The sequence below is a fragment of the Lagenorhynchus albirostris genome, chromosome 15, assembly GCF_949774975.1.
Source record: "Lagenorhynchus albirostris chromosome 15, mLagAlb1.1, whole genome shotgun sequence".
In the NCBI taxonomy this organism is placed as follows: domain Eukaryota; kingdom Metazoa; phylum Chordata; class Mammalia; order Artiodactyla; family Delphinidae; genus Lagenorhynchus; species Lagenorhynchus albirostris.
The window spans coordinates 71452202-71587122 of record NC_083109.1 but is presented as its reverse complement, the minus strand read 5'-3'; the positions used below and the strand labels follow the sequence as shown (position 1 = coordinate 71587122).

Sequence of the window (134921 nt, the reverse complement as noted above, 5' to 3'; positions counted from 1 at the left end):
TGGGTTTCCTTATCTGTGAATGCGGATGACATTAGTACCCATTTCAAGGTACTGCTATAAGGACTAAGTGAGTTAATCCATGCAAATCTCTTACAACAATGCTCGGGAGGTGTTTGCTCTCATTATCAGGACTGTGTCCAGGAAACTGAGCTGCAGCAAGGTGAGGTGTCTTGCACAATATCACACAGCCCTTATGGAGTATCAGAGGCGGGCTTTGAACCCAGGTGTGTCTGCCTTGCTGCTGTCAGGCCACAGCTGGCCAGAGACAGAGAGGAAACTAGAGGAGGAACAGAGAGCAGTGCGGGTGGCGGTAGCCCCAGCCGGGTCCCCCAAAGGTATGGGAACTGCTGACCTGGACACCAGGTGTGAAAAAGCCTGGCATGTGGGTCAGGCCGGATGCTGCCGGCTCCTCCCAAAGCAAATACTGCCCCACCTGCCTCTCTGCCCATCCTGGGGGAGCCAAAGCCTGGCTCCGTTCCTCAGATGGGTGAGAGGGGGCCCTCAGTGGCCTGGGGCTGGAGTGTGCAGGGTGTTGACAGGTGGGGGACATGTGGGGCTGGGTGGCCACGGGTCTGTGGCTGAGGCAGGCTCTGGCCCTTCTGTTGCCACCGTACACGTGGCTCATGGACGTGAGCAAGCTTGTGACTGCGTGGAGGCATGCTGGGCACCCTGGTCTCAGGGGGAATCTGTGCGTGGGTGGTGGGGAGCACTCACCAGGCCCCAGGGAGCAGAGGCATCTGTCCAGGTTAGGGGGCCTCCAGCACCCCAGGCTGGAAACGGGCTGTCTCCTGGAAGATGAGCTCCTTCAGCCGCTCCTTGGGTAGATCATCCAGCTCCATGTCGAAGGTGAAAGGTTCCTCGGCCACTGGCTGGGTGGCAAAGAAGTGGGGAGGCTCAGGACAGGGACTGAGGGATGCCCACCCATCCACCTACCTGCCAGCCCTGCTGCTGGTGGCTGGCCCACCTCATCTGTTGGGTCGTAGTACTGCTCCAGGTAGGGGTGAGCCAGTGCTTCTTCCACTGTGATCCGTTTGTTGGGGTTAAAGGTCAACATCCGGTCCAGCAGGTCAAGAGCTAGGGAAGCGCAGGTGTCAGGGGTCAAAGGGAAGGTCAGAGGAGCTCCCAGAAGCATTGCTTTTCTTCTCTGTGTCCAGAGGCCCAGGTAGCTACTGGGCCCATGTACCTTCTTCTACACCCAGTTTTTTGTGTTTTTTTTTTTTGCGGTATGCGGGCCTCTCACTGCGTGGCCTCTCCCGTTGCGGAGCACAGGCTCCGGACGTGCAGGCTCAGCGGCCATGGCTCACAGGCCCAGCCGCTCCGCGGCATGTGGGATCTTCCCGGACCAGGGCACGAACCCATGTCCCCTGCATCGGCAGGCGGACTCTCAGCCACTGCACCACCACGGAAGCCCTACACCCAGTTTTTATCACACACCAGCCCCCAAGTCTCTCTCACCTTTGGGGTCCGACTTGGGAAAAAGCTTGGCCCAGGCCACCTTGGTCTTGGAGGGTAGAGACTGTAGGTAGTTTCGGGCCTTCATGTTGATGATACAATTCAGGTCCTCCTGGGAGGGGGAGCCCAGGATACCTGTAGGTAAAGCAGGTGACTTGGTGAGCAATCTCTCCCTTCTGGGAACAGAAGGCGCCAGGAACAAGAGCCTCCACCAACCTGCTCCAGGCCACCAGTCAGTACTATGGTGGTGAAGAGCAAGGGGTCTGGATTCGGGCAGCCCTAGGTTCAAATCCAGGCCCTAGCACTTCCTAAGCATGGGGTGTATGTAGCCTTACTGTTCCCATCTATCAAATGGGGACGGTATCTATACCTCAGTGAACTACTGTGAAATGTTGTAGGGGCCCCACACATGGTCGTGCCCGTGACCTGACTCCCACAGACTCACTGACCCTGACCCTAAAGAAATCTCACCTCCAATAAGTGAAATCTCCCTCCCACTCAGCTGGCCAGTCCCCCCTCACCCAGAATGTGGTTGAGCTGGTCCAGGTAGTGCTTGCCCGGGAAGATGGGCCGGTTGGAGAGCATCTCAGCCAGAATGCAGCCCACAGACCAGATGTCGATGGACTTGGTGTAGCCCTGGGGAGGAGGAGAAAGTGGTGGGCTCCTGGGCCAGCCTCAACCTGTTGTTGAGCCAACCCTGATGTTTGCGCCTGCCCACAACCCCCGACCTAGGTTCAACACCAGCCAGGGAGGCAGAGGGCAGAGGCCCAGAGGAGCTAATCCACAGTTTCTTTCCGGAGCCCAAGGACCAGCATAATGTGACAAGGCCTGGGGGTAGACTTCCTGCATCACGGGGGTCACTGCCTGGCTTAGAGGAGGCTCCAGGGCTCTGTGGGACACAGCCCCTTCCCTTCAGGGGTGGGTGGCCCCCCTACCTTGGAGTTAAGCATGATCTCTGGGGCCCGGTACCAGCGTGTAGCCACGTATTCCGTCAGAAAGCCAGTGTGGTCGTGCTCAGGATCGGCAATCCGGGCAAGACCAAAATCACAGATCTAGAAGGCAAGCCAGGCTACTGAGCTCGGTGCTCAAGGCCTCCTGGGCCCAAGTAATCATATCACCGCGTCTCTGCCCATGCTGTTCCCTTTGCTTGCGATACTCTCCCACCTATGGGGTGGGGGGGTGGGTACTGGGCACCTGCAAGCCTGAGACCCCAGGGGTAGGAGGAGACCGGCCCTCAACTCTCTGACCTTAAGGTCGCAGGTGGTGTTGATGAGCAGGTTGGAGGGCTTTAAATCCCGGTGGAGCACGTTGGCGGAATGGATATACTTGAGGCCCCGCAGGATTTGGTAGAGGAAGTAGCAGATGTGGTCGTTGCTCAGCTGCTGGCTTTTAAGCAACTTGTACAGGTCTGTCTCCATCAGGTCTTGCACAATGTAGCTGAGGTTGGTGCCAGAGACCCCCCAGATGGGGGCAGCGAGAGGCACTTGGTTAAGAAGAAGAGCCTTTGGTCAACAGGCTTCATATCCCTCCAGCTGATGCCCCTGGGACTCAACAGATCTGCCGACTCATATCATGAGCTGGGCAACGCCCATACTTAGCAGTTGGGCTCAAGGCCTCTGCCGGATCTCAGCCAGGGACCCTGACCAAAGCACTTCAGTTCTGTGGCCTCAGTTTCCCTACTGGGAGAATAGGGCTACTCAACTGTGGGAAGCAGGAGAATGTCCCATTTAAGAGCAGTAACTCTGGAGTTCACCTGCCAGTGTCTGAATCCCCACTGCCCTGCTCATTGGCTTTGTGGCCTCAACCTGTCTGTACCTCTTCTTCCTCATCTGTAAAGTAAGGGGAAAAAATTGTTCTTTAGAAAGTGGTTGTGAAGATTAGCAGAGAGATGACCCATGCAGAGCAGCCAGCCCAGTGCCTGGCATGTCGTAAGTGCTCGGCAAACATGAACTAGTACTGCTGTTATAAAAGCCTTAGCCACATGGCTCGAGGTTAAATGAGATAATGTATGAACACCATCTGGCATGCAATAAATGTTTGCTTAAAAATAAATGCCTGCGTTATGGGAATGGTTTGTGCAAGACGATGAGGAGAAACTCCCCATTGCACACTCCCACTCAGGGTGCTTGGCCATACATCCAAAGACAGAGGAGTAAATGTCCTTTTATATTCTAAGAGAAAAAGACTACACATAAATAAACAAATAAATGTCATGTGGTTTGCTTCTGGAAGACTAAATTAGGGCTGTCTTTCAGAATCAGCCTCCAAAGGGCCTTCTGAGAACACCTGGACCAACCCTGCTGTTTTAAAGATGAGGAGGCCCGACACGATGCAGTGACCTGGTTAAGGTCACACGGCAAGCTGGGGGTGAGTGTGGAGATTTCCTGCCCTCGGTTTGTGGTGGAAGCTGCAAACGGTGCGATACTAATCCTCACTCTTGGGTGGAGGACTGGAACTGGCTGGGGTGGGTGGGGCAGGGGAGAGGTGATGGGCGTTATAAGCTGCTCACTGAGCCAGGCAGGAAGTGGACAACAAACTAGGAAAGCAATATGGGGGGAGGGCAGCAAAGGCAAGGCTGTCCCTCCCGGGGCAAGGTGCAAGTCCACAGGGGATTGGGGTGGGGCTCTGAGTGGGAAGTCCCAGAGAGAGGACAGGTTCTCATCTGGGGGAGAGGAGGAGGTAGCAACAGAAGCACTTGATTTTATTGAGGCTTTCTGAGTCTCAGTTGCTTCATCTTTGAAATGGAGCTGATGAGACCCATCTTATAGGGCAGCTGGGAGTTAGAATAAGAAATGTCAAAGCACTCGGCTTGCACTGCACCAGACTCATAGTAGCCCCTCCAAAAAGGGCAGTTTTCTTCCTTCCTGCCTTCCTTCCAGTCTGAGGACCCAGAGGAGAAAGAATCACCGTCTGTTAAACAAAAAAACTGACTGTGGGCAGAGGCTGGATCTCATCAGAGAACTGCAGATGTCAGAAGACAAAGCTCCCATAGAGACCATCTTGCCCAGCCCCCTACTGAGACAGAACTCAGAGAACAGACTTGCCCAGGGCCATACTGCCTGGTTGCAGCAGGCCAGGACTCATCTGAGGCCTCCCCGTCGTCCTCTTACACTCTGTGGCCTCTTTACTGCTGGAAAGTTTCTTTTACTGGGTTTGTTTTGGAGGGTGGTAGGGAAGAAGGAAACAGAAAACAAGCCAACAGTCACCCAGCCCAGCTCTGAGGCTGTGCCTGGCCAGCCATCTGGCCAAGGTGAAGGATACACATCCCTCATGGCATCCAGGGTGGGTGCCCGCAGAATGTCTCGGATGCCGATGACGTTCTCGTGGCGGAAGCGCAGCAAGATCTGGATCTCTCGCAACGTACGCTGGCAGTAGGTCTGATGCTCAAAGGGGCTGATTTTCTTGATGGCCACTCGAGTCTTGCGCACGTGGTCGTAAGCTGAGCTGAGAGGGCCAGAGATGTTGTTGGCATGGCTTTACGAAAGGGGGAGTCCAGGCCCGGTGGCCCCACCCAGGTCTTGGCAGGGAGGGGAGGGAGCAGGAGAGGCTCTGGCCAGTCATAAACAATGCTGGTTCCTTCCTGCTGTGAAGGCCTGGGATCTCCAGGGAGAAAGCTGGGGACCAGCCAGGCAGCCCTTCAGTGACTTCACAAACAGAGGAAGAGACTGACCGATCACTGACTTCCCCTCTCCTCAACCCTTTCCATTCTAGTTGCCCTGACCCCTCATCCTCCCCTTCCCAGGATGGGCTCCCTCAACCCAAGGCAGGTCCAGGGGTTGGGAGGTGTGGAGGACGTACAGTGAGGTAAATACAGTGAAAAGGAGGGAATCATAGGAGGGACTGGAGAGAAGGGGTAGGCAGGGCAGGGGTGGGTGTCAGGGGGAGGTTCCTGGGCAGCAGAGTTATTCCCAGATGACAAAGGCCCAGAGCACCCAGTGGGGCTGGGAGAACTCACAGACCCCTCCTAAAAGTTGCAGGAAGGCATTCCTGGACCCCTCATTGCTCACTGGGTCCCTGGCCCCAGGCCCAAAGCCCCACCCCACCCTGCCTAGCCCTGAGCTCTGCTCTTTTCTCCCAAACTCCTTGACCAGCCTCACTGAGGGGGGGTTCCAAGGCATCCTCTCCCCAGTGAAGGGTCCTTCACTCCTTCTTCACTAAGGATATTACCTCCCCAAGAAGACTTATTCTCTTCTCCTCACCCCGTGAGGTCCCCAAGGCCCCCACAGCTCCCCCACATATACTCAGATGCCCCTCCCTTTATTACAGAATGGTGGGTTCAAAGCTCCCAAGCCCCCTCTCCTTAGATTTTACGCAGCGCCCCCTCCCCCAGAAAGCACTCAAAGGCCCTCTCCCTGGGACGCTCCCCAGCCTCCTGAAGCCTCAGCTTCTTCAGGATGCTAAGAGTCCCCAAGGCCCAGAGAGCTCTCAGCAACCCTCCCTGCCCGCTCCCTCGGAGCCCCCTCCCCAAAGACGCCCCCGCCCCCAGAACGCCCCTCACCTGACCATGCCATACGCGCCCTCGCCGATGTACTGCAGCTGCGTGTAGCGCGGGCCCACGTCGAACGGCTGCCCCTTTACTATCTCTGCTTCCCCCGGGACCCCCGGGCCGACCCCGTCAGTTCCCCGGGGCTCCCCGCCCCCGCCCCCCTGAGCCGCCGCCGCCGCCGCCGCCGCCGCCGCCGCCATCTCCACTCCTCCCCTCCCGCCCGCCCGCCTGCCTCCCCCCGGCGGCCCCGCCCGAGGCCCCGCCCCTTCCCGCCCGCCCTGTCACCCGCGGAGCCTGGCGCTCCAGGCCCCGCCCCTGCCCGTCCCCGTCACGTGACCCACCACCCCGCGCCCAGCTTAAGGAACCTGGTCCTTGGCACCTGTCGGCTCCATCTACTCCAGTCAACCTTAGAAGCTCCCCAGGACCATCTTGAGACTGTCCAGACCCTCCCCCCGAATGCAGACCAGTAGGGCCGCCCGATGACCTCACCCAGAGCCACCCAGCAAATGAGTGCTGGACCGGGGACCAAGACCGGGCCACGTGGCCCCGCTGCCCCCGCCAGCCCCACTCAGCCGGAGGAGTGGCCCGGGCCTCGAGATGGAACCTTAAGGGAACCCTCACCAGCCCTCTGGAGTTTGGCCTCCCGGAGCCAGGCCCGATGCTAAGTGATCCAATGCGTATTTCACAGTGGCGGTGGGAGATGGATGCCTCACAGATGTGGCGTGCTTTTCACAGATGAGGAAACTGAAACCTGAGCTGGACAAGGTGACTTGAGAGCTGGAAAACCCAGGCTTCCAGACTCCCAGCGTAATGGCTTTCAGAAGGAGGCCTATCTGAGTGGGCTAGGGACCTGGCCTCAGCAACCAGGCTGTGCCTGTATCCTGAGGACAGATACTCCCAGCCTATCCTTACATGGAGAGCAGGGGAGAGGTGAGAGAGCTGCGTTGACTGGGTTTGGTGAAAATATACTATTAGGTTTTTCTGAAAAACAGCAAGATAGCTAACGTTTTTGTTGTAGTTGGGTTTGGCAATCCTGTCAAGATCGTCATCTTTTGATTCTGTACTAGACTTTACACAGTACTTGGTCCACTTCAGTTTCTTCATTAGGACAACCCCACAGTGCAGATGTCATCTGCTTTTCTGAGCTGGATGAGCAGGAGCCATGTCTGTCTTGTTCATCGCTGTATCCCCCACCCCTACACTCAAACTCAGACCCTCAGAAATTTTTTTTTTTTTTTTTTTGCAATATGCGGGCCTCTCACTGTTGTGGCCTCTTCCGTTGCAGAGTACAGGCTCCGGACGCGCAGGCTCAGCGGCCATGGCTCACGGGCCCAGCCACTCCGCGGCATGTGGGATCTTCCCGGACCGGGGCACGAACCACTGCGCCACCGGGGAAGCCCCTCCTCAGAAATTTTTGAATGGATGAATCGACTCTTACAGAATGGGAAACCTGAGAGTTGGGGAGCTGAGACTCAACATGGTATCTTCTGACACATAAGTAGATGCTCTTTTTCATTTCATTCTGTCTCCTGGAATCAAAGTCTGTTAAAACTGAAGAGAGGGCCCTCAGAGACCATCCAGTCCATCTCCCTCACTTCACAGTGAAAATGTGAGCTGGGACCTTCACAGAAACACACCTCCTAGGCTTAAGTAATGTTGTTTTTGTCTTCCTTAGAAGCTGGGAGTAGGTCCTTGTATACATTAAAGATCAAGAGACAAAATGGAACTGTAATTATGATTCTGAAATTACTCATAATTAGATCTATGGTGAGGCTCTAATTCAGATTGAGACCAAGTTGCTGGTTCCCAATAACCCACAAGTCAGTGAAGGTTCAAGAGGTGCTAATTAGGACTTTCCTGGTGGCGCAGTGGTTAAGAATCTGCGTGCCAGTGCAGGGGACACTGTTTGAGCCCTGATCTGGGAAGATCCCACATGCCGCGGAGCAACTAAGTCCATGTACCACAGCTACTGAAGTCCGTGCGCCACAGCTACTGAAGCCTGCACGCCTAGAGCACATGATCCGCAACAGGAGAACCACCGCAATGAGATGCCCGCGCACCGCAACGAAGAATAGCCCCCGCTCGCCGCACGGAGAGAAAGCCTGCGCGCAGCAACGAAGACCCAACAAGCCAAAAATAAATAAATAATTAATTTTAAAAACAAGAGGTGCTAATTAGATCCTTTTTTTTTTTTTTAGTTATTCATTTGATAAGCTATTGAATGGTACTGTGTGCAAAGCTCTGAGCTAGGCACTAGGGCTGATAAAAGATTACTGTATAGTGTGAATTAGTGGTGAAGAGCAAGAGCTCTCTGGTGTCAGATTGCCTGGATTAGAATCCCATTTTTGCCACTTGCTATGTTATCCTGGACAGATTACACACTGGCCTCTCTACTCATCGAATTTCTAATCTTAAAAAGAAATGATAGGACTTCCCTAGTGGCACAGTGGTTAAGAATCCTCCTGCCAAAAGCAATTATATTCCAATAAAGATGTTAAGAAAAAAAGAAAAGAATCCGCCTGCCAATGCAGGGGACATGGGTTCGAGCCCTGGTCCTCCAGGAAGATCCCACATGCCATGGAGCAACTAAGCCCATGCGCCAAAACTACTAAGCCTGCGCTCTAGGGCCCTCGAGCTGCAACTACTGAGCCTGTGTGCCACAACTACTGAAGCCAGGACGCCTAGAGCCCGTGCTCCACAACAAGAGAAGCCACTGCAATGAGAAACCCGCGCACTGCAACGAAGAGGAGCCCCGTGGCAACTAGAGAAAACCCATGCGCAGCAACAAAGACACAACGCAGCCAAAAAATAAATAAATAAATAAAATTAATTAATTAATTAAAAAAGATGCACATACAGAAATCAATTTAATACAGGATAGATGGATGTAATATATGTGATATATAGATGTAAGATCACTCTAGAGAAGTGAGGAGGGAATAATGGAGGAGGTAGCATCTGCCTCTCTGAAAAAGAAGTAGGGTTTCAGAAGGACAGTATAGAGGAAAGGCATCAAGAAGAAGGAGCAGCATGAACCACCCATAGAGGCAGGAGCATGATTTGTCCCGTGTGGCTGCAGTTAAGGGGAGTTTAGGCTGGAGAGGTAGGTTGGGGCCAGGTTGAGGAAGGCCTCCGATTCCGGCAAGGAGTTTGGATATTACTCAGTAAGCAGTAAAAGCCTTTCAGGGACTTTTGCCAGATCATTTTGCAACTATGGGAGAATATAGTGACTCAGGGAAAACACCATGGAGTTGAGCGTGGAGCCAGGTTTCCTGAGTAGGAGTGAGTTTCCCGGCATGGGAAAGGCTGGTGTATCCGGAGGGGTGCCTGCCACCTCAGCTGTATCTGAGCCTCATTTGAAGGCGTGTGACTGAGAGCCCCCTCTAGTGGCTGGGGTTGGTACTTCCTTCCTTCTAGATTGGATTGGGATTTCTTAGTCTATTTCATAAATTCATATTCAACTAAGAGAGACTGAACATCTATTCTGTGCCAGACACTTAGTTTTTAATAGTTGGAGACTTCAATACTCCACTTTTTTTTTCTTTTTGTTTTTATTTTTTGGCTTGCTGCACAGCTTGCAGGATCTTAGTTCCCCGACCATGGATCCAACCCGGGTTCCTGGCAGTGAGATCACCAAGTCCTACCCGCTGAACGGCCAGGGAATTCCCTGTGCCAGGCACTTTTATGCACTTTATCTCCTGTCATCCTCATAGCAGCCATGTGAAGTAGATACTATAAACATTTAACAGAAAAAAAATAAGCAGCAGCTCACTGAACTACGGAGTTGGAAGGAACTTTAGAACCATTTCCTCTGTCAGGTAGTGCAGTACCTCCACAGCCTCTGCATCTACCCAGACTAAGTCTTTTTAAGTCCTTTTTTTTTTCTTTTTGACCACACCACACAGCATGCAGAATCTTAGTTTCCCGACCAGGGATCGAACCCTCACCCCCTGCAGTAGAAGCATGGAGCCTTAACCACTGGACCACCAGGGAAGTCCCAACCCAGACTAAGTCTTAAACCAGCTCTTATCTCTTTGTGATGTCAAGGTCACAAGAGAGGCCAGTTGGTGATTTGCTCAGGGTAATACAAACGAGTAACATTGGAAGAACACAAATGAACAATCCCCTTTCAGCTAACTCAGCTCGCCAGCACAAACCGAGAAAGGAGCAAATGTACAGGAATAGGGGTCAGAACACAATGAATAATTTATGAAGATTTAAATACTGATCTCTTTTTTAAATCCAAAAAAAACCTCATTATAATTTTCTTGTGACACTCCTTCATATATGAGAGATTAGCTGGGTCTAAACATCTCTCCCCTGGTATAAGCATTCTTCAGCTGATCCCTTCTCTGAAATCTTGGTGGTCAGCTCTGCCTGCCCCCACTGGGCTCCTTGCCTGGGCTGTCCTCACCGGCCTTCTTTCTTGGTGTCTCTCTCTTAGTCATATCATACTCCTGTGATGTCAAGTTTTTCCTTTATGTTAAATCTCTCCTTAGCCATTGCCTTTCATCCAAGTTCCAGTTCCAAAATTTCAGTGTTTGATAGACATATTCACCTGGAGACAAGCTGATATAGAAAATTTAGGATGCCCAATGAAAGTCATCCGTTTTACTCCCAAACCTGCTTCTCTTACAGACTCTGTTTCAGGACACTCACCATTCTCTCAGAGTTGAACCCTGTTATTTTCTCATTTTCCATTTCTCTCCACGTCTAGCCAACTCCTTGTCATTTTATTATCACAATATTTCCCAAAGCCATCTCTTCCACCATCGATCAAACCCTAATTTCAGGGACTTCCCTGGTGGTCCAGTGGCTAAGACTCCACGCTCCCAATACAGTGCGCCAAGTTTCCATTCCTGGTCAGGGAACCAGATCCCACATGCCACAGCTAAGATCCGGCGCAGCCAAATAAATAAATAAATATTTTTAAAAACCCTCATTTCATGTTTTTATTCTTTTACTTTCTAACTCTTTAACTAACTTCAGCACTTAGCAAAAAGTTGCAGAAATAGTTCAAAAAATTTCTGTATACCCTTCATCAACACTCCCTAAATGTTAACATTTTAAATAAACACAGTACAATAATTCAAATCAAGACATTAACATGAACAGAGTTAATCTACAGGTCTTGTTCAGCCACCTGTCCCCATAATGTCCATTTTCTAGTTCAGGATCACAGGTTGCATTTAGTTGTTATCACTCAATTTCCTTTAATCTGGAATAGTTCCTTAGTCTTTTTTTTTTTTTTTGTCCTTCTTGACCTTGACACTTTGGGAGAGTGTGTCTGATGTGTCCTTGTGGTTCCTCCTTTCACTTTGCCTCTACTATTGTGTGATGCTACTACTATTGTACTAACTAGCCTCCTTTTCTTCAGTCTTCTTCCTCCTCAGATATGCCTAAAACACAAGCGCTTATAAGGTGGGTATGAAGCAGGAATCTTTCAGTAACAAGTGGCTAAAGATCAGCTCAAACCCACTTAAACAAGAAAGGAAATTTATGGGTTTACTTACTGAAAAATTTAGAGGTAGATGTTAAGGCACCGTTGGCTCCAGGGACTTAAACAACGTCATCAGTACTTTGGTCCCACCTCTGACCTCTGCTTTCTTCTGAATTGTTTCCATTCTCTGGTGATTCCTTTCATGGTGGCAAGATGGCTGCCAGCAGGTCCAGATTCATATCTGATGTTTTTTCCAGTAACTCCAGCAAGGGAGAGGCTCATCTCTGTCTTTCTGTCTCCTTGTAACAAAAATGCCAGATTTGACTCCCATTGGTTATTGGCTCTGTTTGGAGCCTGTGCAAATCCCTGAACCAATCAATGTAGAACTGGGGATTTAGTTATCTCTACTTGCATGACATGAACTGGTCTGGGGGAGGGATGGTTTTCCCAATGAAAATTGGTGTGCTATCCTCAGAAAGTGCTGGACAGGCAAAATAACAGTGTCATTACAATGTTTCTCTTTAGAGATTCTTCATTCCTCCCTTAACTACCAAATTAAGTCCAAATTCCTTACCAACATCCAAGGCCCTACTTCCTTTGATCCAAATCTTATCTTTCTCAGGCTCATTTCCTAGATGAACATTTCTCTCTAGGAAAACTGAATTTCTCAATGGCTTGCATGCCATACACATGCCTGCTTCTGTACCTTTGCTCATGCAATCTCTGTTATTTGGGTTGCCCGTTATGCAGGTTTTTCAATAAAAGGAATCCTTTCCATTTCCAGGATGAAGTGTTTCCTGGTATCCTCCGGCTACGTGTGCCACATCTGCAGCTCTTATGTCTTAGAGCAAATGTCAAATGTGTATTATATTTATTTATGTGCTCATCTTGCCCTTCCTCCTAGATGGTAGAATTTCTTGAAGGCTGTAATGATGGTGTCTTTACTTTGCAACCCTCTTCAGTACCAAGATGTGTTTTGCACTCAATAAATATTTGTTGAAAGAGAGAATTGAGTATTTATGGAATGGTCTCCACACCCTTTGTCAGCTGGGATGATGCACTTTTCTGTATGAGCTCAGGGTTGACTGTGTTCCTGTTAAAAATGCAAAACCCAAAATAGAATACCATTTTCTATATGTAGTCTGACCAGTGGGAGTATAGTAGGAGTATTGCTTCCCTTGTATTGGTCCAATATTTTATTCTCTTCCACACAGAGACTTTCCCTGAACCTCATATGCCTCCTCACAGTGTTCTTTTCTTTAATGGGACTTAGCACAGTTTGTCAGAGATTCACTTGTGAAGTGGTAGAACACAGTAATTAGAAGTGTGGGGACTGCAAGTTCCCTTCTCTTTCTGCCTCCGTGAATTCACTTTCCAGAACTGCAGAGAGATGAGCTATAATCCTATTAACTGCAGAGGCTTGGGTTATTTTATTTCAACACACAATGAAATTGAGTACCTTAGGGCCAGGTAGGCAATGGCTACACTGAAGGGGAAAACTGAGTGCCTCCCAAGTGCTAGATTTTTGAGGGCACATGATCTTATTTGATATTCACACAAGCCTTGTGAAACAGATGTCATCTTTTTTTCACACATGGGAAAGCTGGGGCGGAAAGCTTGGGTGACTCGCTGGAGACCATACCTGTGATAAGTGTCAGGCCTGGGACTCAAACACCTGTCTATCTGATTCTTCACTGGAGGCTGTAAACAGGTAACTCAAGGCCATATTCAGCCTGCAGATGTATATTACTGGACTCATGTCATTTTGCTTTCCTTTAATTTAAAAAAAATCAAAAAACAATGCAAAACAAAAATTCAGGTCCTGGAATCAAACTGCTGGAGTTTGAATCCTGTCACCGCTAATCAGTTGTTTAACTTCTTCCTCAGTTTTCTCATCTGAAAAAGAGGATATAGTACTTACTTCATAGGGAAGCTGAGATTTAAATGCTTTTAATATGTGAACCTGGGTGGGTGGCATAACTTTTCTAAACTTTAGTTTTATCAAATCCAAATATGGGATCATAAATTGATTCTGTCTACTTCACAAAGTTAGGTACAGTAAAGTTTTAGAGATTTTTTTTAAAAATAAATTTTATTTATTTATTTTTGTCTGTGTTGGGTCTTCGTTGCTGCATGCGGGCCTTCTCTAGTTGTGGTGAGCAGGGGCTACTCTTTGTTGCAGCGTGCGGGCTTCTCATTGTGGTGGCTTCTCTTGTTGCAGAGCACGGGCTCTAGGTGTGCAGGCTTCAGTAGTTGCGGCATGTGGGCTCAGTAGTTGTGGCACAGGGGCTTAGCTGTTCCATGGCATGTGGGATCTTCCCGGACCAGGGATCGAACCCAGGTCCCCAGCACTGGCAGGCAGATTCTCAACCACTGCGCCACCAGGGAAGCCCCTAGAGATTTTTAAATATGGAGGCCTTAAAAACTGCAAAAGATATATAGACGTTATATGTCTCTTATCATAAGAGGTAACTCCCTAAGCTGACGTCGAATTTTTGTTGTTTTCAAAATTAAGATATTAATTACAATCAATAAAATCCACCCATTTTACATATACAGCCTTGATGAATTTTGGTCATTCAGTACAATTATGTAACAGTCACCTCAATCAGGATATAGAACAATTTCTTCAAACTAAAAAGCTCCTCTCTAGGGACTTCCTGGAGGTCTAGCAGTTAAGACTCCGCGCTTCCAATGCAGGGGGCATGGGTTCGATCCCTGGTGAGGTAATAAGATCCCATATGCCCTTGGTGCAGCCAAAAGACTTAAAAAAAAAAAAAAGCCCCCTTCCAGTGATTCTCTCTTCCAGGCAATGATTGATCTACTTTCTGTTACTTTAGTTTTGCCTTTTCTAGGATTTCATATAAATGAAATCACAAAGTAGTGTTTATGTTTGACTTCTCATGCTTAGTATATTTTTAGATTAAATTATGTTGTGCATACTAATATTCAACTTTTGAACTGAGATATAATTCATATACCATAAAATTCACCCTTTTTTTTTTTTTTAAATTTTGGCCACGGCTTGCAGGATCTCAGTTCCCCAACCAGGAACTGAACCCCAGACCACGGCAGTGAAAGTGCTGAATCCTAACCACTAAGCCTCCAGGGAACTCACAAAACTCACTATTTTAAAGTGTACAATTCAGTGGTTTTCAGTATATTTACAAGGTTGTGCCACCATCACCACTATCTAATTCCAGAACATTTTAATTACCCCCCAAAGAAAGCCCATACCCATTAGTAGTTACTGCCCATTCCCCCAACCCTGCAGCCTGGCAACAATTAATCCCTTCTGTCTCTATGGATTTGCTTATTCTGAACATTTCATATACATAGAACCATAGAATATGTGGCCTTTTTGCATCTGGCTTCTTTTCCTTAGCATGTTTTCAAGATTCACCCAGGGTTTGGCATATGTCAGTACTTCATTCTCATTTTATGCCTTAATAACATTTCATTGTATGCAGATACCACGTTTATATATCTATTCATCAGTTGGTGGACGTTTGGATTGTTTCCACTTTCGACTATTATGCATAATGCTGCTGTGATGTGTACAAGTTTTTGTGTGAACATATGTCTTCTGTTCTCTTGGGTATATATCTAGGTGTAGAGTTGCTGCATCATACGGTAACTCTGTTTAAACTTTTGAGGAACTGCCAAACTCTTTTCCATGGTGGCTGCACCGTTTAACATTACCACCAGCAGTGCATGAGGGTTTCAATTTCTTTACATCCTTGCCAACACTGTTATTATCTGTCTTTTTTTATAATACCCATCCTAGCAAGTGTGAAACGGTATCTCGTAGTTTTTATTTGCATTTTTCTGAAGGCTTTGTGCTTACTGGCCATTTGTATATCTTCTCTGGAGAAATGTCTATTCAAGTCCTTTGTCCATTTTAAAATTGGGATGTTAGTCTTTCTGTTGTTGACTTGTAAAAGTTCTTTATGTATTCTGGAATATTAGACCCTTATCAGATAAATGATTCACAAATATTTTCTCCCATTCAATGGATTCTTTTCATTTTCTTTAAGCACAAAATGTTTTACTTTTGATGAATTCCAATTTATCTAGTTTTTCTCTTGTTGCTTGTACATAGGTTTCTTAGATAAGAAACTGTTGTATATTCCAAGGTCATGAAGATTTATGCCTATGTTTTCCTCTAAGAGTTTTATAGTTTCAGTTCTTACATTTAGGTCCAGCTGTTTATCTTATTGTAACCCCCTTGCATGTGATAAATCTTATTTTTCTCTTGCTGTTTCCAAGATTTTCTCTTTATCTTTCAGTACTTTTACTATGATATGTCTGGATGTGGATCTCTTTGCATTTATCCTACTTGGGATTCGTTGAGCTTCTTGGAGGTATAGATTAACACTTCCCAGCAAATTGGGGAAGTCTTTAGCCAAGTTTTCTTCAAATGTTTTTCCTTTCTCCTTTCTCTTTCTCCTCTCCTCTGGTACTCTTATTCACATATGTTGGTGTGTTTAAAGGCATCCCACATTTCTCTGAGGCTCTGTTCCCTTTTCTTCATTCCATTTTCTCTCTGTTCTTTGGATTCCATAAGCTCTATCCATTTATCTTCAAGTTTGTTGATTCTTTCTTTTGCCAGTTCAAATCAACTGTTGAGCTCTTATAATGAATTTTTCCTTTTGGTTAACATACATTTCAACTCCAGAATTTCTTTTTGGTTATTTAAGAAAATAATTTCCACCCCTTTATCTCTATTTGATAGTCTCTGGTCTCTATTTGATGAGACATCATCATCATACCTTCCTTTATTTCTTGAAGCATGGTTTCCTTTCATTCTTTGAACGTGTTTGTAATAGCTACATTGAAGCCTGTTAAGTTGCACATTTAGTCCCTCTTGCAGACAGCTTCTGTTGCCTGCTTTTTTGTCTGTGTATAGGTTACACTTTTTCTTTACGTGTCTCATAATTTTTGTTGAAAACTGGACATCTTAGGTACTATAGCAACTCTGGTTAGTGATTCCCCTTCTCCCTCCCTAGGGGTTGTTTTCGCTGTTGTTGGCTTGTTTGTTTTGTGACTTGACTAGGCTATTTTAGTTAGTTTTCCCTCACCTTGAAAGCTCTGGTCTTGCTCCTTGAAGGGCATAGCCTTGGACTCTGCCTTCCTGTTTCAGCTCTTGTCACCTTGGGATGACAGGGGTGATAGCAGGCTCTCTGTGTCTCTTTCCCGATTTCTCTGGTAAGTTGTCTGCTTCATTTGATATTACACACTGCCTATTAGGCTCCACTGATTACTGGCTGATTGCTCTATTGTTTTTGACAATGCCCTGGGGCATATATTGCTCAGCAGTCTGATTCAATTAAATTTGGGCAGGGGTAGGTGTTAAGGCTGGTCTTTGAGGTTTGTTCTGACCCCAGGAGGGCTCTTTTTAGCTGTCTCTTTCACTGGTTCTCTCTGGTGAATTAAGTGGCTTATGGTTTAGCCTTGTGGTTCTTAATTAAGAAGACCTTTTTTTTTTTTTTTTTTTTGCGAGTGCCCTTAGGCTTGAGCTTACCTATACTAAATTTCAAATAAAGTCAATTCCTTTGGGGAGAGCCTCAGGTCTCTTTTCTATGCACTGTCTCTCCCTGGGCAAAGTCTCTCTACTACTACTCTGGGCACTGGCTAGGGCAGTAGCTTCTGGTCTTCTTGGCTTGCTTCTCCCAGCACTGGATCTCTGCTCTACAAGCAAGCTGGGATGAGGGTGGTTGGGGCCCCAGTGTCCTTGGACCATCACACCAGGGACAGAGCCTCCACCCTATGAGTAGGGGCTGCATGGGGGAAGGGAACCCCTTACTTCTCTGCCACACTCACCAGAAATTTAGCCTCTTCAGCTTGGAGTTGGAGGGGATGAAAAATGCTGGCAGCCTGTCCCTCATGAGATATGGTAAGGCTTGATTGGGAGCTGAGGGGAGAGGGAACCCTGTCTTCTTGGCCACACCTACTTGGGGCAGAGTTTCCTTTAAGATGAGCTGGGGGGAGGGTGGGAGGGAGGGAATTCTTTTGGCTCCAATGCCACGGACTCTTCCTAGTTTTACCAAGTTTTAGTAGATTTTCCTGAGTAAATGTCTCTTCATTGGCTATGTGCCATTAGTACAACTTCCAGAAATTTTAAGTTTTTTTAAAAATAATTTTCATCAATTTTGCTTGTTATTCTGGGGAATGGGAATGCAGAGCTCCTCACACCGTCATCTCAGAGCTTTGATCTCCCCTAGCTTTTCCTCTAAAGCTTTTTGGTTAGTCTATTGTTTGCCCTAACAGCTATCTACTACCTCAGGCAGCTGCAAAGTTAAGACACTTGCCTTTAAATGTTTTTGACAGATGACCCCTGGGAAGACGACTTCTCACACTGGGCAAGCTCCAAGTGAAGTCAAATACAGACAGCCTTGTAAGCTGGGTCTTCCAAGGAACCACAAGACAGTGCCAATAATGACAATTCTTTGGAAATAAGACTTGGAAAGAACTGTGATAAACCATAATGGAAAAGAATATGAAAAAGAATATATATAACTGAGTCACTTTGCTGTACAGCAGTAAGTAACACAACATTGTAATTCAACTACACGTCAATTAAAAAAAAAAAAAGACTTGGAAAGTGCTCCAGCTCCATTCTCTTCCCTCCAGTGTCTTCCAGGTTGTACTGGGAATGGGGGCTATTTTTCAAGGTTTCAACAGAGCTGGAGAGTAGAGGACAGGACTTAAGCAAGTTAAAATGTCACAAAGCTCAGTGTTCTCACCAAGATTCAGCAATTTTTCTTGAATAAGCATTCCTCAAGTTGCTGTTAGCCTTTGGTTAATTTATAGAGTTTTTAAAAAGTTGATTCTGACAATTTTTGCTGGGTTCTTTAATGCTCTTATGTAGGAGTAAATTTTCATAGGTCCTTTCTCTGTCATTTTTCTGCACTTAATAAGCATTTAATTAATATTAACATTCAAACTACTACAGACCCACCAAATTCTTGAACTCATGACCACGTTCCTTTATATGATCTGCAAGGATGTCCTGAAAGACTGTGCTTGCTCCTTGAAATCAAGGTAGAAAGCGAATAAAATCCTAAGGGTTCCCCGTCTCATCGTGGGATAACCCTATCATAACACTATGAAAAAGGGAAATGAGGTTTATTTAACATTAGTTCTCACTGTCCCCACTACTTGGTGCTCACAAATAGTGCTCACAAATTATCTGAAGAATATAGGATCTAGACCCTTGTCAGGGAGACTAATACCAAAGTCATTGGTGAATAGTTTTAAAAATCACTTTTTAAAACTTCTTGAAAGTAAGAATGGTGTTTGCCTATCTCCGGTACTTTTCCTATTTTCTAAAATTTCTCAGAGTTTGTCTACCATGGTTCCCAAACCATATCTCCAGTTCCCTTCAGTATCCTGAGGATGGATTTCATGCAGATCTGGGGTCTTGAACATTTTAATTGAGTTAGTGTTCTCATATCATTATTCTTCAGTTTTGGGGCTTCAATTTCTTCTGAACCACAACCTTAAACCATTTTAAAATCTTGAGCATCATTTTCTTTATAGAAGGCAAACCAAATGACAGTTGAGAGGTTCTGTTTTCTCTTGGTCATCTGTTAATATTACACCATCTACCCTAAGCAATGGGCCCATTTCTTCCTTCTTCTTCTTGCTCCAAATATAGCTTTAAAAGCACTTTTTGTTGTCTATAGCATGTTTCACAGTCTCAGCCATCCTGATAATATTCGTATAGGTTTATACCAGTCTTGTGTGTTTATCCCTGAGTAGGTAGCTCTTCCGTATTCTCTCGTAGAATTTCCTGTGCAGTCAATTTAGTTCCTTTAAATGTTCTCCCATTGCGTCATCATCAGGATCTAAAAGGGATGAAGGAATGACTTTTTTTTCTTTGTTTATTTTTGGTTGGATGTTCTTGAAGTGATAATTAAAATTACACATATTAGTTTAGTATTGGAACATAAAGAGAAAATTATTTAGTACATGCAATGAAATAATTGTTCATTAATTTAGCACCCAAGCACCCAATGATTAATATATGCATCAATTTAGCACCCAATGATTAATTAAGCATTGTAATGGTTGTAGGCATTGTCTTCTTCATGCTGAGTACATTAATACATAATTACTTGCCACTATTGCCCTTAGCCTTTGTTTCATTTATTACTCTGTAACACACCATTCCAATTTTTTTTTTTTCTTTTCTGTATGCGGGCCTCTCACTGTTGTGGCCTCTCCTGTTGCAGAGCACAGGCTCCGGATGCGCAGGCTCAGCGGCCATGGCTCACGGGCCCAGCCGCTCCACGGCATGTGGGATCTTCCCGGACTGGAGCACGAACCCGTGTCTCCTGCATCGGCAGGTGGACTCTCAACCACTGCGCCACCAGGGAAGCCCCATTCCAGTATTTAGTGGTATAAAACATTTTTTAAAAAATGCTCACTGACTCTGTGGGTCAGTAATTTGGAAAAGGCATACACTATACTCAGTTTCATGATGTCTGAGTCTCAGCTTGGATGACCTGAACAGCTGGGAGTGACTCTGCTGGGGTTGGAACAGCTGGGACTGGGGGATCCACTTCCAAGATGGTCTCCTCACTCACATGACTGTAGCCTGGGCTGGGATGGCTGAAGGACAGGCTCAACCATAGTGCCTATGGGTGTCCTTACCAACATGACTGTGGCAGGGTAACTGGACTTCCTGCCTGGGAGTTCCAGACTCCAGGAACAAGTGTTCCAGTGAGCAAGGTGAAAACTGCAAGACCCATCCTTGGAAGTCACCCGGCATCATTTCCACCACCTTTTTATTGAAGCAGTCACAGACAGCCTAAATTAAGGGGAGGGGACATAGATCCCACCTCTTTTTTTTTGGCCGCGCGGCATGACTTGCGGGATCTCAGTTCCCTGACCAGGGATTGAACCCAGGCCACAGCAGTGAAAGCCTGGAATTCTAACCACTAGGCCACCAGAGAACTCCCCCAGACCCCACCTCTTGATGGGAGGAGTGTCAAAGAGTTTATGGCTCAGAAGAACTGTTCAACCAACCCACAGAATTGTAAGCTCAATAAAATGAATATTGCTTTAAGCCATTAAAAAAAAAAGATTTTCTGGCCATATTTTAAAACTGCCTCAGCTTTACAAATAATTATTTACATTTATAAAGGTGAAGTATATGTCCCTGGCTGGAAAGTTGCCAAACCAGTGACCAGAAATACGTTTCAACCAATTTCTTCTTTTGATCCATTAAAACATCTTTTCATAAAAAATAAATATATGCTTCTTATAAAAATACAGACATAGGGGCTTCCCTGGTGGCACAGTGGTTAAGAATCCGCCTGCCAATTCAGAGGACACGGGTTCGATCCCTGGTCCGGGAAGGTCCCTCATGCCGTGGAGCAAGTAAGCCCGTGCACCACAACTACTGAGCCTGCGCTCTAGAACCGGCGAGCCACAACTACTGAGCCCACGTGCCACAACTACTGAAGCCTGTGTGCCTAGAGCCCATGCTCTGCAACAAGAGAAACCACCCAATGAGAAGCCCGCACACCGCAACTGAAGAGTAGCCCCCGCTCACCGCAACTAGAGAAAAGCCCACGTGCAGCAACAAAGACCCAACGCAGCCAAAAATTAAAAAAAAAAAGGATCCTGCATGCCACAACAAAGATCCCATGTGCCACAACTAAGACCTGATGCAGCCAAATAAATAGATAAATAATATTTTTTAAAATCACCTTTAAAAAATATATATGTGTAACTGAATCACTTTGCTGTATACCAGAAACTAACACAACATTGTAAATCAACTATATTTCAAAAAAAAAAAAACAATAAAATTTGTGTTCCTATGGTCTTCTCTCATTCTCATTGTTCTTGTGGTTTTGTGGCATTAGAAAAACCTTCTTACTGTCATTTTGTTATAGTTCTGGCAGGAAGAGGGGTAAATACATGTGTTAATCTACCATCTTTACCCTGAAGTGCTCCTTTTTTTTTGGCTGTGTTGGGTCTTTGTTGCTGCGCGCGGGTTTTCTCTAGTTGTGGCAAGCGGGGGCTACTCTTTGTTGCGGTGTGTGGGCTTCTCATTGCGGAGCACGGGCTTTAGGTGCGCGGGTTTCAGTAGTTGTGGCGTGTGAGCTCAGTAGTTGTGGTGCATGGGCTCAGTAGTTGTGGTGCACGGGCTTGGTTGCTCCACGGCATGTGGGATCTTCCCGGACCGGGGCTCGAACCTGTGTCCCCTGCATTGGCAGATGGATTCTTAACCACTGTGCCACCATCTGCATTGGCAGATGGATTCTTAACCACTGCGCCACCATTGGCAGATGGATTCTTAACCACTGCGCCACCTGAAGTGCTCCAATTTTTAAAAGTAAACCTTTTCAAGGGAAGACTGCCTCCATGTCATGCCTGCTATCTGCCGTACATGGTGGGGTGTCACTCCACCTTGTTTCAGACATGTAAGATTCCCCCATCCATTAAACCATTGATGTCTCTGAAAGAAAAAAAAGGGAATTCCCTGGAGGTCCAGTGGTTAGGACTCCACGCTTTCACTGCTGTGGCCTGGGTTCAATCCCTGGTCAGGGAACTAAGATCCCACAAGCTGTGCAGTGTAGCCAAAAGAAAAGTAAACCTTTTCTTGAAGTATTAGATGCAGACATCCAGTTTGTTTATGACTGAATTGTTTTGATTCCTAATAAATTATTTAGAAATTCAGAAAAAAAAATAACTTCATGGAAAAAAATGGAACTTCAGGGAAATGGGCTGGGTTTGGGTAAGTAAAAGGGAGTGATGATAAATACCAGATGAATTTACCTGAAGTGAAGAGATCAAGAATAAGAGTTGTGTGGAGAGGAATATGAGAGGCAGATTACAAAGAAGCTCTGAGGACTAAAGTCAGAAGGTTGGATTTTCTGCTAGAAGAGAGCGTTTTATCACGTTACTCAGCTTCAGAGGGTTGCCAAAAAAAACATTTACACATCTCAATGTTGATGAAGACATTTACAAATACAGATAAGATGTGATAATTTGTACTGTTTCCCAGGTGGGTGTTAGTGATGTCATTTGATTACACCAGTTGCAGCATGGGTGAAAAAGTAGAGGTTCAGGATGTCAGGATTATACCTGATGTTTGAGCATCCTGAGTGGATTTTAAGGAAAAGGAAGATGTTGTCAAGGGCTCAGCAATGCTGGAGACATGAATATGAAACTCATTTACCAACACAGGCAGCCACTTTTAGGTTACGTGAGAGATTTGAGGCAGAACATATCAGGTACTCATTTGTGAAAGGAGGGAACCAGTGAGAGAAAGTATAGAAAACTAAATACTTGTCAGTTCAGGGGTCACCATTCTCAACAATCTTTGGAAATTAATGGTGAACATTTTGAGCATTTGCCTCTAAATATGTGTGCTATAATATTACAACATAATTTTAATTTCAAGTCCAAAGACACAATTTTCTCTGCTTATTCAACTCATACACCTTTATAGGAAAAGCCAAGCTGTACCCAAGAAAAAGCGTGTACCACCTCTGCTTGAAGCAACAGATGGAATTAATGGTTGTGTGCGATCGTTTTAGCATTATTAAGCATCAGCATTATCCCTTAGTCTTTGGTGTGTTTCTTGGGTTTGTGCTTGGTTTTGAGGTGTTTTACAAACATTGTTAACCCTGCTATGCCTCATCAGTGTTTAATATCCTAGTTAGAGGGCTGCCCTGGTGGCGCAGTGGTTAAGAATCCACCTGCCAATGCAGGGGACAGGGGTTCCAGCCCTGGTCCGGGAAGATCCCACATGCCGCGGAGCAACTAAGCCCATGTGCCTAAATTACTAAGCCTGTGCTCTAGAGCCCGTGAGCCCTAACTACTGAGCCTGTGTGCCACAACTACTGAAGCCCACATGCCTAGAGCCCATGCTCCACAACAAGAGAAGCCACCACAATGAGAAGCCCTCACACAGCAACGAAGAGTAGCCCCCGCTCACCGCAACTAGAGAAAGCCCACGTGCAGCAACAAACACCCAATGCAGCCAAAATAAATAAGTTAATTAATTAAAAAAAGGCAAAAGGCAGTGACATTAAAAAAATATCCTAGTTAGAAAATGTGGTAGTAGCAATAAATAGGTCATAAAAATATGGTAAATGGTCTTGCATACATGGGATGAATTTTTCCCCAAGAGAAATCCATTCTGAAGAACAAAGATCCAAATATGCAAAGTGCAAAAATGTGTCATTGACGTTTATCATCAAGAGAAGAGGAAAAGTGATTGGCAAATGCCTCTAAGACCTATTAGCTTGATATTCACTAGGAAAACAGGCAAAGGTTGGTGAAGGTACTGTTCAGAAACTTTAGTCACCTGGCTCTGGTAGTTTCATACGTCAAGGCCCTTCCGACATAGCCAACATCCAAGTGAGTAACCAGGTGGCAAGTGTGGACATGTGTAGCTGCGAGGATTTCCCACTAACACCGAAATATCAAGGAAGGAGGTTTCCTTCTGCCACGGATGTCAACAATAGTATCTATAAAACATTAGCTGCGAGGAGGATCAAGGAACTTGTTCTAAAGTTTGAGGTCTGATACACAGTCCTGTTTCATGGAAATAAACTAGGGAACACAGCCGAACTCCCACTTACTTCCTTACAAATGAATGGACATGGGAACTGCCCTCATGATCTAACCTCCTTGTAGATTAATGAACTTCTTTATTAGTTACCAAAGTTCTTTCTTCCAAATGGGACATGTAGGGACCTTCCTGGTGGTCCAGTGGTTAAGACTCCGTGCTCCCAAAGCAGGGGGTCCAGGTTCAATCCCTGGTCGGGAAACTAGATCCCGCGTGCTGCAACCGAAGATCCCGCATGGGGCAATGAAGATCCCACGTGCCGCAGGTAAGACCCAGCACAGCCAAATAAATATTGTAAAAAGAATGGGACATGTAAATAATATTTATGGAGCATCCACCGTAGAGGGCACCCGGGAAGCAAAGATGAATAAGATTTGGGGCTTCCCTGGTGGTGCAGTAGTTGAGAGTCCGCCTGCCGATGCAGGGGACACGGGTTCGTGCCCCGGTCCGGGAAGATCCCACATGCCGCAGAGCGGCTGGGCACGTGAGCCATGGCCGCTGAGCCTGCGTGTCCGGAGCCTGTGCTCCGCAACGGGAGAGGCCACGACAGTGAGAGGCCCGTGTACCGCCAAAAAAAAGAAAAAAGAAAAAACAAAAACAAAGATGAATAAGATTTGATCCTGCCCTGGAGGAAGTTACAGCCTAAGCGGGGATCCATGCAGTAAATGGTTCATTGTAATACTTTGTAAGTATGTCATTATTATTATTATTATATTGTATTATAATGAAGGAACCATTCAGCAAGTGCTATGGAACACAGATGGGAGAGTCTTCCTGGAGTAGGTGATGCCTAGGTTTAGTCCAAGAGAATGAGAAGGTCATACTATGGAGAGGAAGGGAGGTGAGAGGTAGCAGGGTGTGTGCAGGTGGGAGAATAGCTTCCAGCTTATGAGTGAGTCAGGGTGGGGTGGGGGTCAGGTCATGGAGGGCCACATGTTCTGCATTAAGGAGTCTAGACTTTATTTGGTTTTAGGCAACAAAAAGTCATTAAAAGGTTTGAAGTGGGGTCTGACATCTGATTTATAATTTCGGTATTGTATTAGTTTTCTGTTGCTACCCTAACAAATGACCGCAAACTTAGAGACTTAAGACAACCCACATCTCCAGCCTCACAGTTCTGTAGTGAAGAAGTCCAGGTCGGCCCAAGTGGTTTCTCTGCTCTGGGATCTATGGGCTGAAGTCAAGGTGCTGGCTGGCTGGATGCCGGCGGGGAGGTGCTGGGAAGAATCCACTTATTCAGGCTGTTGGCAGAATCTAGCTGCTTGTGGTTGTAGGTGGGACTGGGGTCCCCACTTCCTTGCTGCTTCACCTGGGGGCTGCCCTGGCCTCCTGGGGCCTCACTAGTGCGCGTGTGCAGAGCCTGGTCATCCCAGAGCCAGCAGTGGCTGGCGAATCTCCGCCTTCTTCTGCAGCATCTCTATTGCTTCCAGCTGGAGAAAGTTCACCGCTTTTAAGGAATCAGGTATTTGATTGGGTTCACCTGAATAATCCAGGTTACTCTCCCTATTTTAAGGTCTGTAAACTTAATCACACCTGCAAAGTCCTTTTATCTGTGTCAGGGAACATATCACAGGTTCCAGGGATTAGGTGTGGACATCCTTGCAGGGGCGTTATTCTGCCTGCCATGGGTGTCTAGGTAGGTTCTAAAGGGCACAGACCTCTGCTCGCAGAGAAAACCAGACCCTGGTTTTCTTCCTATCTTCCTGGCTATTTAAAAAACAAGACAACAACAAAACGGCAGCCAAAACAGAAAAAACCATCCCAGCTTTATTGAGGTATAATTTACATTCACCCATTTTATGTGCACAATTTAATGACTTTTAGTAAATTTATGGAGTTGTGCAGTTTCATTACCACAAACTGGCATTAGAACGATTTTATCACCCCCAAAAGGTTTCTCAGGCCCGTTTGCAGTCCACTGACTCTTCCTTTTTATTCTCTTTTCTAGGCTCCTTTGCATGCTTATGTCATCCAAGGCTTTCTTTGGCTCTCTGGGAAATAGCCACATTTAGCATGTTCTTTGCCAGGTGTGCAGGAAAACACATCAAATTGTTGACATAGTTTACCTGAGGGCAATGGGAATGGAGGGTTAGTGTTGAAATGACTTTTTCTTTATGTATCTTTTGGGATTTAATATACAATTAGCATGTATTACTACTGAGACTAAAATGCTTAATTATGAAAACATTAAATATGTAATTCTTTACTATTCTGTGGCTGAACATTAAAAGAGGTGCTTCAAATGCCAAGGAGCAAGAGAACCACCTGAATGTCTTGTGATATAGACCCTTCAGACTCAGGTAGATGCCAAGGCCCCACTTCGCATACTCCTTGTCATCGTCTGACCCTGAGGGGGAGGTGAGCTGATGTCAGTCCACATCCAGGTCCTCAGATAGTCGAGGCCAGACTCAGGGAACACACTCTGTTTTCTTAGTTGAGTCTTTGAGATAGAAACTTCAGGAGAAAACCAGTTTTAGGAATGTTGGCAAGGCCAATACAAAATAGTCATGCAGTAGTTGTGAAATATTAACAAAGTTCTAAGATATGTTTAGGTCTAGAAAATGTCATAGGTACTGTTTTTGTTGTTTTAATTAAACTTGTTTTTCTAACTTCTGCAGAAGGAAGATAGAAAATTGTGTTGACTATCTCAAAAACTAAAAGCTGTATCAGCTTTTTACAGTTTGAAGGAACAAAAGAAATTTTGAATGGGAAATCTCACAAATGTCACGGTAAATCAGGATCATCTGAAATGATGAAGGAGTAAAATTAATGAAATATCATTAAATTCCTACACTAACTGTGATTAATAATTTCTCATAATTATTAAAATATATTTCACAATTCTTGTTTAAAAAAAGGTTTATATTTTAGAAGGGCTATAAAATAAGTTATTTTTTTGCCCAGCAAAGAGCCCTTATCTCTTTTCATTGAATGGTAGAAAAATATAGCATTTAATTCCTTAACATTAGGAAAATTAGAGTAAGGCCACATATAATCTATTTTTTAAAAAACAGCATTCTTGAAATATACTATATATTATATAAAGTTTACCTTTTTAAAGTATGCATTTCAGTGGTTTTTGTCCTTAGTATATTCACAAAGTTGTGCATCAATCACCACTAATTCCAGAACATTTTCTTTTTTTTTTTTTTTTTTTTTTTTGCGGTACGCGGGCCTCTCACTGCTGTGGCCTCTCCCGTTGCGGAGCACAGGCTCCGGGCGCGCAGGCTCAGTGGCCATGGCTCATGGGCCCAGACGCTCCGCGGCATGTGGGATCTTCCCGGACCAGGGCACGAACCCATGTCCCCTGCATCGGCAGGCGGACTCTCAACCACTGCGCCACCAGGGAAGCCCCAGAACATTTTCATCTCCAAGAAAAGAAAAATCTATACTCATAAGGAGTTACTCTCCATCCCCTGCCCAGACCCCATGTCCCTGGCAACCATTAATCAAATTTTTGTTCTATAGATTTGCCTTTTCCGGACAGGCCACATGTAAAGTTTTTGCTTAACGCGATTAGTTAATTTCTGGATTCCATTTTTTGCAGGTAGCTTTTCTTGTCAGCAAAATGAAGAGACTTAAAACATAGTATCTGACCCCCCTCAAAAGTTATTTTAGGTTCAAATGATTTATTGCAGCTTCCATTTAATTGAAGCCAATTTCTCATTAGATACCTTGGGGGACATTACTACCAACTACATAAATAAAAAGGATTATAAAGGAATACTATGAACAATTATATGCCAATAAATTAGATAGCTTAGATGGAATGGACAAAGTCCTAGAAAGACGAAAACTACCATCAAGAAAGTGAAAAACAACTCACAGAATAAAATATTTGCAAATTGTACATCTTATATAGGAATTATATCCAAAATATATAAAGAACTATATATATAATACAATTCAGTATTTTTAAAAATTTATTTAATTTATTTATTTTTGGCTGTGTTGGATCTTTTTTATTTTTTTTGCCGTACGCGAGCCTCTCACTGTTGTGGCCTCTCCCGCTGCGGAGCACAGGCTCCGGATGCTCAGGCTCAGTGGCCATGGCTCACGGGCCCAGCCGCTCCGCGGCATGTGGGATCTTCCCAGACTGGGGCACAAACCCGTGTCCCCTGCATCGGCAGGCGGACTCTCAACCACTGCGCCACCAGGGAAGCCCCAGTGTATCTTTTTTTATGAGCAAGGAAATCTTTACATGAAGCACCTGCTAATGACTTCTTTTGGTCTCATTGGCCAGTTTGAGGCAAATGTCCATCTTTGAACCAGTTACTGGCACAGGAATAGGATTTCCCTGATTGAGTTAGACTAGTCATTGGAATGAAATGGAGGTTAGGTAGGCAACGATCATATCATCACAAAGGACTTCCAAAGGAAATTCTAGTTCCTATTATAGAATAGAGAATAGATGACAATCAGGCAAAAACCTCAGATATCTCCTTCGCCATCAGAAACAGCTGCAATGTGGTGAGAAAAACCATTAACTTGGTTACTGGACTCTGCCGCTACATTACTGGGTGCCACATCGTGCCGCTTGTGGTCTTATTTCCCTGACCAGGGATCAAACTGTGCCCCCTGCAGTGGCAGCGCGGAGTCTTAACCACTGGACCTCTAGGGAATTCCAGGCCCTTAGTTTCTTCCAATAAAGTGGTTCCTTCCAGCTTTGAAATACGGCAATTAGCATATATATTGCCTTCTAGCAATGGAAAACAGCTCACATGCTTTTCTGCAACTCAAAGAACATAAAAACAACCTAGGTAACTATCATTCAAAATCTTATTACCCTGATATATATGTACCGTAAGACTCCTATATCATCAGAAACATAGGTGATTGAGTAATAAAAGCTGCCTAAATCACGCAGTTTAGTCTGTATTTTTGCTTGCTAAGTGCTAGTCTTTCTTCTGCCCTGATTTTACTTGGGGAACTGTAGTGGTCATACTTGCCTCCCAACATGCATTCTATTTTAAATGATTGGTCTAAGCCCCTGTTCTCAGTCCCAGTGCTTTGAACATTGTTGACTCCACTGTCCCAACCTGAGAAGTAGGCACTTGACTGAGACTTGGCCACTCAGACTATTCCATCCCTCTGGCCACAGGGGTTGGTTCAAGGATGGGTAAGTGACCCAGGTCGGTCCCATGAGAGTCTGTTCATGACTTTTGCTGGGAAAGAGAATCTCTCTTTCTCCAGGGTTGCCCATCTGTTAAGTTATAAACCTGGAGTCCTGGTGGTCGTCTTTGGTATCAATGGAGAGAACCTGCCCAAGAATTAAACACATAAGAAACAAGAAAGAGAATCCTGATGATCTTGATAGCATCATTTGAGCAACTGGATTCAGTCTCTGGACTTGTCAGTTGTGTGAACCCCTAAATTCCTTTTTTTTTTGGCTTATATTGATTTAAGCTGGGTTTCTGTATCTTGCAACCCAAAGAGACCTGGCTAATAAAGACAAATTCCTTGCTTACAGTTTGAAATAGATGCTCTGATGCTGTATAAATATGAGAGTAAAATCTGGACATAGACAAAAGGAAATGGGTTCAGAAATAGCCGCATATGAAGTGAAAAAAATAGTTCACTCAATAGCTAGTGCACCCCCTTTTCTTTCCCTGTTTGTTTTTATCTACCATAAGCAAGGAAGCAGGACACCTTATGGGTCTTTGAAAAAGCCTGAAGACTGGGTGTCTGTTTTGTGTCTAAGCTGCAGCTGGGTGTGAAAAAGAAACAAAGATCTTGTCTCAAACTTGGTAACGTTGTACTGTGGGAATCCACACCCACAGCTCAGACTCTGTGACTCTGTCTAATTAACTGTGGTCTCTGAGTCTTGGTTTCATTACCCATAAAAAGAGGCAGCTGGACTAAGATCCCTTCTAGTATTAATGTCCCAAGATCCTATTGCAGAGCTCCCAAGGGAGGCTATAGGAGAAATTTGTGTCACGTGGAGAGACCCTACCTAGGGTTGGTGAGGCTTGGTTTGTCAATTCCCAAATGGAAGTGGATCAGTGGTGGGTGTGGTTCTCTGAAAATGCAGCATGGTTGAAATGAATCAATGTGGGCATTCTTTGATGAATGTCCTTGTTTTATCAATTCTGTCAAACCAGGCCCCCAAGTCTAGCCAGCGGGCTGTTGATCTCACCTTGACTCTGAGAACTGGGAAAGCCTGGGATGAACCTGGCATCGTGCGAAACTACATCAAGGGGCTCAACAAGGTCATCAAATCAATCTCTCGGGCTTCCCTGGTGGCGCAGTGGTTGGGAGTCTGCCTGCCGATGCAGGGGACATGGGTTCATGCCCCGGCCCAGGAAGATCCCACATGCTGCGGAGTGGCTGGGCCCGTGAGCCATGGCCGCTGGGCCTGCGCGTCCGGAGCCTGTTGCTCTGCAATGTGAGAGGCCCGCGTTCTGGGGAAAAAAAAAAAAATCAATCTCTCCTCTTCTCTCTCCCCCTCTGTGTCTCTGTCTCTCTCTCCCCAACTCCTCATTCCCACTTGGTTTTTGCCTGTCAGCTTTATTCTCAGGAAGGCTTTCCCCACATGGAGACAGAAATGGCAACCAGCAGTTCCAGAAAAAGACCCAAGGCAGACATTAAATGGCCCTGCTTCTACCCCTGAACCAGCTGGGCTGAAGAGGCACAAAACCTCCATCCACTAACCCTGTCCACAGAGTTTGAATTTTATTCGGAGGAATCTTAAAACATTTGAGTAGGGCGTTGACATGCTCAGATCTGTGCATTAGGGAGGAGTCTGGCTGAGGTGCAGGGATTGGGGCAACAGAGGAGATGGAACTAGAGAGACTTGTTAGAGGCTCTTGGAATCATTCTGGGCAGAAGTGAGCAGGGGTTGAACTAGAGTACAGTAAGTCCCCTATATAGGAACGAGTTCTGTTCTGAGAGCGTTTGTAAGTCCAACAAAGTTAGCCTTAGGTACCCAACTAACACAATCGGCTATATAGTACTGTACTGTAATAGTTTTATAATACTTTTAACACAAACAATACACAAAAAATAAAACATTTTTAATATTACAATACAGTACCTTGAAAAGTACAGTAGTACAGTACAACAGCTGGTATACAGGGGATGGCATCGAGTGAACAGGCAAGAAGAGTTCCTGACTAGAGGAGGGAGAAGAGGGAGGAGATGATAGAGCTGAAGGGTTGTCAGCAATAGGAGACAGGGCAAGCTGCAATTTCACGTGAACTAACTTACGTGATTGGACATGCGAACACATGTTTGAATCTTTGAAAGTTCACAACTTGAAGGTTCATATGTAGGGGACTTACTGTAATGGCAGTTGGGACGGAGGATGTATCAGTCAGGAAAGAAACTGGTGTCAGCAGAGTGGAAAAGAGTTGCTGGTTGAGGGAAGGTGGGAGGGAGACCCAAGAAGGAGGAGATATGGGGATATATGTATATGTATATCTGATTCACTTTGTTGTAAAGCAGAAACTAACACACCATTGTAAAGCAATTATACTCCAAAAAAGACGTTAAAAAAAAAAAAAGAGTTGCTCGTTGATTAGCAGCATTGGGAAAGATAGAAGTGTTGTTTATCGAATGCCAACCACGAGTTGGGCCCCGGGCCTGGCAGTCTGGTGGAAGAGCTGGACCTGTAAACATTTACTATCCAATGTACTAATCACTGTGAGAGAGGGATGCATCGGGAGCCACTAGTACAGGGGAGAAAAGAAAGCATTTGAGGAGTGGCTGTGTGGGGGAGGGAGGTATGAGTCCTTAGCGAGCAAGGACTAAGACATTGCAGGCCTGCGCCAAAGGCAAAGAATAGAGTCCAGAAATATTGTTGGACAGAAAAACCACATCCAAACGAAAGATATTTCTTTTGGCTGCGTTGGGTCTTGGTTGCTGCGCGGGGTCCTCCTCTAGTTGCAGCGAGTGGGGGCCACTCTTCGTTGCAGTGAGCAGGTTTCTCATTGGGTGGCTTCTCTTGTCGCAGAGCACGGGCTCTAGGTGCACAGGCTTCAGCAGTTGTGGCTCATGGGCTTAGTTGCTCTGCAGCATGTGGGATCTTCCCAAACCAGGACTCGAACCCGTGTCCCCTGCATTGGCAGGTGGATTCTTAACCACTGCGCCACCAGGAAAGCCCCAAAGATATATTTAATTTTGCTCATCTAACATTTTTAGAAAGTTTTGAATTGGTTGCCAATGTAAAAAGATCTGGAGCTTTCATTTAAAAATCCATATTTCTAACTTGTCTTGAAAAACCAGAAGCACCAGAAGGTTTAGCTACACAGTGCCCTCATTCTTGCCCAGTGACAAAGGGCTAGAGCAGCTGCCGTCCCTCCAGTCCCTATTAGAACTCACCTGGCCTGCATCAGCAATCCGTGTTACCCATGGTGGCTTAAAGATGGCTGCAAATTCTTTGTAACTCTCTGCATCAAAAGGAGGAGTTAATCTTCCCTCTCCTGGGATCTGGGCTGGTCCTGTAACTGCTTAACTAAAAGAATGTGGTGGAAGGAACCCTATGCAAATCACAGGCCTATCCTCTTGGAGCATTCTCTCAGGACACTCCCTTTCCAAACTCTAAAATAATGAGAGCTAATAAAGCGGTTATCATTTTAAGTCACAAAGTTTTGGAATGGTTTACTCCGTACAGGTAACTGGAACACCCACCTCCACTCCTTCCCTTGTAGACATCCGAGAGCTCAGCCTCTGGACCAGAGGAATGAGGGAGCATGTTGAGCTTGGGTGATGATGAACAGCAAGGCCAGAAGGGTGGATGGGGGAAGATCATGAAGGGCTTTTGATGCCATGCTGAGGGAGTTTCAGTGTTTTCCTAGAAATGTTCAGGAGCTGGTAGTGTTTTGTAAGGTTGGCATAGTATGACTGAGGAGGTGACTCTAGTGATGCTATAGAACAGGGGTCCCCAACCCCTGGACCACGGACTGGTACCGGTCCATGGCCTGTTAGGAACCGGGCTGCACAGCAGGAGTTGAGCGGAGGGCGAGCAAGTGAAGCTTCATCTGTATTTACAGCCGCTCCCCATCGCTCACATTGCCGCCTAAGCTCCGCCTCCTGCCAGCATTATGGTGAGTTGTATAATTATTTTATTATGTATTACAATAATTTAAGTAATAGAAATAAAGTTCACAATAAATGTGATGTGCTTGAATCATCCCAAAACCATCCCCTCCCGCCCTGGTCTGTGGAAAAATTGTCTTCCACGAAACCAGTCCCTGGTAGAAGATGAATCAGAAGAAGGCGATCGGTCAGGGAGCTAGCACCATGGTCCGAGCAGCACAGCTCAGGCGGTGGTGGTCGGCATGGAGAGAAAGGGAGAGATTCAAGGTCAGGACTTTCTCCTCTTGTGAGGCTCTCCCTGAGGTCCTAATGGGACATGCCGGTCGAGCCATGGAGTTGCTAGTCAGAACTAGGGAGCACAGGCAGTAGGACTGAGCCACAGAGACAGACTGGGGACTGTCAGAGTTTGAACTTGTGGATGTGGAAGAGATGGTGTAGGGAGATTGGGTGCACTGGAAGAGGTGGTGTCCTGGGAGCATCCTACAGACAGTTGTGTTAAGCAAAGGGAGAGACACCCTGCAGGGGACTGAGAGAAAACTTCAGAGCAAAGAAGGGAACCAGGAGATGGTGGGGCCCAGACACAAAAGAAAGGAAAGATTCTAGAGGAAGGGAGTGGTAGGTAGCATCAGATGATCACCAGAACGTGCTCATTTGATGTAATGATCAGGAGATCACTGGTGGCTGAGGCAAGGGCACGTCTGTGCGGAAAGGTGGGAACAGAAGCCAGACTCATGAGACTAAGTAGGAAATGAGGAAGTGAAGACAGTAAGTGTAAACAACTCTTTCAAGAAACTTGATTGTGAACGGTAAGACAGAGATAGGGAAGTGGTTTGAGGTTGCCAAGTTGAGAGAGGTTCCCCCAAAGACCCAGGGGAACTCAGCTTGTTTTTAGATACTGAAGAGAGAGGGTCTGTGGAGAGGAGAACTTGGCAGTGCAGGAGAAAGGGGTTAAACGATGGAGTGAGGTCACTGAGGAAGTGGGAAGGAATGTGTCCCAAGAGGGAGGCATCAGCCTTGGGCCCTAGGAGGACACCTCCCCTGTAACGACAGCCTATGGCTGTTTCTAGGAGCTGGAGATGTTGTTGCTGTTGGGAGTAAAGGGGTTGAAAGAATTCTTGCCTCTTTTCTCCATAAAATAGGAGCAGTGATCATCTCATAAAGGTAAGGAAGGCAGCCTGAGGAGGTGGCTGGCGAGAAGTGGCCGGCAAGGTTGGCTCAGACCTGAGCCTGTGGACAAGGCATTTTTACGTGCCTCCTGCTTAAGGCCAGGATGGTTCCTGAATGTGGGTCAGGGCGGAGCCTCAAGGCGGATGGGGGACCACAACTGTGAGAAGGTCTGGGGGCCACAGGGGCAGGGTCCAGGCTGTCAGAGTAACTTCTTGCAAATGAGACCCTGTCACTTCTTTACTTAGAGACTTGCATAGGGAGCAAACTCCTTGAGAAGACACAGCTTGAGGTCCCTCATGAGCTGCCTCCTGGGGATTTTCCCAGCTTCACCACTTTCCCCGTCATCCCAAGCCCCTGAGCTCCAGCCATGGTGAAGAGCTCACCATTCCCTTAAAACGTCATTGTCCCTTCCTTGCTTTTCTTCCTCTCTCTTCTCTGCTTGGCAAACTCTCATTCAAGACCCAGTATAAGTGTAATTTCATTCACCCATTCCACCACCATCTACGGACCATGCTTCAATCCTGGTTCGCCCTCCAGATCCCACTGCTCTTGGCTTTTGTGCCCTCCTCTGCTTCGAGAGGTCGACTGGTGTTGGGGAAATGAATAAAGCAGTCTTGTTCAGGCTTCAGAGGCAGAAGCAGGCCTCTGACCGACCTGTAGCCCTGCCTGGACTGCGGGCTTACCTGCACACGCAACAATTGCTGCTAGCAAGTCAAGCAGCGCTTACTATAAGAAAAGGAGTGGGTCTTGGAATTCCTTGAGCCCTGGGGACCTGGCCAGTCCCCCAGGGTCTGGAAAATCTTGTGACCCACATGGTGAAACCAACAGCATTATTAAAGTAAACTCAGAGCTCCATTTTTGCACGCGAACTGATCATATCAGTTTGCGGCCTGGAATTATAAACGGAAGCCCCCAGAACTCCAATCTGAAGTCTCACCCGTGGGGTGTACGCACCGCCCGGGACCCTTCCCAACTGGGGCTTCAGATCGCTGTCACTTGGGACTTCCCAGCTGTTACTTGGACCTGGAAGTAGGTGTCGGCCCAATTCGGTGATGTAGATACCCTGTTATGTTTCTCTAATATTCTTGTTCCTTTCCTTCTAAAGATTGTATATTAAAATTAAGTTAAATCACCTTTCATTAAAGAATTGATTAAAGCTGTTTATTTGTGTGAAATGAGTGGTTGTTTTGTCAACAAATCCAACGAACCTTAAAACCGAAAGCAGGCTTTCGGCAAAACAACTGGAAACCGTGAATGGACTCATGGGTTTCAAGGGTCACACAGACTTGTATTTGGATCCCAGTTTGTGTGACTGTGGGTAGGTCATTTACTGCCTGTGAGCCTCATTTTGGTCATCTGTAAAAGAGGGACAATAAAACACATCACAGAGCTCTTGAGACTCTTCAGCGATGGAATGTTGGTGCAGCACCAAGGACCCAGTGCTGCTTGGAGCATTCGGGACTCTTGGTTGTAAGTGACGGAATCTAATTTTTAAAAATCTACTTTTAGGGACTTCCCTGGTGGCACAGTGGTTAAGAATCCGCCTGCCAATGCAGGGGACATGGGTTTGAGCCCTGGTCCGGGAAGATCTCACGTGCCACAGAGCAACTAAGCCCACGTGCCACAATTACTGAGCCTGAGCTCTAGAGCTGGCAAGCCACAACTACTGAAGTTTGTGCACCTAGAGCCCGTGCTCTGCAGCAAGAGAAGCCACCACAATGAGAAGCCTGAGCACTGCGACCAAGAGTAGCCCCCGCTCGCTGCAACTAGAGAAAGCCCACGCGCAGCAACGAAGACCCAACGCAGACAAAAATAAATAAATGAATAAACAAACCAGGGTCTCCCTGCTTTAAAACTCATGCTTTAAAAAAAAAAATCTCCTTTTACAGTTGATTTGTTTGAATCAGGATCCAGAGAAAGTTCACATGTTAGTTGATATGTTTCTTAAGGCTCTTTTAATATATTTCCCCTCCTTTGAATGCCATTTATTTGTTGAAGCCAGATCGTTTATCCTATAAAATTTTCTACATTACAGATTTAGGTAATTGCTTCCTCCTGGTATTGTTTAACCTGGTCTTCTATCCTTTTTATTTCCTATAAACTAATAGCAAGATCTAGAGGCTCCATTAGATTCTGGCTGGTGATGATGACGATGATGATGGTGATGATTTTGGCAAGAATACTGCAAAGGTGATGTTACATACTTATTATATCATTTTATGGGAGGCCTGTAATATCTGGGTGTCCTACTTTTGGTGATGTTAAGAGTCATTTCTGGGTTCTTTTTTTCCTTTTCTTTTCTTTTTTTAGGTAATCTTGGAGATTTGAACATAAATTGGGAATTAGATGATGTTAAGAAATTATTGCTAGGGACTTCCCTGGTGGTCCAGTGGTTAAGAATCCACCTTCCAGTGCAGGGGACGCGGGTTCGTTACTGAGTTGGGGAACTAGATCCCACATGCCGCAGGGTAACTAAGCCCACACACCGCAAATACTGAGCATGCACACCACAACTAGAGAGAAGCCTGCACACCGCAATGAAAGATCCCGCATGCCACAAGGAAGATCCCATGTGCCGCCACTAAGACCCGACGCAGCCAAAAATAAATAAATATTTTTTTTAAAAATAAGAGAGCGTCCCTGGTGGCGCAGTGGTTAGGAATCCATCTGCCAATGCAGGGGACACGGGTTTGAGTCCTGGTCGGGGAAGAACCCACATACTGCGGAGCAACTGGGCCCGTGCGCCACAACTACTGAAGCCCCCACGCCTGGAGCCCGTGCTCCACAACAAGAGAAGCCACCGCTGTGAGAAGCCTGCGCACCGCAACAAAGAGTGGCCCCCGCTCGCCACAACCAGAGGAGGCCCACGTGCAGCAACAAAGACACAACGCAGCCAAAAAAAATAAATATTAAAAAATTAAAAAAAAAAGAAATTATTGCTAAACATTTTAGGTATAATTATGTATTACGTAGTGGTATTGTGCTCGGGTAAAATAAAAATCCTTATCTGACATACAATAACATGGATTAATTTCAAAACATTATGCTGAATGGAAAAAGACAGACCCATACTGTATGATTTCATATGTATGGAACATTCTAGAGCAGGCAAAACTAATCTATACTGACAGAAAGCAGGTCAGTGGTTGCCGGGGTCTGAGGGTGGAAACTGATTGTAGAAGGGTGTGAACTTTTAGGAGTGATGGAAATATTTTATATCTTGATTATGGTGGTAATTACTTGGGTATATACATTTGTCCAAACTAATTGGACCATGCACTTAAACTGAGTGTGCTATATTGTATGGGAATAAAGATGTATTTTATTGTATGTAAATAAAGTTGATTTTTGAAAGGAAATAAAATAAGGTTACAACTAGAATGAGAAGAATCCATTCAAAGTAGCCACAAAACTATAATACACCTATTGGGGGGGAGAAATTTAATGATATACTAGACCTTTATAGAGAAAATTATAAAATCATATTAAGGGACATAAAAGAAGACATAAATATATGGAGAAATACACTTATTCATGGATGGAAGTCTTAATATCCTTCTCAAATTAATCTATAAAGTTAATGCAATTTTATTAAAAACTCTAAGAGTTTAAAAGTCTTTATCTGTTGGAAATAAATGCAGAAGTATTTAAGTTGAAATGCTATGATGTCTTGGATTTCTTTTAATACATGCCAAGAAAATAATGTGGAAGAAGGAATGAACGAGTATTGGCCATGTGGTGGTACTTGTTGAAGCTGGGTGATGGGCACACACTCTAGTGTAAGTGAGCAGTGCTGTGCACCTTTACTGGTGAGGAAACATCACTGTGCTGGGGCAGCAGGAGAACCATGAAGGAAAGATTCTCTGGGGCTGACTCCATCATGCTCTACAGACCTTTAGGGCAGGACAGACCAGAGGAGGTCTTGTGGGCCTTGCTAAGGAGTTTGAACTTTATCCCGTGCTCAGCATTTCAGTCCCTCTTTACTCTGTGTATCTGGCACCTTGGAAGGGCCTCCGGTCCTGTCTCCCTCCATGGTGGGTGTACCAGTCAGAACACTTTCAACTGTAAATGCCAGAAACCAACTCAAACGTAGTGACTTATGCGTAAAAAGGAACTTATGAAAGGTTAAGGGACTCAGGCACAGCTTGATCCCGATACTCAAATGATGTCAAGAGTATGGCTGTCTTCATATCCTGTGTCTGCAGTCCTCTGTGTGGGCTCATTCTGGGTGGCTTTTCCTGCATGGTGTCAAGATGGTCACTAGTAGTCCTGGGCTTATAGCCTTTTAGCTTACTAACCTCCAGTGGAAAGAGGGCTCTTTTTCCTAGCAGCTCCAGTGAATCTGCTTCTTCACGCATAGACTTGATTTAAGTGGCCACCCCTGAACCAATCAAAAAAGGTAGCTTTGACTGGGGAAACGTGGACTGTGTGCCTACCCTGGACACTCTCTCAAACCTCAAGGATTGCCAGTGCATAAAGGTTGGTTTCTTCAAGGAAAACCCAGAGGCAGCCTCCAGGAAAGAGGGGATGGTAAGATGCTGGTCCAGTGGCATCTGGCAGGAACACCCTCCCCACACCCCTCGCAGGAAGGATCAGCCTCATCTTAAGCACATGAAGAGCCGCATGGCAGGGCCCTTCCGCACCCACTACTGAGCTAACGCTCACTCTTGTTTTGCTGGGACAGCCGCTGCCTCACAACCTCCACTACCAGCCTCGCGTCTGTGCCCCCCGCCCCACAGCAGACCAGCTGGAATGAGAAAGTAGCCTCTGCGCATCCCCACCTTTCCCTCTCCATGCCTGTCAGGCTCTGCCTCAGGGGGCATGGTTTTCAGGCCCCTCACAACGTGCTTGTCCTCTGCCTGGAAATGAGGTGCCGCAGGACTGAAGGTCATGGGTGCCTCAGTTTCCTCTCTTTACATTAGAGGTGGTACCTGCCCCCTGGGTGTGTTGTGAGGATTAAGCGAGTGCAGCGTATTTATAGTGTTAGAGCAGTGCCCAGCACACAGTAGGTGCTCAGTAAATCCCAGCCGTTATTCTCATCACTTCCGCTAGAGACAAAATCCCTGCCCATCCCCGTCCAGTCCAGTCCAGTAGCAGGCTCTCAGGTGAAATACAACACAGAGCTTCTTACAATTGGATGCTTGAATGGAATAAAAGTGTGTAGGACACTTATATAACCACTCGAGCCTCATAACTGTAAGCTGGACGGGACAGATCATATTTAGCCTCCATTTACAGATGAAGAAACTGAGGTTTAGACCTCTTGCCCAAGATCACGCAAGCCAAGCTGTGGTGGAGGCAGGATTTGAACCAGGGGCTGAAGGATCACATCGTTGGGACTTTGCTCAGGCTGCCCCTCTGCTGACAAGACCTCCTCCGGTCACGCCTGTTGGCCCCTTCTCATCCTTTCAGGTTCAGTCCCAATACTCTAAACAGTAACAGTGGTGAGAGGCAACATTTATTAAGTGCTTGCTACACTTTGGATGAGGTGCAGAAGGCTTTCTTTTCCAATAAAGTCAGGAGGTAGGTATGACGCTGTTACAGAAAGAGAAACTGAGGCTGACAGAGGTTAAGGAACCTGCCCAACGTCACTCAGTAGGTGTGCCGGCCGGCCAGGAGTCAAGCTCGTAAAGCAGTCTGATTCTAGAGCGGGTCTTTCCGCATTGCTACCTCCGAGACTCTGATGCCAAGGATGGGAGCGAACTCCTTCCTCTCAGTCTGAAGTCTGGGCTTCGGCCTCTACTTAGCTCTTGGAGCTGTTATTTGTGCCTCTCCTTTCAGTAGACTGAGAGCTCTTTGGGGCAGGAACTCAACTCTGACTTTTTCACTTCCGTAGCCCCTGCGCAAAGAGGCTCTCCATAACACCAAATTATTTCATTCGCCCCTGTGAGGCAGGCAGAGGTGCTCCTAGGTGAGGACAGACCCAGAGAAGTTAAGTGACTCTCCCAAGGCCACCTGCTTGTAAATGTAGGAGCCCGGAGAGGCCCCAGGCTTCCTGGGTGCAGGTGGGTGCAGGGTTCTCCCTCCTCCTTGTCCCCCCGCCTTCCTGTTCCCTGAGCGTCGTCGGTGGGGGAAGAGATGGCAGCATAGCCTTAGCTGGGGCGGGGGGGGGGGCGGGGGGGCTGTACCAAGGCCGCTGGGAGGACTGATGGGCCCTTTTATGAATGCCAGGCGAAGGATGGCGAGTAGGCTGGGGGTGGGCTGAAGGAGGGAAGAAGGAATGGGTATTTTTTACATTTTGACATTAAAAAGTGCAGATCAGATTGTCAGCGACGGGCCAGCAGCATCTGTTTTGGTTTCGAATTGGCAGCCTAAGGCGCTGAGCTTCTCCGCGGAGGGAGGGGAGGGGAGGGGAGGGGAGGCTGCGGGCTGGTGGGGCGAGGCGGCGCCTCTGCGGAGGGAAGGGCTCTCTCCTTCAAGAGCTCCGCCCAAAGGGGCGCTGCCACCCCTAAGGAGGCGGGCGCCGCTGCTTCTCATTCATTGTCTTGACAAGAGCATCCTCAGCCGGCAGTCGCAGGCTCCTCCAGCTGCTTCCTCCTCCTCCTCTCCCTCCTCCGTCTGGGGGGTCACTCATCTCTCAGCAGCAGGTAAGGCTGGAGCCCGGGGACGGGACTCGGCATCGCTGCCCTGGGCCACCTGTGGGGCAGGCGGGAGCCTGGCAGAAGCCCTCTGCGGGGGCCGACAGACTGTCAGAGCGAGCTGGCTCGGAGGCGGGGACAGAGCCCGTTCACGCCCCGCGTGGCGGGACTCGCCTGGGGTGTGGGTGCGCGGAGGAGGGTCCGTCTGCGTGTCTGAGAGCTCCGGGAGCGGGCGAGGGTGAGGGACCACCGCAGCCAAGATGGAGGTGGGGGAGCCCGGGTGTCAGGACACGCGCCGACCGGACTCTCCCCAGAATGGGAGTCTTTGGGGTGGCAGTCGGGGGCAGGGTGGGGTGAGCCCAGCAGCTGCCCTGAGCTTGGAGACAGGAAGGGGTTGAGAGCAAAACAAGAAAAGACCAAGTTCCCCTTTCCGTGGTTTCCGGGCCTGGTACCTGCGGTGGGGAAGGAGGTGGGGTGGCACGATGGCTTCCTGTCTCCCAACCTCCGATTTGCGGCTCCCTCTCCCCAGACCCAGGCTTCCCATCTGGGATGGATCCCCTGCCCCCAGACTGCTTCTCCTCACGCAAGCTCCTCACCTGCTTTCCGGGCGGGTGGACCCCGGAGCCTCTTGGAGAGTCACGGGATGGGCGAGGCTGGCTGGAGCCCCCAGTGAGAAGGGCTAGGCCTGAAGGGGGGGCAAAAGGGTGAAGCTGGGGCCGTGGAGGAGAGGCCCTGGGGGGGGCCCCCACGGTGAGCTGGAAGGCGATGCTGTTGGGCGCCAGGATGGGGGCCTAGAGCCTGGGGGGCCAGAGGCAGGCCCCTTGGCTTCGCTGTCACCCAGCCCGGGGGGAAAACCATCCTAGCTGGACCTCCGTCTGAGAAGTGGGTGCCGGCCTCTCCCTTCCTGAGGATAGTTCCACTGGGACTGGAGAAGGCACTGAAGGGCACCTGCTTAAGCAGAGGCGAGAAGCAGAGGTGCGTGGAGGAGGTGATGCTGGGACCCGAGCCATCCGCTTGTTTCTGGAGCCCGGAGACCTGCTGGGGAAGCCCTCCTGCCACTGAGGACATGCCTCCCAGGCAAACCTACATGCTGCTTCCCTCAGCATGTCCAACCCTGGGCCTGGAGGCGGGGAGGGCCCCTGCCTTTAGGCAGCTTCTCATGTGGGTGTGAGGGTGTGAGGTCTGGACACGGAGGCTGAGAGAACCCACCCTCCAAGCTGTCGCACTGAGGCCCCGGAGTGTGACCCGTCAGAGAGGAAGGGCTCTGTGTCCGTCAGCCATTCTGTGGTCAAATCGGCACTAGGTGCTACCCCACATCAGGCTCTGCTGGGGAGGCTGAGGGTACAGAAGCCAGGCTTGGGGCGGGTTGAGAAGGTGGGCCTTGCAGGTTAGCCAGGGGTGAGGAGGTGTGGGCAAGGCGAGTGTGAGCGTAGCAGGATGTCAGTTACAGAGGAGAGCGGCAAGGGGCCGGGGAGACATGCTGGGGAAGTTAGCTGAGGCCATGACTGCCAGGCTGAGGAGTGTCCTGGGGGAGATGGGGGCCACTGTAAGGTCAGAGTTGACCTGAAGGGAGAAAAGCCCTCCACCTGTGTGCCTTCCAGGATGAGCCGGCAGGTGGTCCGTTCCAGCAAGTTCCGCCACGTGTTTGGACAGCCGGCCAAGGCTGACCAGTGCTATGAGGACGTGCGCGTCTCACAGAACACCTGGGACAGTGGCTTCTGCTCTGTCAACCCCAAGTTCGTGGCCCTGATCTGTGAGGCCAGTGGGGGAGGGGCCTTCCTGGTGCTGCCCCTGGGCAAGGTGAGCCCCTGGAGCCCTGGTGGGGGGGCTCTGGTCATCTAGTGGCCCCCTGGGGGTCCTGATGAGGTGATTGACTATCCCCAAGCCTTCCCAGGCCACAGTGTTGTCTGTAAAGTTGAGTTGAGCCAGATGAACCTTAGGCTTCCTTCAGCTCCTACATGCAGTGGGCGGATGGAAGCTAAAGCTAGAGGGGAGATGACACGGGAAGGGACGTACAGTGAGTCCTGCAGACCCAGGGCCAGGCCTCCCAGTTCTCAGCCTGGACCTTTCTCCCCTCGGGAGCACGAAGAGGGCTGGGATGGAGTCTGGGCAAGTGCTCTTAGGGTTTGGAGGGACCTTTCGGAGCCCTTGGGAATGCAGCAAGCTCTGGTTCCCAGCTCACAGGCAGGGATGATGTAAGAGACCCTCTCGGCTCCCCCAACCCGGCCTCCGTCAGATCTTGCCTCCCCTGCCCTGTTGTCTGCTGACCCCCACCCCCAGCACACTCCTGTGCTCTTGGGTGGTGAGACAGGAAGGGGAGACAGGCCCTCAGTTGTTACCTTAAAAGGTCCGATGGAAACAAGAGAAGAGGAAGTGGTTGTCGGGGTGAGAGCTGGGCCCGCTCTTCACACAGGAAGCCCTGCTGCAGCAGCTGTCCCCGGAAGAGCCCATTTCCAAACCTCTGCTCCTGCCGGGGGGCCGGTTATGACAGACTTCCCCATCCCTGTCCTTTTGGAAGGACCCATCCCTACAGCCCCATCATTCACACACACTTCCTTGGGGAACTCCAGCCCCAGTATAACTACCCCCCACCAGCCTGTCCCATGCCCAGGGCCCTGGCCTGTCTTCCCATGGGGGCCTCACCTGGGGAAGCTGGGGTGGGAGTACCGGGCCGTGGGGCATGGATGAGAAACTGAGCTAGAGATGGCAGGAACTTGGCAAGGCTCTGACGGCAAGGCAGGACCAGCCCCCTGTGCCCATCCCGCACTACTGAGTTGCCCAGACAACTCTGGGGCAGGGGCAGAGGACCAAACCCTCCCACCCCAGGCCCCGCTCTGCCTCCCAGGGACCTCACAGCTTTTCTCTCCGTGCCTCGTGGAGGGGAGTGGGGAGGTTGGATTGGGTTTGGAGGGCAAAAGCACCTCCCTCAGAGGCCCTGCTGTGTCCTCTAGACTGGACGTGTGGACAAGAACGTGCCCATGGTCTGTGGCCACACGGCCCCAGTGCTGGACATCGCCTGGTGCCCGCACAATGATAATGTCATTGCCAGTGGCTCCGAGGACTGCACAGTCATGGTGAGTGTGGGGACACACGGGCCAGGAGGGGGCTCCAGCACTGGAGCTGACGTTCGGAGCCCCCGAGACTCACTCGCCGCGTCTCTGCAGGTGTGGGAGATCCCTGATGGGGGCCTGGTGCTGCCCCTGCGGGAGCCTGTCGTCACCCTGGAGGGTCACACCAAGCGCGTGGGCATTGTGGCCTGGCACCCCACAGCTCAGAATGTGCTTCTCAGTGCAGGTGCCCGGGGGGAGAAGCAGGGAGGGCTGGTCCCCTGACAGCGAGGGTGGGAGGCTCATGACTTCTGACACTGGGGGCATCGCCCAGGTTGCGACAATGTGATCCTGGTGTGGGACGTGGGCACGGGGGCGGCCGTGCTGACACTGGGCTCGGACGTGCACCCGGACACAATCTACAGCGTGGACTGGAGCCGAGATGGCGCCCTCATCTGTACCTCCTGCCGCGACAAGCGATTCCGCATCATTGAGCCCCGCAAAGGCACCATTGTAGCTGTGAGTTGCCTTGACCCTTGACCCTGAGAGCTTTGCCCCTCCTACCCACCACCAACCAGGCCCCTAGATGCTACCCACTCCCAGCTGGGGCCTGGCCCTTAGGGGGTGCGTGCGGATGCCTGACCGGTCCCCTCCCTTTCCTTCCAGGAGAAGGACCGTCCCCATGAGGGGACCCGGCCTGTGCGTGCCGTGTTTGTGTCAGATGGAAACATCCTGACCACAGGTTTCAGCCGCATGAGTGAGCGGCAGGTGGCGCTGTGGGACACGGTGAGTGCCCGGCGGGGAACAGGCTTAGTCCCAGCCCTGCCAAGTGTCTGGCTGGAAGGCCATGGCCTCAGTTTACCCACCGCGAGATGGGGTTTTCCGCTGGTTGGTCTATAAGCCCCCCACCCCACTCCTCCATCACTGGACCGCACCTGGGCCTGACGTGGTCCAGCTCATTATAAACCCCTGCCCGTCTCTACAGAAGCACCTGGAGGAGCCGCTGTCCCTGCAGGAACTGGACACGAGCAGCGGTGTCCTGCTGCCCTTCTTTGACCCTGACACCAACATTGTCTACCTCTGTGGCAAGGTGGCCCAGTTGGGCAGGGGGTCGGGGGAGCAAGGTGGGCAGGGGGACTGGGAAAGGACCACGGCTGGAGGCATCTGCCCGTGTTGATCCTCCCTTGCATCCACCACCTGCAGGGTGACAGCTCTATCCGGTACTTCGAGATCACTTCCGAGGCCCCATTCCTGCACTATCTCTCCATGTTCAGTTCCAAGGAGTCCCAGCGTGGCATGGGCTACATGCCCAAACGTGGTCTGGAGGTGAACAAGTGTGAGATTGCCAGGTAACTGCCCCTGCCCCTGACCTGAGTATGCTCCTTGGGCAGTGCCGACCGCACGCCGCGCTTCAGTCCCAGCCCAGCCATGCTGTGGGCGCTGATCGCCTTCCTGCTTCCACAGATTCTACAAGCTGCACGAGCGGAGGTGTGAGCCCATCGCCATGACGGTGCCTAGAAAGGTGATGCTCCAGGGTCCCTCCCCGGGCTCTCGGAGTGGCGGGTGGTGGTGTGGCCCACTTTCTTAACCAGCCTTGGCCTTGCCCCACAGTCGGACCTGTTCCAGGAGGACCTGTACCCGCCCACTGCAGGGCCTGACGCTGCCCTCACAGCTGAGGAGTGGCTAGGGGGTCGGGATGCCGGGCCCCTCCTCATTTCCCTCAAGGATGGCTACGTGCCCCCAAAGAGCCGGGAGCTGAGGATCAACCGGGGCCTGGACACTGGGCGCAAGAGGATGGCACCTGAGGCCAGTGGCGTTCCCAGTTCGGTGAGAGGCAGCTGGGAGCCCGGGAATCGGGACAGGAAGATGGGGTAGGGCAGGGGCTGCTACCGATGTGGTCATTGACCCAGTGGAAAGAGGCTGGCATTTGGGGCAGCCCAAACTCACAATGTTGGGGATCCTTTGGGGGCTGGGAGTGGATAATCCTGAGGCCTCAGAAAACAGGTTTCAGGCTTATAGGCCTGCAGCTCTCTGGCTGAGAGACAGAAGGGCCCAAGCCCTGGGGCTCTTGGGAAGAGGCCTAGTGGCCAGGGAGGAGCTGGGCCTGATGCAGCCCTGGATCCCCCAGGATGCCGTATCCCGGTTGGAGGAAGAGATGAGGAAGCTCCAGGCCACGGTACAGGAGCTACAGAAGCGCCTGGATAGGCTGGAGGAGACAGTCCAGGCCAAGTAGAGGACCACCGGCTGAGGCCAACGGCATCGCCTCCCTCCCTTCCACTCCCACTCCTCAGGCCACCATGGCAGATAAGAAAATACTAATAAAATGGCTTTATTTTCTGGTACCTCTCAGACTCCAGTGACTGGTCACCAGATGCTGGGTCTGCTGAACTGACCTGCACTTGAGCTTCCCCCTCCATAGCCTCGATGAGCTTGACCCATGGCAGGGGCGGGCTGGGGAGATGCCTCTGAACGCCCTAGACCACAGACAGGAACAGGCCTTTGCGGGTGGGAGCCATCCTGCGCTGATGTGGGTTGGGAGCCTGCTCTGTTTTCCAGCTGGTAGGTCGAAGCTGCTCAGGGATCTAGCCTGGAGCCTCGGTCATTCTGTTTACCCCAAATCTGCCTTTGCTAGTCAACCGCAACACCAGCTTGCACGCAGCTGTCCTGACACTGCTGCCTGCTTGTGGGGAAGATGAAGCAACCAGCACTTACATGACATCTTCCAAACTGTAAGCCCAAGGGATCAAAATAAGGGGTCCTTTTGTAAGAAGAAAGCTTAGAATCAAAGCAATAGGCCCTGACCCTAGTTTACAAGCAAGGAAACTGAGGCTGAGAGCAGGAGCTGGGCTTGCTGAGGGACAGATCCCGAGTCAAGATGCAAGTCTCCCCTTCTAGTTCAGAGCCTTCCCTGCACCACATGGCTGCCTCTTGAACCCTGTCTGTGGCTTCCACCTGGGTCTGACCTCAATCTGTCAAGCCCTATCAAGGGGGGACTTGGAAATGGGTTTCCGATGGCCAACTTAGCAGGTGATCCCCCCTGAGCTGGGACACAGGACTGTTGGGGATGGGTGTCCTGGCCACAGCAGGGCTTTGTTCATCCACATAGGGACCACAGCAAGGACTAAATGTCCCTTTTGAACCCCCATTCCCCTTTGGCATGCTGTACAAATGTCCCTGTCTGCCCATTTGGGTCTCAATCTCTATGCAAACCATGTGACCCTGGGCAAGTCACTTCTCTCCACGCCTCAGTTGCTCATCTATAGAATGGGGAGGGACTCCACCACAGCTCTGTGAACCCAGGGGGTGGATCCAATCAGGGGTGTGGTACAGAGAGAAGGAGACCATCTGGAGCCTGGGCCTCAGTCTCCCACACAAAGGGATGATGGGCCCTTCTAGTGAAGCAGACTTGTGGGTAGTCACTAGTTCTCCTGGCCCAGGGAAACGGAAAAAAGTTCAGGGAAGGATCCTTGGAACTCAGAAGGGTTAGCCCCTACTCACCATGATTTCCAGCTTCCTCTGAGAGAAACAAGAGAGGGAGATGGGGGTGGGGGTGGTGGTAATTTAGGGGCCAAGAAACCGGCCTTGAAAACAGGAGAACAGGGTGGGTGGGATGGTTGAAATCTGCAATTTCTCACCCCCAAAGAGCTCTGGCCCCAATTAGCACACTTCCTATTCCTCCTGGGTCTCAGGGCCCTCACCTATGCAAGGCCTAATCAACTCTGGCACTTGTGTCGACTCTAGGGCATCACATGCCCCAATTTTGTGGCTCTGGTCGGCCTTACTTTCCTGCTGTAACCCTATGCCCATCCCACCCCTCCATTCCTGAAAAACTTCACCAGCTCTCCAGGGTCAGCTGTGGCCACATCAAGCCCAGGGCCAAAGGGTCACTGGACTTTCTCCAGGGGCCAGAAAACACTGCCATTCCAGGTGTTGGGAAGCCCCTGCTAGGGTACCAGGTCCCTGAGGCGGTGAAGGGCTTGGGGAACCAACAGGGGAAGTGTGGAATCTTCTATAATGCCTCTGACATTGGGATGGTATTAGGGAGAGGGAGAGGTTTGTTAAATTGCCCAAGGCCCTAAAACCGTGAGCACTTCTCATCTATGCATCTTGAAGGAGGACAGAGCAGGAACCCCCAGCAATGGTCAATGAATGGGTGGGTCGGGTGGGTAGTGGCCGTACCCCAAGGGGGTCCACCAAGGATTACAAAGAAGACCTGTGAGGCCCACCCTGGAAGGGACTTTAAGAACTGAACTTTCACTTTATAAGTGGGGACACGAAGGCCTCAGTGTGGAGAGGTACTTGCCCAAAGTAAAACAATGGAGAGTGGAGGGCAGGGAGAAGCCAGGCCCTAGACCCGGCCTCTGCACACCTCCCACCCTCCTACACACAACACACACTGACACAGAAGCTGGGCCTGACTCATAATTTAATAGATGTGCAGGTCCGGGTCCCTTATTTCTGCTGCTCACGGGTCCACTGCTCTGGAGTCAGGGTTTTCTGCTCAAAAGCATGGATGTGCAGGAGCTCTTCTGCTAGGCAAGTGTTCACAAGCCTGAGAGAGAGATGGGGTTAGAAAACGGCAGGCTGGGGCCTGCGTCGCAGACCCCGAATCTAGGGTGAGCCGGGAGACTGGAAGTGTCCCCCAGGTTGTAGTCCCTGAAACCTGGCAACAAGAGAGGTAGAGGGCTGAAGTCTCAATATTTGAAGCAGAGGCCATGAAGGCGGGATCGCTGGGGTCGTGGTCTGCGGTGCTGGGCCGCATTGGTGGGGGTGAGTTAGGTTTCGGGGAGCGGCCGGGGATGTGGTCCTGGAGCTGGGGCCGCGCTGAATGAGGTTTTCCTGGGGTCTCACCGGTGTCTCTGAAGCAGCGGCTTCCCCTCGAACTTGGCCGACACCACGAGGACTCGGAAGCTAGACGCGCAGCGGTTGGGAGTCGTGTCCTCCACTTCCTATGGGGCAGAATGGGGTGGATGGTGCCAAGCCCGCCCCTCAGGAGCCCTGTTCCCCTCGCTGGGCGAGCGTCCACGCCGCTCAACTCACCACGTGTTCCGCCTCCAGGTCCCGCTGCAGCTTCTCCCGGAGGTACTCGGCGCTGAGTTCCATTGTGGCAGCCCAACAGGGTCGACGTCCCAGCGGGTACAGTACCCCTGCTCGCACCCCTGCCACACTGCTTCCGCCCTTACTAGCGCCACTTCCGTTGAGGTCTCTACTTCCGCCCTTACTAAGGCGTCAGTAAACACAGCACTTCCGCCCTCTTGCAAGCCCAGTTTTCCAACAGTCTCCGGTTTCTGCACCTACCATCAGTCAGCCAATCAGAGTCTGCATAAGGCCCCGGCGGACGCTAATTGGTACCCGCCGCCTGCACAGCAGCCGGGGATCTGCGCCCCGGTTTGGACACCCTAGCTCCAGCTAGTAGAGGGTGCACGAGCCTGCATTGCTGTGGCCTCTAGGGTACCTTGGGATTGCCCCCAAGCGCTTTTTCCGAGACAAGCATCTTGCGTCCCTGGCAACCCAGCTCTCCCCGGGGTCACAGGCCAGAGCAATCAACCCCCAAGTTCCGATGGGCCCCACAGCGGGCGCGGCGAGGCCCGGGCGCTTCTTCGGCGTCTACCTGCTCTACTGCCTGAACCCTCGGCACCGGGGCCGCGTCTACGTAGGGTTCACGGTCAACCCTGCTCGTCGGGTGCAGCAGCACAACGGGGGCCGCAGAAAAGGCGGGGCCTGGCGGACCAGTGGACGCGGGCCCTGGTAAGAGGCGGTGGGTCACTGTCAGGAGAAGGGCTTCTAGGAGGAGGCCGGAGCCGGCGGAGGGGAGGCCCGTTGAGAGGGGCGCGGCCGGCGTGGGGGCTGAAAAACGGGCCTGCGGGCGGGGTCCTAGTGACGAGGGGGGACTATCGCGGGGGAGAAGGGGTAGTGGGGAGGCGGAGCCCTGTGAGTCTGGGCTGTGGGTCTCAGAGGAGGGGGTTGGGTGGGAAGGGGATTGATGATCTAGGTTTGGTCCATCGACACGGGGCTTGGTGAACAAGGCTGGGTTGGAATAGAGAAAGCCTGGAAGGGAGAGGAACTGAGGAGGACTGTTAAATACCTGTGACTGGAGGCGGGGCCTGAGGTTAGCAGGTGCGAGGGGACATACCTCCATGAAGGGGGCAGAGCCTCGTGGGCTAGGCTTGAAGCCGGGTGTGACTCCCCTCTCGGGTAGGACCGGAGGCGCACCATGGCGAGGGGATTCGGTTTGACACGGGGAGGGGCGAGGGGCTCACAGGCCGCGCCCCTCATTCTCTTCCCCAGGGAGATGGTGCTCATCGTACACGGCTTCCCCTCCGCAGTGGCCGCCCTTCGGGTAAGAAAAGAGACGGGGGTGCCGGGAGGACGGGGGCTAGGGCTTAGGGCCTTCCTCGGACGGCCCTGAAGCTCAGTACTCCCCGCCTGCAGTTCGAGTGGGCCTGGCAGCATCCGCAGGCCTCGCGCCGCTTGGCGCACGTGGGTCCGCGCCTGCGCAGCGAGGCAACCTTCGCCTTTCACCTGCGCGTGCTGGCGCACATGCTGCGCGCGCCGCCCTGGGCGCGACTCCCACTCACCTTGCGCTGGCTGCGCGCCGACTTCCGCCAGGATCTCTGCCCGCCGCCGCCGCCTCACGTGCCGCTGGCCTTCGGGCCTCCGCCACCCCGGGCTTCAGCCCCGAGGCGCCGCGCGGCTGACACCGAGTCCGAGCTGGAGCATGACGCCGAGACCCGCTGCACCCTGTGCGCGCGTGTGCTCCAGGTAAGACTCTCCACCTGGTCTCCGGGTCAGGGCGGTCTAGGATTCAGAGGACTCAAGATCAAGCTGTTTCTTGAGGGACTGGGCAGCCCACTGACACCCTTTGGCCAGTCTGCCCCCATCTCGAAAACGGGGATCATAGTGCTTGCGGCCATTCCTCGACGCCAGTATTCTCCTTTCAGGGCTTTTGCCCTTTCCCTTTGACTGAAAGGTTCTTCCCTAGACCTTACGTCTTGATAAAATGCCACTTTTCCTCCGTGAGGTTTTCCTTGGTTTTCCATCTGAAATTGCCACTCTTTCTTGTACACTTCCCTGGCTTCTTTTAACACTTATTATTGTCTGACATACTGTGTATTTTATTTACCTTGTTATCAGTTTCTGCCCCCCCCCGCCCATTCTAAACTCTGCTGGGGCATTTAGTTCCTTTTCACTACTGTAGAACAGGGTCTAGTGCAGAGCAGATTGCCAATAAATATTTAATAAATTAATTGAGATGATGAGTCTGGCTTCTACTGAGCCCTCAGTAAATGTAAGTTGAGCTCTTGCCATTCAGAGCTTAAGTGACCTGCCTGAGATTGCTCAGCCTTTAAGGAACTCTAGGTCTGGCTGCCCTGCCGTGGTGTTATGTAATCGCTGCTAACACTCAGAGAAAACTGGCCAGCTTAGTCCCTGTGGGCCAGTATTTTAACGTCTCCGTGCCTCAGTTTCCTCATCTATAAATTACAAATAATAGTATCAAGAGCGCATGTCTCATAAGGTGGTTTTATGTAAAGTCTTGGAACAGTGTCTAGTCCATAGAAATTCTTCACCATTGCTAGCTACATCATTACTCCCCATTTTCTCTCTTACTTGCCTGCCACCTCTGACAGGATGAAGAAGACCCCCTGTGTTGCCCCCACCCTGGCTGCTCCCTGAGGGCCCATGTGATCTGCCTGGCAGAGGAGTTCCTGCAGGAGGAGCCAGGGCAGCTTCTGCCCCTAGAGGGCCAATGCCCTGGGTGAGTCCAGCACCCCTACTCCAGCCTGGTTTAGCTCTGGGAAGACGGTGCCCCGTTGTCCAAGTCCAGGCCTGGGGTAGTCCTCATCTTAGCGCCCAGGTCCTGGCCTGGAGGAGGCTTGGGATCCTGACTCTATCTCCTACCAACCGCACCCCTGGTAGCTGTAAGAACTCACTGCTGTGGGGAGACCTGATCTGGCTGTGCCGGATGGGCACCGAGGAGGAAGAGGAGGACTCGGAATTAGAAGAGGTGAGAGGTGGCTTGGGCCCCAGCCTCACTACCCCACCCCATCTCCTGGGCTGCCTTTCACCAACTCTCTTGTCTCCACAGGAACACTGGACCGACATGCTGGAGATCTGATCCTCAGCGTCCCCAACCTCTGCCCACTCCTTTTCTGTGCCACCCCCTGTGGGTCTGGGCAGTTTTTACTTGAGTACAATAAAAAGTCTGAGTTAAGGTACCTTCTGGTGTTTGCTGGGGGGTGGGAGAGTGGGGTAGGAGGCAGAGGCCCTGCCAGTCCCTGGGGCCTGAGGAGGACAGAGTGGGGAACGTCCACTGGCCCCAGCACGGACCAGCCTCTGAAGTCACATAGTCCTTTGAGGGCTTGGGAGACTCACACCCTGCACACAGAGCCCCCCCACCTCCGGTGCTCAGCTTGACTCCAGACTTTAATCCAAACAGTAAGGACAAAGGCCGAGGAGGAGAGGGGGGATGCTGTTCCCCCACGGGGTCCTGTGGCTCTCTAAGCCCCAACTCCTTCTCATCTCTGTCTGCAGAGCCTTGTTCAAACCCACAGAAAAAAAAGCACCTTCTGGGGGCTGTTGTGTTACCAACCATGAGTGAGGCTCCGTGCTGTCCCACGGGAGCCGCCTTCCCACGGGAGCCATGGAGCTGGGGCTCACTCCCAGGGTTATTCGACTTAAGCATTCTGGCTCTTTCCTATCCTTTGCTGCCTCAAAAAGAGCCTGCCCTGCTCGGCTCTGCCGCAAACCCCAAGACCCGGCCTACGCACATCCCTCTGGACTGGCCTCGTGGTCAGAGCCAGAAGTGTCTGGAACAATGTTTGGGCTGCTGGGGGCCTCTGAGCTGCCTTCCACCTGAACCCTTGGCCTCTTCAAGACTGGCCGGGAACCAGCAGGAGGGTGAGTGTCCCACATTTCCCCTCCACTCCTCTGCCCTTTCTAGACTGGGTCCATTAGGTAAAGCTGTCTTTTGGCCCCCTTTTCAGGGGTGGAGTTCAGAGGGCAGGTCAGGAGCCAGGATAACAGCTCGAAACACCAAAAAACAAAAAAGAAAACTATTGCACCCTTGTGCCTAGTTTCAGTCTTCTGTTTTCTACACACTAAACCCATATCTTAGGTTTTCAGGCCGGTCTAAGCTTGATTCCAGCTGGGCACTGAGCAGAGTAGCACAGAGGGGCCCTCCCACCCCGAACTTCACCTTTTCCTTCCTGGACAACAGCCAAGTCCCAGTGCCAGCTCCATATCCCTCCCACTTTGGACCTACAAGACCTTCAGCTCAGAGAGCAGTTCTGCCCTCACCACAACACCCGTTCTGCGTTCTAAGCCGCAGCACGCAGACGTCAGGAGGCCACGATCCAGAGAAGTCAGGTGAGAGCGAGGTGGTGGGCCGGCTGGGCTGGATCTCCCTCAGCTTGCGCTGCTGGCTCTCATCCTGTCGCTTGAGCTTTCTGGTCCAGCTTCTCACACCCTGCCCTTTCCCCATGGATTGCCCATCTCAATCTACAGCCTGGCCTGAATAATCCCCCTCCTTCTCCTTCCCCTCCCACTTCACTGCTCCCTCCCCTCCCCCTCCTCCAGTGAGTCATGAGTTTTGCCCATTCACATACCAGATTCCGGCTCCCCAAACAGTTGCTCAATTGGCTGTGTTCTTCTCCAAGCTGGGGAGGGTAGCTGGGCAAGCGGGGTCTCAGGCCCAACTGGCCTTTTTGGAGTTTTCCAACATATGTGAGGGGCCAGGAGGGGAGCTGAAGGAGGGGACGTCAGGGAGGAGCCCACCAGGATTAGGCCCGGAGGCAAAGCAGGAAGAGAAAGCAAGCTGGGGGCTGGCAGGAAGTTCAGACAGGCAGGACCTAGAGTGGGTTTTCTCAAGTGCACAATGGAATCCCCTGGAGAGCTTCCAAAAAACTGCTATCTGGGTCCCATCCCCAGAGAGTGTTTTAATTGGTTTGGGATTTTAAAAGCTCTGCAGGCAAATAAAAATGAGCCTGGGTGTGACCCACTGCGTGAGCACTGGATCTGGCTTGGAATCCCAGCCCCACCACTCACTAGCTCTGTGAGCGTGGGCAGGCGGCTCCCTCAGCCTCAGTTTCCTTACCTCAAAGCAAGAATTCAACAGCTGGCCCCGCTGCGATATTGTTAAGGGAAGGAAGCTACACTCTGGACCCTGACGTGGCAGCATGGAGCTGGTCCAGGACACCTCGCGCCCGCCACTGGAGCACATGAAGGGGATCCCTCTCATCAAGTACTTTGCAGAGGGGCTGGGGCCGCTGCAGAGCTTCCAGGCCTGGCCCAGTGACCTGCTCATCAGCACCTACCCCAAATCCGGTAGGTGATGAGGGCACCAATGCCTATCCTGGGCTGCAGTCCCCACCTTGGGCCGGGAGGGGCGTGCTCAGCCCTGCTCATCTCCCATTTCCCTCTCTCTCCAGGCACCACCTGGGTAAGCGAGATCCTGGACCTGATCTACCAAGGTGGCGACCTGGAGAAGTGTCAAAGAGCCCCCATCTTCGTCCGGGTGCCCTTCCTTGAGCTCAGGGTCCCTGGCCTTCCCACAGGTATGTGGCGGGGTGCTGGGAGGTAGGACTCGGGCTCCAGCTCAGCCGGCTTTTCCCTACCTACGGCTTAGGTGCTGAGCTTCTGGAAGATACACCAGCCCCACGGCTGATCAAGACACACTTGCCCCTGGCTCTGCTTCCACCGACGCTGCTGGATCAGAAGGTCAAGGTGAATGGCAGAGGAAGCCAGGGAAGGAGGCTGCTGGGGCCATCCCAGCTTTGGCCCTACCTTTTGGGAAGGTCTCCTCACCTCCTCCAGCCTGGTCTCATCTTAAGGGAGGCGGGGGGCATCTGCCTGATGGCTCTAGTGGGGTCAGATAATCTGGTGAAAAGGAGACTCCTCTGTGCAGAGCCGGGCTCACAGGCCCGTGGAAGAGAGGCTGGTGGGAATCCAGCATGCCTTGTTCCAAATTCAGGCAGAGTGGCATTGAGGAGATTAGATTAGTATAAAATATGGTTTCAGGGAGCAGCCCAGAGTTCGGCATCAGAGCAGGGTTCAAGCCCCAGCTCAGTCTCGCCCACACCATGGGACTGCAAGTGAGTCAGCCTCTAGACCCGTTTCTCCCTCAGCCAAACCGAGAGAACCTCCCTGGCAAGGATGCTGTGAAGGGTGGGGCACCTAGTGCCCAGTGTGCTGTGTGGTGATGGTGCCGGGGTGGGGGGGGGTCATCTGCCCCTCCAGGTGGTCTACGTTGCCCGCAATGCAAAGGATGTGGCCGTCTCCTATTACCACTTCTACCGCATGGCCAAGGTGCACCCTGACCCTGGCACCTGGGACAGCTTCCTGGAGAAGTTCATGGCTGGGGAAGGTGGGGCTGACTCTGGAGGAAGGAAAGGGGTGGGGTGGAGCTGAGGGGCACCAGCTACAACTTATGCCAACCTCTGTGTCCATGCCCCCTGCCCTTTTCTCCAGTGTCCTACGGGTCCTGGTACCAGCACGTGCAGGAGTGGTGGGAGCTGAGTCACACCCACCCTGTTCTCTACCTCTTCTATGAGGACATAAAGCAGGTGAGACCGCCTGCTTCTGCGTCCCTCCATGTCACATGCAGAGAGGCAGGAACCTCACAGTGACCTGCCAAGGCCCTCTCAGCGCCCCTCCCCTATGACAGCCCACAGCCCAGTCCTCGTGGATCCCCTCTGCAGGACTGAGCAGCAGTGCCCCCTTGCAGCAGTGCCCTGTATAGCTCTTATCTCCTAGCACTCGAGTCAGCAACACGTGCACTCATCCATCAGCTAGTTACTGCTGTTGCTTCTCCTGGGGCCACGGTTATGAAAGAGGACTGTCCCTCCTCTCATCCAGCAGGAACCAGACATCTGTAATAAAGGACCACAGGGCAGAAGGCAATCAGACCTACCCTAGGGAAAGAGGACCAGAGTCAAGGAACAGGGTCTGAGGTCTCTAAGCAGAAGTGGCCAGATCCCCACAGGGTTAGAAAGGGACCTCCCTTCTGTTTGCTCAGCAAGCAATGCAAACCTCCACTGAGGAGCCCCTCTGCTGCTCCAGAACCCCAAAAGGGAGATTCAGAAGATCCTGGAGTTCGTGGGGCGCTCTCTGCCAGAGGAGACCATGGATCGCATCGTCCAGCACACATCTTTCAAGGAGATGAAGAAGAACCCCATGACCAACTACAGCACCATACCCACCAAAGTCATGGACCACAGCATCTCTGCCTTCATGAGGAAAGGTGAGAGCTGCCCCAGGGAGCGGGCACGGGCATCTGGGGAGAGAGTGGGGGAGCAGCAGCTAGAGCCGCCGTTCAGCCAGTCAGGGCCTCCTCTGTGACGGGGACCTCTCCCCTTTCGTCTCTCCCAGGCATCACTGGGGACTGGAAATCCACCTTCACTGTGGCCCAGAATGAGCGCTTTGAAGCCGACTATGCTGCGAAGATGGCAGGCTGCCACCTCCACTTCCGCTGGGAGCTGAGTGGTGCTCATCAGGGTGAGCGTGAGACAGGCCTCGACAATAAAATCTGATGTGTGTGAACACAGCCTCTGCTGGAAGCAAAGGACAAACCCGAGCCAAAAGGGTACATGCCCACTGGGACCAAGTGAGGCCATCTTCCCTGGTGGCCTCCAGCTCGCCCTAGTTGGGCGGGAAGGAAGGGTCTGGAAAAGTAAAACCCAGGAGACATGGACAAGGGAGGAGGAATATTTATTCGATCACAGAATCGTGTGTTGCATCCTTCGAGGGTGTCAGGAGATCGCGAGGCCGCTAGGCCGCTTCACTTTTTCTTGGGCTCCTTACAAGCCACCACGTACCGCTGGGCCACATTGAGGGGAGGCGAGTAACCATCTGCATAGGAGGTGTCTTCAAACAGGACCGAATAGTCATCCTGGGGCTGCAGTAGGGGGCAGACGGGAGTGACTGGTCAGAGACCTCCAGGCGAGGCCCCCCCAAACCTAGACAGACAGGAACCTCTGGCTCGTGGGCCCCCAGCCTCTCCTGTCCTCGTAGTCACTCAGGAAGTCTAGATGTTTGAACCTAGTCCCTGTTACTACAGAGCTCTTTGCTCAACAACAAAGGGCCAAGGGTAAGGGATGAAGAGCAGGGAGAAGGGAGACTTGCCACCTACATGGATGGGCCATAACTGGAGGGTCTGGTACCAGGGAGCCCGTGTTAAAGGGATCAAGGACAGCCTAGAGGGGGACTTCCCTGGTGGCAGAGCGATTAGGAATCCGCCTGCCGGTGCAGGGGACACGGGTTTGATCCCTGGTTCCGGAAGATCCCACATGCCTCGGAGCAAGCAAGCCTGTGCGCCACAGCTACTGAAGCCCGTGTGCCTAGAGCCCATGCTCTGCAACAAGAGAAGCCACCGCAATGAGAAGCCCGCGCACAGCAACGAAGAGTAGCCCCCGCTCGCTGCAACTAGAGAAAGCCTGCACACAGCAACGAAGACTCAACGCAGCAAAAAAAAGAAAAAAAAAAAGACAGCCTACAGGGCAGCAGGCAGGTATCCTGGAGGAAGAGGGGAGAACAGCCTTTAAACTCCCATCAGGTGATGGGTGACCAGGGCGTCAGCACAGCAATGTCAGGAGCTCGAGAGAAAGCAGCTCAGCCAAGGAAAGGGCAGCGGTGCAGGAGTCAAGGGTCCAAACAGACCCTGGGCCTTGAACTTCCCATCTCAGCGCAAAAGCGAGGTTAGACTAGAGTATGCTTCGGGTCCATTCTGCTCAGGGCTTGCTGAGGCTCTGAAGCTTGGAGCGAGGAGGGCTGGCTGGTGCTGCCCTAGAGGGCAGGGCTGTAGGGCAGACTAAGCAGAAGACAAAGGCCAACTTGCAGGACCCTCCTAGCTCAGAGAGGCTGTAAGATGAGGAAAAGGGGACGGAAAGTGGGAAGATGTTCCATGACCCAGCTGGTCCTTGTAGCGGGGCCAGTGTCTCTCCCGTGAAGGCTGGCTTACCCGTTGCGGGGGCGTGTGGATCAGGGCACGGTAGAAGCAGGTGGTCTGGGGATACAGGGCCAGCACGAGCTGCTCCTTCTGGAATAAGGCTTCGGGGTCTGTCTCCGGGTTGGCCTTCCACTGCGGCAGTGGGATGATCCGCCGGCGGCTCAGGGTGTGTCTCCTGGTGGGGGCGAGGGGGAGCTAAGGTCAACTCATGGCCAGGTGGGGGCCCCATCCCAGCAGCCTAGCTGCCCCCAGGCTTCCACAGCCCCCCCATGAGCACACTCACTCTTTGCCTTCTTCGTCAATGTCATCTACCTCATACCTGTGGGTAAACAAAAGGAAAGCGGTGGATTCAGGGAGGTGCATAGTCAGGGAGCAAGTCAGGGAGCCCCGAGGAAGCGGGGGAGGAGGGCAGGGAAGGGAAGTAGCCCAGGAGCCCACTTCACACACCATCCCCACCGGCACCCAGGGGAAGCTGCTTTTCTCCCATCTTGCAGAGGGGTCAGAGTCGCAGCCCAAGTGGGTGTGGTGACGGGGGAAGAGCCCACAGGGCTGGGCGTCCACTCACTTGTTGGTGGCATGGCTGTAACTGACCACCTCGGCCAGGATCCACTGCTCATCCCCATCCACAGCCTTCACCCGGGCAGCCACCTTGTCTCCAGGTTTGGCCACGTAGTCCCCAGAAGCTGGAATGGCCCCACAGAGGGGCGGGGGCCTGAGGGTGGAATAAAATGTCACTTCCAGTCCCTTCCCTGCCAGCGCCCCAGCCCTGGGCCCGCCCTCACTTGTCACCAGGCTTCCCGATCCACAGGGGCAGGGTCATGGCTGACTGCTGCAGCAGGGTCATCAGCACCCCCCTGCGCATGGTCTTCCGAGGGGGCTCCGAGTCATTGTACAGGCCCGCGATCTTGGCCGCTGTGGGAAAGAAGTGAGCCTTTGAGACACCAGGGACAGGGTTCCCGCCCCCAGGCCCACCCTAGCCTGCCTGCATCGGGCTGTCAGAGCTCAGCCTGCAGCCCCACCGCCCAAGTTAGCACCAAGGGCCCAGGTGCCATCCTGCCCCTTCCACCAGATGCCCACAGTCAGACCGCCCAGATGGTGAGACACCAGGAGGGTGGGTACCCTAGGGAGAGGGAACTAGAAAGGGCAAAAGCTGGGATTCGGGGGTGCTGGTCACGTTCTAGTTCTTGATCTGGGTGCTGGTTACATCCGTTACGTTCAGTTAGTGAAAGTTTCGGTGAGCTGTATGTCCACTTACGTGTACTTTTCTATGAATGTATGTTGTAATTCAACAAAAAGTTTAAAAAACAAACTCTCAAATGTGGACAGACCCCTGACCTCCTCAGGCATGGTTCAACACACGCAGCCACTTCATACAAACCCAGCTGGCAGTGTGACAGCATTTTTGGTGGGTGAGGAGTTGCACACGGGGGGTTCACTGGGGCAAGAGAGGTGGGAAAGCCACAGCAGCCTGAGGGCTCTGGAAGCCAGTGCCTCGTGTAGGTAAACTCCATGTGGAAGGCTGGCTTCAAGATACCCAGGGTGCAGCTTTGGTTCTCCCCACAGCAAGAAATGGGAGTGGGTGGCAGTAGGAAGGAGGGAGGTGACTGACCCAGGCAGTAGAGGGAGCAGGGGAATCGGCATGGTCTGCAGGGAGCTCTGGGGATGATCCCCTTTCCCTTCCCCACCCCAGGCTGCCCAGGCGCTTCTCTGTCAGAAGCCCCGGGAACAATCCCACCAGACTGAGGTCACAGGCTCCCCTACAGGGAGACCTGACTGCTGCTCTCAGGAACCCTCACTCCGCCTGGTCCAGGAATGCCGGCCTGGTCGTCTCTAACTCACCAATCCGCCTCTCTTCCAACAGAGACTTGATTTCCGCAATCTTATCTAGGGCTTTCCGGAGGATGCTGAGGGCAGGGAGAAGGGAAAGAAGAGGTCTGGATGAAGCACAAAGCGCAGACTTCCTTTTCTCATTACGGCAGGCTGGCTAGCTCAGACCAGCCCTGATGCTGGAAACCATAAACCCTAAGCACGTGTTTTTTAATCTTAAAAGCATAAAAGAACTGATGTGGCAAGAGGAAGTGGCAGGCCAAAAAACCTAAGAAGGTCCTGTAGAGGTAAGCAAAGCAGAGAGCTGCCTTGGCCGCAGTGCGTCCGACAAATCCTGAAGAAGTGCTGCTGGATGCCAGCAGGCTCTAACAACCTCTTGCGATTCGGAGGACAGAGGTTAAAACTTGGGGTCTGCCCTAGTGGCACCTGTAAAAGAGACACTCCAGAGGACTGTGGGGAGTTGTCTCGGCTCAGAGCAGGGCTGGGGGTGGAGGGAACTCATCCCTGAAAGACTGCAGCCCCAGGAAACCTCTGGAGTTCGATTACGGGGGTTCCAGGGTGGCTGGGACCCAAGCAACCTGGCAGAAGTGCACACAGATCCTTGCGGGAAGAAGGCTTCTTTATCCTAGACCTTTGGGAACCTCCCCCAAAGAATATCTCAACAGCGATAAGCAGCAGAGAAGCCACTTCAGGTCATTTATTCTCCAGCACATTCCTCTCGCAAACCTTTAGTAAATGCCCACGTGTTTCTGAAGGCCTTGGTTCAGACCCATGAGAACACAGCACAATAGTGTCACAGGAGGTGTCTCAGAGGGTGTGACTCTTGTGGACTCATCAGGCAAAAGAAAGGCCAGAAGATCGGGCAAGGGGCAGCTTTGGCAGAGGGAACTGCGCAAACCAAAGCAGGGAGGGATGAACACCATGCTGACAGGCTTGGAGCACTGAAGCTCAGCGTGGCTGGTATCGGACGCCAGGATGACTCTGCCAGAGCCACCTCGGACTTGTGCGTGAGCACTGGTACACGGGGCAATTAAGCTTCCAGGAAAGCAGAGGAGGAGTAAAAGCCAGCAGGCCAAAGGGAACTTGCAAAGTCTGATCATTGCTGCTGGGCCCGTTTGGAGGACATCCTTTTAAGTAGTATGTCCTAAGCTGTATTCTGTGAGATATTAATGGAGTGGTTCTCAACCCTAGCTGGACATCAGAACGCCCTGGGGAGCTTTTAAAAAAAGAATCCCCATTGCTTTAAGTAAGAATCATCAACAGATGCCAAAACGGGATATGTACACAGTCTCCAAGTATCTCTCATAAGATACTTATTAATCACACAATGGAAAACAGCAATAACGTGACACAGGAGAAACCTGGAAGAGCCCACCTTAACCAGTGGGAGTCTTTTGGCCTTGTAATATGATGACGGAGGACGACATCACTTCCATGCTATTACTTCCAAAAGCGTAACACCTGAATCTAATCGTGAGGGAACATCAGACAAACCCAACTGAGGGCCATTCTACACTGGCCTGTAATCTTCAAAATGTCAAGGTCAGGAAAAGCAAAGACAGCCTGGGAACCGTTCCAGATTGGAAGAGACCAGAGAGACATGAAAACTAAACACAGTGCTGATCTGCATTATAAAAATGTTCTGTTCTTTTGCTATAAAGGTCATCAGTGGACAGTGATGAGCTCTGAATAAGATGTGTAGATCAGTTAATAGTTCTATATCTGTAATTTCCTGATTTTGAGAAATGTACCGTGGTTGTTTAAGAATGTCCTGGTTTTTAGGAAACGCTGACTGATGTATTTAGAGGTCAAGAGGCATCATGCATCATGTCTGCAACATAAATGATTCAGAAAAAAAAGATTGTAAATACATATATCTATAGAGTGATAAAGCAAATGTGGTAAAAATACATTTCTGTAGGTCTGAAATTATGTAGAAAGTTAACACCAATGCATGAACTCCACCCCAGTTAAAGCAGAACCTCTGGGCGCAGCCGGACTTGAGAACCAGCGTGTAAATGTATTCCACTGTCAAGGAAGTTTGTGAAATACTGAGTTAAAGAAATTGCTGTTGCAGAACTTGGCAGAGCCTTCAATACTTTAATACTGCAGCACTTCAGTACTTCAGTACTTTAACACTTCAGTGCTTTAATTTGCATTGTGAATCTCTAAGGAGAGGAATGTAATATTCCGTTTCCTAAAGTTACTGAAGCGCCACTGCAGAGATCTGAGGAAACAATGTTCTAAGATCATTTCCTATTTAAAGAGCAGTTTTCTGGAGCTGAAACTTCTCCATCTCGGAACCATAGAGGCTTCAGGTCAACCAGGATGACCACCCAGCGAAGCGTGGGTCCCTACCTTCTGGGAGGCAGCCTGCCAGCCCGTCAGCAACCCTCGGGGATGGTGCCATCCCAAGAGCCCCACTTCACCTGGGACAGCAGAGGAAACGCCTCTTGCTGGCCGGCCTTCCTTTGAAGGGTCCTCAGCTAAGAACCCTGAGCCTTAACCTCCCCCCCCCAAACCCGGCCCGCCTCCCCAGCCGTTCGTAAGGGGCTAAATGGTGTCGGCTCTTTAAAGTAATCCAATACTGCTGCATACCAATACACAGTAACTATTTGATTGGGGTGAAAAATAATTCCTTGTGGGCCTTCTCTCCTGTGCCCTCACAGAGCCGCACCTGGAGAAGCGCCTTCTGAACCAATGTTAGGAAATACCTTGTTCCCACCCAGAAAGGCTACCCGTCTCCACTGGAACACGGAAAGTGACATCTTTGATCTGTTTCCCTTTGACTCCTGCTGCTAAAAGAGATGATTGTTAAATGAAGACACAGGGGTTCCTTTCTGTTTTCTGCAAGAGCAGGAGGAGGAAAAGCAGCCAGGACTGGACAGAAGGAACAGCAAAGCATCACAGGCTTGGGCTCACGAAGCAGGCTCTGGGCGCCTCTTCATCTTCCCAAGAGGTTTAACGCAAATATTTAGAAGATGAGCTGAGAGGTGCTGCAGCACCTGGGTCAGTGCCACAGGCACACACAGTACCATGTTTTCCCCACCCAGACGCGGAGCTCCCTGTGCGTAGGGGTGGCATCTTATCTGTCTCACCCACTCTCCTGTTCCCAGCATGGTATCTGGAGGTGAGGACACCTTATTCATTGTTTAGTGAATGAACGTATGAAGGTCTGAGAGTCTGAAAAAGTGAAATGACAGCAGAACTGCAAGGGACCTGCACTTATGAAACAAGCTTTAAGTGTCAAACTCTGGCTAAGTCAATGCCAGAGAAGAGCTCACACCAGCTGGTTGCAGAAGCAGCTGCCTCACTCTGCCGGCAGTTAAGCTGGGAAGGGAAAGTCTGCCTTTTACTTTCAAATGAACGTTGAGTCACTCTGACTTATACAAGCCAAACTCCAGGCCCACTAATGGGAAAGGGCCCAACTATGGCTACCCGATGAATCTGCAAATCAGGGAGAAGATGGGGGTGGGGAAGGCTGGGCTGGAAAGCCAAGCAAGCAACACCTCCAACCAGAATTCGCCGTGTCCCCTCCCCGCCAGTCAGCCCCACCCTTTTGTTCTCTTCCCACCCTGGCAAAGGGAGCCCCATCAGACCCCTTTGTTCAAGCTAAAAACCTTGGAAATCTTCTCTCCCAACTCGTCCTCCAGTTTGATCTCAGAATCCACCCTTGTTTCTCTATCCCCACTGCCATTGTCTCAGCTCAACTCCGTCACTTATCTTTTGCCTGGTCTCCAAACTAGCCTTGAATCTCACCCAGTCTGCTCTCCGTGTGGCAGCCAGGGGTTTCTCTCCTGCTCTTACATCGCCTTTGGCTCGCTATGGCCTCCAAGATAACGTCCAGGTATTGGAGGTCTTCCACATCCTGCCCTCCCCTCCCCCAGCCATGCAAGGACTAGTTCTCATTCCCCAAATGCGCTCCTCCATGGCCCTGGCACACTGTCCTCCGCTTGGGCTCTCTGACTTGTCTGCCTACCCATCCCCAGCTCAAGTTTCTCCTCCTCCCTGAGAGGGTCTCAGATCCCCAGGCACAGTGAACACCATCTCGGCTGGCCCACCAACTACACTGTCCTGTAACTTTTTTAGGGTGTCTCTCCTTTCCGGACTGCTTGCTCTTGAAGGCAGGATCTCACTATCCTCGTGTCTCTCTATGGAGACTGCCCAACACCAGGCATAACCATGGGTTATGGTCAAAAGAGTTTGAAAAATACTGGTATTAGGCACTTTATGTGCATTATCGCATTTTACGTTGACAATTCTACAGGTAGTTATTATCTCTATTTTAATGACGGAGCAACTGAGTCTCAGCTGAAATGACTGCCCAAGGTCAAGTGACTAGAAAAAGGCATCACTGGGATTTGATCCACACCTTTCTGCCATCTATAAAACAGCAGGGCCAGGGAAGAGAGGCCAGAGTGGGCTCTAGGGAAAGTGGGCCCTAAAGGAGAAGCTGGGGAGTCAGAATCTGCTATCTGTGGGAGGAGAGGCAGGCTGGGGCTATGGTCCACAGGCTCCTACAGCCCAGCACCTGGATGTGGAGGGGAGGCGATGGCAGGGCAGTGGGACGGTACTCACTTGCACTCAGCCTCTGCATCGGCCTTGGCGGTTGTGTAGAGGCCACGCAGCTTTGTCCGGTAATAGGGAGAGACTGCAGAATAAACAAAGGGAGAAGATGCATGGGTGAGGGGCAGCTGGCAGCAATGTGGCACTGCTTCCAGTCCGCCGGAATCAGACTCCGGGAGGCACCGAGGGGCCATGGGCTGAGGTATGAGCTTTACTGGCTCAGAAGTGCCCCCCCCGAGGCCGGTACCTCCATGTTCACATTTTCATATGGTACAGATGCCATCACAACATCTAGGAGAGGACTCTCTAACCTCTGCCAGAGTGTGACCCACGCAAACAGAAAACAACTCTCCAAGCTCCTCAGAGTTGGAAAGCACCAGCCCGAGAGCCTGACCTCAGGGCATGTGCAGGGCACACGAGTAGGGAAGCTCTAGAAAATGCCGGCTAACTGGGGGGTCCTGTGCGCTGTAAGGGGGTTCCCGAGACGCAGCATCATTTCCTGACTTCCCAGTCCTCAGAGTTGGGGGATTTTAAGGTTCCTTAGTGGCTAGACAGTCTGTCATCTCTCTCCTGGGTCATCTTAGGTCACCCAGCCTAAGGGAAAACTGTCCCTCAGGGCTAGGGAGCAAGCAGTTCATTTTGGATTAGGCAGATACATGCAAAAGTCCCTTTCGAAAACGATGACCGCCACGTTCCCAGTCTTGGCCCACTCCTTTCTCTCCCGAGCCCAGCCACTCACTCTTGTTCTCTGTCTGCATCCGCTCGTGGGTCTTTTGGATGTTCACTAAGTTGTGTTCGCTCCTCGAACGCTCTTCCTGCAAGGACGAGGTCAACAGGACATGAGGGGAGGCCCTTTATCCTGCTGTGGCAACTACCCTGCAGCCCAGGCCAGAGGCCCCATAAATATGACCCTCATTTTGTAAATCCAACTTCCAAATCCGTCAGTTTAAAAGCATTTTCCCCCCTGACTAATGCAAAAGCAATACAAAAGGCATTAAAGTTAACTTACAAGTTATACATTTAATGACTCTCCTTTATCAAAAAGACAAACTGACGCACAGATTCAATGCAATCCCCATCAAAATTCCAGCTGCCTTCCCTGCAGAAACTGACAAGCTGATCCTCAAGTTCATATGGAAATTCAAGTGACCCAGAATAGTCAAAACAATCTTAAAAACAAACAAACAAACAAAAAAGGAGGAGTCACGTTTCCCAATTTCAAAATTTCCTACAAAGCTGCAGTAGTCAAATGGTGTGATGCTGCCATATAGGTCAATGGAACAGAACCGAGAGTCTAGAAATTAACACGTGTATCTATGATCAATTCATCTGGGGAAGCGGGGTAGGTAAGGATGCTGATACAATCCTTCCCCACATCAGTGGTCCTGGGACCAGGGCTGCAAATGAAGATGCCGGAAGCAGGGATGATTCCTAAGGAAGAAGCTGTAACTATACCTTTTAACCTTTATGTCAGAATTTCTAAGTGCCTGAGTGGGTAGGTACTTTCACCCCATCTGGCAAAATGGAGTTAACAGTGAACGCAGCTATAATGCCTAGTGGTGAAAACAGCCCACTAGTTCCGTACCTAAGTAACCCTACCTTACATGAATGGGAATGGACGGGGGCCGGGGTGGGGATTGGGGAAGAGTTGGAGGAAGGTGAGGCACTTGCTAGACTAGTGTGTTGTTGCTGGCAATCAGGACCAGCACGGTGGCCGAGCCTAACGTCCTTCAGAGTAGAAAAATCTGGGTAAAAATCAATGACAAATGCAGAGAAGGAGAAAGAGTAGCTGAGGGTAAAAGAATGAATAAATGGGTTATGCAATGATGGAAATTCAGTATTACATTAATACCTGAGAGAAGCTCAGAGCAAGAGAATAACATTGACTCTTAACTCAGTCATACCAGATGCCCTGAAGGTGACGCCGTGTGTCTGCCAAGACCACCTCCGCTTTTAGACCCCAACAAAGTCAAATGGAGGCCTGAAAACATTTTGGTTATATAATATGATGATAAACTAGACAACTGTTGATGACTGACTGGAGTTCTAGTAATGTGCCAGTATCTTTTTCTTCTTTATCTTCAAAATTTTATTACTAAACTATTTTTAGAGCAGTTTTAGGTTTACAGAAAAATCACGCAGGTGGAAGACAGAGTTCCCATACACCTGCTTTCCCCTGCACAGCCTCACCTATTATTAACATCTTGCATTAGTGTGGAACATTTGTTACAATTACTGAACCAATATCGATAATGATTATTAACTAAAGTCCATAGATTACATTGAGATTCACTTTTTGTGTTTTACATTCTATGGGTTTTGACAAATGCAAAATGTAACGTACCCACCATTTTGGTATCATACAGAATAGCTTCACCTCCCTTAAAAATCCCCTGTGCTCCCCCATTCATCCCTCCCTCCCTCTGAGCCCTGCACAATCACTGACCTTTTTATTCTCTCTATAGATTTGCCTTTTCCATATTGTCATATAGCTGGAATCATACAGTATAGAAAACCTTTCAGACTGGGTTTTCACTTAGCAATATGTGTGCCACAATCTTCTGACTGATTTTTCAGGTCACATTCCACCACAAAGGATACCATTTGGAAAGGAATCTCTGGAAACTGCTCCCACTGGGTCGTATGGCGGCTCCCAGCAGACTGATCATCGTGTCACTACAAGCCTGGATGACGGGATGCTTAGAAAGGTCCCTGGCTGTAATGGACACGACATGCCACAGCATGCTTGCACAAATACACAGCACCCTTGTCTTTGTGAATGCAAAGCAAGTAAAAACAATAGGGAAAAAGTGGGTTTCTGACAGGATTAGAGCGGTAGGCACGTGGTGGGTCCAAATTCCCCTGGGGAACAGCCCCATCCCCTGCTCCCCTAGACGAGGAAGGTTTTGAGAGGCCTAAGAGGCCATATGATATACTTAGGCTAAATTACATCTAGGTGCGACTACCACTCATCTAACCCTAGTATGGGGCACCCAACATTTTTGGGTACAAAATATGTATCCTAACTGCAGTACCCAGGCCATTAGTACACAATGGCAACAAAATGCATGGTGGAGTAAGCAACATTGGCCCATAGACAGAAAAAGGCTTTAGGGGACATAGGTACTGTTGTGCTCATTGTGGGGCAAGCTGAACTCATTTTCAATGAGAAGCAGCAATCAGAGGGAAAAGACCGTTGATTAGAATAAACAAACAGAAGTGAGTTCTCTCCTAGGAGGAAGGCAAGGGATGGGAGTCAGTCTGGAAAGATGATGAGGCTTTAGTGAAGTGGTTCAGGCCAACCCAACAGGTAATGTGGATAGTTCTAGGACCCACCTGTTGCTGGGAAAGGGCTTGCACCTTGACCCACCAGGGTTTCTTGACTATTTTAAAATGGATAATACTTTAATAAGTAGCCATGAGCAGTGGCCCTCCATCCTAGCTGCTGAGCCCCAAGGGGCACACGTATGGGAATTTTGTGGACCTCTAAACCTATGGAAGCCCTCAAGGGGCATGTGCAATTTACATCAATGCACCATGACTACCCTTGACCCAAGAATAGATCAAAATAAGACATATCCTGAAGTCCAGTTAGCAGAGGTAGGGCTTGTACTCTGAATACCACCTGTGTCCTCCCCATAGGAGGGAGGTGGACTCTGCTATACAACAGTATGCAATGGAAACCAGTCTCAATACGAGCCTGAGCTGAGACAGAGTGACTGGCTTTATCCCCAGCTGACTTCGAACCCAGAAATAACTGAATCATGGCCAACTGTAATAAAGCCTGTCCGTAATAAAATCTGGTAAATGGGCAGGGCCAATTCTGCTGCAAAGGCCTAACAAATAGCTCTGTAATTCTTATTGATCTGTTCCATAATGAAAGTGAATTTTACCATGACCATACTTCAATATGGTGTAACACACTGGCACTGTTGGTAGGATTCAACTACCTTATGTAAGTCAGTCATAGGATAATACTGATATTGATGACCAAATGTATTGGGAGATTGAGTCAAAGTCTTCTGAGAATGTAATGCTGATGGAAAATGACTGACCTGAGGAAGAACTGGATTTAACTCACCATCAGCTAATTTCTATGCTAAACAGTTTCACACAAATTTATCATAAGGTACAGATGGTGGTAGATGAAGGAGGAAAACAGGTAATCAAATTAGTACAAAAATATGAAAGTGTATGTAATGGCTCTATAGGACAGATTAGTTGTTTCTTTAAGTCTATCCCTACCCTATAAGGATTCCTGCCAGTGTTAGGCATATTTATCCTGATACTATTGCTGTATCTGTTATATAAATGCTATACTAAAGGTAAATGCTCAAATGACTGTTTTGCTGTAACAGAGCCTAGGCCAAGGGCCAGGGGGGTGGCAGGTGCAGTTAAAGATCAATTCAGCAGGCCTGGGTGTTCAAACACTACACATTCCAAAAAAGGGCTGGCCCTTGACCAGCTCTTAGTAGATAACCTCTAAACACGCTTGGAATATCTTGCCTGATAAGAGTGTCTCTGTTTACCTGAGGTGGAGGCACAAGGAGAATGACTGCTATTGGGCGCAGGGCATTTTTGTCAGGTGATGAAAATGTTCTGAAATTGATCATGGTGATGGTTGCACAACTCTGAATATTGATTCAAAGTGGACTGTACACCTTAAATGGGTGAATTGTACGGTATGTGAATTATACCTCTCAATATAGCTGTTACTAAACAAAACGAATCATGAAATCCTGCACATGACAGAAAATCCAACAGGAATGGAAGTCATACCCTACATTCTCCTTCTCCTCCCACCTTCATTACATCACCGTGGTTCCTGCATGTCCAGTCTCTTTGAACACAACCACCCCCGCCCCCCCCCCCCCCACAGCTCAGTATCACAGCCCACGTTCCCCTCTAGGAGTGGAGGGCTGTGGATTTTTACCTGGGTTTGCTTGATCAGCTGATGGAGCTCTGTGAGCAGTTCTGCAATGCGGGAATCAGCAGACACGAGGGCCATGGTGTGGTATACGGGGGTGCCTGGGGTGGAGGGGGAGCAGAAGAGAGCCCTGTTAGTGGCTGTTGTGGGTTAAACCATTCTCCTGAAAGATATGCTGAAGTTCTAACCTCCGGTACCTCTTACTTGGAAACAGGGTCTTTGCAGATGTACTTAAGATATATGTTAAGATGAAGTCACCCTGGAGTCGGGTGGGCCTTAATCCAACATGACTGGTGCCCCCATAAGAGAAGAAACAGAGACACACATACAGAGAATGCCAGGTGGAGAGACAGACACACACAGAGGGAAGACAGCCATGTGACAGACGCAGAGAGAGAGTGCAGTTATGCAGCTGCAAGCCAAGGAATATCAAGGATCGCTGGCAACCACCAGAAGCCGGGAGAGAGGCACGGAACATACTCTCCTTCTGGGCGCCCAAGAAGGAACCCGCCCTCGATTCTGGAACTAATACAACCCCTTGATTTTGGAATTCTAGCCTTCAGAACTGTGAGAATACATTTCTTTTAAGTCACCCAGTTTATAGTCGTTTGTCATGGCAGCCCTAGGAAACTGATACAGCGGCAAGTTGTCTTGGATTCCCTCCCTAATCCAATGATGCTCCTATTCGATATGTTCAACCAAGTCAGGAGTGCTTGTTAAGTATCTTCAAAGGCAGTATGTCCTAGCCCCAGCTCTGCTGCTACTATCCTGACAAATGATTCAAGCATTCCGGTTTCCCCTTTTTTTTTAATGTGTAAAATGAGGATTCAAATAAGATTTTATATGAAGACACTTTCTAAGATATAAAGCATTGTTACTTTTTTTTTTACTGTAGAGGGAAGAGAAATTAACTACTAAAAATATCTGACTTAACGTAAGATGAATGTATTGTGATGAAAATAAAATGCAACAGTAGGTAATTAGAAAAAGAATAAGAGACAATAAAAGGTAATTTTAAAAGTAAGCTATTGTATAGCCAACACATGGAAACAACCTAAATGTCCACTGACAGATGAATGGATAAACAAGATGTGGTACATACACACAATGGAATACCACTCGGCCATAAAAAAGAACGAAATAATACCATTTGCAGCAACATGAATGCAACTGGAGATTATCCTGCTAAGTGAAGTAAGTCAGAAAGAGAAAGACAAATATATGATATCACTTATATGTGGAATTTAAAATATGACACAAATGAACCTATCTATGAAACAGAAACAGACTCATGGACCTAGAGAACAGACTGGTGGTTGCCAAGGGAACCTATTTATGAAACAGAAACAGACTCATGGACCTAGAGAACAGACTGGTGGTTGCCAAGGGAACCTATCTATGAAACAGAAACAGACTCATGGACATAGAGGGTGGTTGCCAAGGGGGAGGGAGGTGGGGGAGGGATGGAGTGGGAGGTTGGTGTTAGCAGATGTAAGCTTTTATATACAGGATGGATAAACAACAAGGTCTTGCTGTATAGCACAGGGAACTATATTCAATATCCTATGATAAACCATAATGGAAAAGAATATTTAAAAAAAGAATGTATATATATGTGTAACCAAATCACTTTGCTGTACAGCAGTAATTAACACAACATTGTAAATCAACTATACTTCAATAAAACTTTTTTTTAAAAAAGTAAGCTACTGTAACTAGGTAAAACTGGACATATGCCTAAAGATACAAGTAGACTGGAAAAAAAGAACTTTTTACTGCTGAAATTTTTACTTTATACCCTACCTTCTTATAAAGGTCATTCCATTAGTACATCTCCATATCCACAAAGATCAGATTCACACTGCATGTCCCCCACCCCCCGGTAATGAACTGTGAACTCTATGTATTTAAATATGCACATCTTCTTAAAAATCTCTGCTTTTGTTTATTAAAAGAGTAATATACAAACCAGGAATAGAGGGGAGTTTCCTCAACCTGATCAAGGGCATCTATGAAAACCCACAGATAACATCATACTTATTGGTGAAAGACTGAAAGCTTTCCCCCCTAAGATCAGCAACAAGTCAACATTGCTCTAGAGGTTCAAACTAGGGCAATAAAATGAAATAAAAGAATCAAGATTGGAAAGAAAGAAGTAAAACTATCTTCATCTGCAGATGACATGACCTTGTATATACAAAATCCTAAGAAACCCACTAAACAACGATTAGAACTAATAAAGAAGGTTAAAGGACAGAAGATCAACAGGCAAAAATCAACTGCATTTCTATACAGTTGCAATGAACAACCCAAAAATGAAACTAAGAAAACAATTCAATTTACAATAGCATCCAAAAGAATAAAATACTTAGGAATAAGTTTAATAAGAGAAGTATACAATTCTTATACTGAAAACTACAAAACATTGTTTAAAAAAATTAAGAAGATCTACATAAACAGACATCCCATGTTCATGGATCGGCAGACTTAACACTGTTAAAATAGCACTACTCCCCAAATTGATCTACAGTTTCAACGAAAGCCCTATCAAAGTCCCAGGTGGCTTCTTTGCAGAAATGAACAAGCTCATCCTAAATTTAATATGAAAATTCAAGGGATCCAGAATAGCCAAAATAATCTTGAAAAAGTTTTGCCAATTACAAAACGTACTATAAAGCTACAGTAATCAAGATGGTGTGGTACTGGCATAAGGGTAGACATAAAGATGAATGGAACAGAATCAAGAGACCATAAATAAACCCTTATATCCATGGTCAACTGATTTTCCACAAGGTTGCCAAGACAACTTAATGAGGAAAGAATAGTCTTTTCTGATAAATGGTGCAAGGACAACTGGATGTCCACATGTAAAAGAGTGAATTTGGGGCCCTACCTCAGACCATATATAAAAATGATCTGAACAGACAGTTCTCCAAAGAAGATATACAAATGGCCAACAAGCACATGAAAAGATGCTTGATATCATTAGCCATCAAGGAAACGCAAATCAAAACCACAGGAGATACCATTTCCCACTCACTAGGATGGCTATAATGAGAATGAGACATAATAACAAGTGTTGGTGAGGATGTGGAGAAACTATATGAATGGGTAAAGTGTGGTATTATCCATACAATAGACTATATTATTACACTAAAAAGGAATGAAGTACTGACACATGCTACACATGGATGAACCTTGAAAACATTATGCTAAGTGAAAGAAGCCAGACAAAACAAACCTCATATTGTATGATTCCGTTTATATGAAGTATCCAGGATAGGCAAGTCCATAGAAAGCTGTTGGGGGGGGTGGTTGAGGGAGGAAGGGGAGTGACTGTTAATGAGAATCGGGCTTTTTGGCCAGGCGGCGAAAATGTTCTAAAATTGACTGTGGTGATGTCTGCGTAACTCTGAATATACTAAAAACCACTGCATTGTATGCTTTAAATACGTGTACATCTCCATCCCTTCCAGCCCCAGGCAAACACTAATCTACTTTCTGTCTCTATAGATTTGCCTGTTCTGCACTTCATTTCTTTTTATTGTTGAATAATATTTCATGTTTGCATATACCACATTTTGTATATCCATTCATCAACTGATAAACATTTGGGTTGTGTTCACTTTTTGGCTGTTATGAACATCGCTGCTATGAATACCTGTGGACATGTTTTCATTTCCTGGGTATACACCTAGGAGTGCAAATGTTGGATCATATGGTAACTCTATGTTTAACCTTTTGAGAACAGCTAGACTGTTTCCAAAGTGGGTGCACCATTTTATATTTCCATGAGCAACGTATGAGGGTTCCGATATCTCTGCATGTGCACCAACATGTGATATTGTCAGTCTTTTTGATTATAGCCATGCTACTGGGTGTGAAATGGTAACCAGTGGTTTTGATTTGCATTTCCTTGATGGCTAATGATGTTGAACATCTCTTCATGTGTTTACTGGCCTTTGTGTATCTTCTCTGGAGAACTGCCCTTTGCCATTTTTAATTGGTTTTTTTAAAAAATGATTACTGAATTGTGTCCTTTGAAGCACATGTTTTTAATTTTTATGAAGTCCAACTTATTTTCATTTGACTGCTTGTGACATATCTTTTTTTCCTCACACGTGCAACACTATTTTTACCACCACAAGCTTTATATAATGCATTCTAACATAGAGAAGAACATGTCTCTTAAGAAAAAAAAGTCTGGCTGCATTAATTAGAACCGCACAAAATCAGGGATCTAGAGTTTAAGAGATTCAAAGTGGATAAATTTGAGAATGATCAGCATAGAGGTCGTTGCTAAAGTCTTGGGAATTGATAACGCTAGGGATGATCTGCTGAGTGAGCAAAGAGGAAGGGGGAAAGAGCCCCACTGAACCACAACCAAGGTGAAGGTGTGGACCAAAGAAGAGTCCAGTGGGAAGATCCCTGGAAGGAACGGATCAGCACGGAAAAGGGTTGTTCTCTCCTGCCACATAAAGCAGAATCCTGGTCAGAACCATGCCTTTTACATGCCTACACATGTGCATATTAAAACTGGGGGAATGGGGCTTCCGTGGTGGCGCCAATGGTTAAGTGGTTAAGAATCCGCCTGCCAATGCAGGGGACACGGGTTTGAGCCCTGGTCCAGGAAGATCCCACATGCCACAGAGCAACTAAGCCCATGCACCACAACTACTGAGCCCGTGCTCTAGAGCCCGTGAGCCACAACTACTGAGCCCACGTGCCGCAACTACTGAAGCCCACGCGCCTAGAACCTGTGCTCCACAACAAGAGAAGGCACAGCAATAAGCCGGCGCACCACAATGAAGAGTAGCGCCCACTCGCCGCAACTAGAGAAAAGCCCGCGTGCATCAACGAAGACCCAATGCAGCCAAAAATAAATAAAAGTAAGGTAAACTAAAAATAGAACTGGGGGAAGCCCCCCCAGCCGGACGGTGGGTTTTACTTTATACAAGCATTGATAGCAAGCACTCCCACTCTGCTGCCAGGTAAATCAGTTACCTTCCCTGAGCATTCTGACACTTCAAACCTTCTCCCTCCTCAATACCTTTGCTCCTGCCCTCAGACCCACCACCATGCAGGAGGGGAGTGGTAGCAAATAAAGATAACAATTTCCTGCTAGCCGGGCTGTGACGCAGAGACAGGGGTGGAGCCTTGAAGGGGAGGCCAAGCAGGAGGAGGAGGGTTTACAGGTGGAGGAAGTGTGAGCCTGTTGGCTGGGGGGCGGGAGCACGCTGAGAACAAGTCCAAGGAGGAGAGAATGGGGCTGCATCTGAAGAGGCCGGAGTGTGAGGGGTGCGATCCAGCCCTGAGACATATCCAGTGTCATCTGTCATTATTTGCTGACATTTCTTCTGGTCTGTCTCATCTACACACACTCAAACGCAGATGTCCTGTCCCATTCCACCCTACCCTCCAAAGAGGCTGAGAGGGTGTGCCCCCTACACCCTCTCCCTCGCTGCCAAGGAAACAAACATTACACTTTTTTCAACAACCAGATCAAAACTCGTCTTGTCTGACCATCCCTAAATAAGCCTAACTTTTCTCTTGACTTTTCCTGGAACCTACCTAGACCTATAAACTGGCTTTCCAGCCAGTGGATGTAGGTAGATCTTTTCTTCCCCAACCAGCCTGGAAGCTCCTCAGGCAAGAACAGTCATCTCTGCTGTCATCAACAACCCCTTTCCACCAATAACCCCACTGGTAAGTAGTGTTGGGAAATCGACAGGAACTTCATATTTTTACTCCTTCACACACCACCTCTCTCCTGCCCTGACCCCCATCCCCGAAGTTAGGTCCATTTTGAAATTCCCGTAACGATTCGTGCTGGCTGGACATCTCCACCAGAGGAGACCCCAAATCACTGTGCCCAGCACAGACACTCCTTATGTGATTCTCCTTCTGTATGTTAGAAATGTTCCATAATAAAAAGAATTTTGTTAAATCGATGTACCCAGAAAATATTCTAAAATTAGATGATGCTATTAATGGTTGCACAACTCTGAATATACTTTAAAACATCCAATAAATTATACATTTTAAATGGGTGAGTTGTATGGTAGGTGAGTTATATCTCAGTAAAACTGTTCAAAAAAAAAATCAGTATGTCCAAAAGCAAGCTCACCCCCTCCCTCCTCACCCCACCCCCAAACCCCTAGGTGGGAGCACACTCCCCCTAACCCATCCAGCCACCTATGCTGGAACCTGAGTTATTTTCAACCCCCCCTTCTCCCTCAATCCTCATGTCCAACCAATCGCCACTCTGGCTGACTTACTGCCCCAGTATTTCAGGCCTCCATCCACTCCTTTATCGTCCTTCACTCGTTGGTTCAGGCTGTAACTTACACGGCAGCCTCCTAGCTGGGCTTCCTCCCTGCTTTCTCGTCTCCCTCAAATCCACCCTCTGCAGAGCTCCAGGACTGTCCATCTAAAAGACAAGTGTGGCCATATCATTTCCCTACCAAAACCTTTCAATCCCCTCCCACGTCCCCCCCACCCAGGAGAAGTCAAGCCCTTAATACAGGACACAAGGTCTCCACAAAGAGGTTTCCATCCTCATGTCTCCCCCACTAGAACATCGCTCGGCTCTGTCTGCCTCACATTTTCTATTCCAGTAATACTGAACTGTTCCGCTTTTGACCGGGCGCCATGTAACTTATGCCTGTGCCCTATGTTTGTGCTGCTCCCTCTATCTGGGATGCTCTTCCTGCAGGCAGATTACCCCTAATCCTCTGCCTGATTTAACTGTTCTCTAAGACCTGGATTACTACCAAGTCGCCCCCTCCTCTAATCATAGAAACCCCCAGTCTCCTCAGCTGGGTGAAGTTACCTTTCTCTGTGTCCCCACTGTACCCTGTGCATCTCTCCACCACTGTGCCCAACAAATCGTATTACAATTCTGTGTGTGTGTGTATGTGTCCCCTCCCCCAGCGTGTCCGGTCTCTGACGGTGGGGATCACTTTATCCTCCGTACCTAGCACAGGGCTGGCACGGTACCCACCGTCCTCACTTCTACTCCCATTTAATCTTTAACCATTGCCGTCCGGTGCTCCCTCAGTGCCTATGATCTCCTGCCGCTCCTGGAACTTTCTGCTGCACTGAATACCTGACCACAAGCTGCTCCTCAAAGCTCTGTTCTCTGGGTTTCCAGGCCTCCAGTCTCCCCTATTTTTCTGTTGCCCTCCTCCTCCACCTCAGTGGACGGTCACCCTGGATCCTCTTCTCATTCTCTAAGCACTCCCTGAGCACTGTCACCAGCTTCAAGCACCCTTATTCTGAAACTTCCACATCAGTATCATCAGCCCTGACTTCTCTCCAAGGCTCCCAGCTCAGACCTGCAGCTGCCACCTGAACGTCCCAACCCTGATGCCCCTCAGACACCTCACACTTCCTGCCCTGCACGGCTCTGCCTTCCAGACGTGGGTGAGCGGTGCCCATCACTGTCCAGCCAGCTTCCCAAGCTGGAAATCCTGGGGTCTTCTCCTTGCTCATCTCCAAACCCCATGCCCTTGATCAATCCCCATTCAAATTCTATTGATTTTGCCTCAGAAATTTCTCTTAAATCCAGACCCTTCTCTTCCATCACACCTGTCACTGCCTTAGTTTAGGCTCTCATCACATTACTGCAATATCATCTGTCTCTGTCTCACTGTGGTTACACACAAAGTCTGTTCCGCCTAAGGGGGAAAAAAATAAAAGAAAACCTTTAACTACTAGATAATATATGCACACAGTAAAAAAAATTCAAACGATTAAAAGAAACACAATGAAATCTCCCACCCCTTGAGGCAACCCCTGTTGTTTTTTGGGTATTTCTCCAGAGATCCCATGTACATACAAGAAGAAAAAGTATGTTATCTCATAAAACCTTTTGCAATTAGTAGATGCAGAGACAGACAATGAAACTGACGTTGAAACTTTCAGCCAACCAAAGTGAAAAAGTTGACCCACTTGGTCTGGAGGGGAAGGAGTAGGTCAAATACCAAGCCAGGCAGGGCCTAATCCTGCAATCAGAAGGCAGAGGTGGGTAAGGAGGGCCCTGTTTTTGACAAGAGACCTGTCAGGATGCCTTCACATAAAAACACTGACTTGTGACTTTTAAAATGCTCTCTTCTCACCTGATTTCTGTTCAGTGTGAAGTACTGGGTCGGCCAAAAAGATCTTATGGAAAAACCCTAACGAACTTTGTGGCCAACCCAATAATTCTGAAGTAATGAGATGAGTGCCAGGATTCTGGAGGCTCACTTTGCCCACTGGGTAAGTGGCAAATTCTCCCTGCCTAGGAGAACCTCATTTTATGATCTTATCATACAATGAACTACAGCTCTCTCTGGAAGCAGTCGGTATTGAGCTCTCTGAAAGGACCATCAGGCTGCTTCCACTACCTTGAGGCCCCTCCCCTGGGACTTGACTGACAAAAGGCAGCGAGTTCTTCCTACTCCAGTGCCCTCTCTTCTCTGGGGTACTCCTTAACCAGCGAGGCAGTCAGAAACTCCCCTGGCTCTCCAAAGTACTCTGGTCACAACGCTATTTCCATTTTTTCCTAATTTAGATGGAAAAAAAAAAAAAGTCAACAACATCAAAGAATATCTTAAAGCAAATCCCAGCAACCTACAATGATTTTCATTTTGTATGATACCTTCTGTATATATAATATACAGATCATCCTTGACTCACCATGGAGTTATGTTCCGATCAACCCACTGTAAGTTGAAAATATCATAAGTTGAGAATGTACTTGATACACCTAACCTACTGAACGTCATAACTTAGCTTCGTCTACCTTAGACGTGCTCAGAACACTCACAGTATTAGCCTACAGTTGGGCAAAACCGTCTAACCCAAAGTCTATTTACAATAAAGTGACTATCTCATGTAATTTATTTATTTAAAAAAAATTTTTTTAATTTAATTTAATTTTTTTTTTTTTTTGCCACACTGCACGGCATGTGGGATCTTAGTTCTCCAACCAGGGATTGAACCCACATCCCCTGCATTGGAAGCATGGAGTCTTAACTACTGGACCGCCGGGGAAGTCCGCTCATGTCATTTATTGAATACTGCACTGAAAGTGAAAAACGGAATGGCTGCCTAGGTACAGAATGGTTGTAGGTGTGTCGGTTGTTTCCCCTCGTGATTGCCTGCAATACAGCCATCAGGGTAATGAACTGACAGGCATATTTTAGGAGTGTTCCAAGGAGAGGAATGGGGACAGAAGAGCTATAGAGTTCTCACCCTGAGAAAGTTCTCTAACCTTTCCGAGTCTCTATAAAAACCAGAGCACCCACTTGAGGACGAACCACACAAGTAAGGTGATAGACAGTGCCTGGCACAGAGCGTGCCCTTAGCAGACACGAGCTGCCTCCTCCTCATCCGTAGATGTGGGTCAGGGGACTGCCAGGAAAAAAGACAGGGACTGTGTTAAGTTGAGCAAAGCAGTCAAAGGCACAAGGAACAGAAAACGCCGATGCGTCCCAAGCCTGGGGAAGCAATCACTGCCCCCGCCATTTAAGGGCCCCCTCCTGCTTAAGCTCCGCCTACTGGGTGCGCCCTGCCTGGGAAAACCAACTCATTTTATGATGTTCCAATAAATTACTGCTATCTCTGGATCCAGTCAGCTGTGAACTTGAATTTCCCCAGAAAACACATTCTCAGTAGAGGCAAAGGCTTCTGTGGTTCTCCACTCTGAGGACACCAAGTCTGGTGGTGCAAAGCCAGAATGCAGACTCAGGACCACATCTAACTGAAAGTTCAGGCAGCTCCCAGCTGGGAGGAAACTGAATGTTCAGCCCAAGCTGCCCATTATCTGAGTCCAAGGGTCCCAGTTGATCTCAGCATTAGTCTCTAACCAAGAAGAGGTTACGCAATTCCTGTAAGTTTCAGAATTCTTATGAATTTTGAAGCAAGGCCCAGTACCCTAAACCTTCTGCGTCCTAGAACCCTCTTTTTTCCACTTAGATGGCCACACTTTCTTATTTCTACCCACAAGGGGAAACACTGTTCTGATATTTTCCACTACAGACTAGTTATGCCTATTCCAGAATTTCACAGAAACATAATCATGCCATCCATATTCTTTAGTGTCTGGATTCTTTCACTTAATGTGTTTTGAGATTCATCTGTGTTGCTGTGTGTATCAGGCATTTGCTTCTTTCTATTGCTGAGTTGCACCTATTATATGAACAAACTGGTTTGTTTAACCTGTTCTCTCTGAATAGCATCTATTTCCACTTTGGGTCATTATGAATAAAACTGCTATGAGCAGTCATATGTGATTCTTTTTAAACACACATATTCATTTTTCTTAAGTAAATATTTAGGTCTGGTAATAGCACTCTTAATTTCCCTTTGGGAAACCACCCCTCACCTTGGCTCCAAGGCTGGGTATACCACCTGGGCCCATGAAAATATTATATTCTCCCTGACCACCATGACTGGTTCAGGAAGAGATATGTGACCCAAATCTGGACAAAATCAATTTCAGATCTCTTGCTAGAGCTATCTGCAAAAAGATAACCTCTTTCTGTTGGTTAAGAGTAGCATGGAGGGCTTCCCTGGTGGCGCAGTGGTTGAGAGTCTGCCTGCCGATGCAGGGGACACGGGTTCGTGCCCTGGTCCGGGAAGATCCCACATGCCACGGAGCGGCTGCGCCTGTGAGCCATGGCCACTGAGCCTGCACGTCCGGAGCCTGTGCTCCGCAACAGGAGAGGCCACAACAGTGAGAGGCCCGCGTACCGAAAAAAAAAAAAAAGAGTAGCATGGAATATGACCCAGCAATTCCACTAATGGGCATACACCCTGAGAAAAACCATAATTCAAAAAGAGTCATATACCACAATGTTCATTGCAGCTCTATTTACAATAGCCAGGACATGGAAGCAACCTAAGTGTCCATCAACAGATGAATGGATAAAGAAGATATGGCACAAATATACAATGGAATATTACCCAGCCATAAAAAGAAACGAAATTGAGTTATTTGTAGTGAGGTGGATGGACCTAGAGCCTGCCATACAGAGTGAAGTCAGAAAGAGAAAAACAAACACCATATGCTAATACATATATATGGAATCTAAAAAAAAAAAAATGGTTCTGAAGAACATAGGGGCAGGACAGGAATAAAGACGCAGACGTAGAGAATGGACTTGAGGACATGCGGAGGGGGATGGGGAAGCTGGGACGAAGTGAGAGAGTGGCATGGACATATATACACTACCAAATGTAAAATAGGTAGCTAGCTAGTGGGAAGCAGCCGCATAGCACAGGTAGGTCAGCTTGGTTCTTTGTGACCGCCTAGAGGGGTGGGATAGGGAGGGTGGGAGGGAGCCGCAAGAGGAAGGAGATATGGGGATATATGTACACATATAGCTGATTCACTTTGTTATACAGCAGAAACTAACACACCATTGTAAAGCAATCATACTCCAATAAAGATGTTTAAAAAAAAAAAAGTAATTATACTCCAATAAAGATGTTTTAAAAAAAAGAGTAGCATGGAAGCCTGGAACGATGGAGGCTTTCACCTGCCTGAGGGAGAAATCAACATGGACAAAAGCAGAGCTGAGAAGACACAGAAAATACTGGTGACATAATTTAGGCTTCTGGATACAGCCATGCCTGAAGCTGATGCACCCAGGACTCCAGATACAGTCAACAGATACTCCTTTTCTGCTTAGACTAGTCTGGGTTACCTTTTTGTTACCTGCAACTGGGAAGTTTGACTAAAAAGAGGTAATTCTTGGGGACAAAGGCTTCAGGTGGAAAGCACATATCAGCTGCTAAACACCCAGCTTAAAACTGTTCTCTGACCCTCTACTAGCAGCCAAGGCCTCATACAAACAAATGCAAACATCCCATACTTAAACCACTCTAAAAAGAATCCCACAGGACTCAAGACAATAAAAGCTTTGTTATGAGTCAAAGGGAAGCAAAGCATCTAAGACTTTACACTCAGATCCCATACCCTCAATTTAGCCACCATCAGTAAGAAGCTACATTAATCAATTAGTTTTTTTAAAAAAATTAAGACGATGATTTCCACTTACCCCCCACCCCACCCCCGCCCAGTACCTACCATGCTTCTGTACTGAAGCTTACATAGGTGATTCTCCTTTAAACCTACATCAATGCTACAAGCCCACCTTCTTTACAGCTGGGGAAACTGAAGTTCAGACAGGTTAAGTTATGCTGGTAACTCAGGAAATACAGGTAGTTGAGCTGGGATTGCAAGTCTGCAAACTATAAAATCTTTGCTCTTCCTCCCAATTCTAAGTTTTGTCACAACTTCAGCATATTCAATAGCAAAAGAGATCATGGAAGTAGAAGCAATTTGTCTACTGTAAACTGCCAATCAACTGTTAGGTTATTACGATTACACTGAAAGTATCACCAGTAAGACAGTGATTCATTGTGCCATCTGAAAAAAAAAGAGGTAGGAAAATAAAGGTAACAATGACAGCTATTCCTGATTACCTACCATGTGCTAAGCACTCTTGAGTAGATTATCCTATTCAACAATCCTGCAAAGTACTGTTCATAGTACTGAGGAAACTTGAGTCTTGGAGAAATAAATGACTTTACCAAGAAAACACAAATAATAAGTGGAAGAGGTGGGATTCAAATTCAGATTTGTCTGACTCTGCAACCTAAGCCTGAAGGGCTCAAACAACTTAGTATCAACATCCAACTCCCACTGGTTCAGTGTTCACCATTCTACCTTCCTCTCCACAGATACAGTGACCACAAATCCTGAAGTGACATAAATTGGGTATTTTTCCCAAGGCAGATGACTCATCAAAATTCCTAGTGAGATTCATTTTTAAAACCTTTGTAAGAATCTTTGTATATAAATTTAGAAATCAGAAAAAAAGGACTTTGACTTAACATCCCTGCTTCTAGCTCCAGAAAATTGGTCTCTAAAACTATGGACTCTAATTGGACCTACCCACTGAGAAAAGGGTGCCTCGTGGTGGGCCAGGTATTTATAAGATGGACACTCCGGTTTACCAAACACTTCCAAGGCACTGCTTCAGATCCTGGAGGGCATCTCTCAACTGACCTACAATATCCACGCCGAAAAATCCCAGGGCCCCAGCCTCAAACAAGCACAGACTTTTATGCTTCTGTTATGCCTGCCTGAAATGCCTTTGATCCTTCCCCCTCTTCCCCTCTGGAGCTCTCAAATTTACTCGTTTTTCAGGGTCCAAATCAAATGGCAGCAAAATTAACACTTTTACAGCAGTACTTGCCAACCTTTTTCACACCATGGCACTCAGAGAACACAATATTTGTATGGCATGCTAGGATAGAAGGACAAAGCTGCTTATAGCCAGAAACAACTGGCAGGGAGATCTGGCTGTCCCAGGCCCCTCTCATCTGCCCTGATGCCAAGGGCAACCAAAACTTCCAGAAACTTCCAAAACACGGTACACCAACTTCCATTCTGGCACCTGTCACACATACACCCGGAGACTAATTGTTTCACTTGTCCTTCCTGCCACACCTCTTAGAAGAGAGGGATGCAGTTTTATTTATCTTTATATTCCCAGCAACTAGCACAGGGCCTGGCACCTACCAAGTCCTCAAAATAGACTGCAGAACTGAACTGAATCCTGGAAACCTCTTAGAAACACTGCAACAATTCTGAACCTGGGCTGTTCAATACCTTCTCCTCCGGGACCGCAGAAAACAAATTAGTTGGAACCAATATCCTCTTAAGAGCGATTGTCTACTTACCACCTATGGAGAAAAGGTACTTTCCCTTTGTAAATTCATTCATTCATTCATTCATTCATTAACATTTATCAAGCACCTACTCTGTGCCAGGCATGAGGGGTATACAGCAGTGAATGAGACAAACAGTCCCTGCCTTGATCTTAGGAAACTTACAGTCCAGAAAGGAACACAGATATTAAACAGTTTGGTATACTTAATTGTAGGTAAAATAAACACTCTAAAAGGGATGGATCAGAATACATAAATGGCTAAATCTGAATAAATGACAGAGAACGCCAAAAATGAAAACAGAAATTCTCAGGCAGAAAGGACTGACCAAATACCAAACATACCTACAATTGGACACCCAGGAGTGAAACTTCAAAGCCTCAAGGATAAATACGTGCTGACTGATGGAGGAGGAGAGAGAGGAAGCAAAAGACACCTACAGTAACTCAAGGTGCTTGGCCTAAGCAACTGGAAGAAAGACAAAACTGAGCAAGGCGAAAGGTAAAACTCAAAATTTCAGGAAGAGCAATGACTTGAAGGCAGAAATTTGAGAGTTAAGCACAGTAGACGGTATTTATATTTAAAGCCCAGGAAGTGAACACTGAACAGAGATCTAGGATGACGCTTTGGGGCAGTACAACCATTAAAAGTAAGGAAGAGCAAGAATCAGCAAAGAAGTCAGAGAGAGCTGAAGCTAAAGACGAGAATGTTCCACAAGGCAAACAAAAAACGCGTTTCCATTAAAGACAGTGACTAACTGCATTAAATACTGCTAGGGGTCTCAGAACTAACTTAACACTGAATTTGGCGACCTAGAGATGATCGGTGGCTTTGACAAGGCGCTATTTCAGAGGAGGGGTGGGGGCCAGGCCTGAATGGAGTGGGTTTGGAGGAGAAAAGGTGCTGGTGAATACAGGTTGAAATTTTGGCTGCAAACAGGGGCAGAGAGATGAGCCACCGGGAGGAATGTGAAGGAAGAATGAGGTTGTTTGGTTAAGATGGGCACATCTTGAGCAAATAACAGAGCTGCCAAGGTTCGGGGCCCATCCTCTGCCCTCGTCTTCTCGCACCTGGGCTGGGTACCCCACCTCTCCCAGCCACCAAGCCAAGCTCCACGTGCTGCTGCTTCCCACCTTCGCAGGGCGGGCGGGCGCAAGCGCAGACCTTACAGAAGGTCTGCGCCACCCCTCCCTCCCTCCCCGCGCCCCGCCTCTCCCCGCCCAGGGCGCGTGCGCACCGCCCCTCAAGAGCCGCCTCAGCAAGGCCCGGGAATGGGGATCCTCAGCCCTCCGCTCCCGCCATTCTCCGGGCGGGGTGGGCGAAGGCTGGGGGGTGTCCCAGACCGCGACCCATAGCCACCTACCGAGCCACGGGTGGAACAGCACGTCGCGCTGGAAACTGCGACAGCGGGAGCAGGCGCGCGGTCCCTCGAATGCTTTTCAAAGTCTGCGGATAACAACGCGCTTGCGTTCGAAGATTCGCCGCAGGGCGAAAACCACACACGCTTTTTTGCCTTTTATGAGCTTGGTCGCAGCGCGGAGGACCTCTCTACGCATGTACCTTCTTCCTCTGTGACATGCCGCGCTGCCCCTTGGGAAATGTAGTTTTCAGTTTACACACTGTTCCCGACTCAACTGAACCTTATTTTACCAAACCAGGGTCCTTGTGTGTTTTCAGTATCCTCTCCCATTCCCCAATAAATGCCTCTATAAAACAATAATACTTTTTTTAAACGAGCAGATTGTTGATTGAAGTGGGAGCAGTGGGCATATGAGAATTCTCTGTACTTTCTGCCTCAATTTTGCTGGAAACCTAAAACTGCTCCAAAAAATAAAGTTTATTTTTAAATTCTTTAAAAACAAATAGAAACAAGCAGATCTGTAGACCCAGAAATCATGCTTTTAGGGAATCTTCCCAGGAATGTACTACAGTTGGGTGAGCAAGTATTTAACTACAATGGTCTACATCCTAGCATCTTGTAATTTCTTACATAACCCCTACCAAAGTTTATAATTATATATTTTTTCGATTATTTGATACACTTGCCAGCTCAATAAAGTCAGGATCATCTCTTTTAGTCACCTATGTATTCCAGCTACCTAGCATAGTGCCTGGTATATAATAGGCCTTCAATATTGTTTTATTCATTAGAAGAATCTCAGACATCAACACAAACTGTTTCAGCCCAAAACTTAATGCATCATTTTCTTCCTGCAAGCTTGCTTTTCTTTCTGTGGTCTCTCAATAAATGGCATGACCATCTACCCAGTCTCAGCTTTATATCCTGCATTTTATGAGGCTTATGCTAGCAAGGATTTCACATTTTCGTGTTTGTAGGAGTCTCAGAAGCTATTTCTCCTGAATGTCAAATACCAACTTCAGATTCTCCTCAGGGGAGATTTGGCACTCACAACTTTCTGTTTGTTTGACTTTAATTTCTTATGTTTCCTACAATAAACATGTATCACTTGATTAATTTTTAAAAGTGTTTTAGAGTGTTGCCCATATTGTAAGAGGTAGCTCTGTCTTCCCCTCCACATCCAGATTTCTCAAAAGAATCATCTGTCCTCCGTTTTCATTTTCTTACCTTCCACTTGGCAGCAATGGCCTAAGCCGGCAGCTGGGAGTTACCCTTGATATCACATTTTCCTTCCCAGCCCATATTCAATCCATCACTAAGTGTCTGCAGTTCACATCTGTTGGGCACTTACTATGTATCAGGTACTGTCATATAGGAGAAAGTTAGAACTGTGGAACTGACCAGAACACTCCCTTTGTCTGGGCAGCATAGTTCCGTCCTGTGAGAAAGCTACAGCATGGCAAAGAAATCTGGGCCTTCTTCATCTATCCGTTAAGTCTCATCACTTCAGAGCAACACATCTGAAATGCTTTTCCAAAGAGCCTTGAAAAGTCACAGCAACCTTCACTGACGGTCTCTTGAGGGCATGTGGAGAGAGTTACATATCATACTTTCCTAACAATCCCTTTACAAATTCCTCCCTTGACACAGAGTTCCACTGCTGAGGGCCATGCTCACATCCTTCTCTACTCTTTGGTTTCTCCCCCTTCAGGATTGGCTTTTTACATGGTTGCTTCAGGGACCTTCTATGTAAAGCCAGCCTCCAATCTCTCAGATTGTCCCTGTTCATGCTCACCCATCACCCACTTAAGCAAAACAAAAAGCTCTCTTCAACCTGACCTCATGTGGCAGGCAGGTGGGAGATATTGTAACTACTGTATTCGCATTTAATGGTGGTTTTCCTTGACATAGACAAAAAAAAACATATCATGACCAGAAGGTGGCATAGTATGCATGGAACCCAATGGAGGAAAGGGATGAAATAAACTGACACTTAAAAATTTCCTTTCGGAATTCCCTCGTGGTGCAGTGGTTAAGAATCCACCTGCCAATGCAGGGGACACGGGTTCGAGCCCTGGTCCGGGAAGATCCCACATGCCGCGGAGCAACGAAGCTCGTGCACCACAACTACTGAGCGTGTGCGCCCTAGAGCCCACGCACTGCAACTACTGAGCCCACCTGCTGCAACTACTGAAGCCTGTGCGCCTAGAGCCCGTGCTCCACAACAAGAGAAGCCACCGCAATGAGAAGCCCGCGCACCGCAACGAAGAAGAGCCCCCACTCACCACAACTAGAGAAAGCCCGCGCGCAGCAACAAAGACTCAACGCAGCCAAAAATAAATTTAAAAAAAAAGAAGTATATGATTTAGGTCAGTTCACAGACAATGACCTCTTTATTGACTGCACTAGAGTGTCAGGCTGCTCCCATCTCTATTATTTCAATAAATGTAATGCAAAATTTTGGATTATAGTATACATGATGTTCTGTAGACTACTTTTTTCACTTAACAGTGATTTATGGACAACTTCTCATCAGGGCTAGAGATATAGCTTATTTTTTTTAATGGACACTTAAGTTGTTTCCTGTTTTTCACTCTACAAACAAGGCTGGGAGCATTTTTTTTTAATAAATTTATTTATTTATTTATTTATTTATTTTGGCTGCGTTGGGTCTTTGTTGCTGCTCGCGGGCTTTCTCTGGCTGTGGCGAGCGGGGGCTACTCTTTGTTGCGGTGTGCGAGCTTCTCGTTGCAGTAGCTTCTCTTGTTGTGGAGCACAGGCTCTAGGAGCACGGGCTTCAGTAGCTGCAGAACGTGGGCTCAATAGTTGTGGCTCGCGGGCTTAGTTGCTGCGCAGCATGTGGGATCTTCCCGGACCAGGGCTCGAACCCATGTCCCCTGTGTTGGCAGGCAGATTCTTTCTTAACCACTGCGCCACCAGGGAAGACCTGGGAGCGTTTCTATAGGAGACTTCTCAGGGGGTATGTGCGTTTAACATTTTTATCAATATTGCATCCATTTATACTCAAGGTGATGTTATCACACAGTCAAGAATAATTCCAAGCACAGCAGCCAAGCTTGAGGGTTTCCCTGGACTTGGCACTATAAGGTCATACAGACGTATCTTGTTTCACCTCATTGAAGCTTCTTGAGTCCCCTTGGTATACAGTGATGTCACCAACTCACCTTGATGACATATCCTGCCTTCAACGGACGCTCCTGATCCTTCGAGCCAAAGACTTCTGCACATCCCTCAGGCTATCCAGGATTTCCCGACTTGGATGGTTTAACTCCTGGAGTTGGGCATGTCTTGCTGTCTTTCTCACATTAGTTCTTGTTCAAGATTCACTGCCTCCAGGAAGTCTGCCCTGATCCTCTCACAACCCCCTCCACCTGCCCCACCCCATGCCCTGCTGGGTTAGGTGACCTCTGGAGAGCTCCCCCAGCCCCCTGTGTTTACTCCAGGCTGATCATACTGGGTTGTAATAGGCATGCTTGGCAATCTCCTGGAATGTCACGAAGGTATAGCCATAAGCAGAAAGAAAATAAACTTCCTTGTGGCTGGCCTATGGTTAATGGCCTAACCACACCTGGAGGCAAGGGGATGGAAAACACACCTCCTGACTTTTCCCACTGAGTCATCTTTTGGGTCCTATAGGTCCAGCTGATGGGTTCGCCAAAGTCCCTTCTCTCTTGGGCACCCTCGCCTGCCTGCCCCTCCCCCCAGGGTCTAGACTTCATTCTTCCAGCATGTGCACGATCAAGGCCAGAGTGACCTTCTTTCCTGGCTCCATGAAGGACAGTCGCGTGTCTTCACAGTCCTCTGTGGGACTAGGATTGGGCCTCTCTGTTTCTTCAGAACGGAGCATCTGGAAGCTGAAAAACCAATATTGATCTCAGCATAGCTCTATGTATTCAACTAGTCATTTATTGAGCGCTGACTCTGTGCCAGGCATCAGGGATAAGGTAGACAAGATTCCTGCTGTCGTGAATAATGATAATGATAGCTAACATTATTTAACGCTTACTGTGATCTAGGTACCGTGCTAAGCCTTTATAAAAATTGGTCCCTTAATCCTCACAGCAATCCTCCTAGGTAGGTACAATTATTAATCTCATTTTACAAATGAGGAAACCGAGGCACAGAGAGGCTAAATAACTTGTCTAAGGGCATACAATTGGTAGAACCAAAGTTTGGACCCAGGCAGTCCCGCTTCAGAGCCTACTCCTTTATTTTTTTATTATTTTATTTATTTATTTATTTATTTTAGCTGCGCTGGGTCTTCGTTGTGGCGCACGGGCTCTCTAGTTGCCATTTGTGGGATCTTAGTTCCCCGGCCAGGGATTGAACCCCAGCCTCCCGCACTGGGAGAGTGGAATCTTAGCCATTGGACCACCAGGGAAGTCCCAGAGCCTACTCCTTTAACTGCTAACTAAACTAAACCAGTGATTGTATTCTAGTGGGGACAAATCATGGAGAAGTAAACAAATAAAAAAGAGATTTTTGATTAGTAATAACTGAATGCCCTGGAGAAAGTAAAATGAAAGGGTAATGTACTGAGGGGATGCATGGTATTCTGGATAGGAATGTGCACTAATCTTGCTGAAGACCCACCTCCCCCAGAGCTTCCAGAGGGCGCAGTGTGTAGTTCGGTGCAATACCTGGCTTGGTCCCAAGCAAGCACTGACTGTCTGGGAGGAAGGGAGGAAGGAGGAAACCCTGACAGATGCCTCCATACACACAGCTGTCAAACTTTTGCCGGTGTTTGGTCAGCTGTGCTGACTTAGAACGAGCCCCGGAACTAGGGTCAGGTAGACCGGGGGAGGAATCCTTCACCACTCACCAGCCGTGTGACCTTGAGCAAGTCACTCTCTGAGCCTCGGTTTTCTTTCTTTGAAGACTGGGAGAAATAGCAGTGTACTGTGGGCCGGGTCTGGAGGAGGCCCTTTCACATAGCAGGTCTGTTGCCGTTCTCCCTTTACAGATGAGCAGACTGAAGCTCAGAAGTGGGCTCAGGGGCTTCCCTGGTGGCGCAGTGGTTGAGAGTCCGCCTGCCGATGCAGGGAACGCGGGTTCGTGCCCCGGTCCGGGAAGATCCCACATGCTGCGGAGCGGCTGAGCCCGTGAGCCATGGCCGCTGGGCCTGCGCATCCGGAGCCTGTGCTCCGCAACGGCAGAGACCACAACAGTGAGAGGCCCGCGTACTGCAAAAAAAAGAAGTGGGCTCAGGACTCTCGCAGCTGGTAACCCGGAGTCCTGGTGGCAGAAGTGAATGAGTGAAAGACGGTCCCCTAGAGGTAGGTCGGGAATTTGTGGGCGTGTTCTCCGTAGTCACAATGATCTCAGGTCGGAGCAGGACAGTCGGTCGTACACAGAATTGTCCCACATCCTGTACGACGTCTGACTGTCCTGCTAGACATTCACGAAGCTATTAAAAAAAAAATTATTTCAGTGACCCGACCCCACCCCATCTCATGTCATGCTAGAGGGAATGATTTTGCTACTACATTTAGTGGTAAAGCCCCACTACTTTGCAAGAACTCCGTATTTCCTAATTTCTCCACCTTAAATTGCCTGGTCTGTTTGTATTTTGGGGGTTGATTTTTGTTTTTCTTTCTGGCTGCACCGGGTCTTAGTTGCAGCATGCAGACTCTTAGTTTCGGTATGCGGGATCTAGTTCCCTGACCAGGGATCGCAAACCCAGGGCCCCGGCATTGAGATCCCGGAGTCTTACTCACCGGACCACCAGGGAAGTTCCAGTGTGTTTGTTACTTTTGTTTAAGTTATGGTTATTTTCCTCTTTCTCTTATCATCTGGCCTGTTATTATTATCCCCATTCTGTTTTTATTCACTTTCATTTCCTGGGTGTTAAAGAACTCACAAATCACCCAAATCTGGAAACCAGAAGCTGAATTTAATTCTGGCTCAGGCCAGCGAGAAGAGCAAGCCGAAGTGATGCTTCTTGTTCTGCAGAGAACGAGATCGGGTTATTACTGGGTTATTATTCGGGAAAGAATGGAGTTTAGGTAACATTGAGATGAAACAGTGTTTCAGGGGGCTCACAGCAAAGTGGGACTGTGAGCAGGGAATTAACACCTGCCCTGGGCTGAGAAGGTCCTCTTGCACTGGAAACCACAGAGTTAAAAAGAAAAAAAAAAGTGGAATGTTGTGCCTGCTTCCTTCCCTGCCCCTGGTGCTGAAGCCTCAGCTGAAGCATGAGTGGGCAGCCCAGGGTGTGGCCTCTCTGGATCAACGTGACCCACACAGTCAGATCCTTCAGGCAAAAGAGGAAAATTCCACTTTTCCATGTTTCTTATCCAAACCCCTTCTTTTAATTCATATTAAATTAGCACAAACATCTGTTTACTTCACAATGTCTTCTACCTCAGTATATCTATGGTTTGAAATACATATTATTTTATTTTAAATTAATTTCCTCTACGTCTCCTTTACATTACAGGGAGGGCATTATATTGAATTGTTTGGAAACCATGTGCTCAACTCATACAGTGCAGCTTACACTGCAGCAGGCACTGTTGCAGGTGCCATGCCATGGATTATCTCATTAGATCCTCTCCCCAAATCTATGAGGTAGATACAACTATTATCATCCGCAGTTTATAGAGGAGAAAACTGAGGCACAGAGAGGTAAAGTGACTTGTCCAGGGTCACACAGCATGTAATGGATCAAGGGTTTGAATACAGGGCATCTGGCTCCAGAATCAGCTTAATCACTCTGCTAGCCTCCCTCTCAGGAGTGGGAGATTACCTAGGGACCCCCATTTCAGAATGTTAAGGGGGGGTTCCAAGGTGTTTCTTATAAAAAAGTTGGGTTGGGTGTGATCGGGGTGAGAACCAATGACACAACACAGAGTGTGTTGTACCCTGTCCCAGCTCATTCTTCACTCCATGTTCTGCCACCACGGTCCTGAGTCTGAGCCAGAAGTGGGTGGGGGTGAGGGTCAGCTGTGCAGCCATGACCCCCAGCCCAGGAGGGGCATGTGGCAGAGGGCGGGAGATGGATAGGAAGGAGTCAGCCAGGTGAGGCCCTCAGTTCCCTGCGGCCCTCCATCCCAAGGGCTGTTTATGCCCAGACCCTGCCTCTTACCTCCCCCCACCCCTGAGGGGCGGGGATCTCCTCAGTGGAAAAATACCCAGCTGGGCGAGCCCCAGTGAGAGGGAGGGGGCAAGGGGAGCTGGGACTCACAGGACCGACTCTTTCCCCTCTCTGACAGATGTTTACTGGGCTGGGTTCTGGGAAAAGGCCAGATTGCATCAGACAGGGCCTGAGGGGTTGGAGCCAGACTGTGGGCTGAGGAGGAGACTGTGGCCTTGTAAGTTGGGGCCAGTGAATTGGGGGGTGTCAGCAAAGCAGACACAAACAAAGCTTTAGAAGACGAGAGAGAGAGAGAGAGAGAGAGAGAGAGAGAGACAGACAGACAGACAGACAGACATCATGGCCACCATCCCGAGAGCAGCCAGCCCGTCCAGGCAGCCCCCAGGCCCAGAGGACGAAGACCCCAACCTGGATGAGTATGACCTCTACAGCCTGGCTCATTCTTACCTGGGTAAGGCCTGGTCCTGCCACCTTCCTGGTCCTTCTGTCTCCAATGCCCACCCTCACAAACGGCCTGACCACCCCCCTTCCCAAACTAGGATCCCTCCTCGGGCTCCTGCCCATACATCACCCTTCTCCAGCCTGTTCCCTTGACCCCTCAAGTCACCCCCTTCTAACCCCTCATCCAGTGAGCTCTGTCCTACTAAGCCCTGGGACCACACGCACTCCTAGAATATTAGAGCAACATCATTCCACAGACGGGGAAACAGGCACAACGACTGCCCTAAAGCTACATGGTGATGCCCCCCAGCCTCCCGACTTTAACCCGAGCTCTTTCCACCCCTGCCCTCTGGACCCCCTGCGGCTCACCCCTCTGCCCACCTCACCACCGCCTCTCACCTCGGTTCCCAGGAGTGGGAGGCCGGAAAGGTCGCACCAAGAGAGAAGCCGCCGCCAATACCAACCGTCACAGCCCTGGTGGGCACGAGAGGAAGCTGGTGACCAAGCTCCAGAACACGGAGCGGAAAAAGCGAGGGGCACGGCCCTGAGACAGAACTCGAGGTAAGGCGTCAGGGGGCCCCGTCCGCAGCACCAGTAGAGGTCTCTCTGCCTGGAAAGGACAGGCCTGAATGGGTGAGGTTGGGTGGGAGGAGGGATCCAAGAATTGTGGTCTCAACATAGAATAAAATGAGAGAGACTTTTGAGTTTCCTAGTGACCAGAGCAAAGGGAGAAACAGACCCTTTCCAACTGGAGCAAAATTTGGTTTACAAAGAGGGAAACTGAGGACCAGAGAAGGTAGGGTCCTTCTCTGGAGTCACAGAGCAAGTGAGCAGGAGAGGCAGAATTAGAACCCAGGCCTCTGTGCTTTCACCACCTGCTTTCCTTCCCCCAGATGAAGTCAGAGCACGGACACCCCACAGCGACGGAGACACATCTGCGAGGAACCAGCCCCTGGGGGCGGGATCCAGGCCTGCTTGCCCCCGCCCCCAGGACTTAGCCCACCTGACTGAGGTTCCGAAGGGCCACCAACGAAGCAGCCCCAGCCCCAGAAAAAAATACAAGATGGGGAACAAGAGGCAGAGAATAGAGAGAGGCAGAATCATGAAGGTACCCCTCAAAAAGAAAGAAGAAACCGGAGCTCCCCAGGGTGACAGCGACAATAAACAAAGTACAGCAGCTGCAGCCTGTGTGTGTGTTTTTGTCGTCTCTCTTTGTGTGGCTTTTTGGGTGCACATTTCTGCCAGCAAGTGTCTGCATTTGCATGAACCAATGAGAGCATTTTGGTGAGTGTTTGTTTTTGGTTGTGTGTCTGGGAAGGGGCGTTTCTAATTTTGTATGGGCGTGGAGGTGAGCTTTTTTTTTTTTTTGTATACATGTATTTTGGTGCATATGTTTCTGTGGTTTCTTATGAGGTGCAAGGGAATTTCCTCTGTTTCTTTGTAATGCTGCCCATGAAACAAGCCCCCTCCCCAGCTTCTCTCCATTTTCGGAATAACAATCGTGTTGTTTATCTTGTATTCATATAAAACCACCTTTTGAAGTGAATGTTATTTATTGATGCCATCTGCAAAATGGCAAAAACTGAGAATTAAAACATTAAGGGAGGGGCTTCCCTGGTGGCGCAGTGGTTAAGAATCCACCTGCAAATGCAGGGGACACGGGTTCGAGCCCTGGTCCAGGAAGATCCCACATGCCGCAGAGCAACTAAGCCCATGCGCCATAGCTACTGAGCCTGCATGCCACAACTACAGAAGCCCATGCGCCTAGAGCCTGTGCTCTGCAACAAGAGAAGCCACCACAATGAGAAGCCTGAACATTGCGAAAGAGTAGCCCCCGCTCTCTGCAACTAGAGAAAGCCCACACTCAGCAGCAAAGACCCAACACAGCCAAAAATAAATAAATAAAATAAATAAATTTATAAAAGAAAAAAAATTAAGGGATTTGCCCCAAGTTATTCAGGACTCAAATTCAAGGATTTTTATTGTCCTCAAGTGTGAGATGGGTCCCTTTGCCAAGGGGGTTTGCCAGGACAGGGTTCTGGAAAGTCAGCTGAGGAGGAAGATTCTTACCTAGTGTTGTCAGTCTTGGAGCCAGACTTCCAGAAGAATGTGGAGCAAATAAGAGGTGTGATGGGAGCTGAGAGGATATATTGATTGAGGTAGAGACTTAGGTTGCTGAAATGAAGACTCAAACGAAACAGCATAGAAAGTTCTTTCTCTGTCACATAACAGCTCCAAGGGTCAGTACTCCCGGGCTAAAATGGCAGCTCCATTGTGGCAGGAATTCCAGCTACTTCTGGCTCATTTTTCTGCCATCCTTAAAACATGGCTACCACTTTGCGGTCCGACCTAGCTGCTCCAGTACCTGCCATCTCATCTGCATTCAGCTTATGTAAATGGAGTGGGGAAGGGACCAGGGGAGGCCACACTAATTATTTATTTTTAAAAAATGTACTTATTTTATTTATTTATTTTTAGCTGCACTGGGTCTTCGTTGCCGCGTGCAGGCTTCCTCTAGTTGTGGCAAGCGGGGGCTACTCTTTGTTGTGGTGCGCGGGCTTCTCGTTGTGGTGGCTTCTCTTGTTGCGAAGCACGGGCTCTAGGTGCGTGGGCTTCAGTAATTGTAGCACTCAGCTTCAGTAGTTGTGGCTCGCGGGCTCTAAAGCGCAGGCTCAGTAGTTGTGGCGCCCAGGCTTAGTTGCTCCGCGGCATGTGGGATCTTCCTAGACCGGGGCTCGAACCCGTGTCCCCTGCTTTGGCAAGCGGATTCTTAACCACTGCACCACTGGGGAAGCCCACACTAATTTATTTTTAAGGCCATAACCTAAAAGCAGAACACATCACATCTGCTCAGAATTTAGACACATAACCACGCCCAACTACAGGAGAGGTTGGGACATGTAGTATTTAACTACTTAGCCACGTGCTAGGCAAAACTGAGGTAAGGCAGGGTTTTATTACTGAAGGAAGCAGGAGACAGTGAATATCAGAAAAAACTAGCAAGCAACAAGGGGTAGAGGGTGGCCCTCAGTCTAGACCTGGGCATAGCCTTTTTCCTTTTCTCCCATCCCTTCCTGGGCTGCAAAACTTGGAGTTAATTGTTCTTAGGGACCCAAGAATATGGACAGAGGAATAAGGCAGCAGTTGGAGCAGTAACAGATGCATAGGTTGAAACTTTAAGAGCCTTTATCCATCAGCTTCCCCTGAGTCCAACCTAGTAACAGTCTCAGAATCTCTGACTTGGGAAGGACGTTAAAAAGCATCTAGTCCAACCTCACCCCACTTCACGCTGGGATACTCTCTGCTTGCTTGAATACCACTAGGGGTAGGAAAATTGCTGCCTTTGTGTTGCCTGATTCCTTCTCAGAGTCACTCCTTAATGTGAACTGAAATCTGATTCTCCTACCTGCCCCTTGAGCAAGCTTCTGTTTTCTGGTGCTTTCTGTCTGAGATGCTTTTAATCCCACCCATCCTGCAAGGCTCAGCTCTTTGAAGTCTTCTCCTACTTGCCCTCCACCACCTGACTCCTCGCCTCCACCCCAGGGAGAGACCTTCTCTGGGATGACACCCACAGCAAAACTACGACCAGAATCTCAGTCATTTTGGCATACAGCTCCTTCAGACTTTCCCTCGAACCCCTCTTTCCATGAGAGATCATTTATCCATTCAGTTAAGGTTTATTGGATGCCTACTCTATTACCAGGACCTGGCTGAAGGCATGCATGCAAGGAGGGACAAATGGGACCCTGATAGGATTGGAACCAGGCCTTAGGGTTAGTGTCAGCTCTTGAACTCAGGAGGCAAATGGCAGGAGCATCACTGGGCAGTAGCTCTCTGCCCAGGACAGATCTGTGCATCAGCTTCAGAAAATCATAGCAACAGCTCCCATGCATTGGGCTACTGTGACATGTGTTTTATAGACATTATCCCATTTAACCCTTACAATAACCCAATAGGCATAGGATTATTGATCCCATTTTACAGACCAGAAAACCGAGGTTCAGAGAAGTTAAGTAATTTCGCCAAAGTCTCACAGCTGCAACCTGCAGAAGCTGGGACTTTTAAAATCTGGTCTGGGGCTTCCCTGGTGGCGCAGTGGTTAAGAATCCAGCTGCCAATTCAGGGGACACGGGTTCAAGCCCTGGTCTGGGAAGGTACCACATGCTGCGGAGCAACTAAGCCCATGCGCCACAACTACTGAGCCTGCGCTCGAGAGCCTGCAAGCCACAAGTACTGAGCCCGCGTGCGACAACTACTGAAGCCCGTGCGCCTAGAGCCCGTGCTCTGCAACAAGAGAAGCCACCACAATGAGAAGGCCACATACCACAACAAAGAGTAGCCCTGACTCGTTGCAACTAGAGAAAGTCCGCACTCAGCAGCAAAGACCCAACGCAGCCAAAAATAAATAAATATATTTATAAAAAAAAATCAGGTCTGTCTGATTTTAAAAGTTTGGGTTGCACCCTTTTTTGACTACATGTCTGAGAAGAGCTATGTACTGACAATGAAGAATTCTAGATGCTAGTTAATTTCTAGTCAACTACTCCAGTGTGAGCCTCAGTTTCCCCACCTGTCAATTGCTGAGACTGTCCTCTCTTCTGTCAACTTCAAAGGAGAGAACAGGCTGGGGAGTGTTGTGTCTCTAGCTGGACGTGGCCAGTCCCTGGGTAATGGGTCCTTTGACACTTGCCAGGAGGCTCCACACATCACCCCTCACTCCTGGCCTCTGATTGGCCTTCCCTGGCCTTGGCCTTCCCTGGCACAGCCTCTGCCTGGGAGGCCTTTAAGTGCCTGTTCCAGGAACCAGACCATTCTTGGAATTACAGAATGTTCAGATCTGTAGAGCTGCACTCTTTCTTCTTTGCGGAAGGGGAAATCATGGCTCAGGGTGCAGGGGCCTGGGCCTGGCTTAAACTACATGAAGACTAGGGACCCCATCAGGATGAGAACCCTCCAGAACCTCCCTCTTCTGTTCCATTCTTTTCTTTGTCATTTCCTGGTTGTATGTAGTACCTGTTTCCCCAATTTCTTGGGTCTCTCGTGAGAACTGGAGAGCTGATTGACCTCTCTTTCCCCCCAGGGGCTTATGGGAATTTTCCATCAGGTTGCCACAATCCAAAGGCTTCCTGGCTCCTTTATGTGCTTCACGTGCTTGTCCTCATCCACCCACTCCAGAGGCCAGCTCTCAGATGTCCATTTTTTAAAATTTCAGAATCACCCAAAGTTGATTTTCAACCAGCACTTTTTTTATGTTTTGTTTTGTTTTGTTTGCGGTACGCGGGCCTCTCACTGTTGTGGCCTCTCCCGTTGCGGAGCACAGGCTCCGGATGCGCAGGCTCAGCGGCCATGGCTCACAGGCCCAGCCACTCCGTGGCATGTGGGATCTTCCCAGACCGGGGCACGAACCCGTGTCCCCTGCATCGGCAGACGGACTCTCAACCACTGCGCCACCAGGGAAGCCCCCTGAACCAGCACTTTTTAAACGTGATACTAATAAGAGTCATAGGCCTAGATACCATTATTGATTACCTGCCTCAGGGTTTTCCCAGCTTTACCATTCACGCAGCACTTTTGTGATTTCTACCCTATGTGCATTCAAGCTACATCATTATTTACTTAACATTTTATTTATTTTTTTAAAGATTAACTGTTTCTGGTTAAGGATTCTGATGACGTCTCATATTCTGTTTTGAACAATTTGTATGTACACAGACGCACAAGGAGAGAATGTTAATTAAAGTTGTTACTTTTTCAACTTCTTTTTTTTTTTATTTTTTTGGCTCCTTTGGGTCTTTGTTGCTGAGTACGTGCTTTCTCTAGTTGTAGCCAGCAGGGGCCACTTCTCGTTGCGGTGCACGGGCTTCTAATTGTGAGGGCTTCTCGTTGCAGAGCACAGGATCTAGGCACACAGGCTTCAGTAGTTGTGGCTCATGTGCTCTGGAGCACAGGCTCAGTAGTTGTGGCACACAGGCTTAGTTGCTCCGTGGCATGTGGGATCTTCCTGGACCAGGGCTCGAACCCATGTCCCCTGCATTGGCAGGCGGATTCTTAACCACTGAGCCACCAGGGAAGTCTCTATTTACTTAGCATTTAAAAAGTTACCTTCTTACCTTTTTTACTTAAATGTATTTTAAAAGAAACTACATAACCACCAAAAATGGAAGCCCACAACCACATGTCATAATTAGAAAATAACTGTAAAAAGAAACACCTAACTAAAACTTTAAGTCCACCTGTGCATTACCTATGACAACTTTGTCTATTAAGAGTCATAGGTGTTTAGGCTTCCCTGGTGGTCCAGTGGTTAAGACTCCGCGCTTCCACTGCATGGGGCGCGAGTTAGATCCCTGGTTGGGGAAGTTTTGCATGCCTCAACGTGCGGCCAAAAAAAAAGTCATAGGTGTTTACACTTGGGGAAAAAACAAAAAACAAAAAACAGTTGCTCACGAGCCAAACACTGTGCCAGGAGCTTTGCATACATGGGAGACGGCCTCATTGTAATTACCTGGGAGTTAAAGAAAATATTGCTTCCTGGCTCCCTCTCCCTGATTCTGATTTCACTGGTCTGGGGTATAGCTTGGGCACTGGAACTTTGAAACATGATTTGAGCTTGCAGTGAAGTTTGAGAATTGCATTTATGAAAGATGGTCACAGCAAGAGTTCCCACCCCACATGCTCTCCTTACAGTATGCCCTTGACCTCCCCTCCATCAAATGGGAGACACGGGACTATGTCTCTTCCTTCTGAACGTGGGAGGACTTCTACGACCATGTCTTCTTGACTGACAGAGGACAGCGGAAGTGGTGCTTTCATGAAACACCATGCGCTTCTATCTTGCTCCCGGTGGTTCTTGGACCCCAGCCACCCTGCTGTGAGGAAGTCCAAGATAAGCACACATGAAAGATGATATAGAAAGGTCACATATTGTTGTTGTTCTGGCCTTCGGTCCAACTGAAGTCCCAGCTGAAAGCCATCCCCAACCGCCAGACACGTGAGTGAAGGGAGCCTGCAGATGGGTCCAGCCCCAGCCGTCAAGTCACCTCCAGCAACGGAATCTTCCCAGATGAGGCCTGAGATATTGTGCAGCAGAGACAAGCCACCTCCAATTCCCAACCTGCAGAAACTGGGAGCATAATTAAATGGTTGTTTCACACCGTTATGTTTGGGGATGGTTTGTTACACAGCCATAGTGACTGGACCAGCCTTAGAGTCCCCCAGACCGATGTCCAGATCCGGCCTGCAAACTTGGCTGTGACCTGGGACAAGTTATTGTTTACCCTGCATCTTAATTTCCTCATCTGTAAACACTCACCTCCCAGAATGGTGTTTTATTGTTGTTGTTGCTGTTGTCTGTTTTTTGGTTTTTCTGCGGCTTGCAGGAGCTTAGTTCCCTGACCAGGGATTGAACCTGGCCCGGGCCCTCGGCAGTGAAAGCAGCAAAAGCCTGGAGTCCTAACCACTGGACCGCCAGGGAATTCGCACCTCCCAGAATGGTTTTGAGAATGCAAGGAAACTGTGTTTTTCAAGCACTGAGCAGGGTACCCGAAAAAAACCTTAAAAGGGCGGCACAGGGGCAGCAGAAAGCCTGGGCTCCGGGCCCAGACTTCATGGGTTCAAGTCCCAGCTCTCTTACCGTCTCTGTCTGACCTTGGGCTAGTTACCTGACCTTTCTATGCAACCGTTTCCCCTGGTGTAAAATAGGAGTGCCAATACCATTCAATATAGGATTGTTGCTGTGATTGGGTTAATGCTGTGAAATGCACAGGAAGCATCATGTGAGTGCGCTATTAAAACAAGGATACAGAAACATAGGCCAGGTGTGCAAGAAATGTGATCTGTCTGTTGTTTAATTGAATTGATATTTCCTGTTCCTTTTCTGCTGGCGGCAGGTGTTTGAAGGGCTCAGTTTGTGTTTTTCTCTCTCCTTTTCCCAGGGCTCCCAGTAGCAGAGTTGAGAAGGGGCGTGGATCCTCTTGGCCTTGACATCCTCTGTACACTGGCGTCTGCCAAGACGTCCCCCCTTCTGCCTTCCTGTCCTTTCTGTCTGTTTTTTTTTTTTCTTGGCTACGTTGGGTTTTCATTGCTGCGCGCGGGCTTTCTCTAGTTGGGGTGAGCGGGGGCTACTCTTCATTGCGGTGCGCGGGCTTCTCATTGTGGTGGCTTCCCTTGTTGCACGGGGCACGGGCTCTAGAGCTCAGGCTAGTTGTGGCACACGGGCTTAGTTGCTCCGCAGCATGTGGGATCTTCCCGGACCAGGACTCGAACCCGTGTCCCCTGCATTGGCAGGCGGACTCTTTACCACTGCACCACCAGGGAAGCCCCCTTTCTGTCTGTTCTTTACTGTCAGCCCACACAGCCCCTCCTCTTAGTCTGTGTGCTCTGGGCCGCCTCACACAGCCTTTGTGTCACACTGGGGTGTAGAGGCACTGCTGGGGTCTGTTCACCTGGAAAACGGGGTACAGTTCCTTCCATCTTCAGATCTCACCAAAGTCTTCAGGACAGGCAGGACACAGGCACCCTTTCTTAAAGACACATCTGTTCTAAGATCTCTCTGTGTCCTTTCCAAATTCCTCCTTCCTCCTTGACTTGCGGAGTATTTTAAAATTTGCCCACTCCCCACCCCATCCACCTTGCTCTTGTGTCCTCTTGATTCTTTGTGCCTTGAGTCCCCTAAGGCTGTTGAACTAAAAAGGAAACTTCAATGACATCCTTTTACTGTAGCCATGAATGTCCTCCCTCAGTAATGGGATGAGTGTAAAGGAAGAGGGGGAAAACTCCACCTTGATTTGTAGATTAAAATATTAGGGCTTTCCTAGTGGTGCAGTGGTTGAGAGTCCGCCTGCCGATGCAGGGGACACGGGTTCGTGCCCCGGTCCGGGAAGATCCCACATGCCGCGGAGCAGCTGGGCCCGTGAGCCATGGCCGCTGAGCCTGCGCGTCCGGAGCCTGTGCTCCACAACGGGAGAGGCCGCAACAGTGAGAGGCCCGCGTACCGCAAAGAAAAAAAAAATAATAAAATAAATAAAAATATATATATTATACAGCCACCATGACTTTTATTATCACACTGAATATTTACCAAAGCCCTGTGGAAGGGAAAAGACTTGGGTCATGGGTTCACCACCTGTCACAGGCTGAGCCAGGAGTAGACCAGGTGTGCTGACAACCACACCCAAGCTTTCTAGAGTTCTGTGGTCTTCAGGGAGTCTGGGGGGAACGAGCAAAGAAGCAAGAGCACCTCACCACCCGCCCCCACCGATCCCCTGAGCAAGCAGCCAGCCTTGGCAAAGGAGACCATTCCCCAGAGGCTGGACCCGGAACCCAGATCTCTGCACCTTCTTTTCTTTGTAAAACAAGTTCTCTTTGCTTTTCTGATTACAAAAGCAGCTGATGCTATGCAACAGAAGATAACCCCTAACCTCTTGTTCCGTCCTCTTGACCAAACATGTTCTCCTTCCAACTTTGGCAAAACACTTAAGTTATAAAATTAATCACTTTGTAGAATGTTTGCACCAGCTCTGTGCAACCTTATCCTGTTCTCTCTTTTCTGGAGAATTGTTTGGAGAGTTGTCATTTTAACTGTTTAAGGAAAGAATCATTTATTCATTCGACAAATATTTCTTGAGCCAGGGAATATTCTAAAAGCTACGGATACCCTGGTAAGTGAGCTCTTTTCTCATGAAATTTACATTGTAGTGGGGGCAGACAAACGATCACAAGTGAACAAACAAAAACAAGAATTTCGTCCGGCTTGTGCAATTTAAAACGCCTTGGTTGGGCTTCCCTGGTGGCGCAGTGGTTAAGAATCCGCCTGCCAATGCAGGGGACACGGGTTCGAGCCCTGGTCAGGGAAGATCCCAAATGCCGCGGAGCAACTAAGCCCATGCGCCACAACTACTGAGCCTGTGCTCTAGAGCCCATGAGCCACAACTACTGAAGCCTGTGTGCCTGGAGCCCGTGCTCTGCAACAAGAGAAGCCATTGCAATGAGAAGCCTGCGCACCGCAACAGAGAGTAGCCCCCGCTCGCTGCAACTAGAGGAAGCCTGCGCGCAGCAACAAAGACCCAACGCAGCCAAAAATAAATAAATAAAAATAACAAACAAAACGCCTTGGTTAAGGAAAGCCTCACCGAGAAGGTGGCATTGAAGCAAAGACCAGAAAGAAGTTAGGGAGTGATTCATGCTAAAATTCCTGTTTATTTCCTTCAGAGCACGTAGTACCATCTGACATACTGTATATTTACTGATTAATTTATTGTTTAGAGTTAGGGGAGGGGAACACTGGCAGCTAAGAAACCTGAAGCCATAGAGAACAAACTTGTGGTTGCCAAGCGGGGGGAGAGGGGGAGGAGAGGGATGGACTGGTAGTCTGGGGTTGGTAGATGTGAACTATTACATTTAGAATGGATAAACAAGGTCCTACGTATAGCACAGGGAACTATATTCAATATCCTGTGATAAACCATAATGGAAAAGAATGTATGTCTGTGTATAACTGAGTCACTTTGCTGTACAGCAGGGATTGGCACAGCATTGTCAATCAACTATCCTTCAATAAAAATAAATAAATAAGAAACCGGAGGCAATGAGAAGTGCTGGAGGCTGAGTGACCACAAGCAGAGGGTGAGGGTTGGCAGGGCCCTAGGGGCCAGGCAGGTAGGCCTAAGTGTCCTCTTTTCTGCTTATGTCTCACCCACCCTCCCTGCAGTCAGGAGCTGCCGCCCCACTCCGTGGAGGAGATACGCCATCTCCACCAGGAGTCTCTGTGGTCATTGTCAGAAGCCCTGTCTGTCACCATCCTTCTTACCATGGCTCCCAGCTGCCCCTTTGACCCAGTCCATATTCTTGAGTGTGGCATTCCAGGACCTCCATCACCTACCTGCGCCTTAGTGTAAGTGCCCTCCGGTTCCCCTGCTTCAGAGCTGGTACCTGGCACTAAGTAGGTGCACGATAAATATTCACGAATCAATGCGTCAGAAATAGTCTTGCTTAGCACAGGGAACTATATTCAATATCTCGTAATAAACTATAACAGAAAAGAATCTGAAAAGGTGGGACCTCAGGGCTGGGCCTCTTGCTGTCCCTCATTTCCGGGGCTGGTTTCTGTTTTCTGGTCCCTCTTCATTCCTTTGTTTATTCATTATAGGTCATATGCACTAGGGGTTAAGAGTATGGACTCTTGTGACTATAGTTGATTACACTGTATTGTATAATTGAAATTTGCTAAGAGAGTATAACTTACATGTTCCCCTCTACACACACACACACAAAGATAAGTATGTGAGGTGATGGATGTGTTAATTAACTCGATGGGGGTAATTCTTTCACAATGTAAATGTATGTCAGATCCTCACGTTGTATGCTTTGTTATCTTTTTTCTTCCAATTTTATTGAGATACAACTGCATACAACACTGTGTAAGTTTAAGGTGTACAGCGTCATGATTTGACTTACATACATCATGAAATGATCGCCACAATAAGTTTAGTGAACATCTATCATCTTATATAGATACAAAATTAAAGAAATAGAAAAAAATTTTTTGTTGTACACTTTAAATAACTTATAATTTTATTTGTCAATTATAACTCAATAAAGCTGGAAGAAAAAAAAAGAGTGTGTACTCTCAAGCCATACTGTTTTGGTTCAAATTTCAGTTCTGTTACTGTCATTTAACCTCAGTTTCTTCCTCTGTGAAATGGATTGTTTTGAGGATTACATATTTTATGCATGTTAAGCCTTTAGAACAGTGTCTGACATAGAGAAAAGACTCAGTAAATGTTAACTGCTATACCAGGCAGTAGAGTATAGTGGTTAAGAAAGCCAGATAGGGGCCTCCCTGGTGGCACAGTGGTTAAGAATCCACCTGCCAATGCAGGGGACACAGGTTCAAGCCGTGGTCCAGGAAGATCCCACATGTCATGGAGCAACGGAGCCTGTGCTCTAGAGCTGGCGAGCTGCAACTACTGAGCCCGTGAGCCACAACTACTGAAGTCCGTGAGCCTAAAGCCCATGCTTTGCAACAAGAGAAGCCACCACAGTGAGAAGCCCACACGCAGCAATGAAGAGTAGCCCCCGCTCACCACAACTAGAGAAAGCCCACGTGCAGCAACGAAGACCCAACACAGCTAAAAATAAATTAATTAATTAAAAAAAAAGAAGAAGAAAAGAAAGCATGGGGAATTTCCTGGTGGTCCAGTGATTAAGACTCTGCACTTTCACTGCAGGGGGGGTGGGTTCAATCCCTGGTCAGGGAACTAAGATCCCCACATGCCCCACGGTGCGGCCAAAAAAAAAAAAGCCAGACATCCTGGGTTTAAATCCCAGAGCTGCCATTTACTAGCTCTGTAACCTTGGGCGCAAAATCGTAACCTCTCTGGGCCTCAGTTTCCTCTTCTGCATGAAATGAACACGAATATAATAATACCTACAACACAGGGTTATTGTGAGAATTAAATGAGCCAATAGTTGAAAAGTGTCTGGCCTATATAAGCATTTGATTAAATTTTAATTACAATTTTATTCCATTTAGTGTAAGGTCCATGAAGCCAGAACTTTCAGTCGGCTTCATTCACTGCGTATCTCTAATGCCTAGAACAATGCCTGGGATATGCTGAGCTGCGCAGTAAATATTGACTGAAAGCAGCTACGCTGTTTTCACTCTGTTCTTCTCCCTGAAGTGCTCTCTCCACTGGATCTGACACAGTGCTCTTTCTACTACATAATACTATTTGACTCTGTCATGATTTTTAAAATCTAGTCTGTGATTTTTGACATTGGAAATCAACAGTGAAGGTAGATCCAGGCAGGAGAGGGGACATAGGCTACGAGTGGCAGAAACACAATTCAAAATAGCTGAAGCAAAAAAGAGGATTGGCTCATGAAACTGAACATTTCAGAATTAATTGCTTCAGGAGTGTCTGGATCCAGGAGCTCAAAGTAAGTCATCATCAAGACTGTCAGCTCCTTCTGCAGCTCTCAGCTCTACTTTCCCATGCATTGACTCCAGTCTGAGGCAGCATCTTCCCTCATGGCAGATTCAGCTTCACAACCTTCCAGTTTAGTCATCTCCGCCAAGAGAAAGCCTCTTTCCTGACAGTAAGTCCAGCAAGTGCCTCTCAGTGTGTTGTGTACCCATCCTCGAATCCTTCATTGTAGTGAGAGGCGTGGGGCACCCTGACTGGCTGGGCCTGCGTCATGTGCCCACCACGAGGGTTAGGGCTGTCAGCCTCAGGGAGAGAGGATGGATAATTCCCCAAAGGAAAATCCAGATACTTTATTATATTTTTTAATTTAAAAAGAAAGAATAAAAAATAATTATTTTTTTTTAAAATAAAAGAATGGTGGACAGGTGGAAATGACAGACGTCAACTGCATCCCGAGCGAGGCTTTTCTCTCCTTATCCTCGTACCCACTCGCCAGTTGACAATCTTTGCTTTATGAGCTCTTAATATATATATATATATATATATATATATATATATATATATATATATATATGGCCGTGCAGCCTGTGTGACTTTAGTTCCCAGACCAGGGATTGAACCCATGTCCCGGCTGTGGAAGCGTGGAGTCCTAACCACTGGACCGCCAGGGAATTCCCAATGAGCTCTCAATATTAATAGCACTTTCCAGTTTCATGAGCACCAGAGCACATGTTCATGTGTCCTCTTTCTCTGGGAGAAAGGTATTGCTATGCCCACTCTCCAGGTGAAGAAATGAAGGCCAAAGAGTGGTTGCCAGTGTCTCCCAGTAAGTTACAAAGTGCTCTGCTTTATCGTGTCCTCTCTGGTTTCACATCAGGTCAGTCTGCTGGGCTAGGCAGCTGCCTCTGTGGGCAAGGACCAGGGTTCCCACACCTTAACATTCAACCCTAATTCTGTCTTTCCCTCTCCAACCTCAGAGCAGAAGTATGGAAGGAGTGGACGTTGTTCAGACCAACACTGCCAACAGGACCCAGACGGCTGATAAGCTGGGTGGATGCTCAATGTCTGGAGAAGACTCTAGGAGTTTGGGAAGGGCCTGGAATATGTAGAAAAATTGAAAGGCTAAGAGACTAACATCTATATCTTCGGGTTGTAACAGGGTCTTAGTGTAGGTGGGAATGAGATTGGACAGTTCTCAGAGACATAGAATGAAGGCGGCATTTATGAGATGTTGAGACCTGAAGGAGGGACGAGGAGCCAGTTATTTGGAGAGCTGAGGGAAAAGTATTCTAGGCAGAGGGAACAGCAGGTACAAAGGCCCTGAGGTAGACATGTGCCTGGTGTGTTTGTGGGGCAGCCAGGAGAACAGAAGAGGTCAATGGGAGGGATCACGGTGACACTGTAAGCCACTGGAAGGGCTTTTGCTTTCACTCAGGGTGAAATGAGGAGCCATGGGAATCAGTGAATCAGTTGTGCAGTTAGCCTGTTGGGACCCAGGACCAAAACTGAGGTAGAAGGAAGAAAAGTGTGTGAGCAGAAACATATATGTTGTATACATTCTTTTGCTCAGATCAGATGGTACATAAAAATATAAGCTGTGAGTGTGTTCCATTCCTGGGGAGTGAACTGGGGGGCTCAAACGCAGGGTTCAGGATAAGCAAGGGACACAGCAGTCAGGGGTGGCTGAGACCCCAAGGAGGCTGCCAGGTGAGGGCCCCCGGATTGGGTGGCGCCCAGTGTCAGCCTCAGAGCTTAGGGCTGCTGGAGGACCTGGTGTCTGCCCGGGGCCTGCCTGCCTCTCTCAGACACCTGTCAGGGCCTGGCCTGGGGCTCAGCCCGGAGCCTGTCTCCATTCCAAGTCCTCTCCATAGGGAGGCTTGATGAAGCCCCACCCAACTTAGGAAATGAGTCCCAACCAATGGTCCTGAGAGCTGAGGCTGTCCACACTGTGGCCCAGGGCCTAATTGGCTGTTTCCCTGAGGCGTCTGCTTCTGGCCGGAACTCTGCTCTGATGCATGTCTCTGGGTTACCAGGTGCCTTCTGCCTGGGGTCCCCCACCTGCACCCTGTACCTATCCGAACTTCCTAAGCTCTAACTGTAGCCTCTTCTTTACCCTCTTCCTCCAACTCTCCTTTGGCTTTTCTTTGCCCATTGATGACAACCATCCCAAGTATTTATTAATGACAACTAGCATTTCTTGAGAGCTTCCTTGTGGGTCAGGCCTTATACTAATACCAATAGCTAAAACCTACGGTCTTACCACGTGCCAGCCCCTGTTCCAAGCACTTTATAAACAATAGCTCATTGAATCCTCTGAACAGTCTTATGAGTTTGGATTATTTTTCTCATGTTATAGATGATGAACCTAGGCACAGAGAGGTTAATTAACTTGTGTAAGATCACACAGCTACTCAGTGGCAGTGCCAGTCATTTATATGCATAATCATCACAGCTGTGCTATCTGGCTGGTAAGAGTAGTGTCCCCCGCCGGGTAGAGGAGCCAAGCACAGGGAAGTTTCCTGCCTTGACCAAGGTCACCCTGGGAAGTGCTGGAGCTGTGAAAGGTCTGTCTGACTCCCCAGTGGGGCCCTGACCCTTGAAGCCCTGTACCTTCCCAATTTTGCCTTCACATCTGGGCTGAGAGGTGGGCAGGGCTGGGATCGCGGGCCTCATTTTCCAGATGGGGAAACTGAAGCCCAGTGTGCTCAGGCAGAGCAGAGCCGGGACTTGCACCGGGACTTTTCACCCCCAGGCTGGTGTTTTTTTTCTCTGCAGCCCTGCCTCAGGAACTCTCTTCCTGGCACTCAACAGACCTGGCTTCCCACCTTCTCCTCACACCCTGCATAGCTCAGTCTTCCTGCCCCTGCATTCCTGTGTCATTTACATAGAACACCCAGCGATGAACATCTAGTCCCTGGCAAGGTGCCCCCTGCACTCCCTTTCTCTCAGCCCTCCGCGCACCGCACGTGCCTGCCTGGCTTTGAGAGTGCGGGGGGCGGGGGGGGGCGTAGGAAAAAAGAGGTGGGACCGAGTGGGAGAAACCCTTTTCCCCTTCCAGGCTCCTACCGCCCTGCCCCTGCAACCCCAGGGTCAGTAGTCCCATAAGAGACGCTGTATTTAGAGGCGGCCCCCAAGGTGGGTGGAAGGGGGTGGGGCACCCAAGCTGCCTTGCTGCGGCCTTGCGCGCGCGCTGCAGAATAAACCCTAGGTGTGGTGTGCAGCAGGGCGCATGCGTACAATGGGTCCAGTGATTAGGGCTGGGACACGGGGCTTTATTCACCTCTGCTCTCCTGGGAGCGGGTGGGAGCTGTGCCTAGCCTCAGGGACCTCATCACTCGTGTTTGGGAGACTCAGAGGTGTGGCCCCAGCTCCAGCCTGGCCTCACCTCCCCCCAGCCTTCCCACCTTCACTGAAGCCCATCTTAGTTTCACCGAGGGGTTAGATCTGGAAGCTGAGATCATGGGGCCCAGGGATTCCCCTCGCCAGCCCAAGCTGAAAATGAGGGACTGGAGTTCCAGTCTTCATTCTGTCACTGATCTGCTGTGTGACCTTGAACAAGACTTCCCCTCCCTGATTCCATCCTGATGTCACATCTGAGGCTCCTAACTTCTGCTTCCTGAACTCAGGATTCCCATGCAACCCCATGGAGTGCCCCACACGGCCAGAGCTGTAACAGGGCTTGGAAAATAATTAGAAAAATTGGTGGATGGTTCCTCTCTCTGTCTCTTTTTAATCATCTGGGTTTTAATTTCTCTATGTAATAATAGTGGCAGCATTTGAAAATTGTGATCACTTTCCGATGAGGAAACTGAGGTCCAGAGTAGGCTAGTGACTCACGTGAGGTCACCAGAAGGGTTAGCTGCACACCGGAGTCTACAGCCCTTTCAGGCTGTTCTCACCCCTCACCACATCCCTTCCATTTCCTGCTGGCCCCAACCCAAGCCTCAGCCTACTAGCCAAGATCCACTTGTGGAAACAGGCCCAGGGGGGCAGAGATGGGCCAGGCCCATCCTCTAAGGATATGGACAGAGGCTGGCACTGCCCTCACTGACCCTCTGGCTCTTTGCCAAGGATCTAAGATCGTCAACCCACAGCCATGCAAAGCAGCCCAGGTGCCTCCTTACCCCCTTCAGCCCCTGACTGAAGCCTTGGACAGACTGAGAGAAAGCTGACTGTGGGACTTCAGGACTCTGGCTGCTCCCAGACCTGCTGCTCCATGCAGGCAATTTACAGCTCACCAGCCACGAGGAGAACCTGGATGAGACACTTGTGGCAGAAGATAGATTTGTTCAATGATTTATTGAGAACCTGCTGTTGTTAACTACTGGGGATACATCAGCTCACAGAACAGGCAAAAATTCCCATCTTTGTGGAACGCATATTCTAGTGCATGGAGACAGACCAAAAAAAAAAAAGAGAGAGAGAGAGAGAAAGAAAATGTTCAATATCTAAAAATGTTTGATATCTAAAATGCTATGTAGAAAAAAATAATGCAGGGAAGGGGATAGAGAGTTCCAGGGGCAGGGCTGCCCTTTTTCAGGGTAGTCAGTGAAGACCCCATTTATAAAGGAGATATTTGAGCAGAGTAATAAGGAGAGAGTGAGCTTTGCAGATATGAAGAAGAGTGTCCTAGGCAGAAGAAACAGCAAGAGCAAAGGCCCTGAGGCAGGAGCATGACTGGAATGTTCTAGGAGCAAGGAGGAAGCCAATATGGCTGGAGAGGTATGAGTGAGGATAGAGTAGGCAAGATAAAGAAATGTGAAATGTCCATTGGAGACAAGATTTATGGCAGGAAGGGATGAGCCACTCAGGGGAGAAAGCCCATGCCAAGGGGTCTGGACACAGAGAAGGCTGGGGAAAGAGAACTCTGGAGAAAGCAGTGAGGGCATTCTAAGGCAGGGAGACCAGCTTGTACAAAGGCAAAGAAGCAGTTGGTGGAGCAGGGAGAGGGCTGAGGCACAAGGCTGGAGGAGTCAGCTGCAGCCAGATTGAGAAGGGCTGAGAAGCAGCAAGGGCTGGGAGGTCTCTGAGAAGGTTGGGAAGGCCAGGAGGTTGTAGTCAGAGAGTGGGAGATGGGGTTCAAAGTTTGAAAGGTAAAGCAGTTCTGGATGATGGCAAAGAGTCAGGAGCGGCTGTGGTCGGAGGGGTGAGTGGGTGGCCATGCCTCCTGGACAATGGCAGGACTTGGGGATGTGAGGAAGACCAGCCAGGGCCTCTGCCTGTCCTCACCATCAGTCTGAGGATGGACGGGACCCCCACATTGAGGAGCACCAGCTGCATGGCATGTGGGGGAATGAGATGTCACCACTGGGGGGCACTGTAACGGAAACTGGTCTGGGCTAGGCAGGTGCCAGCCGCTCTTCCTTTTCCTTCTCCTCCTGCAGCCCTCTGGGATTGCTCCCCCGCTGGTGCTGGTACTTCCCTGGCAGTTGGTCCCAGGCGGCCCTGCCCAGACACGGCTGAGGAGGTAGGGTATAGGAAGGGGAAGCCCCCTTGGTTTCTGTCTCACAGCAGGGACCCAGCAGGGAAACCCCATGGGTCCTAAAAGGAAAGTGGCAGCAGTGGGCTTGGGGGAAGACCAAGAAACCCCCATCTTCTCCCTGAAGATGGGAAATCTAGGGTGGGGCTGAGGGCGGGGCTGTGCTGGAAGGAAGATCTGTAACCGGCCCTGACGGCCCCTGACGGCCGTCTACAGAACAGAAACACCAGAAATATTCTGGGACCTGGCTGAGCCCTGATCCTGACCTCACAGAACCCCAACCTGGCCACAGACTGAGCCCTGACCCTGGTCATCAACTGAGCTCTCATCCCAGCCCAAGCCTGAGTCCTGACCTGAGTCACAGGCTCAGTCGGAACCTTGGCCGCAGACTGAGGTCTGGGCCCCATTTGGCTTGAGCTCTAAGCCCAATCCTAACTGGCCCCTTGCAGAGCCCCCAGGTCATTGATAGCTCTGACCCCAAACACAGGCAGAGGCAGGATGTTGGTCCCAGACAAAGCTCTGAGTCCAGCCCTAGACCAAGTCCTGATCATAGTTATAGACTGAACGCTAATCCTAGATCTGCCTCTGGCTGAAGTCTGAGCTTGGCCCTGAATGAACGTGTTCTCATCCAGCCCTAACCCTGACTATAGACTGAACTCTGACTCTGCCCAGACTGAGACCCCACGGCCTCACACAAAACCCCATCCCAGCTACCCACTGAGCCCTGACTTCCCTGGCACTCCCTCCCTCAGCCATCTGGTAAACCAGAAGAGAGTAAGGATGACTCAAAACCCCAAGTCCCCTCTAATGGGCAATCCCCTTACCTGGCCATCCGTCTTTTGAAGGACAGTGAGCTGGTGATGGCACTAGGATGATGATGACAAAGAAGAGAAACAGGAGGGGGTTAGAGTCTCTGGGATCTAGCAGCAAGCAGAGCAGGGTGGCTCACCCAAGAGTGGGGAAGTGAGGGCAGGGCTGGACCTGGTAGAGCAGCAGGGAGTCAGGAGCTGCGATTGACCGAAACCCCAGCTTCCCACCACCCTCACTGCACCTCCCACCCCCTCTGGGAAGGGAAATTACATTTCCCCATTTTAGCAAGGGGTGGTGAGAGGGAAGACTGAGTGAACACAAAGCCGAAAGTACAAGCAGGACGGAAAGTGAAACCGGGCGCAGCCCCCAGTATAAGACTCCCCCTGCCCGGGAGATGGCTGTCCAAAGAGGCTGGCCCCACCATGGGCCAGACGGCAGGCGACCTTGGCTGGCGTGAGTTTGAGGCCAGGGCTGGGGCAGAGGGGTGGGGGGCCTGGCTGAGACTGGGCAGAGGATGGGTGAACTTGCCTGCTGTGGATGGGCGCCAAGGGCTGAGGTGCTACTATGTGGGCAACACTAAGGATACAGGATACAGCTGACTGGAGGAGGGGAGTGAGACAGGCATAAACTGGGGAGAGGGGATGGGGCAGAGGGGTAGTGATCAAGCCAGGGCTGGGCAGAGGATGGGGCAGGGCAGGTTGGCTGGCATGAACGGGGGGACAGCGTTCTGCAGAAGGGTGGAAGTTTGGTGAGGGCTGGGCTGAGGATGGGAAGAGTTGACTGGCATGAATGGGGAGAGTCGGGCAGGCGCTTCGACCAGGATCAGGACCAGGCGCATAGATGAAGCGTTTATTTGGGGTGGATGAGCAGGGGCCAATCAGCTTGGCTGGAACTGGGTCTGGCTAGAGGAAGAACAGTCGGAGCAGGGGGCTGGGGCCAAGGAGTCAGCAGCCTAACTGGGTCAAGGGTCTGCAGTTTGAAGCTTGGGAGGAGGTCCAAGCTACAGATGGTGGCTGAAGAGCTCAGAGTCTGGAAAGAGAGCTCTAGACAGAGGAGCCGATGGTAGGGTCAGGGTAGGGACCAAGGGCTGAAAGACGGGGACAGAACCTTCAAAGGCCGGGCGAAAGTCCCAGGATTGGCTGCAGAGGGGAAGGAGAAACCAAGGGAAGGGTCTGGGGGCTCCAGAGCTCAGGCAGAAAGCAGGGGGTCAGTAAGAGACAGCACAGCTCAGTTCTGGGTGGGCAATATCCACCAGGGCCTCGGGGTGCCCACCCATAGAGCTAGGAAGAACCCCAGTCTGCCTTAAGTCTCCAGGGTGCCAGGGCGGCCCCCAAGCCAGGGAGCCTGAATGCTACAGATTGCAGGCATGACCCACCACCTGTGTTAAGTCCATGGGCGTAGTGGAAGCGCCCAGAATCTCCCCTTAGTCTTTACTGAGAGTACATTTCGAGGAGCAGAGCCCAGGGCTTAGAGATCAAGGATGGATAGGAAAGAGGCATGGAGAGAAGGGGGGGCAGGAATAGACTTCAACTTAGTGGCCAGTTTTGGTTTGGGTTTCGAGAAGAATTGTGTAACTCCCTAGTGATTGCTAGATTTCCTCTCCCTGAAGAAGAAACGGCCCTCTTCCCAGAGCTCCAGCCCCACTGCCCCTCTTCCTTCTTTCCAGGAAATGCAGGGCAGGAAGCACTTTCAGAAATCAGCCAGTCTGACTCCCCCATTTTACAGATGGGAGCCTGAGGCACAGAGATAAGACGTGACTTGTTCAAGGGAAGAACCCAAATGAGAAACAGGTTCAGCCTTCCATTCCAGACCCTCCTCCCTCTCCTGGCACCCCGTGTTCCTCCCAGCCTGCAGAGTGATCTACCTGCCTTGGGGGAGGCTGGACCAATCTGTCCTTCTGACTCCCCGGGATAGAGCCTCAGCATCATCAGCCCACCCCTGGGGCCCTGGTTCAGGTCATCAGAGCCGCCTGGCTGAGCCCGGGGAATCCTTGGCAGAACAGACCGTGCCCACGCCGGGGGAGGTGGCGGTCTCCTCAGAGTTCCCTGGGGGAAGCATGCAGGCTCTGCATTTGGGCAGATCTGGAATCCAGTCCTGGTCCCCTCACCCTCTGGCTATGTGCCCTTGGGCAAGTCAACCTTACTGAGCCTCACTTTCCCCATCTGCAAAATAGGGAGAATAATAGCACCCAGGCTGCCACATACGCCTCGTGCAGTTTGTTCACTGAGAAAGACACTTGGCCGAGGGAGATAGTGGAGTTCAAGATGCAGCCCGAGATCCGCTTGCAAAGGCGGGCACTCTGTGCAAGACTGTGTCTGCCTGGGGGAAGGGGCACTTTCCTTTCACTGTACAGAGATGCCATATGGTGTCTCAACAGCTTGTTAGTGGTTTTGAGGGGTCAGTGAGATGACACACAGAGCGTGCCTGTAGTCCCTTCCCTTTCCTGAGTTCTTTTCCAGCTCTTCCCCTCATCTTGCCCGCCCCCTCCTCATTGCTCCAGGGGTCAGCCTTTTGCTACTCTCCTTGCTCCTGGCTCGAGCTGGTGTCTGGGGATTCCCGAGGCCCCCAGGGAGGCCCCTCCGGAGCCTGCAGGAGTTGCAGAGGGAGTTCAAGGTCAGCCTGCATCTCTCCAGGAAGCTGCTCTCCGAGGTTCGGGTCCAGGCCCGTGACTTTGTGAGTCTCCCTAATGCAGCTGGCTCTGGGGATGGGAAGATCTCCAATCCCCTCGGGCCCCCACTAAAAGACCTTGCCCCATAGGCTGAATCTCACCTGCCAGGAGTGAACCTGGACCTTCTGCCCCTGGGAGAGCAGCTCCCCAACGTTTCCCTGACCTTCCAGGCCTGGCGTGGCCTCTCTGTGAGTGGCGGACTGGCGGGGTGGGAGAGGCAAACTGGCAATAAGGCTGGGCTGGGGGGATGGAGATAAAGTTGGGGATTGAATTGAAGATGGATTTGGGGATAAATTGAGGGAGAGAATCTGGATGAGGCTGGGTAGGTCACTGAATATAAAGATGAGGCTGGAATAAAGAAATGGCGTTAGGAAGAAGGTAAGAATGAAGCTGAGCAAGGAAAGATGTGGGGATGGGAACAGAATGGTGTTGGGGTTAGAGGTTAGTATGGAGGAGGCATGGAGCTGGTGTTACGAGTGAGAATGGTAAGAGGTTAGGGATGGGAAGAAGGTTGGGGATGAGAGTGAAAATGAAGTGGGGGATAGAGAAAGAATGGGGATCGCTGGTGAGGATGGGAATGGAATGGGGTTGGGTAGAGTTGGAGATGGGATGGAGAGATGGTGACATTGAGGCTGGACACAAGAAAGAGGGATGGAATTGGGATAAGCATGGGAACAAGGATGGGAAAGAAGTTGAAGACAGAATGAAAACAAGTGAGGAGATGGAGATGGGGCGGGGCGGTAGAGAAGGGAATGGAATGGGGTTGTGGGTAGAGAGTGACAGAAGGATGGAGATGGGGTTGGGGGTTGGAGATGAGCTCGGGTGTGACTGAAAATGAGGTTGGAAAAGGAGATAGAATAGAGATCGGACACAGTGGAGATGGGAATGGTGATGAACATAGGAAGGGAGTAGGGATGGAGTTGTGGTTAAGGATGAGAATAGATATGGGGACGGAATGGGGATTGGAGTTCATGCTGGGAATGGGACCCAAATACAGATGAGGTTGGGTTTGAAGTGGGTCATCCTTGGCCTGCAGGCCTTTCCTGATGCCTTCCCCCCCCCTTCCACAGGCCCCAGAAAGACTCTGCTTCCTCTCCATGACACTTCACCCCTTCCATACCCTGTTGGGAGGGCTGGGGAGCCAGGGGTTCTGGACCAGTTCAGAGAGGTTGCAGCTGTGGGCCATGAGGCTGGATCTCCGAGATCTGCAGCAGCATCTCCGCTTCCAGGTAGAGTGCCCACCCACCCTCCTCGACCCCCAGAGATGAACACTCAAAATTGAGGCTCATTGGTTCCCTTTGAAAACACCCCCTGCCCAGAGGTAGGATAAGTCTGGAAGGAGATGCTCAGATCCTCTGAGTGTGTGTGTGTGTGTGTGTGTGTGTGTGTGTGTGCGCGCGCGCGTAGGTGTACCAGGTCCTACCTCTGCCCCCTGAACCTCTGCCTTCTCTTGGGGTCTTGGTCTTAAATGAGAGAAGCCAGGACAGCATCTGGCATCAGCAGGCCCTACAGCAAACAAAGCACGTTCCCTTCTCCCTCATCCTCTGACATCACCAGATTCTCCTGAACATTTCAAAGGGAAATAGGAATTTTACCCTTAATAAAAGAATAGAAAATGAAAACAGCATAAAAACTAACCATATCACCTTTCTGCCCATTTCTGATCTTAAGACGACGCTTAAGAGAGGAACTTCCAGTTCCCTGGTGGCCTAGTGGTTAGGACTCCAGGCTTTCACTGCCAGGGACCAGGTTCTATCCCTGGTAGGGGAACATCCCGAAAGCCCCATGGCACAGCAAAAAAAAAAAAAAAAAGAGAGAGAGAAAGAGAGGACCTTCCAGAGTCCCCAGTCCCCCGGGCAATCCTGGATGAGTGAGAGCCAGCTCCATGAGCACCATCTTGCTCTGTGACTTCCATTTATTTGAACCAAAAACAAAATCAGGCAGTTCACATGAAACGATGACATAATGGAGGATGCGAAGTAGGGGTTGTCCAGGGAAACCATGCCCTTGTGGTCTCTGATGTCATTCTGCACCACTGGGCACATAAAGGAACAAGGATTCATTCAGGGTCTCAGGCGGGCCATTCTCTGACCCATGGGTCTCTCCCCACAGGTGCTGGCTGCAGGATTCAACCTCCCTGAGGAGGAGGAGAATGAGGAGGGGGAGGGGCTGCTCCCAGGGGCTCTGGGCGGCCCCTTGCAGATGTCAGCCCAGGTGTCCTGGCCCCGGCTCCTCTACACCTACCAGTCGCTACACTCCTTGGAAATTGTCTTGTCTCGGGCGGTGAGGGACCTGCTGCTGCTCTCCCAGGCCGGGAACCCAGCCCAGGCCTTGGGGTTCCCCACACCCAGCTCCCAGCCCTGATGGAGGGTGACTTCTTAGCCCCTTCCCTCCACCCATCAGGACTTGAGGACTGGAGTCTGGGCCAGCAGACAGGCTCCGGCTCATCTGCCTTAGACAAGGCACGACTCCACTGTTCTCCTGCCCCAGACCCTATCCAATAACTTAAGGCCCCTCCAGTCCTTGCCAGATATTTATTTCTTAGATATTTATTTATTGTTTAGAAAAATGGTTTATTTATTGTTTCGGGGACCTGCTAGTCATCCTCAGACTAGGCTGCCACGCCGGGTGCCTAATAAAGCACTCTCGCCCTCTCTCTGCCTCGGCTTCTTTTCAGAGAAGGGGTCCCGACACGCAAAGGGGCCCTGGAACAGAGTCTGCAGCTTCTGGTTACCCTGGACTCCTCTCTGATCTTACATTTTTGGGGTTCCTGGCCCACCTTCCCCCACTCTGGCTTGTTCAGCTGGTGGCTGCCATAGTAACCAGCAGAGTTCTGAGACCGAGCTCCCACTTTGGAAGCTCAAGGCAGCTGGTCTGCTTCTCTTTGGTTGCAAATGGAGCGCCACCGGTCCTCCTGACCTCTTCCTCCAGGCCGGCTTCCACCTCAGAGGTTTGCGTTAGTCCTACACAGCTCTCCAGGGCCTGATAGGGGGTTGAGAATCCGGGGGGGGGGGTCAAGGAGTGGGCGCAGTAGAGAGGGAAGGCTGTGGGGAGAACTGTCTCTGTCCGCGCTCAGTCCTCCAAGCAGCTGAGACAGGTTGGGGAGGTAGGCAAGGCAGGCCATCAGAGAGAGATGACCCCAGCAGGGCAGTGGTCCACCAGCCACATTGGAGAGTCAGACTCCTTAAGTTCATGGTTCTCGCAGACATCTGGTTCTGTCTGCTCCGTGAATGACACACCAAGAAACTAAGGCCCAGAGGGTGGAAAGGATGCGTCCAAAGCGGCAGAGGGAGTCAGGCTGAGCAGGGCTCAACCCAGCCTTCTGAGCCTCACGTCCCAGTCACTGGGGCTTCGGCTGGCCCAGCCTGGCTCGCAGCTCCTGCATCATGCCAGGGTGTGCCAGGCCAAACCTGCAGACGGAAGACAGGCCGTGGGAGCTGGTGTCCAGATGCCGTCAGCCTCCTCCCCATCCCAGGCCGGTCACCTCCCCCTGTGCTTACCTCTGTCCCAGGGGCCTTCTGGCTGGCAATGGAGTCCCTTCAGGGCTGCAGGAGCTTGGCTCCGGGGCGTGCTCTGGCTCGAGAAGTCTCTGTTCGGGGGCTACCAGCTCTTCCTCCCGTGGGGGGCTGGGAGGCTCCTGCGGTTGCTCAGGGGCGGGGTTCCGTCGGAAAGAGGGCCGGGAGCGGCGCTGTGAGGAGCTGCGGGAGAGGAGGGCTCGGCTCCTCGGGACAGAGACGTCCAGGCGAGCCCCGGGGAGCAGGGCCTACGGGGAAGAGGGCACGGGGGCTACCACGGGGCCGGCTTCAGCTTCGAGATTCTGCTCTGTCCAGCCCAGGACCCTACCTGGAGCCCTCACCTCACTCCAGCTGCTGTGAGCATCCCCGCATGGTCCAGGCTCAGGCTCTGCAGGGTCCTGGTTGGTTGACTGGTCCTCTTGGCCCTGGACGCCCTCCAGGCCTTCTCGGTCAATCTCCTCAGCCTCTGCCTTTTGGTCTCCAGTCACCTCGATATCCTCCACCGCAAGGGGCCTTTGTGCCTCTCCCTCGGGGTGCTTGTCCCCGTGCTGCCCCTCACTGCTTTGCCCCTGCTCTGTCCCTTGCCATCCTCCAGCCTCTTCTTCCCACAGTGTGTGCCCTCCTGGGAGGCCCTCTACCCTCACCACCTGGGAGCCCGAGGTAACGCCATCCATCCCCCAGCTTCCTTCTGCTACTGCGGATTCCTCCACCTCAGCCTGCTGTCCCCCGGGCTCACCCTCCCGAGGGGCCTCAGAAGCCTCTGCTTGGCCACCTCTGCCAGGCGCCTCCTCCCCTGCTGAGCCCTCCAGGCCAAACTCCTGCCCACCTGTTTTCTCCCCCTCTGCAGCCACTACCAGGTCCTCACCTCCGCTGGCTTCCTCTCTCCCTTCTGAATCCCAGTCTCTCCCGAATGCTTCCTCAGCCTCTCTGCCGGGCCTGTCCCCAGTCCCAGGAGCCCTTCCATCCAGAGCTGCCTTATCCTCTACGATCTCGGTAGCCAAAGAATTTGTCTCCATGTCGTTGCTGTCCTGGAGACTCAGAGCCTCCGCCTCCAGCCTCCAGCCGCTCCCGGATGTTCTGTCTGCCCCCCAGGGCACGGTGGCCTCCACCTCCTCCTCCTTGGTCTCTGTGGCGTCTGACTCTCCCAATGACTGGACGGTCCCTGCTTCTGCTCCCTGCCTTCCACCCAGCTCCTGGTTCTCTGCTCCAGGGGTCTCCCCCTCCTCTGCTCCACGCCAGGCTTCCTTTGCTTTCATCCATTCCCCACCTGCCTCTGGGACCTCTGGTCGTGCAGACTCTCGGCCTCCTTCAGCCTCCGCCACTGGTGCCTGGCCTCCTGTAGCCTCCTCCTTCCCCTCTTCAGCATCTGCTTTTTCCTCCTGGGTGTTCCCTCTCTCCACATCCCTTCTTCTGTCTTCCCAGGCTTCCGCCACAGAGCTGTTAGGTTCTACATACCCCACGTTCCTGGGATATTCCTCCAGGCTCCTCTCTGTCTCCTCCCTGCTCAGGGCTGGAATGCTGCAGAGCTCTTCCTTACATGCCTGCCCTTCTTCAAGTTGCTCTGTGGGGGTCTGGGGGCCTCCCACCAGCTCAGGTTCTTGGCCTTCAGTGACCCTGTGCTCAAGGCCACCCCACCCCACCTCCAGTGCTTCTCCCCTGGCCTGAGCCTCTTCCTCCCCCCTTTCCCTGCTGAACTCCTTCTTGGGCCTGGCCTCTGGCGTCGCCTCCAAGTCAACATCACCTTCAGCCTCATTTGCTGCTTTGTCCTGGAGCAGCTCAGCCTCTGCAGCCCAGCAACTCTTCTGCTGTTGCTCGGCCTCCTCTGCCTGCACCACCTCCTGGAGACTGGTTTGAGCAGCCCTGATCTCTGGGTCTTGCCTCTCCACAGCCTCTCCCTCAGCCTGATCTGCCTGGCCCTCAAAGCCCTCCCCTCCCTCCGCCTCTGACTCCTGCCCTTCCTCAGCTTCCCTCCCTGCTGCCTGGTCCTCGGCCGCTTCTTCCACTCTCTCGGTTCCCAGGGCCTGGGTCTGTTTGGGGAAGAGGCTCACTTCAACCTCTCTATTCTCATCTACCTCCTCCTCCTCCTGGCCTCCCTTGGAGGTCTCCTCTAGGGCCCAGACTCTCCCAGTACCCTCTGGGATCCTTTCTCCTGCGACTGCCCCATGTTCAGTCTCCCCAACCCCTGGGAGGTCAGCCTGCTCCCTGCCTGAGGCTTCCCCGTCCTCAGATTCTGCCCCTGGCTCCTGTGTCCCCTGTGCCCTTGTGCTTCGGCCACCCCTTACCACTACCACCTCTTCTTCCCTCCCAGCCCCTTTGGCCCCAGGCCCCCGGATCTCCTCTGCAGCTGTCTCATCAACCCCCTGCTCTGATTCCTTTCTGTCCTCTGCCACCTTTTGCCCATCAACACTCGCCGTCCGCTCAAGCTCCTTGTGCCAGGTCCCCTCTGACTCCGCCCCTCCAGCCACCCCTGGCTCTGTTGCCCTGACCTCTTCCTCCTCCTCCTCCCGTTCCCAGGTTCTCAGTGTCTCCTCTCTCTTCACTTCCTGCTCATCGGGCTGCTGACTCTCCTGGGCTTGGCTACTCCTGTCTCGACCAGCCTCAGACCCTGCCTCAGATTTCCTTCTGGGCTCCAGGGGGATACTTGAATGCTGGCATCTCGTGGCCGTGGCTGCCTCCCAGGCCCCAGTGTCCTGCCTATCTGCTTGAGACCCATGGGAGCTGCCTTGTCCCCCACCCCAGGTCTGTTCTGTAGCTGAGCTTTCCTCCTGGCATCTTCCAGCCTCTCCAGGCCCTCTCAGCCCTCCATCCCCCTTGCTTTGGCTGCCTCCAAAGCCCTCCACGGCCTCCTGGCCTTCCTCCTCTACCTTCCCCCCAAGGCTTCTTGCAGCCACCTCCCCCAGTTCCTCAGCTGCACACGCCTCCCTCCTCTCTGCACTGGGGACATCATCTCCCATAAGGTAGGAGACAAAGGTGCTGAAAGACTCCTAGAAGAAAAGAGGGATAGGGACAAAGGTATTAAGAGGAAGCCCAGCCCTCTCCCTCGGGGCCCTGGGCCAGAGGGACTCGGGAGAAGGAAGAGGGGTTCTAGGATCTAGGAGGAGGAGGGGGACAGAATCTGCAGAAGGAGCAGGAAACGGCCTAGATTAGAGGTGTGTGGATGTGTTTGTGGAGATGAGGGGATTGAAATCCAGAGAAGATCGGGCTAGCAGGCTGCCTGATTGTGGGGAAGGAATCTTGAGTCTGAGGAGAAGCTCAAAGGGAGAAGGGAAGGTGAGGCCCCAGGGAGCAGGGTGAAAATCTCTGGCCTCTCTTTGCCCCTCTCACCAGTGCCCCCCTCAAGGCCTGATGCAGCCCAGGGAGATGTAGCCGGAGGAAATCCATCCTGTCTGTCTCTGTCTGTGTGTCCAGAAAGCTGACAATGATTGTCCCCACCCACCAAGCCAGTCTTCCCCAGGACCCAAGACACTTCCTCTTCCCCTGTCTCTCCCTGACGCATCCCCACCCCGAGCCCTGCCCACCTTCTGCAATGCCCACAGCTGCTTCCAGCCCAGGCTGGGAAGTGGGTGTATATCACACACGGGACTCAGGTGGTGTACATTCGGAGCTAAAGGGCAAGGGAGGAGGACGGAAAGGAAAGAGCGGGAGCAGGAGACCTCAGAATTGGGGAGGGGGGAGGGGCATGTGGCAACTGCAGCTCAAGTGACTCAGGTCTTGTATTTACACCTCAGCCGTTTCCGTCTCCCCCCAAAGCCACAGCCTCTCTGTGAGAGGAAGCTGGGGTTTGTGGTTCCTGTTTTGCCTGGGGACAAGGAGTAGGAATGAGGAGGGGGCTGGTAAGAGCTCTGGCTTCTCATTTCAGGGTCATTAATGCTTCCCCAAGAGGAAGAAGGGGCTGGATTGGTGGCTCCAATGCCCATTCCCTCACCTGTAGTCATTCTTGCGAAACGAAACTTGGCTAAACTTTGTACTGTGGTTATTCACGTCTACCTCCCAGCCTCCTTTGAGTTCCTTGAAGGTGGAGGCCATGTATGACACGTTGCTGAATTTCTAGAGCCCGGCATGGGTAGTAGGATCCCATTTTTCATTGGTTGAGTGATCTGGGAAGCAGACCAAAGGGGGTACATTTCAAACAGCAGTCTGAGGGCCGGGTGGTGAGAAAGAGCTGGGAGAGGTGGGCACTGACTGTTGGAAGCCCACAAGAGAGATTAGCAGGGGAAAGACGTCATGAAGAAAATTCAGGATGTTGCTTTACCACCTAGAGGAAGGTAAGAGAATAATCGCTCCTTATCTGGGACTTTGTGAAGTGACCTTAATCGACACCTTTTCCTTGGGTCCCCTCCCTGAGCCTCACTTTCCAAATTTCCAATCAGAGGAACTAGATGAGATCACAGAATCAGAATCTTGGGCCTTAGAATCATCTGGTCTAAGCACCCTTAATGCAGGCAGGAATCCTGCAGCAGCCAGCACCCCCGTCTCTGGTGCTCTATTTCTTTGTTTGTTTGTTTGTTTTTTGCGTTATGCAGGCCTCTCACTGCTGCGGCCTCTCCCGTTGCGGAGCACACGCTCCGGACGCGTAGGCCCAGCGGCCATGGCCCACGGTCCCAGCCGCTCCGCGGCATGTGGGATCCTCCCGGACCGCACAAACCCGCGTCCCCTGCATCGGCAGGCGGACTCCCAACCACTGTGCCAACAGGGAAGCCCTGGTGCTCTATTTCTTATTGCCGAGTCTCTAAGGTCACCTTTAGGTCTAACGTTGTATGTTCATCAGTAAATTTCCTTTTTTGTTTTCTCATCTGTAAAACCAGGGTTGAACTACTACTTTGGTTCTAAGATAATTTGAGAAAGGGGCTCTGTTAACCACCTTGGATACTGCCAACAGACAATTCATGAAATCTTTTTAGGTGGGTGTTATCTTTATGTGCAGTTTCTAAAGCAATCTAAAGGCAACAACAGATAGAAATAAGAATGACCTGAAGCTGGCTGCCTTTGTTGTCCGCCAGAAACAGTACTGGCTAGGCAGGTGGCCATATTTATTTCTGGCAGTTGCAGAGGAGCTGAAGCCATTTGCAGCCATGATTAGTGCTGGTACGGTAGATCACGGCCTTGGGCGTCCCCAACTAACGTCATGGTTCTTCTTGCTGATCCTACCTATCCCAGTTTTGAACCGGTGGTTCCAGGGTTCTTCCAGCCTCTCTCAGTCCCCTGCCCCGAAACTGGGTAGGTCTAAAGAGAAGATCGAGAAAAGACCCGGAAGTGGTGAGGACCTTCAAGCACGTGATGAGGGACCGACAGGTGCTGTCACGTGATCCGTCATTCCTGAGTGCGGAATGTTTAGGTGCTCTTAAAGGTACAGGCTGCAGGGCCCCCTGCTTTAGAGGGGGCGGGGGCAGAGTCCGACGGGTGGGGCGTGGTGGGGCGTACGAGGGCGCAAGATGGAGCCTGGGGTTAGGGCCGTGTCTCGTAGAGGCGCCAGTGCAGCGGAGAAGCCGGAGCTGGGACCGGCAATGGGACGTTGATCCCTCTCACCTGTCGTAGACCCTCATACGCCTCATCGGAGCCAACTCTGAACTCTCGCTGACTCTGGACCCCTCGAGGGACCTGAACTTGATGCCATGGGAGGCTGTGCGGGGCGGCGCCTTTCGGATTCGGAGGGTGAGTATTCCTGCCCACCCTCACGGGATTGACTTCCTCGGTCCCGGGAGAACGCCCGTTGGCCCATCGTGCACCTGAGGGGGGGGTGGGGGTCAGGCCCTCTTCTTTTCCCCCTTCCAGGAGAGGAGGCCAATCCGGCACTTAGGCCCCCGCCGCAGGACCGTCAGGGGACCCATTGGAAGAACGCGGTGGGCTTCTGGTGAGTGGCCTGAATAGCGTGGGAAGAGGGAAGCAACAAGAGGGGTGAGAAAAGAGAGTTGAGCTTCCAAAAAGGAGCTGAATCCACAAAATATTTACTGAACCGCTTGGTTTGCCCTGAGGCCGTGTGTAAATTTCCCAAATTTTGCTCATTCCCTTATCACCTTCACCTTTGGGCCAGCTTCTCATATGACCTGCAGGGATCTTTTCTTCATGTTTTTACTCCAACCAACTCAGACTTTATTTTATTTTTTCATGAAGATAATATCTATTCAAATTCAGAATTCGTGTCTCTGAAATTTTCTGTGTGACCGTTTCTGAGATGAATATCGGTAACAAATCATTTAATTTCTAGACAAATCTCAATGTCATCGGTTATCTTCTTGATTTTAGTTTCTCTGAATTTTCGTTTCCTCAGCTGTAAAATGGGATAATAGCAGGCGCCTTGCCATGTTGTGAGGATTTTATTTTATTTTATTAATTTTTATTGGAGTATGGTTGCTTTACTATTGGTGTTAGCCTCCACTGCACAACAAAATGAGTCAGACATACACATACAGATATCCCCTCCCTTTCGGACTTCCCTCCTATTTAGGTTACCACAGTGCATTAGGTAGAGTTCCCTGTGCTATACAGTATGTTCCCATCTGTTGTCGATTTGTACATAGTATCAATAATGTATATGTGTCAATCCCAGTCTCCCAGTTCCTGCCTCCCCACCCATTTCCCCCTTGGTATCCATACATCTGTTCTCTACGTCTATGTCTCCATTTCTGCTTTGCAAATAAGATCACTTATACCATTTTTCTAGATCCCATATGCATGCGTTATTATATGATACTTGCTTTTCTCTTTCTGACTTAACTTCACTCTGTATGACACTTTCTAGGTCTATCCACATCTCTACAGATGACCCAATTTCGTTCCTTTTTATGGCTGAGTAATATTCCATTGTAATTATGTACCACATTTTCTTTATCCATTCCTCCATTGATGGACATTTAGGTAGCTTCCATGTCCTGGCTATTGTAAATAGTGCTGCTATGAACATTGGGGTGCATGTGTTTTTTTGAATGATGGTCTTTTCTGGGTATATGCCCAGTAGAGGGATTGCTGGGTCATATGGTAGTTCCATTTTTAGTTTTTTAAGGAACCTCCATACTGTTTTACATAGTGGCTGTATCAATTTACACTCCCACCAACAGGGTATGAGGGTTCCCTTTTCTCCACACCCTCTCCAGCATTTACTGTTTGTAGATTTTTTGATGATGGCCATTCTGACCGGTGTGAGGTTATACCTCACTGTAGTTTTGATTTGCATTTCTCTAATAATTAGTGATGTTGAGCATTGTTTCATGTGTTCGGGCCATCTGTATGTCTTCTTTGGAGAAATGTCTATTTAGGTCTTCTGCCCATTTTTTGACTGGGTTGTTTGTTTTTTTGATATTGAGCTGTATGAGCTGCTTGTATATTTTGGAGATCCAACTCAGCCTTTAAATTTGTAAATACATGTACTTTTTAAAAGAAAACTGTAAATCATTACTCTGGACGGAAAGCCAGTATTTTCCTAATGCACATTTAAAGAAATGCATCACTACCTTTTAAAAGTCATCCATCTACCTCCTAAAATAATTCGAATACTGAGCTTTGGGAAATACTTCTAGCACTAACCTAAACATCAAGGACTTGGGTAACAGATTGGGTTGGAAGTGAGGCCCTCTCTCTGAGCCTCAGTTTCTCAGCAGTAATATGGGAAGAGCAGCAGTACCACTTCAGAGGCTTGTGAAAAGGACACATGATATCCTGGGGCTGGGTCCTGTTCCCTTCCCATCACTGATGGCAGCTCTGGGAGATGAGAATAAGTGAACCAGATCCTTCACAGATCATGTAGGGTATTATCTTGTTTTGATCTCTACAGCACTCTGTGAGATAGTCAGGAGAGAAGTTTGAATCCTCATTGTACACATGAGTAGACTGAGGCCACGCAAGTAGGAAGTGGCGGACTTGGGACCTGGACATAGTCCTTTGGATTTCAAGCCCCCAGTATCTTTCTACCATACCACAGTCAGAGACAGTGGATCAGTGGATGAGAAATGCCCCGGGAACTGAATCATGGTGGGAGCTTGGAGGAGAGAGTCCTCAAGGATAACTTCCTTCTCTTCCTGGGAGAGGTCTCAGAGATTAGATATGAACCTAAGTTTGTTGTCCCAAAGCCTGTATTTCTAACCTTCTCAGTAAATGGGGATGGGGTCTGGCGACAGAGAAAAAAGAAGGCACAGGAAAGGGGGAGGTTTGGTGCTAGGACTGTGGATAGATTGTATATAATTATATGTCTATTCTTCTATGTCAATTATATCTCAATAAAACTGGGGGGTGGGGGGATCTGTCCTGCTCACTCCAGGCTCCTGGGCCTCTGCAACAACTTCTCTTACGTGGTGATGCTCAGTGCTGCCCACGACATCCTCAGTCACCAGAGAGCACCTGGGAACCAGAGCCATGTAAGTGACCCTCTCTACCACCACCACCATGTTTAGTCCCTATGGGAAGATGAGGGACTCACCCTTGGGCAGAAACCCACTTGAAAAGTTCATGGAATGAGGTGGCTAAGGGGTGGGGCGAGATGGCTAAAGTTCCCAGACCTGAGAACAGGAAGCGTCTTTAAGAATCAATTTGTTCTTGTAAAGCAATTGCAAACTCAAACGTTGGCTGGGTGGGACTATAGTCTAAGGCATGGTTTTTTGGTTTTTTTTTTAATTAATTAATTTATGGCTGCGTTGGGTCCTCGTTGCTGTGCACGGGCTTCTCATTGAAGCGGCTTCTGTTGTTGCGGAGCACAGGCTCTAGGTGCGCGGGCTTCAGCAGCTGTGGCTTGAAGGCTCCAGGGCACAGACTCAGTAGTTGTGGCGCACGGGCTCAGCTGCTCCGCGGCATGTGGGATCCTCCCGGACCAGGGCTCGAACCTGTGTCCCCTGCACTGGCAGGCGGACTCTTAACCACTGTGCCACCAGGGAAGCCCTGAGGCATGGTTTTTTAACTCCAGCACTGTTGATGTTTTGGGCTGGATAATTCTTTGTTGTGTGACTTTCCTGTGCATTGTAGGATGTTTGGCAGCATCTCTGGCCTCTGCCCACTGGATGACAATTGCATATCCCTCACCCTCCAGTTGTGACAACCAAGAATGTCTCCAGACATTGCCAAATGTTCCCTGAAGGGTATAATCATCTCTGATTGAGAACCTCTTGTCTATGATGAGCTGGAGGATGCAGGCCCAAGGGGAACAGCTGCCACCTGCAGGTCCAACAGGGAATTTGGTCCAAGAATAGATTTTTCTGGAAACCCAAAATTTTTAAATGAAAGTTCCCGAGTGTGTTACCCAAATAAAGTCACTTACAAGGCCATCTTTGGTGTGTGGACCATTAGTTTGAGACTTCTATGGAAACCTCCCCTTCCCCGTTGTGCACATAGAGGAACTGAGGTCTTAAGAAGCCAGTGCTAACCCAAGGCCATCCTTCAAGTTAGAGCAGAGCTGGGAATGGAGCCCGGCCCTGTTTGTCTGCCCTCCTGCCTCCCTGGGTGAAAGACTTTCTTGTCTCCCATCAGGTGGACCCAGACCCAACACCCACCTCCCATAATAGCTCATCTCGATTTGACTGCAATTCTGTCTCCACAGCTGTGAGTACCCATCTGGTCCTCCCTTTACCCTTACTCTGGGTCTGTAGACCCCACCCACACCCCCTCAGCACCCAGCTGGTACTATCATGACTCCACTAATTAAGACGGCCATTTACTGAGCCCTTTCTGTGTGCAGCGTATATTAGCTTATTGAATCCATACGACAGTACTGAGTTAGGCTCTGTAATCATCCCCGTTTTCCGAATAAGGAGACTGAAGCTCAGAGAATGTGAATACCTTGACCCACAGCTAAGGAGAGGCAGACCTGGGACTGGAACTCAGATCTGTGTGACTTCAGAGCCTGTGTTTGTAGCAGTCTAATGGGCTGGTTTCTATCTTTCCTTGGCCACTTGGTTGGGAGGGTTGTCCCTGGGAAAGTCTGGGGTCTCACTCTGTTCTCCTGTCCCAGGCGGTGCTCCTGGCAGACATCCTTCCCACCCTCGTCATCAAATTGCTGGCTCCTCTTGGCCTTCATCTGCTGCCCTACAGGTCTGGGTGGAGGTGGCGGGAGGAAAGGCAGGTGGGATCTGACAGTGGGGAGGCTGGGAGGGCAGAGGAGGTGGCGAGAAGGCTGGGGAGCTGAGAATGGCAGCTGACCGTCCCCCCCGGCCCATATCTCCCTTCAGCCCCCGGGTGCTCACCAGTGGGGTTTGTGCTGCTGGAAGCTTCATCCTGGTTGCCTTTTCTCGTTCGGTGGGAATCAGCCTGTGTGGTGAGTGTGAGGTTTTGTGTCAGGTGGGGGGTTCAAAGGAACTACAACAGAGCATTGGTGGGGGTAATCTCCTCAGCTTCCCAGAGGAGAGGGATTATTTTTGTAACCCCCGAGAAGCATGCTAAGACTGTCACAATAGGGAACGGGAGGTGAGGTCGATTTGGAGGGGTAGGCGGTGGGGAAGATGGGAGGAAACGGACAGATCAGATGGAGATCAAGATGAGCAGTCCCAAGCGTCTGTGATGGAGGTGGAGGAGGCATCAAAGATGAGTTCTTGGGAATTCCCTGGCGGTCCAGTGGTTAGAACTCGCTGCTTTCACTGCCGTGGCCTGGGGTCAACCTCTGGTCGAGGAACTAAGATCCCGCAAGCCTTGCGGTGCGGCCAAAAAAAAGAATGAATTCTTACTCCTGATTTGATAATTGGGCGGATGGAGGTACCATTCCCTATGAGAGGACATGCAGAGGAAGGGGTTGGTTCTACCTCAGATCTGGAGCCCAGCCTATCCAAGGGATCTGTGTTTAGCCCCTCTGTGCAGATGCAGAGGAGGCTGTGGCCACACCCCTTAGGGAACTGAGGCTATTGGGGAAAGGCTAGGTAGGTATGGCCGTGCTTGTCCTTCTCCAGGTGTGGTCTTGGCTAGCATCTCTTCAGGTCTGGGGGAGGTCACCTTCCTCTCACTCACCGCCTTCTACCCCAGGTAAGCAGGCAGAGCAGGGAGTGAGGGGAGGGGTTCCCACTGCTGGCTTTGGTCCTTCTTAGTGCTACTGTGTTCTCCTTCTCAGGGCTGTGATCTCCTGGTGGTCCTCAGGTACCGGCGGAGCAGGGCTGCTGGGGGCACTGTCCTACCTGGGCCTCACCCAGGCTGGCCTCTCTCCCCAGCACACCCTGCTGTCCATGCTGGGTATACCCGCACTGCTGCTGGCCAGGTAAGCGGCCTGGGCTGGGAGGAAGAGGGATTCGAGGAGAGAGAACTTGCACGATCCCAATCTTCAGATCCCTACAGCCATGTGGGGGGATGTGGGTTCTGGACTCCAATAGGCCCGAGTCTGAGTTCTGGGCTGCCACTTGTTAACTGTGTTGTATGGGACGAGTTACTTTACGTCTCTGACCCTCAGTTTTCCCATATTTCAAATGATGGTGGCTTTTCTTGCTTCCCCGTGCGGTGACATGTGTGAAGCATTCATTACAGTGTGGTTCCCACAATGAGGGGGCAAGGGTAGACTCTGTTCATTTTGTGTGTATTTTCATGTGAATTAGGAAAAGTTTCAATTGGTCGACCAAACCTGTGATTTCACAGATTATCGCTTAGGATAAGGCCGTGTAGAAAAAGTGAATCAATTGAAAGGGAAATATTAAATAAAAAATATTATACACAGAGGGAATGTGGATATGGCAAATGTCATGAAGGCAAAACATAAGTGACCAAACTTCGGAAACTTCTGGCCTAGCACAAAATGAACACATGATAAATGGTAGCTAGAGCGATTATTAGAAAAACAACAACAAGAAAACAGGGCTGACACGCTTGGCGTGAGCCAGGAATCAAAACGAGGGCCCATGGATTAGAAACAACAAGGAGATACATTTCAGTTCCAGAGAAAGAAGCATTTTTGCGCAGTTGGAGTTCTCTAGCCAAGGATGGAGGGCCTTGGCGGAGAGGAGGAATGAGGGGGGCTGCCCTGGGAAGAAGTGGCCTTTCCAGCCTGACAGAGGCTCTTCAATCTTCTTTTCATTCTTCCCACTTCCAGCTATTTCTTGTTGCTCACGTCTCCTGGGCCCCAGGACCCTGGAGGGGAAGGGGAGGCAGACACGGCAGCCCGGCAGCCCCTGATAAACAGCGAGGCCCCAGAGTGGAAGCCAGGTAGGAGACACAGTGACCGTCAGAGCGGTCACTTTCTCTGAGTTTCAGCCTTTTCCTCTCTACTGTGGGCAGTCAGAAGAGGGAGTGGATAGGCGTGCTGGTTATGGTGAGAGCCGATCACATTCATCTACTCAGGAAATACTCACTGAGTACTGACTGTGTTATACCATTCATAAACAAATAACAGAATCTGAAGCACGTTGTATTCACACGTTGATAAGTACTAGAAGAACATAACAGAGTGATGTGCTTAGAAATGACAGATGGGGGGACTTCCCAGGTGGTCCAGTGGTTAGGACTCTGCGCTTCCACTGCAGGGGGCACGGGTTTGACCCCTGGTTGGGGAACTAAGATCGCACATGCCGTGCAGTGCGGCCAAAAAAAAAAAAAGCAAGAAATGACAGATGGGGGGAGGAAAGGGGTTCTATTTAGAGAAGGTGGTCAGTGAAGGCCTTTCTGAGGACATCTCATTGGGCTGAAATATGAATGACAAGGAGTCAGCCCTGTGCACATCCAGGTGAACAGGTTTCAGGTAGAGGGAACAGCAAGTGCTAAGGCCCTGTGGTGGGAATGAGCTTGGGTGTTCAAAACCAGAAAGAAGGGCCCACTGTGGCTGGGTAGGGGTGTACCGCCATCAGGCTGTACAAGAACCATGAAGAAGTCTCATCTAGTTACTTTTTTTTTTAATCATGGTAAAGTATCCATACCATGAAGTTTACCAATTTAACCATTTTTAATTGTACAGTCCAGTGGCGTATGTGCTTTCACACTCCTGTGTTGGCTGGCTGATTCTTGCACACCAGCACCCCTTTTCTGAGTCAGTGTGCCGACCTCACCTGCCCTTCTCTCCCTGACCCCTGCAGGCTCCAGCTCACACCTGTCCCTTCAGGAAAGGTGGACCGTGTTTAAGGTACGGACGGTGGCTCTGGCGTGTCCCCTGCGGCCAGTGTTCATCTCCCAGCCTCCCGCTTATGTCTCCTGACCCTTCCAGGGCCTGCTGCGCTACATCGTCCCCTTGGTGCTGGTTTACTTTGCTGAGTATTTCATCAACCAGGGACTTGTGAGTGAGGGCTGCCGGGAGGGGTGTGGAAATAGTGATGAGGGTGGGGACCCACACATCCCCGTCCATCTCCCCCGTCTGGTCCTTGCTGCAGTTTGAACTCCTCTTCTTCCGGAACACGTTCCTGAGTCACGCTCAGCAATACCGCTGGTGAGAAGACTGAGGGTGGGTGGCAGCACGGCAGTGGGCTGGGGGGCGGGCCTTTGATGGTAAGGACTGGGGTTGGGAGGGGCTGCCGTGCCGAGTAGGCACCAGAGGGGCTTCCTCTTACTCCCTGCCCCCTTGAAGGTACCAGATGCTGTACCAGGCCGGCGTCTTTGCCTCCCGCTCCTCTCTCCGCTGCTGTCACATCCGCCACACGTGGGCCCTGGCCTTGCTACAGGTACTGAGCCCCTGGCCCTCACTGTCCACCTGCCGTGGCTCCCAGATTCCCTAGGCCCCGATGCTTCCCTCTCTCAGCAGGGGTTATTGATTGCATACTGTCATGTTCTAAGCACGGGGAACAGAGGCCAGCAGGGATCTGTGTAAAATGAGTGGCCTCAGGAGCCAGGCAAACCTGGATGCAGATCCCAGCTTCTGTACTCGGTAGCTGTGTGATTTAGGGCAGGTCCTGGAACTCATCTGAGCCTCAGTTTCCTCATGTATAAATCAGGCATGGTTGTAAGAAATAGAAATGCGAAGAATGAAAGAACAAGAATCTGTATTGTGTCTTAATCAGCTAGAAGCACTTATTTAATGATTATTTGCCCAAGCCTCATGCAGAGAGGCAGGCTTTCAAATAATGTTTCCAACGATAAGAAAATGTTCAGTTCTTTTATTCTGGATGGTTAATTACAATAGAATCAGTGACATTGGAGTCAACAGGTTATTTATCTCAAGGCTGGTGAGCAAATTCATGGCGAAGGTCATGTAAGTGATTAAGCTTTAAATGAACGAAAATACCTACAACAGTCTAACAAAAGGAGTTTTACTTAACCAGCATTCATGTTTCATTGTCACATGTCTACGGCCACTGAAGGTAACTATTAAAAAAACTTCAACTCTTTTTTTTTTTTTTTTTTTGGAAAGAGAGCATGATTTTAAACATTCACGTCTTCTTACTTGTTTCTAAATGTCAGAGTTCTCGGTGGTCAGACTTGAAAACACTTTAAAACAAGTCATTGGCAACCTCCAAATTATTCTCGGTGACTCTAATATCCCTCTGGGCCATAATCTTGGGACCAGACGGGCATATAAAAAATCGCCTTTAAAATAAAGCTTCAACTCTTACAGGAAAGTTTTTTGCCCTTTTCAATAATTCAATTCTGTGATAACAATATAGAGAATTATGGTAGATGACACTTTAATGTTATGTCAACAGCAGGCAGATATCCTCTAACTTCCTTCCTTATTTGCCTGAGCAGGACTGCCACCCCAGGGCTTTGTACCCGCCAAGTCCCAGATTGTATCAACAATTCTTTTTTTTTTTGACCGCACCACACGGCATTTGGGCTCTTAGTCCCCCGACCAGGGATCGAACCCATGCCCCCTGCAGTGGAAGCACGGAGTCTTAACCACTAGACCGCCAGGGAAGTCCCTGTATCAACAATTCTTAACTCAGGGTTCTACATTAGATGCCACTGAAATGTGTAGCTTATGATTTTAGCTATAATTTTAACCAAGGTTGCTTCATAGAATTAGCAGCTTATAATCATTTAATTCCATTACAGAAAGTGTCTCGCCTAATGCTCCAGATGAAAGCATCTGCAGTGTTTCTAGGGTCATATTAGTATTACCAGGGTGTGTTCTTTTAAATGCAGATCTCTGAGTCCACCTCACTCTTCCTGAATTAGAACCTCTGAGGGCAAGGCCTGTGTAGGTAACAAGATCCGCAAGTGATCTGTGTGTACATTAAGCATGTGAACCACTGGGGTGGCCTACACACTGGGGAGGCAACCCTGTGCACTGAGGACCGGGACAGTGGGATCCCCTGAAGGACTGGGGCACAGAGAAAGGGACCTACACCCTTGGGTGGGGTCAGCGAGCCTTCTTAGAAGGCGTGGGGACATCTAAGCCACGGTTTCTCAACCTTGGTGTTATTGCATTCCGGGCTGGATCCTTCTTTGCTGTGACGCTGTCCTGTGAGCTGTGGGATGTTGAGCAGCGTCCCTGGCCTCTGCCCACTGCATGCCCGTAACACCCTCCCTTCCCGGTTGTAACAACCAGGAACATCTCCAGATGTTGCCAAATGTCCCCTAGGCAGCAAAGTCACGCCTAGTTGAGAACCTCTGGTCTCACCATAGCCTCAGTTTGATAAAATAGAGGGGAACCTCTCCATTCAGGAAGACTCTGGGAGGAGGAATGAAATCATAGGAGTGAGAGTGACCCTGATCCAAGCTGAGCTGTGAACGGTGGTGACGAGGGGCGCCCAAGTGGGGGAAGGTGGGATAGCATCACAGGCAGAAGGAGTGACACGGGCAAAGGGAGGAGGGGAGGAGACCCCCAAGGTCTAGGATGCTGGGATGCAGTAGGGAGAAGGCCTACCCCAGATCCCAGGATCTGGTAGGCCAGCTGGGTGTTGGGATTTGATCCAGGCCTGCCAGCCTGCTGAGCCCTCATCCTCATCAGCATCTCTCAGAACCAGGGCCCGCTGGACGGGATGTCACCTCCCTTCCTGCCCACCTCTGGTCCCAGGCTCAGCCCTCCCCTCCACCTGCACCCACAGTGCCTCAACCTGGCCTTCCTGCTGGCGGACGTGTGGCTGAGCTTCCTGCCGAGCATCTACCTCGTCTTCCTGATCATTCTGTATGAGGGACTCCTGGGGGGCGCGGCCTATGTGAACACCTTTCACAACATTGCCCTGGAGGTCAGCACCAGTCGGTCGAGGGCTGTGGGTGGGTGGCCTCTCTGGGAAAGTGCCAGGCAGAGGTAGCTAGGACTGAAGCCTCACCCCTGCTCCCCACCCTCCCCAGACCAGCAGTGAGCACCGGGAGTTTGCCATGGCAACCACCTGTATCTCGGACACCTTGGGGATCTCGCTGTCAGGGCTCCTGGCCCTGCCTCTGCACGACTTCCTCTGCCAGCTCTCCTGACACTCTGACTCCTTGGAGCATAGGACACAGTGGCCTGGGCCCACACTGACAGGCGGGCAGGTCGGACCGACCCCAGGCCCACGGCCCAGAGCCCACCCGTGAGCTCTGCCCCCAGCCATCCCTACACGGCTGGGATGTAGAAAAGTGCTGAGGTCCTGTTCCCCTTTGCTGGAGGGGCAGCGGTTTTCTTCCACTCCCAAGCTGCTTTCGGGGAATTTCTTTGCATTATGCCTTCAGAATAAATGCCTATTTTATCAATTGACTCTTGTGCCATTTTTCTCTCTGAAAAAACATTTTCTTCTATTATAAAAGCAGGAAGCTCACTTTGGAATATATACAGGAGCGTGTAAAGAAAGTCTTTCAGCAAATTGTCTAGTCTTTGAGGCTTTGCTTATTTGTTAATTCCTTTATTCCTTTACTCATTCATTCACTGTGTGGGACAATCTGTATGCATTTTTTCCCCAACACGTAAGTTTCCAAACTTACAGAGAAGTTGAAAGAACTTACACAATGATTATTGACGTAGGTACCACCTGGGTTCTACAATGAATGTTTTGTTCAACTTTTTTTTTTTTTTTTTTTTTTTTTTTTGCGGTACGCGGGCCTCTCACTGCTGTGGCCTCTTCCGCTGCGGAGCACAGGCTCTGGACGTGCAGGCTCAGCCGCCATGGCTCACGGGCCCAGCCGCTCCACGGCACGTGGGATCCTCCCAGACGGGGGCACGGACCCGTGTCCCGTGCATCGGCAGGCAGACTCCCAACCAGTGTGCCACCAGGGAAGCCCAGTTCAACTTATTTTTGTGATGCATTTCAAAGTAGGAGGTTGACTGCAATACACCTCCCTCTAAATGCTTCAGCATGCACATTTTTACCTAGAATCCAGTCTATTTTACAAGTCCCTTTTTTAAAAAATTTATTTATTTTTGGCTGCGTTGGGTCTTCGTTGCTGCACGCGCAGGCTTTCTCTAATTGTGGCGAGCGGGGGCTACTCTTCGTTGTGGTGCGAGGGCTTCTCATTGTGGCTTCTCTTGTTGCGGAGCATGGGCTGTAGGCGCTCGGGCTTCAGTAGTTGCAGCACACGGGCTCAGCAGTAGTTGCGGCTCGTGGGCTCTAGGGCGTGCGGGCTTCAGTAGTTGTGGTGCACAGGCTTAGCTGCTCCATGGCATGTGGGAAGTCCCAACAGTACCTTAAAAAAGGACTTGTAGAGGGACTTCCCTGGTGGCACAGTGGTTAAGAGTCCACCTGCCAATGCAGGGGACACGGGTTCGAGCCCTGATCCAGAAAGATCCCACGTGCCGCAGAGCAACTACACCCGTGCGCCACAACTACTGAGCCTGCGCTCTAGTGCCCGTGAGCCACAACTACTGAGCCCACGTGCCACAACTACTGAAGCCCACGTGCCTAGAGCCTGTGCTCTGCAACAAGAGAAGCCACCGCAATGAGAAGCCCACGCACTGCAGCGAAGAGTAGCCCCTGCTCTCCACAACTAGAGAGAGCCCGCATGCAGCAACGAAGACCCAACACAGCCAAAAATAAATAAATTAATTAAAAAAATAAGGTACTATTTATATACAGTAAAATACACAAATCG

General features: G+C 49.7%; 10 protein-coding genes and 1 long non-coding RNA gene across 20 annotated transcripts in view; 7 read left to right on the top strand and 4 right to left on the bottom strand.

The window, feature by feature from the left end:
• The window catches only part of MAPK3 (mitogen-activated protein kinase 3), a 6813-nt gene extending 728 nt beyond the window's left edge, over positions 1-6085 (bottom strand). Inside the window, exons 1-9 of one of the 2 annotated variants that reach the window (XM_060122252.1) lie at positions 5951-6085; positions 4714-4896; positions 2700-2889; positions 2388-2504; positions 1974-2088; positions 1456-1587; positions 965-1074; positions 715-869; positions 1-277 (exon numbers count right to left, since the gene is read on the bottom strand). The exon at positions 1-277 is cut by the window's left edge and continues 108 nt beyond it. In XM_060122252.1, coding sequence (XP_059978235.1) covers positions 747-869; positions 965-1074; positions 1456-1587; positions 1974-2088; positions 2388-2504; positions 2700-2889; positions 4714-4896; positions 5951-5958 — 978 coding nt within the window. In that variant the 5' untranslated portion in view covers positions 5959-6085 and the 3' untranslated portion in view covers positions 1-277; positions 715-746. The remainder of the gene's footprint in view (positions 278-714; positions 870-964; positions 1075-1455; positions 1588-1973; positions 2089-2387; positions 2505-2699; positions 2890-4713; positions 4897-5950) is intronic. The other variant, XM_060122251.1, reaches the window with a different exon arrangement.
• Positions 6086-6285: 200 nt separating this feature from the next.
• On the top strand, positions 6286-8099 carry LOC132505310 (uncharacterized). The gene is made up of 2 exons (XR_009535356.1): positions 6286-6703; positions 7224-8099. It is a non-coding gene; the product is annotated as an uncharacterized LOC132505310 (long non-coding RNA).
• Positions 8100-40669: 32570 nt separating this feature from the next.
• Positions 40670-46143, top strand: CORO1A (coronin 1A). Of its 2 annotated transcripts, none has more exons than XM_060122547.1 (11): positions 40670-40763; positions 42356-42554; positions 43706-43828; positions 43919-44048; positions 44136-44320; positions 44468-44587; positions 44787-44891; positions 45005-45150; positions 45266-45323; positions 45413-45628; positions 45930-46143. In XM_060122547.1, exons 2-11 carry the CDS (start codon positions 42357-42359, stop codon positions 46032-46034), a joined length of 1386 nt encoding a protein of 461 aa, XP_059978530.1. In that variant the 5' UTR covers positions 40670-40763; position 42356; the 3' UTR covers positions 46035-46143. The 2 variants fall into 2 exon arrangements, with proteins under 2 accessions (XP_059978530.1, XP_059978531.1); XM_060122548.1 differs by lacking the exon at positions 40670-40763 and adding an exon at positions 41236-41729.
• Positions 46144-48210: 2067 nt separating this feature from the next.
• Positions 48211-49071, bottom strand: BOLA2B (bolA family member 2B). The gene is made up of 3 exons (XM_060124751.1): positions 48842-49071; positions 48653-48750; positions 48211-48353 (listed from the first exon to the last, which is right to left on the bottom strand). Exons 1-3 carry the CDS (start codon positions 48902-48904, stop codon positions 48254-48256), a joined length of 261 nt encoding a protein of 86 aa, XP_059980734.1. The 5' UTR covers positions 48905-49071; the 3' UTR covers positions 48211-48253.
• Positions 49072-49139: 68 nt separating this feature from the next.
• SLX1A (SLX1 homolog A, structure-specific endonuclease subunit) lies at positions 49140-52017 on the top strand. Its single transcript, XM_060124750.1, has 6 exons — positions 49140-49549; positions 50090-50141; positions 50234-50563; positions 51430-51557; positions 51719-51806; positions 51888-52017. The coding sequence occupies exons 1-6, from the start codon at positions 49362-49364 to the stop codon at positions 51915-51917; spliced, it is 816 nt and encodes a 271-aa protein (XP_059980733.1). The 5' UTR covers positions 49140-49361; the 3' UTR covers positions 51918-52017.
• Positions 52018-52527: 510 nt separating this feature from the next.
• Positions 52528-56492, top strand: LOC132506198 (sulfotransferase 1A1). 4 transcript variants are annotated; one of them, XM_060124746.1, is made up of 9 exons: positions 52528-52699; positions 53019-53167; positions 53906-54124; positions 54229-54354; positions 54426-54523; positions 55037-55163; positions 55268-55362; positions 55859-56039; positions 56168-56492. In XM_060124746.1, the coding sequence occupies exons 3-9, from the start codon at positions 53977-53979 to the stop codon at positions 56326-56328; spliced, it is 936 nt and encodes a 311-aa protein (XP_059980729.1). In that variant the 5' UTR covers positions 52528-52699; positions 53019-53167; positions 53906-53976; the 3' UTR covers positions 56329-56492. The 4 variants fall into 4 exon arrangements, with proteins under 4 accessions (XP_059980729.1, XP_059980728.1, XP_059980726.1 ...); XM_060124745.1 differs by having other exon boundaries at positions 53902-54124; XM_060124743.1 differs by having other exon boundaries at positions 52529-52699; positions 53941-54124.
• Positions 56490-84373, bottom strand: SGF29 (SAGA complex associated factor 29). 3 transcript variants are annotated; one of them, XM_060124747.1, is made up of 10 exons: positions 84152-84373; positions 69070-69164; positions 64876-64951; positions 64149-64221; positions 59583-59647; positions 58526-58655; positions 58309-58455; positions 58027-58062; positions 57756-57918; positions 56490-56693 (listed from the first exon to the last, which is right to left on the bottom strand). In XM_060124747.1, the coding sequence occupies exons 2-10, from the start codon at positions 69142-69144 to the stop codon at positions 56577-56579; spliced, it is 882 nt and encodes a 293-aa protein (XP_059980730.1). In that variant the 5' UTR covers positions 69145-69164; positions 84152-84373; the 3' UTR covers positions 56490-56576. The 3 variants fall into 3 exon arrangements, with proteins under 3 accessions (XP_059980730.1, XP_059980732.1, XP_059980731.1); XM_060124749.1 differs by lacking the exons at positions 59583-59647; positions 64149-64221 and having other exon boundaries at positions 84152-84372; XM_060124748.1 differs by lacking the exons at positions 64149-64221; positions 64876-64951; positions 69070-69164; positions 84152-84373 and adding an exon at positions 62309-63144.
• A 7087-nt stretch (positions 84374-91460) lies between these two features.
• NUPR1 (nuclear protein 1, transcriptional regulator) lies at positions 91461-92889 on the top strand. The gene is made up of 3 exons (XM_060123234.1): positions 91461-91716; positions 92118-92267; positions 92600-92889. Exons 1-2 carry the CDS (start codon positions 91605-91607, stop codon positions 92252-92254), a joined length of 249 nt encoding a protein of 82 aa, XP_059979217.1. The 5' UTR covers positions 91461-91604; the 3' UTR covers positions 92255-92267; positions 92600-92889.
• Positions 92890-111343: 18454 nt separating this feature from the next.
• Positions 111344-116234, top strand: IL27 (interleukin 27). Its single transcript, XM_060124806.1, has 5 exons — positions 111344-111374; positions 113422-113594; positions 113679-113777; positions 114660-114818; positions 115702-116234. The coding sequence occupies exons 1-5, from the start codon at positions 111344-111346 to the stop codon at positions 115951-115953; spliced, it is 714 nt and encodes a 237-aa protein (XP_059980789.1). The 3' UTR covers positions 115954-116234.
• APOBR (apolipoprotein B receptor) lies at positions 115487-120513 on the bottom strand. Its single transcript, XM_060122849.1, has 4 exons — positions 120429-120513; positions 117446-120088; positions 117090-117352; positions 115487-116999 (listed from the first exon to the last, which is right to left on the bottom strand). Exons 1-4 carry the CDS (start codon positions 120483-120485, stop codon positions 116930-116932), a joined length of 3033 nt encoding a protein of 1010 aa, XP_059978832.1. The 5' UTR covers positions 120486-120513; the 3' UTR covers positions 115487-116929.
• A 1717-nt stretch (positions 120514-122230) lies between these two features.
• CLN3 (CLN3 lysosomal/endosomal transmembrane protein, battenin) lies at positions 122231-133589 on the top strand. Of its 3 annotated transcripts, none has more exons than XM_060122850.1 (16): positions 122231-122451; positions 122640-122756; positions 122853-122955; positions 125356-125452; positions 126555-126626; positions 127036-127115; positions 127253-127338; positions 127964-128036; positions 128122-128265; positions 129088-129200; positions 130064-130110; positions 130192-130260; positions 130355-130410; positions 130549-130642; positions 132965-133105; positions 133212-133589. In XM_060122850.1, exons 2-16 carry the CDS (start codon positions 122717-122719, stop codon positions 133329-133331), a joined length of 1335 nt encoding a protein of 444 aa, XP_059978833.1. In that variant the 5' UTR covers positions 122231-122451; positions 122640-122716; the 3' UTR covers positions 133332-133589. The 3 variants fall into 3 exon arrangements, with proteins under 3 accessions (XP_059978833.1, XP_059978834.1, XP_059978835.1); XM_060122851.1 differs by having other exon boundaries at positions 122232-122451; positions 122877-122955; XM_060122852.1 differs by lacking the exon at positions 122231-122451 and having other exon boundaries at positions 122525-122756; positions 122877-122955.
• The last annotated feature ends 1332 nt before the right edge of the window (positions 133590-134921 follow it).

Coding starts and splice junctions, on each gene's coding strand:
- CORO1A (XM_060122547.1), top strand. CDS start 42,357: ATGAGCCGGCAGGTGGTCCGTTCCAGCAAGTTCCGCCACGTGTTTGGA. Junction 44,588..44,786: donor AGGTGGCGCTGTGGGACACG/GTGAGTGCCCGG, acceptor CCGTCTCTACAG/AAGCACCTGGAGGAGCCGCT. Junction 45,151..45,265: donor AACAAGTGTGAGATTGCCAG/GTAACTGCCCCT, acceptor CTGCTTCCACAG/ATTCTACAAGCTGCACGAGC.
- BOLA2B (XM_060124751.1), bottom strand. CDS start 48,904: ATGGAACTCAGCGCCGAGTACCTCCGGGAGAAGCTGCAGCGGGACCTG. Junction 48,751..48,841: donor ACCTGGAGGCGGAACACGTG/GTGAGTTGAGCG, acceptor TCTGCCCCATAG/GAAGTGGAGGACACGACTCC. Junction 48,354..48,652: donor CCGCTGCTTCAGAGACACCG/GTGAGACCCCAG, acceptor TCTCTCTCTCAG/GCTTGTGAACACTTGCCTAG.
- SLX1A (XM_060124750.1), top strand. CDS start 49,362: ATGGGCCCCACAGCGGGCGCGGCGAGGCCCGGGCGCTTCTTCGGCGTC. Junction 49,550..50,089: donor ACCAGTGGACGCGGGCCCTG/GTAAGAGGCGGT, acceptor TCTCTTCCCCAG/GGAGATGGTGCTCATCGTAC. Junction 51,558..51,718: donor CTAGAGGGCCAATGCCCTGG/GTGAGTCCAGCA, acceptor CACCCCTGGTAG/CTGTAAGAACTCACTGCTGT.
- LOC132506198 (XM_060124746.1), top strand. CDS start 53,977: ATGGAGCTGGTCCAGGACACCTCGCGCCCGCCACTGGAGCACATGAAG. Junction 54,125..54,228: donor CAGCACCTACCCCAAATCCG/GTAGGTGATGAG, acceptor CTCTCTCTCCAG/GCACCACCTGGGTAAGCGAG. Junction 55,363..55,858: donor TCTATGAGGACATAAAGCAG/GTGAGACCGCCT, acceptor CTGCTGCTCCAG/AACCCCAAAAGGGAGATTCA.
- SGF29 (XM_060124747.1), bottom strand. CDS start 69,144: ATGGCCCTCGTGTCTGCTGATTCCCGCATTGCAGAACTGCTCACAGAG. Junction 64,952..69,069: donor AGCTGATCAAGCAAACCCAG/GTAAAAATCCAC, acceptor TCGTCCTTGCAG/GAAGAGCGTTCGAGGAGCGA. Junction 58,456..58,525: donor ATCGGGAAGCCTGGTGACAA/GTGAGGGCGGGC, acceptor TTCCACCCTCAG/GCCCCCGCCCCTCTGTGGGG.
- NUPR1 (XM_060123234.1), top strand. CDS start 91,605: ATGGCCACCATCCCGAGAGCAGCCAGCCCGTCCAGGCAGCCCCCAGGC. Junction 91,717..92,117: donor CCTGGCTCATTCTTACCTGG/GTAAGGCCTGGT, acceptor CTCGGTTCCCAG/GAGTGGGAGGCCGGAAAGGT.
- IL27 (XM_060124806.1), top strand. CDS start 111,344: ATGGGCCAGACGGCAGGCGACCTTGGCTGGC. Junction 111,375..113,421: donor GGCAGGCGACCTTGGCTGGC/GTGAGTTTGAGG, acceptor TCATTGCTCCAG/GGGTCAGCCTTTTGCTACTC. Junction 113,595..113,678: donor GGGTCCAGGCCCGTGACTTT/GTGAGTCTCCCT, acceptor CTTGCCCCATAG/GCTGAATCTCACCTGCCAGG.
- APOBR (XM_060122849.1), bottom strand. CDS start 120,485: ATGGATTTCCTCCGGCTACATCTCCCTGGGCTGCATCAGGCCTTGAGG. Junction 120,089..120,428: donor AGGCCTTGAGGGGGGCACTG/GTGAGAGGGGCA, acceptor CTTTTCTTCTAG/GAGTCTTTCAGCACCTTTGT. Junction 117,353..117,445: donor CTCACAGCAGCTGGAGTGAG/GTGAGGGCTCCA, acceptor TCTTCCCCGTAG/GCCCTGCTCCCCGGGGCTCG.
- CLN3 (XM_060122850.1), top strand. CDS start 122,717: ATGGGAGGCTGTGCGGGGCGGCGCCTTTCGGATTCGGAGG. Junction 126,627..127,035: donor GCAATTCTGTCTCCACAGCT/GTGAGTACCCAT, acceptor CTCCTGTCCCAG/GCGGTGCTCCTGGCAGACAT. Junction 130,261..130,354: donor ATTTCATCAACCAGGGACTT/GTGAGTGAGGGC, acceptor TCCTTGCTGCAG/TTTGAACTCCTCTTCTTCCG.